The following is a 144,179-nucleotide window of genomic DNA, read 5'->3' as shown; positions in this document are numbered from 1 at the left end:
CAGCCAGGACATAGAACTTCTAAAGGCAGAACTTCGTAATTAAAGATTTGAGTGTTTATTTGTTTAATGTCTGCTTTTCTCATTCACCACAGTATCCACAGAGCCTGATGTAGAGTAGTGTTCAGTAAATATTTGCTGAATAAATAAAGCATTGATTGCTGCCATGGTCCTTTATAGTCTGACCTGTGCCTATCTTTCCAGCTCCATCTCACCATGCTCTGTCTGGATCTCTGGACTCCAATCATAGTGATCTTATTTTCATCCCTTGCATGCACCATCCTTTCTATTCTAAAAGAACGTATGCTGTTCCCTTTGCTCCGAATAGTTATTCTATTGCCTAATAAAGCAACTCACTTGTCAGATCTCAGGTCAAGTTTTAGGTTCACGTTTCTCAGGGAAGACAACCATGAGCTCCATAACTAGAGCCATCCTCCTCTTATAAGCTTTCGTAGGATCTAGCATAGGTACAGGTTTAAGTTTGTTCGTGTGATTATTTGGCTGATGTTTATCCGTATCCCTATCTGATTAGATTGTAAGTTACGTGAAGGCAGGGACTAGATCTGTTTTCACTCTGCATCATAGATCACAGCACAATGCCTGGGGCATAAGTGCTTCACAATTATGTGTTAAATGAAGGAGAGAATAAACGAAGTTCACCGTTCCCTTGTCATCTAAGGCATCTACTACTATTTGGGATAGGAGAGGAAAGGTATTAAATGACCCATTGTTTATTCTTACATTTATTGAATTGTCCTCATTCCTTATATTCTCCTCCCTAATGTATTTGCTTTCTGTGGTTACTCAGCGTAAGTGGCCTTTAGAACCCTGATAGACTAGGATCATTATTTGGAGCAGAGGTGGGCAAATAATGACCCACGGGCCAGCCCACTGCCTGTTTTTGTAAATAAAGTTTTATTAGCTATGCCCATTCATTTACACATTGCTGATGAGTGTTTTCGCCCCATGGCAGCAGAGTTGAGTAGTCACAACAGACATTGTCTGGTCTGTAAAGTCTAAAATATCTCCCATAGGGTCTTTTATAGAAAAAGTTTGCCAACTCCTGATTTACGAAAATGTATGGGTTTTTTGAAAGCCTTGTATCTGTGTTTCCAGTATGTTTCTGGACTTCCTAGTTATAAACTTAAAATGATCACTGTGTATGAGGGCTTGACACAAATGATATTGAGTAACTGTTAGTCTTTCCACCTTTTTCACATAAGAAGATGTTCTTTGATTTGCAGCCAGAGTTGCCTTTTTTAGACTCTGCAAACTTTGAGTCCCTTGTGCAATAATAGCTAATACTTATTGAGCATTTTCAATTTACCAGGTTCAGTTCTAAGCACCTTACATGAATTACCTCGTTTATTCCTCAAAACTCCTCTGTGGTATACATTTATTATTATTGCTTTACACATGAAGACAGTAAGGAACAGAGAGGTTGTACAGCATGCCAGTGTCACACAGCTTGTGGAAGTTCCTGAGCAGGAATTTGATTTGAGCGCTCTGACCTCTGACTCCAGACAAGACCTATGCTCTTAACCATTCCACTATCCTGTTTGCATGAAGCCTTTACTTCAAAAGTGCCATCTTATTTCTGATTTCTAAATACAAAGACAGTTTATGTGCCATTGTTTCCAAGTGAGACCACTTAAAGTTTTGCGGTTGGGGGTAAGATATAGAAAGGTTATTAAAATCTCAATGCTTGCCAGAGTGCCAGATACACACACAAAAAATCAATCAACAAATGTCTTTTTTGTTGTTAAAAGTGTGATGATGTCAAGGAGGAAGAGGATGAAGACAAAGACATCTCTACTAGGAGTTTTGTCTCATCCTAGGTCATTGCCAATGAATGAGGACATAGTTCCAGGTATTGGTTATAGTACTTAGGGATCTGGCTCCCTCTGAGCCTGGAAGAAGTAGTAGAAATATCTGAATATTTTAACTATTTATTCCTTGTAAACAAAAGAAGATAGAAGCAGGCAGTAATTAATTAACTATAAAAATAAATCAATAAGTTATACTCCATAGAGTTTAAAAAGAATAATACATTTCATGAAATGAAATGTGACTGCAAAATCTGACCTATTTTATTCAGTTTTCTGATGTGATTTAACAGACTTCATCAGAACAGTTCTATCACAACTACACCCACAACAATTGCTTAGCTCTATTTTTTTCTTTCTATTTTTTTTCATTTTTCTTATGAGCTCTGGCTAGTTCAGTAGTATACTTATGTTCCTTTGTTCTTTTATTCAACAGCTATTTATCATATGCCTACTATGTGCCAGCCTATATTATAAGTGCTAAGTATACAGCAGAGGAACAAACCAAACAAAAATATCCTGTTCTTATAAAACTTACACTCTTATTGGGAGGAAAACTGAAAAACAAATATTGGGTGTCAAGTGGTGATTAGTGCTATGCAAAATAATAAAGCAAACCTAAGAGGAGGGAAACAGACACATGGGTGGCAAGTGATAGGGGTATGTGCTACTTTAGATAGGAGTATTTAGGGTAGTTAAATAGGGTAGTTAGAGAAGGCCTCTGCATCATATCTTAGGCCGTTGAGACTCAAATGAAATGAAGGATGTCAGGAGGGATTGATCGCATTCTGAGTGAATAGCAGCAATACAAAGGCCTTTGTATAAGACAGTGCTTGGGTTATTCAAGGAACAGCGAGAAGTCCAAAAAGGCTAAAGCAGAGTGAGGGAAAGTCAAGGATGAGGTCAAAAACATAGTTGGGAACTAGATAACGTAGGGCCCAGTGGGCTAAGTCAAGACCTTTGAATTCACATTATGATAAAAAGTAATCTAGGTTTTTACATTTTTTGTTGCAGAGTTTCCATTTGTAAACTGGAACATTGATTAATACAACTGCTTATTTAGACATTTTGATACTAACTTTGTAGTGGTAGAAGCAGCTAGCTAGAAAAATAGAACAGGAATTAATACATCAATTGTGTAACAAAGTTATATCAAGACAGACCAGCTCTTGGTGGACGGCTTCCTTTTTGGTATGATAATGTCTGACATTTAAAAAATGCTTTCAGATCTGTGATCTCATCACACTCTCATAACAACCCCAAGAGATAGGGGGGACAGTTGGTATTACTGATATTGAAACGGAGGGAGTTTGCATGGCTTACCCGAAGGTCACTCAGCATATGAATCATTATCAGAGGCACAGACTCCTGACTCTGAATGCATTACCCCCTCATCGCCTGCTAAAAGGACTATTGGGTAATTTTTTGACTCAGAGGTCAGAAGGTTGAATCAACCAAATTATTAGCTCATTCCTCCCTTCCACTTCCCAAGGGCATAAAAGTATGCACTACAGAATGAAGCGAACAAAGGTGGAGGGGAAGCCCTTGCTTTTTTCTTTTCCTTTCTCGCTCTTTCTTCCAGAACAGCCTTTATACTTAGAAAGCATAGCTGTATTCTTAGAGAATAGCTAAGCATGTAGGACCACAACCATCTTGAAGACCATAATAGTCGAGGGGCCATCCCTCTTCCCACCACTCTAGAAGGGTACAGCAGTCACGGTGAGTCCTACTTGTTTTGCTCAATATTCTAACAAGTTAAACCTTTGTTGCCGTATGCTCAATTTACAGTGTATTTATGATCATCTTCCTAATGATATTTGGTAAAAAGCTAAAGTACTCCTCAAAAATGACACAGTTCCCTTCCACAACTGGAATGCTGATTTAAACAGAGGAGAGTTGTTTTTGGGGATGGTGCCAAATAATTGAGTGGCCAAGCCAAAAAACAAAAGAAAAATTCAGGGTTTCTGAATTCCAGAAGTAGAGAAATAACCCATGTATTGTTGCAACTTCTTTCCCATGACAAATGGTGGCTTTTCCTAAGGCCCAGTCCTCAGTTCTCTCCCATCTCACTCTATACTGTCTCCCTGGCAAGCTCACCCATAACCACAGCATAACTACCACTGACATACAGATGAGCCCAATCTATATTTCCATCTCGGACTGCTCCTCTGACCTTTAGGACTGTATATCCAACCGCCTACTTGATCTCTCCTGTAGGATGTCTTAAAGCCCCCTCAAACTGATCTCACTCCCCAAACCTGGTACTCTTCCAGCCTTCCTTATCTTAGTGGCTTACCCTACCATTCTATCTCGTTGCGCTTAGGAGTCTTTTGATACCTCCTGTCCCTCCCCTCAACTTGACACTTGTGTTTTGCCAAATTCTGCTTATTCTACTTTCTAACAAAATTCAGAATCTATCCACTTCTTTCTGTCTCCATTATCACTATTGTACCATCACCTCTCACCTGGAGTACTGCAGCATTTCCTAATATCTACACATATCTACTCTGGCTCCCCTCCAATCTATTCTGATTATAGTTAGAATGGTCTTTTTGTAAGGAATGTTTTATCATCCTCATACTTAAAACCTTTATGGCTTCCCACCACCCTTACAGTAAAACACAAAACTCCTTAATGTGGCCTACAAGGCCCTGTGTGATCTGGCACATGTTTAGTTTCCAACGTCACCCGAAACCCCATTACTGTCCACACCACAGCTACATTTATCTCTAAGTTATTCATGTCACCATGCTTCCTCCTGATATGGGGACTTTGCATATTTTGAGTTTTCTTTATTTTCAGATGGAACCCTTTCTCCTTTTTTTCTCACCTAACATTTATTCATGCTTCAGATCACATTTTGAGCAATCTCTTCAGGGTAGCCTTCTTTGGTCCCCCTCACTAGGTCAATCCAGCTGTTATAAAGTATCATAGCACTGTGTGCTATGCCCTTGGAGCACTTGTCACAGTTGCTTTTTACATTTTTGAGTGTGATTACTTGATTATGTTTTTTCATGAAAAAAATATTTATTGATCAACACCAGGGAGTGGCAGCCTGCATGGAAAGTGCCCTAGCCCTCTTCCTTGTCAGGGGCCACAACACTGATTCCTTAGCAACCACCTCCCACCCCCACCCCTACCTCCTATTTTATATAGTCAGGGTCTTGCTCTGTTGCTCACACTGGAATGCAGTGGTGCAAGCATGGCTCACTGAGACATGGCTCACTGCAGCCTCTTACTCCTGGGCTCAAGTGATCCTCCTACCTCAGCCTCCTGAGTAGCTGGAACCATAGGTGCACACCACCACACCCCGCCCTTTTTTTTTTTTTTTGTAGAGGTCTCCTTATGTTGCTCAGGCAGGTCTCAAACTCCGGGCCTCAAATGATCCTCCCGCCTTAGCCTCCCAAATCACTGGAATTACAGGCATGAACCACAATGCTCAGCTTGAAGCCGTTCTTTCTACGTAGCTTTGGGCTTACTCTCTGGAAACATCTAAAGAACAGAGCAATGGGGTTCCTCTGTTATGAGGACTCCTTGCTGCCCCTCCAGCCTGCCTACCACTGAGGGCTTCTTGACTTCGGACAGTCCACCTTCCTTCAGAAGGGCTGACCTTCCAAGGGTATGCCAAGGAGCAGCTGACCTCAGAGACTAGCATCCCAGTTCCTGATTATTTGATTATCATCTGTCACTAAATTGCGAGTTCCTTGAGAGCAAGAACTCACCATGGTATTCCTAGTGCTTACCACAGTGCTCAGCACATAGTACACTCTTTTTTTTTGAGATGGAGTCTCACTCTGTCGCCCAGTCTTGAGTGCAGTGGCACAATCTTGGCTCACTGCAACCTCCACCTCCTGGGTTTAAGCAATTCTCCTGCCTCAGCCTCCCGAGTAGCTGGGATTACAGGCACCTGCCACCTTACCTGGCTAATGTTTGTATTTTTAGTAGAGACGGGGTTTTGCCATGTTGGCCAGGCTGGTCTCAAACTCCTGAGCTCAGGTTACCTACCCACCTTGGCCTCCCAAACTGCTGGAATTACAGGTGTGAGCCACCTCGCCCAGCCTGCACATAGTACACTCTTTAACAGATATGCGTTGCATGAATGACTGAATATGTTTAAGGACATTAGGTCAGTAATTTTTTTCTCTGGGAGCAAAGTAGTAAACATTTTCAGTTTTCTCAACTTCTTTTTCTTTCCTTCCTTCTTTCCTTTCTTCCTTCCTTCCCTCCTTCCTTCCTTCCTTCCTTTTTTTTTTTTTGACAGAGTCTCACTCTGTCATGCAGGCTGGAGAGCAGTGGTGTGATCTCGGCTCACTGCAACTCCACCTCCTGGGTTCAAGTGATTCTCCTGCCTCAGCCTCCCAAGTTGCTGGGATTACAGGTGCCCGCCACCACAACTAGCTAATTTTTTGTATTTTTAGTAGAGATGGGTTTTTGCCATGTTGGCCAAGCTGGTCTCGAACTCCTGACCTCAAGTGATCCTCCCACCTGGGCCTCCCAAAGTGCTGGGATTACAGGCGTGAGCCATCGCACCCAGCTATTTTCTCACCTTCTTTAAACCACTGACTGGATTCCATATCCATGCCCAAGTTCAAATAGTTGCGTACATTTTATAACAGTATGTTCTACGATGATAGAAAAATAGATGTAGTCATGGCTCCCATAAATTTAAATACCAGTTTAAAGAGAAGAATAAATAGAGTTTTGCAACTGGAATTTCTGATGTGAATCTCTGAAACGAATGTCACCTTATAGTGCCACTAGAATAATATAAATTTTAACATTTTTCCATTGTGTTTTGTTTTTCCATTTTGGTTTTTTTCTTTTTGGGAGTTTTGTTCTGTCTCCCAGGCTGGAGTGCAGTGGCTCAATCATGGCTCAATGCAGCCTGGACCTCCCAGGCTCGAGCAATCCTCCCATCTCAGCCTCCCGAGTATCTGGGACCACAGGCGCATGCCACCACACCTGGCTAATATTTTTTTGTGGAGATGGGGTCTCATTATGTTGTCTGGGCTAGGCTTAAACTCCTGGGCTCAAGCAATTCTCCTACTTCAGCCTCCCAAAGTGCAGAGATTACAGGCATGAGCCACCACATCTGGCATTATTTTTTTCTATTTTAAATAGATTTTATTGTTTAGGGCAATTTTAGGTTCTCAGAAAAATTAAGCAGGAAAGTACAGAGAGTTTCCATATACCCCCTGACCACCCCCAACCCCAGCCTCCCACTATCAACATCATGAGCCAGAGTGGTACATTCGTTACAATTGATAAAGCTATGCTGACACATCATTATCACCCAAGGTCCGTAGTTTACATTAAGGTTCACTGTTGGTTTTGTACATTCTGTGAGTTTGGACAAAGGTATAATGACATGTACCCACCATTAGCATAGCATACAGAATAGCCTCACTGCCTAAAAATTCTCTCTGCTCTGCCTATTCTTTCCTTCCTCCTCACTATCCCCTGGCAACTATTGGTCTTTTTACCATGTCCATATATATTTTTTTGTTTTCCAAAATGTCATATAGTTGAAATCACACAGAATGTAACCTTTTCAGATTGGCTTCTTTCACTTAGCAATATGCATTTAAGTTTCCTCCATGCCTTTTCATGGCTTGATAGCTCATTAGTTTTTAGAGTCAAATAACATTTCATTGTCTAGATTTGCCACAATTCATTTATCCATTCACCTACTGAAGGACATCTTGGTTGCTTTCAAGTTTTAGCAATTGTGAATAAAGCTGCTATAAACATCCATGTGCAGGTTTTATGTGGAGAGAAGTTTTCGATCATTTGGGTAAAAGTCAAAGAGCACAAGTGCTGGATTTTATGGTAAGAATATGTTTAGTTTTGTAAGAAATCACCAGATTGTCTTCCAAAATGGCTGTACAAATTTGCATTTCCATCAGCAATGATTGAGAGTTCCTGTTGCTCCACATCCTCACCAGCATTTAATGTTGTCAGTGTTCTGGATTCTGGGGATTCCAATAGGAGTGTAGTGGTATCTCATTATTGTTTTAATTTGTATTTCCCTAATGATATAAGATGTGGAACATCTTTTCACACGCTTATTTGCCATCTGTATATCTTCTTTGACTAGGTGTCTGTTCAGGTCTTTTGCCCATTTTTCAATTGAATTGTTTGTTTTCTTATTGTTCTGTTTTGACAGTTATTTGCAAATTTTGGATAACAATTTTTAAATCAGATATGTTTTTTCCAAATATTTTCTCCTAGCCTGTGTTGTGTCTTGTCATTCTCTTAACAGTATCTTTTGAGGAGCGTGTGTTTTTTATTTTAATGAAATCCCATCTATCAATTATTTCTTTTGTGGACTGTGCCTTTGGTGTTATATCTAAAAAGTCATCACCATACCCAAGGTCATCTTGATTTTCTCCTATGTTACCTTCTAGGAGTTTTACACTTTTGCATCTAACATTTAGCTCTATGATTCATTTTGTGCTAATCTTTGTGAAAAGTGTAAGTCGTGTCTAGATTCTGTTTTTTGCATGTGGATGTTCAGTTGTTCAAGTACCATTTTTTTTCTTGTTTTTGTTTTTAAAGATGGGGTCGTGCTCTATTGCCCAGACTCATCTCAAACTCCTGGGCTCAAGCAATCCTCCCTGCCATAGTGCTGGGATTACAGATGTGAGCCACCATGCCCAGCTGCAGCACCGTTTGTTGAAAATACTTTCTTTGCTCAATTGTATTGTCCTTGCTCCTTTGTGAAAGATCAGTTGACTATGTTTATGTGAATCTATTTCTATGCTCTTTAGTCTATTCTATTCAATTAATCTATTTGTCTTTCTTTTACCAATGCCATACCATCTTTTTTTTTTTTTTTGAGATGGAGTCTCTCTCTGTCGCCCAGGCTGGAGTGCAGTGGCGTGATCTCTGCTCACTGCAACCTCCGCTTCCTGGGTTCATGCCATTCTCCTGCCTCAGCCTCCCGAGTAGTTGGGACTACAGGCACCCGCCACCACGCCTGGCTAATTTTTTGTATTTTTAGTAGAGACGGGGTTTCACCATGATAACCAGGATAGTCTCGATCTCCTGACCTCATGATCCTCCCACCTCAGCCTCCCAAAGTGCTGGGATTACAGGCCTGAGCCACCATGCCCGGCCAACCATATCATCTTAATTACCATAGCTTTATAGTAAGTCTTAAAGTTGGGTAGTGTCAGTACTCCAACTTTGCTCTTCTCCAATATTATGTTGGCTATTCTGGGACTTTTGTCTCTCTTTATAAACTTTAGAATCAATTTGCTGATATCCGCAACATAACTCTCTGGGATTTTGATTGGGATTGCATCGAATCTATTTATTAAGTTGTTGGGAAGAACTGATATCTTGACAATATTGAACATGGAATATCCCTCTTATTTAGTTCTCTGAATTTCCTCCATCAGAATTTCTTTTTTTTTTTAATGGAGTCTCGCTCTGTCGCCCAGGCTGGAGTGCAGTGGCGCAATCTCAGCTCACTACAGCCTCCGCCTCCCGAGTTCAAGCAATTCCCTGCCCCAGCCTCCTGAGTAGTTGGGATTACAAGCACCTGCCGCCACACCCAGCTAATTTTTTTGTATTTTTGGTAGAGACAGGGTTTCACCATCTTGGCCGGACTGGTCTGGAACTCCTAACCTCATGATCCACCTGCCTCGGCCTCCCAAAGTGCTGGGATTACAGGTGTGAGCCACCGCTCCCAGCTTCATCAGAGTTCAATAGCTTTCCTCATATAAATCTTGTACATATTTCACAAGATTTATACCTGCATATTTCATTTTTGAAAATGCTAATGTAAATGGTATTGTGTTTTTATTTCAAGCTCCACTTGTTTATTGCTGGTGTATGGGAAAGTGATTGACTCTTGTACATTAACCTCATATCCTACAACCTTGCTATAATTGTTTATTAGTTCCAGGACTTTGTTTTGTTTTTGTAGTTTCTTAAGGATTTTCTACATAGATGATCATGTCATCTGCAAACAAAGTTTTATTTCTTCCTTTCCAACTTATGTATCTTTTATTTCTTTTTCTTGTTTTATTGCATTAGCTAGGACTTCTGATACAATGTTAGAAATAAGTGGTGAGAAAAGATGTCTTTGTTCCATATCTTTGCAAACAAGCTTCTAGTTTCTCACCATAAACTATGATGTTAGTTGTAGATTTTTTGTAAGCTGTAGGTTTTTGTAGATGTCCTTTATCAAGCTGAGGAAGTTTTCCTCTATTCCTATTCTGCTGGGAGTTTTTTTTTTAAAATCATGAATGGGTGTTGGATTTTATTAATTGCTTTCTCTCCATTTGTTGATATAATTATGAGATTTTTCTTTTTTGCTTGTTGATGTAATGGATTACATTAATTGATTTTTCAAATGTTGAACCATCCTGTACACCCGGTATATCCCACTTGTTTGTGGTGCATGGTTTTTCAAAAATTCTTTGTTGGATTTGATTTGGTAAAATTTTGTTGAGGATTTTTGCATCTATGTTCATGAGAGTTGTTGGTTTGTAGTTTTATTTTTTTTAATGGCTTTGTCTGATTCTGGTATTAGGGAAGAGCTGGCCGAGTTAGGAACGAGTTAGGAAGTATTCCTTCTGCTTGTATATTCTGAAAGACATTGTAGATAATTTGTATAATTTCTTTCTTAAATGTTTGGTAGAATTCACCTTGATAGAATTTACCATCTGTGCTTGGTGCTTTCTGTTGTGGAAGGTTATTAATTATTGATTCAATTTATTTAATATATTAAGAAAGTCTCTATTCTTATTTAGATTATCTATTTCTTCTTGTGTGAGTTTCAGCAGATTGTATCTTTCAAGGAATTGCTCTATTTCATCAAGGTTATCAAATTTTTTTTTCATAGTATTTCTTTATTATCTTTTTTTTTTTGAGACAGCTTCTTACTCTGTCTGTCATTCAGGCCAGAGGGCAGTGGTGTGACCATAGCAGCCTTGAAATCCTGGGCTCAAGTGATCCTCCTGTCTTAGCCTCCTAGGTAGCTAGGACTACAGATGCATGCCACCACACCTGGCTTCTTTCTTTCTTTCTCTTTCTTCTTTCTTTCCTTCCTTCCTTCCTCCTTCCTCCCTTCCTTCCTTCCTCCCTTCCTTCCTTCCTTCCTTCCTTCCTTCCTTCCTTCCTCCCTCCCTCCCTTCCTTCATTCCTTCCTTCCTTCCTTTCTTTCCTTCTTTCCTTCTTTTCTTTTTCTTTTTCTTTCTTTCTCTTTCTTTCTTTCTTTCTTTCTTTCTCTTTCTTTCTTTCTTTCTCTTTCTTTCTTTCTCTTTCTTTCTCTCTCTCTCTCTCTCTCTCTTTCTTTCTTTCTTTTTTGTAGAAACAAGGTCTCTCTCTATTGCCCAGGCTGATCTCAAACTCCTGGCTTCGAGTGATTCTCCTGCCTTGGCCTCCCAAATGCTGTGATTGCAGGTATGAGCCACAATACTCAACCTCCTTTATTATCATTTTAATGTCCATGGGACCTTTAGTGATGGTTCCTCTTTCATTTCTGATCTTAGTAATTTGTGTCATGTTTTTTTCCTTAGTTTACCTGGCAGGACATTTATTAATTTTATTGGTCTTTTCAATGAGCCAGATCTTTGGTTTTGTTGGTTTTCTTTATTAATTTCCTGTTTTCAATGTTACTGATTTCTGATCTAACTTTCATTATTTATTTTATTCTACGTACTTTGGATTTGATTTCCTCTTCGTTTTCTAGTTTCCTTAGGTGCAAGCTTGGATAATTGCTTTTAGATTATTCTTCTCTTCTAATATACACATGTAATGCAATAAACTTCCCTCTAAGTACATTGCTTTTGCTGCATTGTACTCATTTTAATAGTTGTATTTTCATTTCCATTTAGTTGACAATATTATTAAGTTTCTTTTGAGATTTCTTCTTTAGCCCATGTGTTATTTAGAAGTGTGTTGTTTGATCTCCAAATATTTTGAATTTTCAGGCTATCTTTCAGTTATTGATGTTTAACTTCATTGTGGTCTGAGAGCACACGGTGAATGATTTCTATTTTTTTAAAAATGTAATGTGTGTTTTATGGCCAGAATGTGATGTATGTTTCAATTTAGCTTGAGAAGAATGTGTATTATGCTGTTGTTGGATGAAATCGTTTATAGATGTCAATTATAACCAATTGATTGATGGTGCTGTTGAGTTCAGCTATGTCCTTAATGATTTTCTGCCTGCTGTATGTGTCCATTTCTGATGGAGGGGTGTTGAAGTTTCCAACTATAATAGTGGGTTTATCTATTTCTCCTTGTAGTTCTATAAATTTTTGCCTCATTTATGTTAATACTCTGTTATTAGACAAATGCACATTAAGGATTATTAAGGATTGTTATTCTTCCTGAAGATTGACCCCTTTATCATTAGGCAATGCCCCTTTGTATCCCTGATAATTTTTCTTGCTCTGTAGTCTGCTCTGTCTGTAATTAAGATAGCTTCTCAAGACTTTTGATTAGTGTTAGCTTGGTATATCTTTCTCCATCCCTTCACTTTGAATCTATGTGTGTCTTTATATTTATAACCGACATCTTGTAGAAATAATCTAACTGGGTCCTGTTGTTTTGAGTCATTCTTACAATCTCTGTTATTCAATTGGTATACTTAGATCGTTGACATTTAAAATCACCATTGATTAATCATCTGGATTAATATCTGCCATATTTATATTATTGTTTTCTATTTGTTGCCCTTTTTATTTGTTCCTATTTTTGTCCTCTACCCTTTTCCTGCCACTTTTGGTTTTAATTGAGTATTTTATATGATCCAATTTTCTTTCTTCTCTTAGCATATCAATTATATATTTTCCGAAGCTTTTTTTTGGGGTTGCCTTAGAGTTTGCAATATACTTTTACAATTAAATTCAAGTCACATTCAAATAACATTTCACTAATTCACATGTAGCGCAAGTATTTTATAACAAATTATCCCTAATTCTTCCCTCCTGTCCCTTGCATTATTACTATCATTTATTTCACTAATACACAAGTGTACGTAACTATATATCTATATACACATAAATGTGCATATGTAATCTAACCCTTGTTGCTCTTATTATTTTGAGCAACTATTACCTGTTAAATCAATTAAAAATCAGTAAATAAAAGTTTTCCTTTCCTTTTTTTTATTTCATCTCTAATGCTTTCTCTTTCCTTATATAGATCCAAGTTTCTGATCTATATAATTTTCCTTCCCTCTGAAGAACCTTTAAAACTTCATTTATTTATTTATTTTCTTTGAGACAGTATTGTGCTGTCACCCAGGCTGGAGTGTGGTGGTGCGAGCTTGGCTCACTGCAACCTCCGCTTCCTGGGTTCAAGCAATTCTCGTGCCTCAGCCTCCCAATTAGCTGGGATTACAGCCATGAGCCACCACTCCCAGCCTAAATCTTTTTTTTTTTTTTTTTTTTTTACAAAACAAATCACTGTCAACAAATTTTGTCAATGTTTTCTTGTCTGCAAAAGTCATTATTTTCTCCTGCACTTTTGAAGAAACTTTTTACAGGATACTTAATTCTAGCTTGGTTATTTTTTTTTTTCTCTCAACACTTTAAATATTTAACTCCACTCTTCTTGCTTGTGTAGTTTCTTAGAAAATCAGGCCGGGTGCAGTGGCTCACACCTGTAATCCAAGCACTTTGGGAGGCTGAGGCAGGAAGATCACGAGGTCAGGAGTTTGAGACCAGCCTGGCCAATATCGTGAAACCCCATCTCTACTAAAAAATACAAAAATTAGCCGCGCGTGGTGGTGTGCGCCTGTAGTCCCAGCTACTCAGGAGGCTGAGGCAGGAGAATCACTTGAACCCAGGAGGCAGAGGTTGCAGTGAGCTGAGATCGCGCCACTGCACTGCAGCCTGGGCACCAGAGTGAGACTCCATCAAAAAAAAAAAAAAGAAAGAAAGAAAGAAGAAAATCAGATGTCATTCTTATCTTCACTCCTCTATAGGTAAGATGTTTTTCCCTCTGTCTTCTTTTAAGCATTTTTCTTTATCTTTGATTTCCTGATAATATATGCCTACATGTAGTTTTTTTTTAATATTTATCCTGCCTGACGTTTCTGAGCTTCCTGGGTCTGTGGGATGGAGTTTGACATTAATTTGGGAAAATTCTTAGTCATTATTCCCTCAAATATTTTCTGTTCCTTTCTCTTTTACTTCTCCTTGTTGTACAAAGGGTCTTCTAAAAGTTCATGGAAAGTGTATATTATAAAAAGCTATACATGACTTAAAAATTATTTGCACCAAACTAAAGTCACCCTAACTTGTTCTAACATGTCTGAACAGGTTCTAGTTTGAAGAACTAAGAAGAATAAGACATCAGTTTGAAAACAGTCTCTATCAGAACAATATGAATTCTGCTAAAATTGAAGCAAGAACCAACATTACATCTGTGATGAAACTTGGGTGGAATAATGATGATATAATTGATGATTTATGAAAAGTGTACAGGGACAATGCCCCAAAGAAATCATCAGTTAACAAATGGATAACTCATTTTAAAAAGGGAGAAGATTATATTGAAGATGATCCTGCAGCAGCAGATCATACATATCGATTTGTGAGGAAAAAATTCATCTTTTTCGTGCCCTGATTGAAGAGGACCAACGATTAACAGCAGAAACAATAGCGAACACCATAGACATCTCAGTTGGTTCAACATACACAATTCTGACTGAAAAATTAAAGGTGAGCAAACTTTCCACTTGACGAGTGTTGAAACCATTGCACCCAGATCAGCTTCAGACAAGAGCAGAGCTTTCGATGGAGATTGTATTATGTTTCTTAAAAATTATTTTTAATTATTGTAGGTACATAGTAGGTGTACATATTTATAGGGTACATGAGATATTTTGATACAGGCATACAATGAGTAATAATCACATCATAGAGAATGCAGTATCCATCCTCTCAAGCTCAATTGAAATTTTTTTTGACATTTTCATCATATACTTTAATCCCTTCATTTTACAAATGAGGAGAATGCATTGCCTATGGTCTCATAGCAAAGTGAGGACTAGGTTGGGACTAGAAACAGTAAAGGTTGGGACTAGAATCAGGTGTTTCAACTAGTTTTGTATGCGTCCAAGTGCACCATACTTGGTGGTTTTGAATTCTTACTGCTGAGTCTTGTGTGGTTAGGGGGTCATGTGCAACTTTGCTAGTAGGGAGTTCACTTCTTAAAAAATTTTTTTTTCAGCTCCCCACACATCTAAATATTTTGTGAGGAGATACTTTGAAAGGGTAAGTCTGGCTGCATGAATGTCCCATCTGTATAGCTGCGAAGTATCCTGATTTAGAAGGGTCCTGGGCTCTGGTTCTGTTTACTTTTCTGTTTGTTTGTTATTTTTTTAAATTATACTTTAAGTTCTGGGGTACATGTGCAGAACATGCAGTTTTGTTACATAGGTATACACGTGTCATGGTGGTTTGCTGCACCCATCAACCCATCACCTACATTAGGTATTTCTCCTAATGCTATCCCTCCCCTAGCCCCCCAGCCCCCAACAGGCCCTGGTGTGTGATGTTCCCCTCCCTGTGTCCATGTGTTCTTATTGTTCAACTCCCACTTACGAGTGACAACATGCGTTGTTTGGTTTTCTGTTCTTGTGTTAGTTTGCTGTGAAATTTTAAATAAGTGGGATCAAGATCCTGAAGCATATCTTTGAAGAATTGTAACAGGAGATGAAACATGGCTTTACCAGTATGATCCTGAAGACAAAGCACAATCATAGCAATGTCTACCAAGAAGTGGAAGTGGTCCAGTCAAAGCAAAAGCATACTAGTCAAGAGCAAAGGTCATGGCAATGGGTTTTGGAGATGGTAAAAGCGTTTTGCTTGTTGACTTTTTGGAGGGCCAAAAGACAATAACATCTACTTATTATGAGAGTGTTTTAAGAAAGTTAGCCTAAGCTTTGGCAGAAAAACTCCTGGGAAAACTTCACCAGAAAGTTTTTCTTCACCAGAACAATGCTCCTGCTCATTCCTCTCATCAAATAAGGGCAATTTTGTGAGGGCTTTGATGGGAAATTATTAGGCATCCACCTTACAGCCCTGATTTGGCTCCTTCTGACTTCTTTTTGTTTCCTAATTTTAAAAATTCTTTAAATGGCACCTATTTTTTTCTTCTGTTAGTTATATAAAAAAGACTACATTGACATAACTAAATTCCCAGGGCCCTCAGGGATAGACTAGATAGCTGGTATTATTGCTTATATAAGTGTCTTGACATTGATGGAACTTGTATTGAGAAATAAAGTTTATGTATTTTTATTTTTATCTTAAAAATTGTTTTAGACAGGGTCTTGCTCTGTTGCCTAGGCTGGCGTGCAGTCGTGCTTTCAAAGCTCAATTAAGCTTCAAACCCTTGGGCTCAAGCAAGTTCTCTTTCCTCAGCTTCCCGAGTAATTACTACTGTAGGCATGCACCCTCACCCCTGGCTTTTTAAAAGAATTTCTTTTGTAGATATGAGTCTTGCTATGTTGCCTATTTTTATCTCTTAATTCTATTTTTTCCACAAACTTGTTGAAGTCTCCTTGTATTTCTGTTATGCATGTGTTATGTCTTTGTTTCATAGTTCTTAGACATTGTTTCTTTTTCTCAGTGTTTTTTTTCTTTGCTTTTCAGTTTTGAAAGTTTCTATTGACATATACTCAAGCTCAGAGACTCTTTTCTCAGCTGTGTGCAGTCTACGAACGTGTCCATTAAAAATATTCTTCATTTTTGTTACAGTGTTTTGATCTTTACCATTTTTTTATTCTTTCTTAGAATTTCCATATCTCTGCTTACATTACTCAGCTGTTCTTGTGTATTATCTACTTTTTAAATTAGAGCCCTTATCACATTAATCATACATAGTTTCTTTCAGTCTACCAACTGATAATTCCAACTCCCCTTCCATGTATGAGTCTGGTTCTAATGCTTGCTCTGTCTTTCAAAGTGCATTTTTTTTTTGTTTTTTAGTATGACTTACAATTTTTTGTCGAAAGCTGGTCATGATGTACAGGTACTGGGTGAAAGAAACTGTTCAATAGGCCTTTAGTGACATGGTGCTAAGGTTTTGGGAGAGGGGAAGCATTCTATAATTTTATAATTAGGTCTCACTATTTTAGTGATGCTGTGCCCCTGGGCTGTAAACTTCAAAAGCGCCTCTCTGTGTCCTCCCTTCCCCCCACCTTAGATGGGATAGAATGGCTGGAGGGGACTGGAGCTGGAGTTGGGTATTTCCCTTCCTACAGGCAGAAAGGTAGAGCAGACCGGAGTTGGCCATTTCCCTTCAGCCAGGTCAGTTAGGCTCTGATGAAACCCCAATAGGTTAGGTTCCAGTAAAATAGATTATCTTGATGGCAGGCCTTGTTAAGAACAGAATGCTCTGGCATATTTCAAAATAATTACTTTCCTTCTGCTACTTGAAACCCTAAGGAGTTCTTGTCTGATCTTTACTGTGAGAACCTGGTAGAACTCCCAGGAGGTAAAACAAAGAAGTTTTCAGCTCACAGGCTTGTCGACACTGAGCCTCCAGCAATTCATCAATTACATTCTAGGTTTTCCTACCCTGTGCTGGTTCCTGTGGATGTTTCTGCTCGGGTAAGTTGTGATTCTCTGGATTCCCCTGCCTGTCTCTCCAATTCTGGGGGCAGCAGTTTGCACTGTGACCTTACTTCCCCGACAGATGTAAGAAGAGTTGTTGATTTTTCAGTTTGTTCAGTTTTTTACTCATTGTTAGGATGGAATGGCAACTTTCAAGCTCCTTACATACTGGACAGGAAACCAGAAATGTCTGTTGGGTTTTTAATGCCACTTTTCAATGTAGATGTTATCTCTGCAACTCTTAGATAAACATTTAAAACACAAAAGACAGTAATCTGATCTGCGTTATAATGTGAATTGCTTACTGAAATATTGGCAAGGTAGAAAGGTAGGCACTTAATTGTGTACTAACTGTACGATAGATTAAATAGCTATTATTCTCCACAGGCAAAGGTTAAGTTTTTTTTGTAAGAAAAGAATTTCAACCTCAATGGGTGGAGCATGCAATAGTGGTTTGCTTTCAGAATACAGAGACTACACCCCAAAACATTACTTTTTATGTTTACCCAATTTCTTCCTCATCATCTCTTCCTTTTGTATTATTCAAAGAGACACTATTGGCAGAGACCTCCGCATGTGAAAGAGTGACTGAAGGGTCTCATTAGTGATGCAGCCCTCTCTATACCAGTGTGCGTGAGAACATCTAGTAATCATTTCTGTGGTTTTTCAGGGTTTACAGCTCTGAAGTTCTATTTCAACTTGCAGACTGTCTCTCCCAAACTTCCTTATCATTCTTCCCTGACAAGAATCCTCTGCTCCTTTTAGTCTAGTTTCTGGACTCTTCCCAATGTGCCATCTTTATTCTCAGTCTCTACCCTTGCTCATATTGTTTCTTCTTCCAAGGATGCATTCTGCCCTCCTCTGTGCCATCCAGCTCAAATCCAGACTTCTCTGTGAAACCCTCCACTATTCTGGCCTTTTTGGACTTATCTTGACTCTTCTAGTCTGCTCCACAGCATTCAGCCTTTTTGTTTTGTTGTATGGTTTCCTTTGTCTTATGTATTCAGAGCCTGTCTCCTCAATAAGAGATTATATCTTGTCTCTTTCATATGACCCACAGCATTTAGCACAGTGGAAGGCACATAGCAGCTTTTGCTTGTTGATGACTTGCTTAATTGTTGTCTGACACATTGGAGTGTTTACTGCTATGGATGTCTGAAATTCTATAGTTATGAAAAAATTGTCAAAACTTCGCTTTACTTTGACTATATGGCATTTTCTTGGGGATAGGGGCTACCTGTATATAGTTACCCAACTTGTGCTTGCTATGTGAAAACTGTTGGAATGGGTATCAAAACTATTATAATTCCACTTACCTTCATTCAAAGACTTTTCTGGTTTGTCATTTGATTTTTTTTAAATTATTTTTTATTTTTTTCGGGACATAGTAAGTGTATATACTTATGGGTTACATGAGATATTTTGATATAGGCATGCAATCCATAATGATCACATCAGGATAAATGGGGTATCCGTCACGTCAAGCATTTATCTTTTGTGTTACAAACAATCCAATTATATTCTTTTTTTTTTTTCTTTTTGAGACGGAGTTTCACTTTTTGATGCCCAGGCTGGAGTGCAGTGGGACAACCTCAGCTCACTGCAACCTCCGCCTCCGGGATTCAAGTGATTCTCCTGTCTCAGCCTCCCGAGTAGCTGGGATTACAGGTGCCCGCCACCATGCCCAGCTAATTTTTGTATTTTTAGTAGAGACCGGTTTCACCATGTTGGCCAGGGTGGTCTTGAACTCCTGACCTCAGGTGATCCGCCCACCTTGGCCTCCCAAAGTGCTGGGATTACAGCGTGAGCCACTGCACCCGGCCTATATTCTTTTACTTATTTTTAAATGTTCAATTAAATTATTATTGACTGTAGTCACCCTGTTATGCTATCAAATACTAGTTCCTATTCATTCTTTCTAACTTTTTTTGTACCCATTAGCTATCCCCACTTTGCCCGCACCCTCTAAACCCCCCACCACCTATCCCAGCCTTTGGTAACCATCCTCTTGTCTTTCCAAGCCTGGCTTATTTCACTTAACATAATGACCACCAGTTCCATCCATGTTGTTGCAAATGGCAGGATCGCATTCTTTTTTTTTTTTTTTTTTTTTTTGGCTTACTAGTACTCCATTGTGTATAGGTACCACATTTTCTTTCTTCATTCATCTATTGATGGATGCTTAGGTTGCTTCCAAATCTTGGCTATTGTGAACGGTATACCAACAAGCATGGGAGTGCAGGTATCTCTTTGATACACTAATGTCCTTTCTTTTGGGTATATATCTAGCAGTGGGATTGCTGGATCTTGAGGAACTTCCAAACTGTTCTCCATAGTGGTTGTTCTAATTTACATTCCTACCAACAGGGCATGAGGGTTCCCTTTTCTCCACATCCTCACCAAAATTTGTTATTGCCTGTCTTTTGGATTTAAGCCATTTTAACTGGGGGAGATAATATCTCATTGTAGTTCTGATTTGTATTTCTCTGATGATCAATGATATTGAGCACCTTTTCATACGCCTGTTTGCCATTTGTATGTCTTCTTTTGAGAAATGTCTACTCAAATCTTTTGCCAATTTTTAAATTGAATTATTAGATTTTTTCCTATAGAGATGTTTGAGCTCCTTATATATTCTGGTTATTAATCCCCCGTCAGATGGGTAGTTTACAAACATTTTCTACCATTCTGTGGGTTGTTTCTTTGTTGATTGTTTCTTTTACTGTGCAGAAGCTTTTTAACTTGATGTGATTCCATTTGTCCACTTTTGCTTTGGTTGCCTGTGCTTGTGGGGTACTACTCGAGAAATCTTTGCCAACTCCAAATGTCCTGGAGATTTTTCTTGTAGTAGTTTCATAATTTGAGGTCTTAGATTTAAGTCTTTAATTCATTTTGATTTGACTTTTGTATATAGTGAGAGACAAGGGTCTAGTTTTTTTCCTTTGCATGTGGATATCCAGTTTTCACAACACCATTTATTGAAGAGACTGTCTATTCCTTAATGTATGTTCTTGTCACCTTTGTTGAAAATGAGTTCACTGTAGATGTATGGATTTGTTTCTGAGTTGTCTGTCCTGTTCCGTTAGTCTATGTGTCCATTTTTATGCCAGTACCATGCTATTTTTGTTACTGTAGTTCTGTAGTATAATTTGAAGTCAGGTAATGTGATTCCTCTAGTTTTATTCTTTTTGCTCAGGATAGCTTTGGCTATTCTAGGTCTTTTGTGGTTCCATATAAATTTTAGGATTTTTTTTGTATTTCTGTTAAGAATGTAATTGGTATTTTGATCAAGATTGCATTGAATCTGTAGATTGCTTTGAGTAATATGGACATTTTAACAATATTGATTCTTCCAATCCATGAACATGGAATATTTTTCCATTTTTTGGTGTCATCTTCAAAGGACATTTTAAAATGATGAAACATTTCTTTCTTCAGTGTTTTATAGTTTTCATTGTAGAGATCTTTCACTTCTTTGATTAAGTCCTAGATAGTTTGTTTTATTTATGGCTATTCCAAATGAGATTATTTTCTTGATGTCTTTTTCCAGCTGTTCATTGTTGGCATATAGAAATGCTACTGAGTTTTGTATGCTGATTTTGCATCGTGCATCTTTCCTGAATTTATCAGTTCTAATAGATTTTTGTGTGTGTGGAGTCTTCAGTTTTTTCCAAATATAAGATCATATCACCTGCAAACAAATATAATTTGACTTATTTCTCTCTGATTTGGATGCCCTTTATTTCTTTCTCCTGTCTAATTACTATAGCTAGGACTTTCAGTACTATGTTGAATAACAGTTGTAAAAGTAGGCATCCTTGTTTTGTTCCAGATCTTAGAGAAAAGGCTTTCATTTTTTCCCCTATTCAATTTGATATGAGCAGTGGGTCTGTCATATATGGCTTTTATTGTGTTGAGGTACATTCCTTCTATACCCCATTTGTTGAGGGTTTTATCAAGAAGGAATGTTGAATTTTATCAAATGCTTTTTCACCATCAATTGAAATGATGGTATGGTTTTTGTCCTTCATTCTGTTGATATGATGTGTCACATTGATTGATTTGCATATGATGAACCATCCTTGCATCCCAGGGATAAATCCTACTTGGTCCTGATGAATGATCTTCTTTATGTATTGTTGAATCTGATTTGCTAATATTTTGTTGAGGATTTTTGCATTAACATTCATCAGCTATTGGCCTGTAGTTTTATTTTTTGAATATGCTTTTTTCTGTTTTTGGTATCAGGGTAATACCGGCTTCATAGAATGAGTTTGGAAGTATTCTCTCCTTTTCTATTTTTCAACATAGTTTGAGTAGGATTGGTGTTATTTCTTCTTTAAATGTTTGGTAGAATTCAGCAGTGAAGCCATCAGGTCTCAGGCTTTTCTTAGGTGGGAGACATTTTATTACAACTTCAATCTCTTTACTTGTTATTGGTCTACTCAGGTTTTGGATTTCTTCATGGTTCAATCTACGTAGGTTGTGTGTGTCTAGAAGTTTATCCATTTCTTCTAGGTTTTATAATTTATTGCCATATAGATGCTCATAGTAGTCTCTAATGAGCGTAGTAGTCACTAATGAATTTCTGCAGTATCAGTTGTAATGTCTCCTTTTCAATTTAGGATTATATTTATTTGGGCCTCCACTCTTTTTTTTTCTCTTTTCTTCACTTTTTTTTTTAGTATGGCTAAAGTTTTGTCAATTTTGTCCTTTCAAAAACCAACTTTTCACTTCCTTGATTTTTTGTATTTTTTGTTTTAATTTCATTTATTTATCTTCTGGTCTTTATTATTTATTTTCTTCTACTAATGGGCTTGCTTTGCTCTTGCTTTTCTACTTCTTTGAGATGCACTGTTAGGTTGTTTATTTGAAGTTTTCCTATTTTTTTTTGATGTAGGTGCTTATTGCTATAAACTTTCCTCTTAGTACTGCTTTGGCTATATCCCATATGTGTTGGTATATTGTGTCTCCATTATCATTTGTTTCAATAAATTTTTGATTTCATTATTAATTTCCTCATTGACTCACTGGTAATTCAGGAACATATTATCTAATTTCCATATGTTTGTATAGTTTCTGAAGTTCCTCTCATTATTATTGATTTCTAGTTTTATTCCATTGTGGCCAGAGAAGATGCTTGATATGCTTTCAGTTTTCTTGAAATTTTAAAGACTTGTTTTGTGGCCTAACATATGGCCTATCCTTGAGAATGTTCATGTAGTGAGGAGAAAAATGTGTATTCTGCAGCCATTGGATGAAACATTCTGTAAATATCTATTAGGTCCGTTTGGCCTACTGTACAGATTAAGTCTGATCTTTCTTTGTTGATTTTCTATCTGGATGATCTGTCCAATGCTGAAAGTGAGTTGTCGAAGTCTCCAGCTATTTATGTATTGGGGTCTGTCTTTCATTTTAGCTCTAATAATATTTGCTTTGTATATCTGGGTGCTCCAGTGTTGACTGCATATATATTTACAATTGTTATATCCTCTTGGTGAATTGACTTCTGCCATTATACAATGACCCTCCTTGTCTCTTTTTATAGTTTTTGTCTTGAAATCTATTTTATCTGATATAAATAGAGTGACTCTTGCTCTTTCTTGGTTTCCATTTGCATGGAATATCTCTGTTCATCTCTTTGTTTTCAGTTTATGTGTGTCTTTATAGGTGATGAGTGTTCCTGGTAGGCAGCAGATAGTTGGTTCTTATTTTTTTTCATCCATTCAGCCACTCTATGTGGTTTTGTCTTGTTTTGCTTTGTTTTTTTGAGACAGAGTCTCACTCTGTCGCCCAGGCTGGAGTGCAGTGGCACAATCTTGGCTCACTGCAGACTCAGCCTCCTGGGTTCAAGCAATTCTCCTGCCTCAGCCTCCCCAGTAGCTGGGATTATAGGTAACTGCCACCACACCCAGCTAATTGTTTGTATTTTTAGTAGAGATGAGGTTTCACCATGTTGGCCAAACTGATCTCGAACTCCTGACCTCAAGTGATCTGCCCACCTTGGCCTCCAAAAGTGCTAGGATTACAGGCATGAGCCACCATGCCTGGCAACTGTATGTGTTTTGACTGGAGGGTTTAGTCTATTTCTATTCAGTGTTATTATTGATAAGTAAGGACTTACTCCTGCCACTTTGTTATTTGTTTTCTGCTTGCGTTGTGGCATTATCTTCCTTCCTTCCTTTCCACCTTTCTTTTTGTGAAAGTAGTTTTCTCTGGTGGTATGTTTTAATTTATTGCTTTTTTATTTTTTGTGTATCCGTTATAGGTTTTTTGATATGAGGTTACCATGAGGCTTGAAAACAACATTTTAAAATCCATTATTTTAAACTGATGAGAACTTAACTCTGCAAAAAAAAACTAGCAAACAAAGAGAAAACTAATAAAAACTCTACACTTTAACATCATCTCCCTCTCCTACATTTTCAGTTTTGTTTCTTTTTATCTCTTGTGGTGATATTTGTTCAATTTGTTGTTCCTGTGGGAAAGAAAATTGCTGGATAATTTTTTTTTTTGAGATAGGGTCTTGGTCTGTCACCCAGGCTGTAGTGCAGTGGCATGACCATGGCTCATTGCAACCTCCGCCTCCCAGGCTCAAGTGATCCCCCCACCTCAGCCTCCCAAGTAGTTGGGACTAAGGTGCATGCCACCAAGTTCAGCTAATTTTTTTTTTTTTTTTTTTTGTAGAGATGGGGTTTCACCATGTTGCCCAGGTTGGTATCGAACTCCTGAGCTCAAGTAATCCGCCCACCGTGGCCTCCCAAAATGCTGGGATTACATGCATGAGCCATCACACCTGGCCTAATTGCTGGAGAATTCTATTGAGCCCTCTTGCTCCACTTCCCAACAAGGATTTCTTAAAGGCAATGGTTGGCCAGGTGCAGTGGCTCATGCCTGTAATCCCAGCACTTTGAGAGGCCGAGGCAGATGGATCACCTGAGGTCAGGAGATTGAGACCAGCCTGGCCAACATGGCGAAACCCTGTCTCTACTAAAAATACAAAAAGAGTAGCTGGGTGTGGTGGCACACACCTGTAATCCCAGCTACTCGAGAGGTTGAGGTGGGAGAATCACTTGAGCCCGGGAGGCGGAGGTTGTGGTGAGCCGAGATTGCACCATTGCACTCAAGCCTGGGTGACAAGAGTGAAACTCAGTCAAAAAAAAAAAAAAAAGCAATGGTCATGTAGCTATTAAAGAAACCTGATATTCAACTATGATGACCTTTGGATTCATGTTGCTTTAACACTATTTCTGCTTACCTAAATCTCCTGACACATTGAGTCTATAACTTTGGTTTCCTGCTTTGTCTAGAAAGTAAGATTTGGCAGTACTGTTCAGTTGCCTATCTACAGGAATATCTTAGGATGCTATTTTAAATTTCCATGATATAGACTGGTACATGACCTCAGTAGTAAATATATTTATTTTCTGGATCCTTTGCACATCATCTTGTGAATATTTTCCATTGCACATAGTCAATCTACAAGAGTACTTAGATCTCATATAAACTCATTTTAATTGAAAGGCAGATTGGAAGCTTAGTCCAAAGACCAATTTGTAAGTTTCTTGTTGGGTTATTAGCTTTTGTAGCCAAAGATAAAACTGAACTTACTATGCAATCTTCTTTCACTTCCTTAGTAATGGGGAAAATGTTCAAGTTGTCAACATCTATGTCCTAACTGACCATATTATTATGGAATATTAAGTGGATCTTAAATGAATCCACTTTAAATCTTTAAATTCTTAGGCAACAAGACATGTGGCTACAGTCCAAGAAATTTGTCTTTCTAAATCTTTCATTAGTTGATATATAGTCTAGATGCCTTGGTGTTCATTGAATTTTTTTCTGTACTTGCCACATGCAGAGAACATGAGTGTCTATTTTTCCGTATTAACTAAAAAGTACAAAGAAAAATAGAAAAGGAGCAAGATAATTATTGTAGTTATCTAGGACACAAAAGTCTGGATTTTCAGCAAAGAGTAATGGTCTGAAGAGGCCTATTCTTTTTTTTTTTTTTTTTTTTTTTGAGTCGGTGTCTCACTCTGTTGCTCAGGCTGGAGTGCAGTGGCACGATCTCGGCTCACTGAAAGCTCCGCCTCCCAGGTTCACTTCATTTTTTTTTTTTTTTGTATTTTTAGTAAAGACAGGGTTTCACCATGTTAGCCAGGATGGTCTCGATCTCCTGACCTTGTGATCCACCCACCTCAGCCTCCCAAAGTGCTGGGATTACCGGCATGAGCCACCGTGACCAGCCCGAAGAGGCCTATTTTCATAGAAAGAAACACTGGTTATTGAAAGGAGCATGTGGCTCCCTATGATAAGTGTTTTTAAAAGGATATTTAGAGGCTTCCAAGGGGGTTAAAGTAAAAATAAGCTACATTACTTTTCTGAAGGAGAAGTATCCTTGTTAACTTAGGTGACTGAGGAAGGCTAACTCTAGGGAACTTCCAGAGAATGAGACCTATAGCCAGTTAGCATGCTGTTAGACAAGATTGCTCAAAGGACTCTCAGTGGAAACTATAATAGTGTGTCTTTAGACTTTGGAGGTAAATGATGGCTCAGGTATGGAGTAGTATTCTTCTAAGATGGAGACAGGTTTAAGAAATATCAGATCTTATTAGAATTGAATCCTAGAAAACAAAAATTATATAACCCAAATATTCCAGATTTTTCCTGCTGGTAAAATGAGATCACATGTACACTTGTATCCAAATTTCATCACCTGCAAGCCCTCACCTGCTCACAGAGGAATTTAAACCCCTTCCAAGGACTCTCTAGTTATTTCTGGCTGTTTTCAGAAGAGTTGTTTGCCACGTGTTTGTAACAAGTTCGCTTACATTCTTATACTCTAGCCTGCTAGGCAAAGCATCTTATCACTGCCTCTGCTGCAGATACCCTTTGTGCAAACAGCATTGTCTGTGCCAAGGGTACTGGCTCCCTATTTTCACAAAGTTTCCAGTCCTTGAGGTACAGGGATCTAGGCCCCTCACCCAACTCTACAATAATTTTCTAACTTTGTACCTAAACAGCATTATTTCAGCCCAGAATCACATAAAGTCCTTCAAGAAAATGACTCCCTCAGCTTTGGCCATATACCCTTCTCCCCTACCAGGCCTCAAATCCAAAGATTCAGCCATAGCACTAGCACTCTACCTTACCTTCTTTTCTTTCCAGCTTTCATTATCTTTTTCTGTGTGCTCCAGCAAATAACAACAAATGAAAACCAACTTATCACTCCTCCTTCGGCCCAAACCCCAGTCTCCATGCATATAAACTTATGCAAATAGATAAAAGAAGCGATGGGGGAAGTGTCATCTAATTTCTCTCAGACAAGGTTCTGGCACTACCTTCAGCCCAGCCAAGACACTGCTACACATATAATAAAACATAGGCTATGTTTCTATTAGAGTTGGGTGGGAATAGGAACAGCAATTCAGAGGAAGGAAATAGTGGTATAAAAGGAACCACCACCTCAGAAAGAGGATTACACTTTGAAAACGTTAGGGGCGGCCGGGCGTGGTGGCTCATGCCTATAATCCCCGCACTTTGGGAGGCCAAGGCGGGCCGATCACAAGGTCAGGAGTTTGAGACCAGCCTGACCAACATGGCGAAACCCTGCCTCTACTAAAAATACAAAAATTAGCCAGGCGTGGTGGTGCGTGCCTGTAATCCCAGCTACTCAGGAGGCTGAGGCAGGAGAATCACTTGAACTCAGGAGGTGGAGTTGCAGTGAGCTGAGATAGTGCCATTGCACTCCAGCCTGGGCGACAGAGCGAGACTCTGTCTCAAAAAATAAAAATAAAAATAAAAATAAATTACGTTAGTGGCTCCACTTGTCTTTCTTTTTACTGGTATCTTTAATTTTTTCAGGTTTAATTTCAATATTGGGTCAAACTCTTTTGTTTCTTCATATTTAAACCCGGAATAAGGCAGAAATTCATATTCATGGCTGAACAACTACTAGGTAAAAATTTTTAAAATCACAAAATGCTATGGAGAGTGACTGACAATGTTGGATTTGGCAGACCATTTTGCCTTAAACTAATTCTATTTCATATCTGCAGCTGAAGCCTCTGTTCCATATATTGGTGGAATATCTTTTCAGGGCAAAGCAGTCTTAATATTAAGACAGTATCACTCTTGAACTGAAGTTTTTGCAACACTGATGAAGTGCAAGTAGCCCTTTTTAATGTAATCACAATGTGCAGATTTTCAAGCTGAAAAAAGTAGTTTAACTATTACCTCATGTCTTGAAGTAGAAGAATTTACAGACTTGAATTGTTAGATAGCATTACCTATGAGGGAAATGACATTGAACTCCACTTCAATTGGTATGTAGTGAATAGACAGACAAAAGTGGAGAGGAGGAAAGCTCTGGAAGCTGTGGGTGAGAACAAAGGAGATCTTAAAGTCTAAGAATTCTTGAATATTAAGAGTTGCTGACAACATAGAGGAGAGCTGGGAGTTAGTAAAAATATTGTAAAAGGTGGAAAGTGTTATAATGATAAAGCAAATGACTAGATTGACCTAGAACAGTGATTCTTAACTGAAGGAGATTTTGCTCCCTAGGGGAAGTTTGGCAATATCTGAAGACATTTAAAAAATAAACTTAAAAAGTTTTTACAGTAGTTTTAGAGTTACAAAAAAAGTTGCAAACATAGTACAAAGACTTGCATATATCTTCACTTAGTTTCCCCTATTGTTAACGTCTTACATTGGTGTGATGTATTGTTACACCAAGGAAGAGATATTGACACATTATTATTAACTAAAGTTTATACTTTATTTCTATGTCCTTATGAGAGGTGATAGAGTGCTGGCAGCCCTCGCAGCCCCCGCTCACTCTCGGCGCCTCCTCTGCCTGGGCTCCCACTTGGGCGGCACTCGAGGAGGCCTTCAGCCCACCGCTGCACTGTGGGAGCCCCTTTCTAGGCTGGCCAAGGCCTGAGCTGGCTCCCTCAGCTTGCAGGGAGGTGTGGAGGGAGAGGCGCAAGTGGGAACCAGGGTTGCGCGTGGTGCTTGCGGGCCAGCTGGAGTTCCAGGTGGGCGTGGGCTTGGTGGCCCCGCACTCGGAGTGGCCAGCCAGCCCTGCTGCACTGGGCAATGAGGGGCTTAGCACCCGGGCCAGCATCTGCGGAGGGTGTGCTGGGTCCCCCAGCAGTGCCGGGGCCTTAGCTTCTCACTAGGCCTTAGCTGCCTCCCCGCGGGGGAGGGCTCGGGACCTGCAGCCCGCCATGCCTGAGCCTCCGCCCCCTCCATGGGCTCCTGTGCAGCCCGAGCCTCGCCGACGAGTGCCACCCCCTGTTCCACGGTGCCCAGTCCCATCCTCACCCAAGGGCTGAGAAGTGTGGGCCCACAGCACGGGACTGGCAGGTAGCTCCACCTGCAGCCCCAGTGAGGGATCCACTGGGTGAAGCCAGCTGGGCTCCTGAGTCTGGTGGGGACTTGAAGAACCTTTATGTCTAGCTAGGGGATTGTAAATACACCAATCAGCACTCTGTGTCTAGCTCAGGGTTTGTGAATGCACCAGTTGACACTCTGTATCCAGCTACTCTGGTGGGGACTTGGAGAACCTTTATGTCTAGCTAAGGGATTGTAAATACACCAATCGGCACTCTGTATCTAGCTCAAGGTTTGTAAACACACCAATCGGCACCCTGTGTCTAGCTCAGGGTTTGTGAATGCACCAATCGACACTCTGTATCTAGCTACTCTGGTGGGGACTTGGAGAACCTTTATGTCTAGCTAAGGGATTGTAAATACACCAGTTGGCACTGTGTATCTAGCTCAAGGTTTGTGAACACACCAATCAGCACCCTGTGTCTAGCTCAGGGTTTGTGAATGCACCAATTGACACTCTGTATCTAGCTACTCTGGTGGGGACTTGGAGAACCTTTGTGTCTAGCTAAGGGATTGTAAATACACCAATCAACACTCTGTATCTAGCTCAAGGTTTGTAAACACACCAATCAGCACCCTGTGTCTAGCTCAGGGTTTGTGAATGCACCAATCAACACTCTGTGTCTAGCTAATCTAGTGGGGAAGTGGAGAACTTTTGTATGGACACTCTGTGTCTAGCTAATCTAGTGGGGACGTGGGGAACTTTTGTGTCTAGCTCAGGGATTGTAAATGCACCAATGAGCACCCTGTCAAAACGGACCAATCAGCTCTCTGTAAAACAGAACAATCGGTTCTCTGTAAAATGGACCAATCAGCAGGATGTGGGTGAGGCCAGATAAGGGAATAAAAGCAGGCTGCCCGAGCCAGCAGTGGCAACCTGCTCAGGTCCCCTTCCACACTGTGGAAGTTTTGTTCTTTTGCTCTTTGCAATAAATCTTGCTGCTGCTCACTCTCTGGGTCCAAACTGCCTTTATGAGCTGTAACACTCACCGCGAAGGTCTGCAGCTTCACTTCTGAAGCCAGCGAGACCACGAACCCACTGGGAGGAATGAACAACTCCAGATGCGCCGCCTTAAGAGCTGTAACACTCACTGCGAAGGTCTGCAGCTTCACTCCTGAGCCAGCGAGAACACGAACCCACCAGAAGGAAGAAACTCCAAACACATCTGAACATCAGAAGGAACAAACTCCAGACACGCCGCCTTTAAAAACTGTAACACTCACCACGAGGGTCCGTGGCTTCTTTCTTAAAGTCAGTGAGACCAAGAACCCACCAATTCCGGACACACTTAGTTGGTACTTAATGTCCTTTTTCTGTTTCAGGACCCCATCCAAGAAACCACATTGTATTTAGCTAGACTTCTCTTGGCTATAACAGTTTCTCAGACTTTCTTTGTTTTTGATGACCTTGACAGTTTTGAGGAGTACTGATTAGGTATTTTGCAGAGTATCTTTTAGTTAGGATTTGTCTAATGTTATTATTTCGCTCTGTTGCGCAGGCTGGAATGCAGTGGCATGATCTCGGTTCACTGCAAACTGTGCCTTCCGGGTTTAAGCGATTCTCCTGCCTCAGCCCCCTAGTAGCTGGGAGTACAGGCGCCCACCGCCACAGCTGGCCAATTTTTGTATTTTTAGTAGAGACGGGGTTACGCCATGTTGGCCAGGCTGGTCTGGAACTCCTGACCTCAGGTGATCCGCCCGCCTCAGCCTCACAAATTGCTGGGATTATAGGTGTGACCCACCATGCCTGGCCAATTTATCTAATGTTATTCTGATATGGGATTTGAGGGGAGGCACCATGGAGGTGAACTGCCATTCTCATTTTATCATATCTAAGACTATCAACATGACATCACTGATGATGTTAATCTTGGCCACTTATCCAAGGTAGTGTTTGTGAGATTTTTTTTTTGGCCTGGGGGACAGGGTCTTGCTCTGTCGACTAGGCCGGAGTGCAATGCTGTGATCTCGGCCCACTGCAACCTCTGTCTCCCAGGTTCAACCAATTCTCCTGTCTCAGTCTCTCCAGTAGCTGGGATTACAGATGTGCGCCAACACACCCGGCTAATTTTTGTATTTTTAGTAGAGGTGGGGTTTCACCATGTTGGACAGGCTAGTCTCGAACTCCTGAACTCAGGTGATCTGCCCACCTCGGCCTCCCAAAGTGCTGGAATTACAGGCATGAGCCACCGCACCTGGCCGAAGTTTCTTCTTTGTAAAGTTATTTTCCTGCCTTTCCATACTCTACTCTTTGAAAGCAAGTCACTAGGTGCAGCCCTCACTCAAAGAGTGAGGAATTAGGTACTACCTCCTTGAGGAAAGTGTATCTACATAAATTACTTAGAATTCTTCTCTGTGGGAAATTTGTATCTTCTCCCATATCTATTTATTTATCCATCATTTCTTTACATCAGTATGGACTCCTGGATATTCATTACAAACAGTTTTTTTTTTATTTTTGCAAAAGGAGTGGGGTGGGTGCTTCTGGCATCCTGTGGGCAGAGACCAGGGATGCTGCTCAATATCCTATAATGCACAGGACAGATCCCCACAAAAATAATTATCTGGCCCCAAATGTCAATGGTACTGAGAATGGGAAACCCTGCCCGAGAGTCTCTGACTACTCTCTGCTACTCTCACAGTCTCATACTCTGTTAGGAGGTGCTGCTTATGGAAATGCAACTCTAAGTTTATAATTGAAGTCAGTGAATAAAAGTTGTGTTTTCAGAAAACTTTGTTGGAATTTAGAAAATGAATAATTCTTTTGGTGTTCTGTAGACATCCAGTAGGAGGTTTTGTCTCTTTAAGGCTCTATATAAACAAAATGAGCTGAAAAGTTGAGGCAGTTACCCAGACTACTCAAATCCAATGGTATCCTCCACCTACCACCCTGTTGTTGAAGAAAAATTTTGGCTCAGTGTGTACAGATTGGCAGTCAGTATTGGAAGAATTTACTGAATATTTACTTAACACCAGTGTATGTGTTCCATAGGCTGGGGAATCAGGAGAGGCTTTGGAATGAGGCTGGAGGTGGGAAAGGCGAAATTAAAAAGAAAATGCCACCTCCTTCAAAGTCTACCTCCCTACATGGCATCTATTCACTTTCCTGCCTTGCATTAGAACAGTTGTACCCTACCAAGGTCAGTTTTGCTTCTATAAGACAGTTGGCAATCTCTAGACATGTTTCTGGTGGTCACAGCCTCGGAGAGGGGTGCTACTAGTATTTAGCAGGTAGATATCAGGGATGCTGTTAAACATTCTGCAATGTACAGGGCAGCTCCTCCCAAAATTATCCAGTCCAAATGTCAATAGCGCTGAGTTTGAGAAACCCTGGGCTAGAAGGAAAAGAAAACAATCTTTCAGGCTGATCAGATTAATTTCTGACAACCAAAGGGAAGTATATGTTTTGGTATATCCTCTCTTAAATGTGTATGTGTGTGTGTGTGTGTGTGTGTGTGTGTGTGTGTGTGTGTGTGTGTGTTGTTTGTGTTTCACCAATCCCTTTTATCTGCTGCTTTGACCAGATTACTCTTGGTGTTGTAAACATTTCAGAGCATAGGTGTACTTAAATAAAATCAGACTTTTTACCCTGGACTATACTACCCTGACAAACCAGTTCCTCCTCACCTCTCTGACTTCTTTCCATGTCGCCTCTGCCCTTAGTTCTCTAGTTTTCTATGATCCATCCAGTTGTACAAGGCCCAAGCCCAGATTGCCAGATTGGCTTTATGACTTTTGCTCTTGATGATCTTTTTTTTTTTTTTTTTTTTTTTTAGACAGAGTATCGATCGGTCTTGTTGCCCAGGTTGGAGTGCAATGGCATGATTTCGGCTCACTGCAACCTCTGCTTCCCGGGTTCAAGTGATTTTCCTGCCTCAGCCTCTTAAGTGGCTGCGATTACAGGCCTGAGCCACCATACCGGGCTAATTTTGTAATTTTAGTAGAGACAGGGTTTCACTATGTTGATCAGACTGATCTGGAACTACTGACCTCAGGTGATCCACCCACCTCAGCCTCCCAAAGTGTTGGGATTACAGGCGTGAGCCACCATGTCTGGCTCTTGATGATCCTTCTGACTAGACCATTCTTCCCCCTGACCTGGGCCTGACTGGGTCCCTTTTATTATTCACGTCTTAGCTCAAATGTTGACTTTGCAGCTAGGCATTTCCAAATCACCCTATTTAAAGTACACCTCAAGGCTAGGCGCAGTGGTTCATGCTTGTAATCCCAGCAGTTTGGGAGGCCGAGGCCGATGGATCACTTGAGGTCAGGAGGTTGAGACCAGCCTGGCCAACCTGGTGAAATCTCGTCTCTACTAAAAATACAAAAATTAGCCGGGCATGGTGGCACATGCCTGTAATCCCAGCTACTTGGGAGGCTGAGGTGGGAGGATTGCTTGACCTGGGAGGCGGAGGTTGCAGTGAGCCAAGATTGCACCACTGCACTCCAGCCTGGGCGACAGAGCAAGCCTGTGTCTCAAATAAATAAATACATAAATAAATAAAATAAATAAAAATAAAAAATACACCTTGAGGCTGGTCCAAAGCTAGTAATTTATCTCAATTGATTGTTCACAGTCAGTTACAGATCAAACTCCTTGTTCTACTCTTTCCCACCTTCTCACTACACTAGACTAAAAAAAAAAAAAAAAGTACAGCTTTACACAAAAATGCACCTTTAATCTCATAGTCATGTTTTATGTTGTCTATGACATCATTTTCTGAAGTTATCTCATTTGGTTGTCTTACACATCAACATATAAGCTCCCTAAGGGAGGTGACCTGTCCCTTGAGTTTGGCACCATATCTGTGTTCCCCTCTCCCAGTTGGTCACAAAGTCACAGTTAAATAAATATTTGTTGAATGACTGAATAACTGCATGAATGAGTTTGAGGTAAAGATTTAAAATCTCTTGAAATTCTAAATTTGTGGAACACATTTTTTTGTTGTTGTTTCCTTAGCCTCTTAAAAATGGAATTTGGGGGCCAGACACAGTGGCTCACGCCTGTAATCCCAGCACTTTGGGAGGCCAAGGAGGGCGGATCACGAGGTCAGGAGTTCGAGACAAGCCTGTCAAAAAAAAAAAAAAAGGAAATTTAAATTTGGGAGTAAAGTTGTAGAATATGTTTGTTTGTTGTTGTTTTGTTGTTTGTTTGTTTGTTTTTTGCCACAGAGTCTCGCTCTGTCACCCAGGCTGGAGGGCAGTGGTGTGGTCTCGGCTCACTGCAACCTCTGCCTCTCAGGTTCAAGCGATTCTCCTGCCTCAGCCTCCCGAGTAGCTGAGATTACAGGTGCCTGCCACCACGTCCAGCTAATTTTTGTATTTTTAGTAGAGATGGGGTTTCACCATGTTGGCCAGGCTGGTCTTGAATGCCTGACCTCAGGTGATCTGCCTGCCTTGGCCTCCCAAAGTGCTGGGATTACAGGCGTGAGCCACCACACCTGGCCAGAATATGGAATTTTTAAAAGAACCATTTATACTTTTAATGCCACATCATTTAGGAACACATGACATAGTATGCAAATGTGGTTAGATCACAAAATGATGTATTTGTTTATATTGCATGTAAATAAAAATTTATTCACATAATTATAAATTTAAAGCTGAATTAATAAAATAATTAAAATTTTATCCCTATATGTTGCCCATTAGAGAGAAGCAGAAAAACCCTTGAGGACAGATAAAAATATTGATGCTATAGTAAAACAAATTAAGATGTTATGTCTTAACACTTAGGGTTCTAAGCAGATATAGAAAATATTCATTCTGGCCCGGCGCGGTGGCTCACGCCTGTAATTCCAGCACTTTGGGAGGCCGAGGCAGGCGGATCACGAGGTCAGGAGATCAAGACCATGCTGGCTAACACGGTGAAACCCAGTATCTACTAAAAATATAAAAAATTAGTCGGGCGTGGTGGCGGGCACCTGTAGTCCCAGGAGGCTGAGGCAGAAGAATGGCGTGAACCTGGGAGGCAGAGCTTGCTGTGAGCCGAGATCGCGCCACTGCACTCCAGCCTGGGCGACAGAGCGAGACTCCATCTCAAAAAAAAAAAAAAAATTCATTCTTAGAAAATTAGCCAAGTTAAATGAGTGAGAAAAACACCTCATAACTCTTCAAACCTAAATTTTGCCCCAAGGGAACTTGGTCTACTCCGTTTTATTTTCTGAGATATTATTTTCTGCAGTATCTTCTCTAATGCTTCGTTACATGAACTTTTGAATATTGAAAGTTTACAATCTTTTGCTTCATTCTTTCGATGCAGTTTATTTCTTTTTAATAATAATTTGAGGTGAAATTCAAATAACAAAATTAACCATTTTCAAGTGAACGATTTACTGGTATTTAGTACAGTCACAATGTTGTGCAATCACCACCTCTATCTAGTTTCAAAACATTTCCATCTCTCCAAAATAAAACTCCTTATCCACTAAGCAATGTCTTCCCTCTCCTTAGCTCCTGGCATCCACTATTCTGCATTGTGTCTCTACGAATTTATTTTGGAGATTTCATTTAAATGGAATAGTACAATAAGTGATGTTTTGTGTTTGACTTCTTTTACATATTATTTTCTTTTTTTTTTTTTTTTGAGACAGAGTCTTGCTCTGTTGCCCAGGCTGGAGTGCAGTGGTGTGGTCTCGGCTCACTGCAACCTCTGCCTCAGCCTCCTGAGTAGCTGGGATTACAGGCACGTGCCACCACACCTGGCTATTTTTTTTTTTTTTTTTGTATTTTTAGTAGAGATGGGGTTTTGCCATGTTGGCCAGGCTGGTCTCGAACTCCTGACCTCAGGTGATCCACCTGCCTCGGCCTCCAAAAGTGCTGGGATTACAGGTGTGAGCCACTATGCCTGGCCTAATGTACTATTTTCAAGTTTCTTCCATGTTGTAGTGTGTATCAGTACTTCACTCCTTTTTGTGGATGAAAAATATTCCATTGTATAGGTGTACCAAATTTCTTTGTCTAGTTATATGCTGATGGTCATTTGGAGTGTTCCACCTTTTGGCTTTTGTAAATAGTGCTGCTATGAACATGAGTGTACATATATTTGAGTACTTGTTTTCAATTTTTTTTTTTTTTTGGACAGAGTCTTGGTCTGTCACCCAGGTTAGAGTGCAGTGGCACAATCTCAGCTCACTGCAACCTCTGCCTCCTGGGTTCAAGCAATTCCTATGCTCAGCCTTCTGAGCAGCTGGGATTACAGGCATGTGCCACCACACATAGCTTTTTTTTAAATTTTTTGTTAATTTTTAGTAGAGATGGTGTCCACCTTGTTGCCCAGGCTGGCCTCGAACTCCTGGTCTCAAGCAATCTACCTGCCTTGGCCTCTCAAAGTGCTGGGATTACAGGCATGATCCACCATGCCCAGCCTCAATTATTTTGGGTATATACTTAGGAGTAGAATTGTTGGGTTATTAGTAACTCTATGTTTAACTTTTTGAGGAACTGTTGAAGTGTTTTCCTTAACAGCTGCACCACTCTGCATTCCCACCAGCAATGTAGGAGGATTCCAATTTCTCCATATTCTTGCTAACACTTGTTATTTTCCAGTGCTTTTTAAAAAAATTATCTTTATAGCCATCTTAGTGGGTATGGAGTGATATTTAATTGTGTTTTTGATTTGCCTTTCCCTAATGACTAGTAGTGCTGAACACCTTTTCATGTGTTTCGTGGTCATTTTTAATGTAGCTTATTTCTTACATTTGGGTATTTCTAAACTTTTACAGCTTCTGTTATATAGTACAGAAGATGGAAAGATCAGAAGCAAACAAGAATGAGAAAGCTGTTTTTACAAAATTATATTTGTCAAATGCCCCAAATGGCTTCCTGGTCCTAACCCCTGAGAGTGTTACATTTTCTGCTACACTGGGAAGTTCCTTTCTGATATCAAGTCTACAGGCTTGGAATATTTGCTCATATAGTTAAATGAAATAGCAAGAATGTCATAAAAGTGGCAGACAGGGGTCGGGTGTGGTGGCTCACGCCTGTAATCCCAGCACTTTGGGAGGCTGAGGCAGGTGAATCACCTGAGGTGAGGAGTTTGAAACCAGCCTGGCCAACAGGCGAAACCCCATCTCTACTAAAAACACAAAAATTAGCCAGGCGTGGTGGCGGGCGCCTGTAATCCCAGCTACTCCAGAGGCTGAGGCAGGAGAAACGCTTGAACTCGAGAGGAGGAAGTTGCAGTGAGCCGAGATCACACCCTTGCGCTCCAGCCTGGGTGACAGAGGGAGACTCCGTCTCAAAAAACAAACAAGCAAACAAAAAGTGGCAGATAGGAAATAAGAAAAGCAAGCTATCAACACCATCAGCACGTTGGGTAAGGAGGAGTTTGCAACCTGGAGTGGACGTTTGTTGAGGGGTAGATTAAGCACATCCAGATGATAACAAATGTATTGGAAAAGTTTAGACTTTTTTCCATAACAAATTATGTAAAGGAGAAGAAATAATCTTTCTCTTCAAAAATTCCAGTTGCTTCCTCAGACATATTCCACATAAATCCAACAGATCATCTTTTTCTGTTTTCCTTAGATATTCCTGTTGATTTTTTAATCCAAGCAAATCAGGGCACTTTAGAAAGTGTGGTTATGATAACTTTGTTTATGGTTATATTGTAAAATCTCTAGGAAATAGTATGAGGTAGGCAACATGGCAAAGTGGGGTGATCACTGAACTGAGAGTCAGGAGATCTGTGTTCCAGTCCTCAGTTCTGAAATAACAAGTTTTGTAACCTTGGGTAAATTATTTAACCTCTTGGAGCCCCAGTTTCCTCATTTTTAAATAAATAAGTGACTGGACTTTTGATGATCTTTAAAGTTCTTTACAGCTCTATCATTCTATTTGAAAAGTTCATGTGTTAGGCACTTTAAATTTCACAGGCAAATGCATATCCTTTCTTTGTTTACATTTACAGAAAGTAAAACTGTTGCCTTGATCAAACCTGTATCATGAAAATGGTTCTTTTTTTTAAACAAAGAGGCCCAAGGACACAGACTTCGAAGTGCTGAAGCCATGCACCTCTTTGTGTACTGGCCAAGTGCCTGGGTACACTTGTACGTGTGATGATCTGCCCTCTGCCCTGAGGTTTCTTAATCTAGGTTTTGCAATGTGTGTCATAGATGTTTGTTTTTCAAACATGGTGCAACGGGCTCAGACAGGACATAGCACTGTCTCCTATTCAGTAGCTACAACACTTTTCATCTTCTGCATTTTTCCAGTCTTTCATGCTGTAACGTCTGTGATGATCTCAAATGAGGACACTTTAATTTTCATTTAATCTGATGATGCATTTTATTTTCTACAGGAAGGTACTGGGTTTTGAAACTCCCCCCTTTTTTTCCCATTTTGGGAAAAGTCATAATAAATGGTGAGGTCATTCTGCCCTGCCACTATAGGGGTTTTCTTCTAACATAGGCCCCAGTGAGCTCTGGGTCATCACATTGCCACAAGAGTACAACTGGCAACTTCAGTCTCTGATGAGGAGTCAGGAGTTTAAGATCTACCTGGGAAGGATTATGTTGCATTTAGGTACAGCACAGCATGAGTTTGTTCATAATCCTGGGATTAATACAAAAAGCCAATGGAAAGGGAAAGGCTAGCAATCTCAGATGAATGTCGCTGACATGGTCGATACATTAGTATTTTTTTTTTCAATTTTAGAGGTTTTCTCGTCTTGAACACTGTAGCAGATAAAGGCTCTATTAAATTTCACTATCAGATAACTTTATCAGGGAACTGATCTGATCTGGATTATCCGAAAATCTGATTTTGATATTTTTATTACCCCATGGCCATTTCTTTTTTGTTAATTTACAAATGTACTTTGCATCAGTGCTTTCCTTGTGTATCTGTATTTAGTCTTTCTTTCAGCCTTAGGTTAACTTTTTTTTTTTTTTTTAAATAGCAGCTTCTGCAATGCTGGGAAACAAGGTATGGTATGGGGTGTGGGGAAGGGAGGTATGATTGAAGCTGAAGGGTCTTTTTTTTCTTTTTTTTGAGACAGAGTCTCCCTCTATCACCCAGGCTGGAGTGCGATCTCGCTCACTGCAAGCTCCGCCTCCTGGGTTCACGCCATTCTCGTCTCAGCCTCCCCAGTAGCTGGGACTACAGGCGCCTGCCACCACACCTGGCTAATTTTGTTGTTGTTGTTGTTGTTGTTTTAAGATGGAGTCTCCCTCTGTCGCCCAGGCTGGAGTGCAGTGGCTCAGTCTCGGCTCACTGCAACCTCTGCCTCCCGGATTCACGCCATTCTCCTGCCTCAGTCTTGAACTCCTGGACTCAAGTGATCCTCCTGCCCCACCCTCCCAAGTAGCTGGGATTTCAGGCCTGGGCCACCACACCTGGTCTTAACCTCAACTTTTTACAAGCTTGTTTCAATGGTATCTATGAAATAGTTCAACAAATCTAATTTTGTTGCCAAAGGGCAAAAATTTAGGTAGGATGATCTAGAACAGCTTAGGAATTGGTCCTCCCTAAGACTATACTCTATTGAGCCATGGTGCAAATAGGCCCTAGTGAAGGTTCCCAAATTCTCTGTAGCTGTACATCACTGTACATAAGCTAAACACATTCCAGAAAGGCTATTTGTAAAGCAAATTTTCATTCAGTAAGGCTCATTTTTCCACTGATTGTCTCTTTATTCTTATTTATATTACAAAAGAAGTGCCTGTTCACTTCACCTGTTTTGCTCAATAGAAGTAAGTATATAAAGAAGTCTCTGATCCCTTTCTGTAGAGATAACAACTGTTCATTATCTGGAATAGATCTGGTACAGATCTGGTACAGATCTTTCCAGATGTTTGCTGCACACACATACTGTGACATATACTTATATTTTTTCAAAATGAGAATGAATTATGTGTATCGAACTGCAAATTGCTCTTATTTGCTTAATAATATATCACAAACATCATTTCATGTCATTATGTTTGCATATAGATATTTAAATAATTGTGCCTCATTCTTTTTTTTTTTTTTAACCTAACACAGTATTCCATAGTATGGATATGCCATAAGGTATTAACCGCATTCCTATTAATGAACACTTGGGATTTTTGATTAATTTTTCACTATTAAAATAATACTCTGGTTACTATTCCTGTGCATAGATCTTTGTGTATTTGTTCAAGTTTCTCTGTATAGTAGAGCCCTGTACATGAAAATGTCAAAGAGTATATGCATTTTAAAATTTAAAAGATACTGCCAAATTGTCTTTTAAAAAGGCCAGACTGGGTGCAGTGGTTCACGCCTGTAATCTCAGCACTTTGGGAGGCCGAGGCAGGTGGATCACCTGAGTTCTGAGTTCAAGACCAGCCTGCCCAACGTGGTGAAACCCCATCTCTACTAAAAATACAAAAGTTAGCTGGGCATGGGGGCGGGCACCTGTAATCCCAGCTACTCAGGAGGCTGAGGCATGAGAATCTCTTGAACCCGGGAGGCAGAGGTTGCAGTGAGCTGAGGTCGTGCCACTGCACTCCAGCCTGGGCAACAGTGCAAGACTCTGTCTCAAAAATAAACAAATAAAATAAAATAAAGGGGCCAAACCAATTTACGCTCCTACTTAGAATATATGAGTGCAAGTTTCTTCATATTCTTGCCAAAATTGAATATTATCAATCTAAAGATCTTACCAACTTGAAAAGAAAAATTAAAAATATTTAATAATCTTTTATATCTATTTCTAAAAGTAATAATTATTCATTCAAACATATTGTTAAAAATGTTTTATTTGAATAACAGTAATTTGGCTTGTATCAGGTGCCATGTAGGGTCCAAGTGAAGCAGACAGTTTTATTACAGAATTTTGGTTTGAAGAGGGATGCTTTGAATAAATATCCAAAGGTTTAATCAGTCCAATAGTCCCAGTGGGGACTATTCACTCAGTTTCAGAGTGAAATAGTCCCATAATTATTTAAGCATAATTATGGGGTTTGTCTATTTCATAGACGGCATTAGCAACAGGAATATTTGTAGGATTGATGGGAATGGAGATTAACTTGGAGGTCAGATAGTGACTTAGTGAATGAAGTGGCTGTAGACCACTTCTCAAGGAATTTGTCCTTAGTTGTAAAGAAAGTTACTGAATAGGAGAATCTGGAGAAAGATTGTTCTGGTTCTAGCTTCCTTTTTCTCATCTGTGAAATGAAGAGGTTGAACTTGGTGATTAATAGCCATCATTTTATACACACTTGCCATAAATCAGGAATTTTATAGGCATGATTTCATTTAATCCTCCCTCAGAAGAGTCTTATGAATGAGGTACCATTATTATCCCCAATTTACAGAAGAGGCTGAGGCTCAGGAAAATGTTATATAACTTGGTCTAGGGTGGTTGGCTTAAGTCCAAACCCATATGGTTTCCATCGTGCTACTCTGCATCTAAGTGGCTTCCCAGCACTAATAGTCGAAGATTTTGAGTAAGGGACATTTTAAAATTTTGTTATTTTACTGGTCTTTTAAGAATAGGACATATTGGAAGCTTTTTGTATGTTAAAGGGAAAGCATAATAAAAAGAGATTTAAGGCAAGTTATGAAATTGATGACCTATCTTTTTTTGTAATATTACTAGGCTAGAATCACTACAGAGAGTGGGCAAAAATATACCAAAGGCAACTTTCTTACAGATTCAATGACAACCACAATAGATTTTTCACATACTCATGGCCTTATGGATAATAAAAATATTTTGTTATTTTTGATTCTTTATGGGAAGGTCACACAAACAATTTCAAGGATAACTGTGGAGGATTTTATTTAGAGGGTGTTGTAGTTATCTTTAAAAAGGACAAATGAGTTTCATGAGAGAAACCGAAATTAAGTTCCATTAAAATCCTGCTGTGATTTTGATGTGGACCACACTGTCTTGACGGATTAATTTGGAAAAACTTGACTCCATGCAATACTGTGTCTTCCTATCTGGGTGCACTAGATGTCTATTTGTTTTGGTGTTTCCATTAATTTAAAAACCTGAAAAATGTGCCAGAATGAAAAGAAATAGTTATTTTGAAAAAACAAATCATTTCTCAAAAATAACATTTAGATGTAGCTACTATGCCTTTGATCATTTTTGAAAGGAGTGGCTTAGGTTATTATTTATGTTCACAGTGAGATGATCATCTACGTAGGTTTCTGATTTCACCGGTTGTTTAACACAAGCCACTAAAGACAATATTTGGCCTGGTTGTTGGGTCTGCAAAAAATAAGGTTTGTTAATGACAAAATCTAACACAACTTGTCAATGCAAATATTATTATGAAGCCCTGCTGCTTGTATTTAGACCACAGGAGAAAATTATTATTATTCTACAAACCCGTGAAGTTTAACACGCAAAGGCTTGTTACACAGTCAATGAAGAACAGTTGTTTTCTGCCCTTCCATAAATAACTAATGCCAAGAGCAGCCTGGCTATCTGTTTCAGCTTCTTGTTACAGAATAATAAAATAGGCAAGGCCTAAATATCAGTGCCTGTTAACAGAGCTGTCCTTTAAATTCTGTTTAGCTTCTAACAGACTAATTCTCATGCTTTTAGTACTTATTACATTGCATTTTGAATCTGTCAATTGCATTGTACATTTTCCTAACTCTTCCATTTCCATACGTTTATCTACTCCATTTCTAATTGGGTTGGTAGTTCTGGGTAGGACTCATTACAGAGGCAGCTTAATGTAGCGGCAAGCACCCTGGTCTAGGAGTCATAAGCAGTGTAGTAGGAAATTCAGGCTCTGTTACTACTTAGTTGTGTGACTGGACAAGACACTTAACCTGCATCTATTTCTTCATCTGTGAAATAGGGATAATAATACCCTATCTTCCTAACTAATAAACAACGTTGCAAATGTTCTCTTTAAAATGTCAGACAGCTGCTTGGGAAATATTTTGCTCCTGGGCAGTAATTTCTGGAAGGTTTCTGATGACAAGAAATTAAGCAAGGTTTGTTTTGACTCCGAAAAAGGAAAGCTGGAAATAGCGTGGTTATACTTGGTTTCCTTTTTGGAGGTATAGTTCTTCTTTCCTCTTCAACTTGGGTGCAGTTAAATGTGGAAGAAGGTGAGATGTGGTAGGTGATGAAGACAGCCAGAACTGTACACACTAATGAATAGCTTAAGTAATAAGAGATCTTGAAAATCCAAGTAGTTTCTTGGTCTGATAAACATATCTATATGTATATCATACACACATTTGTATACCAAAAAACGGATAGTTTCAGGCTATAGTGATTTCTTTCCTTTATATCTTGTAGAGCTGGAGGAACTTCAGTAAGCTGAAGACTCTGTTCAGAGGAAATTACCTAATTGAAAATGTCTGGGCTAAGAGACCGACAATAAAGGAAACTGGCAAAAGTACTCTTTAATTACAAGTTCTTTTTCATCTTCATCCAGCACACTGATTTATGTGCTACACTGGGTTTGTATTATATCTATATTTTAATTCCACAACTAGACACTAACTTTATTGAGAACAGCGATATTCATTTCTTCAATTTCATTTGTGTTAACCCAACTGTAGGTGATAGTGCTCTGTACATCATAGTTACCCAGTGAATTACGTACCTGACATATGATTGCTTATTTCTGGTATTAAAACAAGATTTCATAAAATAAACATGACAATTAAACTCGTTGTTTGAAGTACTGAACTTTGTAGGTCAATCTTGAAAAAGGAAGCTACATGACTGTCTTAGCAATATTTATAGGTATATTATATGTAAGTGGGTGGGTTTCTTGGAAATTGAATTGGTAATATGGCTTTAGAGTAGTAACACAAAAACTATAGCTCTGTGCTCTCAGCTAACCACTTTTAGTGTCACCTGGGCTGCTTATTAAAAATTCAAATTTCTTATCCCTACCCAGATCAGAATCAAAATACCTGGGGGTTGTAGCTCCAGGTACCTACATTTCAACAAGCACCCCAGATAATTGTGATGCACACTGAAGAACTACTCTAGCTTGTAATCTCAGGTGGTAAGGCATTTTATATATACATATATATATACACACACACAAGCACAAATGGTAATTCTATGGGAAAATGGAAATCAGCAAGTGAAGTGAAATGTCAATTACCATCAGGAACAGGAAGCTAGTTCACCATTACGCATCAGGGAACTGGAAGAATTCTTGAGATTTATTTTTTTGGGTGATATATTCTTGGCAGTTTATCAGGCCTCATTTGCAATTATGGTCTGTCCCTTTTGAAGCCCTCAGATAGTTCGCTGGCATTTTAATTTTAATAGCAATTTCTTGCATCTGTTGGAACAGCATTCGTATGACCGGCTTATAAGCAATGATCAGGGCTAGTAAGATGTCACAAAGCTGCGGTGACTTTTCCTTATCAGTTGGGGGTTTTTTTGCCATGATACCATCGTGGAAATGAAAGACAACGTGAAAATCCTGCGTCCTTGTGATATTTCATCAGTGGGAGTGAGCGGGGATCTTAACGCAGTAAGAGGCAAGATAAACGGATGAGAGGCATTAGTTCAGGCTTACAGGAGCAAGATGCTTTTAGTCAAAGTGTTCAAGATAGCTCTCTTAAAGAGGAGCAGTGAAACCCAAAAATGAGTGTCTTTTGAGGGCAGCTGGAAGATGACCCGAGGGGAACTTTTATCCTGGGGTGGAGTCCTGCGAAGCAAGCCGCAGGTGAGGGCGTGGGCCAATTCTGCGCCTCACTGCTGTTAGGCGCAAGGACATCCCGAAACACACTCAACGACACCAGCAGCGAGACTGACAGAAGCGGATCGCCAGCGGGAGCAACAACTTGAGGCGAGCCGTTAGCCGCCTCGCCTTCCTCGCAGCGCCCCTCCCGCGCCCCGGGAAGCCCGTTCGGCTCCGCCTTTTCGACTGACGTCCCGGGCGAGCGGGGGCGGGCGCGTGGGTGGGCCGAGCCGTCTGCAGCCAGCGATTCGGCTGGCTCTGCCACACCACCGCGCGCCCCCGCTCCGCCCGCCCCTCCGGGCGCGTCTTTTCCGGGCTCGCGCTGAGTCCCGCCTCCGCCGGCTGTCCGGGTGCGCGCGCGCCGCTGCGGCTTTTTCTCTGGCCTCCGCCGCGCGCTCCTCCTCGTCCCAGCGCTAGCGGGCACGCGGTTCCTTTTTGCGAGCTTTCCGAGTGCCAGGCGCCGGCCGGCTGCGAAGACGCGGTGGGCCGCCCCTCCGGTGAGTATCCCTGGATGGGGAGGTTGCGGCCCCGGCACCCCTGCCCTGTCGGTACCAGGGCCCCATTTCCAGAGGGGGACTGGCGTACCTCACCTGAGCCGGGAGGAGGTTGGGTGGGCATTCCAGCTCCTGGAGTCGGCTCGCTTTTTTCCTTGAGCCAGGGCTATCTATCCGCTCGCCTCCGCTGGGGCCGGGAAGATTCCCGAGGTCACTGTATCTGCTCCTGTGATGGACTCTGGGGTCCTCGGAACCCCAGCCTGCCTCTTCCTGCCGCTCACCGCATCCCGAGGGCCAGAAGTCATCTTCCTGATCGGGGTACTAGGCTTTGCCACGGCCCTTTCCGGAGGAGACCATGAAGTGCTTGCTAGACCTCCAAACGACCTTTAGGGTGCCCCTAAACCTCAACTCCATTTTGTCCCCTCCCAGTCGCTCTGTAACTGAGGGCTAGGGAGCCTCTCTAGCCCTAGAGGCATCCGCCCTCTCGAATTTGAGGGATGCCGTCGCTTCCGATATCTTCCTTGCTTCCGATATCTTCCTAGCTTCCGTAGGCTTAGGTTTGTTAGAAAACAGCTGGATCCTGGCGAAGCGTGCTTTCCTTCCTTCCCCCACCCCCGTTCTTTCTGTCTACATCCCTGCCTTCAGTGGGTGCTATATATTTAGTATGAGCTTTATTCACTTCCTCTTCCTCTCGTTTGAGTGCCTGAAAGAACTGTGGCTGATGTCTATAGACATAGAAAAATCTAGGAGAATATGATTCATTGTCTAACCCCATCAAGGGGTTACATATTTTAAATAAGACGTCATTTCTCCTCTTCACTCCAGCATCTCCTCCTTCAAAGGCATTTTTCACCCTCTTGAAATTAATACGCTCTATTCGCTCTTTTCACCTAAAAAAAGGTCAATCGTCGCTCTGAGAAACAACAGTGAGATGCAAAATAAGGGTAAAATGGCATTGAAATGAATCCCTTTGAAAAAGTAAGCGGTTTGCTTTATCAGTTAATGGTCTCATCAGCGCTTCAGTTTCCTCTTCTGCAAAAATCAGTCTGTTGAACTAGAGCATATCAAAGGTTCCTTCTAGTGTTTTGATTCTAGGACCTCTAAATTCATGCAGGCTGCATAATGCAAATTTAACCTGATTAAAGCCTTATTTCTCATAGTCGCTTGTCACCTTAGTTTTTCTTTTATTTTGTCTCTAACAAGAAAGACTTTTAAATGTTCTTGATACGTAAGGCAGCAGGTGGAGATTCAATGATGGTACTGCCATTGAGCATATCGGTCAAGATTTTAACAGTGTAAGGCCTCTTCCTTAAATTGTAAAATAGCTCATCTTTTGATTGAAACTGCTAAAGTGTAAGACATGTAAGACTCCTGTTAGAATTAACACTCTCTGCCATTTAGGTGGGGGATGAAACATTAAACTGTTAGTATACTTGTACCTTAGAATAAAGTACCTTATTGTCCTGCTATAAGAAATAATTTGACAACTAAAAATCCATGGAAGGTGTAATACAGCAATTGAAAGCTTGAGTAAATTCAATTTTGTGGGTTTTTTTTTTTTTTTGGAAAACCCCCTATTTAAAAACACAAGTGATTTAGATTAAGATATTTCTTTCAGTATTTTTGGTAGGGGTGAGATGGGTGAAGAAAGAAGAGTCTTGTTCAATTCAGACAAGAGAAATGAATTGGAACTCTGGAGAGGCTCAGGTTCTAGACCCAACTCTAGATATATATTTAACCTTGAACAAGTCACTTCACCTCTCTTAGTTTTTGCATCTGTAAAATAAGTGTCTTTATGGTTGTTGAAATGATCCACAAGTCCCCCAATTTGAATGATATATTCTTATAATGAATATATATGACAAATATATATATACACACGTGTATATATAGGTATACACACACACATATAATGCAATTTGCGTTAAGGCTGTTATAAATCCTGTTATACCAGTTGACTAGAATGTTTTTCTCAAAGGTTTGTGTATAGTGGTTTCAATTTAGGTATACTTAGTTCTTAATCCTGATTAAATAAATAATTATATGTGAAAATCTATAAACTCAGAAGCATTTTACAAATGTTGGGTATTATGTTAATTTCTGCTTGCAAGTGAAATGTGTGTTATACCGCACTATTTTTTAAATGTCCATGGCTTTTAGAAATTTATAAGGGAATGGCTGGGTGTGGTGGCTCACGCCTGTAATCCTAGCACTTTGGGAGGCCGAGGCCGGCGGATCATGAGGTCAGGAGATCGAGACCATCCTGGCTAATACGGTGGAACCCCGTCTCTACTAAAAATACAAAAAATTAGCCAGGCGTGGTGGTGGGTGACTGTAGTCCCAGCTACTTGGGAGGCTGAGGCAGAAGAATGGCGTGAACCCGGAAGGTGGAGCTTGCAGTGAGCCGAGATCGCGCCACCGCACTCACATACTGCCTTACAACTGTAATTGGCTAGGAACTTTAAAATAATATGTGGGCATCTCATTCATTTATTAATTCATTCAACTATCTTCTTCCTTCATCTGTCACGTATGTCAGGCCCTCAGGACATGATGGTTAAGACAAACCCTACTCTATGAGTTTATACTTTGGGCTGATGGAGATGGTTGGGGGGCATGTGGAGAGACAGATGTACATCCAGTTTATTTTTGTTAAAAACAACAACAGTCAAATCAAGGACAAACAAAATTCTGGAGAAGTTAAGTTTCCATAGGGGAGGAAGAGATGATTCTATTAATTGTAGCCTGTAGACTCTTTGACATTACCTTTTTCTCCATCCTTTCAATTGCTGAGCCTTTAGCAAAAATAAAAGCTTTGTTTTTCCACTTCTACCATTGGCTGGTCTTATATACTCTTTCTTTCCCTTTTAACTTTTTATTTTGAGATAGTTGTAGATTCACATATAGTTGTAAGAAATAATACGCTTTATCTAATTTCCCCCAATAATAGCCTCATGCATAAGTATAGTGTAACATCACAACTACAAAATTGAAATCGATGCAATCCATCAACCTTACTCAGATTTCGTCACCTTTAATGCAGTCATTTGCATGTATGTATTTAGTTCTACATAATGTTATCACGTGTAGATTTATATAAGCACTACCACAGTCAAGATACAGAACAATTGCATCACCACAAGGATCCTTTTTGTTGTCTTTTTATAGATGTAGCCATCTCCCTTCATCCCTGACTCCTGGCAACCACTGATCTGTTTTTCATGTCTATAATTTTGTCATTTCAAAAATGCTTATATAAATGAATCACACAGTATATAACCTTTGGAGACTGACTTTACTTCACTCAGCATAATTCCTTGGAGATTAGTGCAAGGAATATACCTTTTATCAATGGCTTGTTCCTTTCCATTGCTGAGTAGTATTCCATAATATGGATTTACTGCAGTTTGTTTAACCAGTCACCTCTTGAAGGGCATCTGATGTTTCCAGGGTTTTTGTTTGTTTTACTTATTTATTTATTTATTTATTGCCTATTTTGAATAAAGCTCATATGAACAGTTGTCCACAGGATTTTGTGTGAACATAAATTTCTGAAATGCCTGAGAGTGTACTTCTTGGGTGGTATAGCACTTGCATGTTTAGTTTTCTAAGGAACTGCCAAACCATTTTCCAGAGTGGCTGTACCATTTTACATTCCCACCAGGAATGTGTGAATGCTCCTCATCCTTGACAGCATTTGGTGCTGTTACTATTTTTTATTTTAGCCATTCTCATAGGTGTGTAGTAATATATCCTCCTAGTTTTAATTTGCATTTTTCTGATCGCCAATGATGTTGATCATTTTTCCATGTGTTTATTTGCCATTCTCTGTATCTTCAGTGAAATATCAGTTCATGTCTTTTGTCCATTTTCTATTTGGATTTTTTTTTTAACCTGGTGAGTTTTAAGAGTTTTTTATTATTTTTTTGAGACGGAGTCTCGCTCTGTTGCCCAGGCTGGAGTGCAGTGGTGCAATCTCACTGCAAGCTCTGCCTCCCAGATTCACGCCATTCTCCTGCCTCAGCCTCCCAAGTATCTGGGACTACAGGCACCCGCCACCACACCTGGCTAATTTTTTTTTTTTTTTGTATTTTTAGTAGAGACAGGGTTTCACCGTGTTAGCCAGGGTGGTCTCGATCTCCTGACCTCATGATCCACCCGCCTCGGCCTCCCAAAGTGCTGGGATTACAGGCGTGAGCCACCGCCCCTGGCCTTTTTATTCTTAATACTAATCATTTGTCAGGTAGTGGTATGAAAATATGTTCTCCCAGTCTGTAGCTTGTCTTTCCAACCTCTTCACAGGGAATTTCACAGAGCAAAAGGCTTTAATTTGGATGAGGTCCAGTTTATTAATTTTTCCTCTATGGACTGTGCTTTTGGTGTCAAGAAATCTTACAAACTTTTGTTATTTAATTTGATTCCTTTCTGTTCTGTATAACATCCATTATTTCTGTAAGCTATTTGAGCATTTTCTCTTTCAACAATTTTAGAGCTCAAATATATTCTGTGAACAAGTGGCCTTAATGGCTTAGAATGTTAATACATATTCACACATGCTCTCACTATATTAAAATGGCTGCCTTAAAAATATAATGTCTACCTCACCAGGCTGTCAAATGCAACATTAAAATTTGTATTTTAAAATTAAATAGACGCATGATATGCTAAAGAGGTTTTTGGTTTCACTTTCTAAATTAAAAATATTTTGGCAAAACTGTATCATTTTCCATCAAGGATTTTGGTAAGTAATCCAAAAAACAAATTTGTGTTCTTATTTAAATGTACTTTGAAAGTCTACTTCTGCATTTTGAGTAGTGAAGTTATGATTCATGACCATGTATTTAGCAGACTTTTCTACTCACTGTTGATTATGAGAATAATGAATAAAAGATCATTGTATTTGACTGTCTAGACTGCATTTTTCCTTTTATAGCAGCTACATGACACTCATTGTAACTGTCTTTTGAAATAAATATTAGGTTCAAGGTGATGTTTACAGTTTTATATTTTGAAAAATGTATGTGCTCATATGAGAAGGAATTATAGGAAAAGGTTAGTGATTAATTTTGAGAATATTCATTTCTGTAAGGCAGTACTGAAATTATTTGTCCCTTCAGTGTTACTATATTTACTCAAATATGTGTGCAGTGAGGGAAGTAGATTGTTATTTGAAAAAGATAAAACATTGGTATAAGGCAGGGGCTGGCAAAATACTGCCTGTGGCCAAATCCTGCCCACCACCGGTTTTTGTAAATAAACTTCTCTTGGAATATAGCCACATCCATTAATTTATGTGTTTTCTGGCCGCATTCACAATACAACATCAGAGCTGAAACAGAGCCCTTATGTCCCGTGAAGCCAATTTTCTCTCTGGACCTTTACAGAAAAAGTGCTGACCCCAGAGATAAGGTAACCTTATAAATTGTTGATTACACACACACACACACACACACACACACACACACACACACACACACACACACAATTTAACAAACTACCCTGACTTTTTATACCTTCTGGTTACATTTCCAGGTGATATTGTGATTCAGGAGAGTGCATTCATTTTCTTTACTAAGTCTCCAAAGCACTGTGGTCTAGGAGCAGCAATAAGGAATGCATAGAGAGTTGAGACGGTTGATTTTGTTGTTAAGTGTGGGTTATTTAAATGTGAATGTGAATTTACATGTGTGGCAATCAGTAAGCTGCAGATAGACTTCTATGCAGTCTATGATGTCTTTTGGAGACCCTGTTGTGAGCTGTAGCGGTAATAAGAGAGCCAGGCATGGTAGTGTTTTTGCTCCTGAAACTGCTATGTGATCTTTAAGTACATAGTAGTAAGAGCCTATCAAACTGAGCTTAGACTGTTGGTTTATTATTTTGTTTGTACAACTTCCTTTTTTATAACGAAGCAGTTGACACTTTAGTTCTTTTAAGTGTTCTAAGTGTAATGTTGAAAATGGAAATTGAGTAAAGACAGGTGGCTGTGTATTTAGAAAGTAATAAGTCTCCATCTCTCATCATACACAAAAATAACTTAAGAATATATTTTAAAAATCTAAGTATATATTTTAAAAAATCTTCTGGAAAGTGTAAGACATCATAACCCAGTTAAAAAGACAAGTGATGGCCGGGCACTGCAGCTCACGCCTATAATCCCAGCACTTTGGGAGGCCAAGGTGGGAAGATTGCTTGAGCCCAGGAGTTTGAGACCAGCCTGGACAACATAGTGAGACCCTGTCTCTAAAAAAAAAACAAAAAAAACAAAACAACAACAACAACAACAAAAAACAACAAAAAAAGCCAGGCATGGTGGCATGTGCCTGTAGTCTTTGCTACTCCAGAGGCTGAAGTGGGAGGATCCCTTGAGCCTGGGAGGTCGAGGCTGCAGAGAGCTATGATTGCACCACTGCACTCTGGCCTGGGTGATAGAGCGAGACCCTGTCTCAAAAAATAAATAAATAAAATAAATAAAAATGAAAAAGCTTCTACATATGCATTAGAAGCTTTAATTGACCTCCACTTAATTGACTCACCACATTGAATAATTTTTATTTCCTTTGTAAAATACAGTGTACACTGAATACTTGGTATTAGTTGGTTGATCTCCAGTACTCCAGCGTGCTTGTTTACCTACCAGTACAGTAAATTTTTTTACTACTAAACCTGTATATGTTGGTTGTATTTGTTTTTTTGTTTGTTGGTTGGTTTGTTTGTTTTTGAGATGGAGTTTTGCTCTTGTTGCCCAGGCTGGAGTGCAATGGTGCAATCTCGGCTCACTGCAACCTCTGCCTCCTGGGTTCAAGCAATTCTCCTGCCTTAGCCTCCCGAGTAGCTGGGATTATAGGTGCCCACCACCATGCCTGGCTAATTTTTTTTGTATTTTTAGTAGAGACGGGGTTTTGCCATGTTGGCCAGGCTGGTCTTGAACTCCTGACCTCAGGTGATCCACTTGCCTCAGCCTCCCAGAATGCTGGGATTACAGGCGTGAGCCACCGTGCTAAGCCTGCTTGTATTTGTTTTTAAAAGGTAATTTGTTTAATATGTTGTAACCTGACAATATATGAGTGGGGGAGATTGGAGTTCTTTTTACTGAAAATTTACAAATGAAATAATATGATGTCTGGGATTTGCTTAACATTATACAAGGGGTGAGGGATGGAGGTGGGTTGTGGGTAGTATGGAAGAAACACAATTCAGCACATATGAATAACTGTTGAAGCTGGGTGATGGTTACATTAGATTCATTATGATGAAACAAATTGTTTTGAGAAGAGTTAATGAAAACAAGTTGCAAAAAAAAATACTGTCCGCTTAAATGTGGGTAAGATGACTATACAAGATACGTGGAAAAAATATAAAAATCTAAAAGAGTTTTATTTTATTTTATTTTATTTTATTTTTTGAGATGGAGTCTCGCTCTTTTGCCCAGGCTGGAGTGCAGTGGCGTGATCTCGGCTCACTGTAAGCTCCACCTCCCGGGTTCACGCCATTCTCCTGACTACAGGCGCCCTCCACCACACCTGGCTAATTTTTTTGTATTTTTAGTAGAGACAGGGTTTCACCGTGTTAGCCAGGATGGTCTCGATCTCCTGACCTCGTGATCCGCCCGCCTTGGCCTCCCAGAGTGCTGGGGTTATAGGTGTGAGCCACCGCACCAGCCATCTAAAAGGGTTTTATACTCACATTACTTGTCAAATGTAAAATCAATGGGCCTGGAGTTAGAGAAAAAGGTCTTGGCCTCTTGGCCCCATATAGAAAGTTTGAGGCTGGCATGGTGGCTCATGCTTGTAATCCCAACATTTTAGGGGGCCAAAGCAGGAGGATTGCTTGAAGCCAGTTCAAGACCAGCCTGAGCAACATAGCAAGACCCTGTCTCAAAAAAAAAAAAAAAAAATAGCTGGGTGTGGTGGCACACACCTGTAGTCCCCAGTCACTCAGGAGGCTGAGACAGGAGGATTGCTTGAGGCCAGGAGTTCAAGGTTGCAGTGAGTCATGATCACACCACTGCATTCCAACCTGGGAGACAGAGTGAGATCCTGTCTTTAAATAAAAAAACAAAACAAAACAAAAACAAAAAAAACCCCAGGTCAGGTACAGTGCGTCATGCCTGTAATCCCAGCACTTTGGAAGGCCAAGGCAGGCAGATCTCTTGAGGCCAGGAGTTTGAGACCAGCCTGGGCAACATGGTGAAACCCCATCTCTACAGAAAATTTTTATTATTATTATTATTGAGACGGAATCTCGCTCTGTCGCCCAGGCTGGAGTGCAGTGGCATGATCTCGGCTCACTACAACCTCCGTCTCACAGATTCAAGCGATTCTTCTGCCTCAGCCACCCGAGTAGCTGGGATTACAGGTGCCCACCACCACACCCGGCTAATTTTTGTATTTTTAGTAGAGATGAGGTTTCGCCATGTTGGCCAGGCTGGTCTCAAACTCCTGACCTCAAGTGATCTGCCTGCCTCAGCTTCCCAAAGTGCTGAGACTACAGGCGTGAGCCACCACGCCTAGCCCAAAAAATACAAAAATTTAGTTGGGCATGGTGCCATGTGCCTATGGTTCCAACTACTGGGGAAGCTGAGGTGGGAGGATTGCTTGAGCCCAGTAGGTGGAGGTTGTAGTGAACTATGATCACTCACGTCATTGCATTCCACCCTGGGTGACAGAGTGAGACCTTGTCTCAAAAAAACAAAAACAAAAATTAGCCAGGCATGGTGATGCACAACTGTAGTCCCAGATACTTGGGAGGCTGTGGCAGGAGGATAGCTTGTGCCCGGGAGGCAGAGGTTGCAGCGATCCAAGGTCACTCCACTGCATTCCAGCCTGGGCATCAGAGCAAAACCCTGTCTCAGAAACAAACAAAAAAACAAAAAAGCCCCCCAAAAATAAATAAACCAAAACCACACACACACAAAGTTTGTTGAATGAGTATATATATACCACTGATGAAAGGAAGGTGAAATGTTTGCCATACATATTTTTATGATCGTTTACCTGAAATTAACCTTTTAAATTACATAACCAATTGTTCTAAATCACATTAGATAAAAGGGTTTCTACTGCATAATATCCATAATATATAAAGAGCTCCTAAAGATCAATAAGAGAAAGGTACCCACTACAAAAAGCAAAAAGTGGCAGAAGATTATACATGGGCATTTCCCAGGAAAAGAAGTACTGGTGAATAAAAAAGAAAAGATGTTCAAATTGACTCTGGTTATTAGGGAAATGTAAACCGTTTTTCACCAGACAGATTGGCAAGAACTTAATATCCACTTTTAACAAATAGGCATTTGCATACACTGTTAATGAGAGTTCACATGTATAACTCTTTGCTGAAGAATACCAAAATCATCTCATTTTTAAATGTGCATACATTTTGACCCAATAGTTTTATTAGAAAACAATTCTAGGGAAATATTACATGTGTATAAAACTATGTATAAGGTTTCGCTGCAGTGAAACTGTTTGTAACTGTGAAAATTTGGCAGTATCCTAAATATCCATCAGTAGGGAATGATTTAAATAATGGTAAGTTATACTGTGGAATACCATTGAGTTATTAAATAAAAAAAGAAGAAAAGCCTCTTGGTTAGACATATATATACACTGACATAGGAGTTCCAAAGTATGCTGTTAAGCAGGGGAAGAGAGGGGGAGGGAGTCAAAGAACAGTTGTATACCATAATTCCACTTATCTAAAAATAAACCCTTATCATGTGTATGGGTAATACAAAACAATCTGATTGATACACATCAAGAGTAATTATCCCTAGAGGAAAAGAGAGTGGTGTTAGAGGAGGGCAGTATAGTTTTACTTTTTCTCTGTACAATTCTATATTATATATTATAATTTACAATTACAATTTTGATAGTAGGTATGCAGATTACTATTATAGCAAAATACAATTACTATTTTGATAGTAGGTATGCAGATTACTAATATTAAACATTTGCACACTGGAGGATGCTTATAATAGGATTCCTTCATTCTACAACAACACTCTACTGTAAATGTAATTAATGCCTTGTACTGAACACTCAGGTTTTTAAAAAAATGATGTTTTCTGCTATCGATGAAGTATTGGTATTTTCTAAATTTTTGACACCAAAAATATAAGTATAAAAAAGAATAAAAACAGTAATTTCATACCCAGAAACATCCATTGTCAACTTTTTGGTATATATGCTTGTGCTTATATGTATGGACACTTGCATGCACATGTGCACACATATATCACCTTTCTACAAAAATGGGTTTTTACTGTACATACTGATTTGTAACTTGCTTGTTTAACTCGACACTATATTGTGAGCATCTTGCAGCATCAGTAACTCCGAGTAAGTGAAAAAGACATCTGGTGGGAAAAGGCCAACATCGTGCCATGTAAATACAGTGTTTTAGTTAAAATAACTGGTTTCTAGGACAAACCAGAATTAAAAAAAAAAAAAAGTCATGGTCACCAAAGTAAATAACCAAGGAATTTTAAAGTCTTTAATGTTGAGTCAGTTCAGTTCTGTTTTGAATTTAACTATGAACATGTTATTTACAGTGTAGTTATCAATGATGATGTAAAAGTGCAATATATTAAAATATCATTAGGAAGCTTTTTTTGGGTGGAGTTTGATTTTAGCGAAGAATTAAACACTGAACCTGAATGGTTATTTTTGTTCAAAGAAAAACCAACTGCTGTGGCTAGTTTTTGGTAGAGGTGTGTGTAGTTGTATTCTTTTGCAACTTATAAAAGTAAAGAAAATCTAGGTATCTGTGGCAACATAACCTTTTTCTATGATATCTCAGTTTGTAGTTTATCAAATTGATTATTAGGAGAACTGTGTCAGAGAATTAAGTTTGATTTGGGCAAGTATGTGTGTATGCTACTTTCTCTTGTCATCTAGAAGTATTTGTTAAACAAATTTGCTGAAGACCCATTATAATTTCCTCTGGGTTTATGCTGTAGGACTTAGAGGTGAAAATATCTTACTTTTGTTGAAGGGTTTTTGTTACTTACTATTTTCCATGAATTCAACAGTGCATTTTACAAAACAAGATTCTACCTGGTAGACAATGGTGTTAATGTGAAGGCCCAACATAGCTATACTCAGGTTTTTATTATGATGATTGAAACAGTGTCCCTATTCTCCAAAGCCATTTAGGCCTTTTTGGAATTGATTTCACAGTACAGAGGATTTTAGGTGCTATCAAGTTAGCAGATTTTAAAGGGAATCAGGATAGAGTTTCTCTATTTCTCACTTAGTTAATGAGAGGGCATGTGAGATTGAACTTTTACAGAGGCATTGAAAATGTTAATGGTGGATTCTTGTGGTAGTTATGAGGTTAATGGAGTGGGGAGGTATGGTGAAATAACTGTTTCTTCTTTTTTCTTTTCTTTTCTTTTTTGTTTTTTTTTTTGACGGAGTCTTACTCTGTCACCCAGGCTGGAGTGCAGTGGCAGGATCTCGCCTCACTGCAACCTCTGCCTCCCAGGTTCAAGCGATTCTCCTGCCTCAGCCTCCCGAGTAGCTGGAACTACAGGCATGCACTACCACGCCTGGCTAATTTTTGTATTTTTAGTAGAGATGGGGTTTCACCATGTTGGCCCGGCTGGTCTCGAACTTCTGACCTCAGGTGATCCGCCTGCCTTGGTCTCCCAGAGTGCTGGGATTATAGGCATGAGCCACCACGCCTGGCCCCTGTTTTTTCTTAGGTATTCTGTTTTATTACCTTTAATGTGGACTTTAAGTATTTTAATACTATAAATAATGATAGGGTTTTGTACGACCAACTCTCCTGGGGAATACCTGAATGATGTTTTATCAAAGAAAACCTGGAGAAATAGGCAGAGCTGCCCTGCTAAGATGGTGAAAATTCACTGTGCTTCAGGATATGTTAGTAATTTCTGCTTTCCAGATGAACTGAAAACTGAAAACTCCCTCAGTCAGGAGACAGGAACTTGGTGAATGAGCATAAAATTCAGTCATGGTTTTGAGAAGAAAAAGAAGAACTAGCACTAATACCACATGGGATGAATCCAAGTAAAAGATCTATGTTCCACATGACGACTGAAAGTTGAGAAGCAGCTTCAAAGAACAGTTGAAAAATCACAACTTTACTGAAGGGTAGAACTCGGCAGAAATAGCTGTAGCAATTGTTAGATGAATATGTTTCAGACAAACAGAGCAGAAAAGAGAAGAGAAGGCCTAGGATAATGATATTTCTTCACCTGGAACCATGGAAACTTTCCCGATTTGGTCAACAGTCAATTGCAAGGTTAGTCTAGGACGGTTTAAAGTCTTTAGTGGAATATTTCGGGTTCAGAAAGTGTCAGCAAGCAAAGCAAAGACCCATTTTGGAAGGCATTGGGGTCCCTTCTGTACCTAGACAATTCCTTATAGGAGTAGGTTAGAATTTCTGTGAAGCAAGTTGTTTTTCTATAACCTGGAAACTACAAAAGGCAGGGCTCAGGCACACTGTATTGGTGAATTATAGCAACCTGTAGATGGGAAGCTGTGTAGTTTTTTTATTTCTTCAAGTAGAAATGTGAGTATTAGCACATTCATTCAAATAGAGTTACATGTTATAAATTTTTAAGCAAAATAACTGACCTAAGTATGTTATACAGCTCAAATTTCCCCCCAGAAAATTTTGGACTGTTTTACTAAGATTTTAGTTTTTAGTGTCAAGTATTAAGGCCAGGATTTTTATGTGGAAGCAGGTTTTTAAAAATTTATATACACATTGACTTAATTTTAACATCCTCTTGATCATCAAGAGATTAAGTATTTAAATGTTTGTAGGAAAGTAGCTTTTTTTTTTTTGAGTCTCGCTCTGTTGCCTAGGCTGGAGTGCAGTGGCGTGATCTCGGCTCACTGCAATCTCTGCCTCCTGGGTTCAAGTGATTCTCCTGCCTCAGCCTCCCGAGTAGCTGGGATTACAGGCCTGTGCCACCACGCCCAGCTAATTTTTGTATTTTTAGTAGAATTACTAAAAATTACTAAAATTACATGTTGGCCAGGCTGGTCACAAACTCCTGACCTCAAGTGATCTACCTGCCTTGGCCTTCCAAAGTGCTGGGATTACAAGCCTGTGCCACCATGCCTGGCCAGGAAACTAGCTTTTTTGTTTTTGTTTGTTTGTTTGTTTTTTGTGAGATGGAGTTTTGCTCTTGTTGCCCAGGCTGGAGTGCAATGGCACGATCTCAGCTCATCTCAACCTCCGCCTCCCGGGTTCAAGCGATTCTCTTGCCTCAGCCTCCTTAGTAGCTGGGATTACAGGCATGAGCCGTCATGCCTGGCTAATTTTCTATTTTTAGTAGAGACAGGGTTTCTCCATGTTGGTCAGGCTGGTCTCGAACTCCCGAACTCCCGACCTCAGGTGATCCACCCACGTCAGCCTCCCAAAGTGCTGGGATTACAGGCGTGAGCCACCACGCCCGGCGGAAAGTAGCTTTTTAAAGGAAACATTCCCCCAAAGAATTGACTTCATTATAGGTGGTATCCCTTAAAATACAGACTGTTTCAGAAGAGGCAGCAGCAGAATGAAAACTTTCATGGTGAATTCCCCACCTTCTATTTTATTCCTGTTTTGAAATGGAGTTCCCCAACATCACCATTACAGCTCAGCCATATCTTTGCATTTCTTTGTGGACTTAGTTAGAACTGAATGATTGATGATTTTCAGCGCGAGGAGTACAAAATAGGGGAGTTGATACTTGCATCAGCCCTGCTAGCTGCCTTGAATCCTAGCTCAGTAGGGGTCACTCTTAAGCTGCCATAGGCATAACAACTTCTACATAGGTGGCACTTCTGGCACTTTGGAGAACATTCTAGTGGTGGGATAGTTCCCTAACCCCTGTCTTATCTCTGTGGTACCCTGCATCTATGCCATTTTTGTTTGGTTACATAAAATGTTTCTGTGGAGTGATTGGCCTATGATTGCATTGATAACATTTAGTAAAACAGAAGATTTGTTCCTAACACGTTTTACAGAGCTGATCTTTTTATTGAAAAATCCCTAACCCTAAAGACCACAGTTTTTTGTTTGTTTATTTTGTTTGTTAGCCTCATAGGGATAAAGTGCTTCCTTATAATCTTGTTTCCAATTGTCTTCAACTGAGGAAGAGGAAGTCTGTTGACTGTCTCCCTGCACCCCCTCTGATTGAAGGATCACCTTGCTTAGGGCACTGCCAGCTTAAAAGTGGAGGTGGATGCCATACTAGGACATTACCAAAGATGAGGAGGAGTGGCAGTGAACTTAGAGTCTATAGCCAGAGTGTACATTGAATTTTAAAAACCAATAATCTGAGATCTAGTCTGTACTTAAGAGACATATTTAAACAACAAATTGTAGACTATGGGATTTCTTTTCTTTCTTTTTTTTTTTTTTTTTTTCTTGAGACAGGGTTTCACTTCTTTCACCCAAGTGCAATGGTGTGACCTCGGCTCACTGCAACCTCCACCTTCTGGGCTCAAGCAATCCTCCCACATAAGCATCCTAAGTACTGGGACCACAAGCTCATGCCACCATGCCCAGTTAATTTTTGTATTTTTTGTAGAGACAGGGTTTTGCCATGTTGCTCAGGCAGGTCTCCAACTTGTGAGCTCAAGCAGTTTGCCTGCCTCAGTCTCCCAAAATGTTGGGATTACATGAGTAAGCCACTGCGCCTGGCTGACTATGGGATTTCTTAAGCTAAGTAGTATATTGAAAAGTCTGCAGTGTTTCATTTGATGATCAGTCTCCAGTGAAAATCTGCAAAATTGAGTCAAAACTGAATTTGTCTTTCAAAGTTGGGATTATTGTTATATAACACTTTCATGGTACTTAATGACTTCAGTGAGATGTAAGTAACACATTTTGAAGCAGCTCACTTCGGTTGAAAGAATTATTTTTCAACCTGGAGTTGATTTCTTCAATTTCGCATCATTCCTAGCAAATTGTAACATTAAGGTCATATTATTTGTCCAGTCTTTTCTAAATGCTGTAACGTTTTGTCATGAAATCATGGGAAAATGTTACTTTTGCATTGTGAGGAGTGAGTAGGAATTTGTTTAGGACAGAAAACCAAATCTTAGAATTGTGGACTTTGCTTATGACTTCTACCTCTTTAGTTAAAATCAAAGTTGCGCAGTTACCTGTTTGAGTTGCATAAAACAGTTCTGTGGGATGATCCTCTCAACCATGGTTATCCAGCCTTTTGGCTTCCCTGGACCATGTTGGAAGAAGAATTGTCTTGGGCTACACATAAAATATGCTAACACTAATGATAACTCATGAGCTTAAAAAAAAAAATTAAAGGTGTATACATAATTTTCACGATATCTACCACCAGAGATAAGCAAAAATGTCCTCGCATTCAAAGGGTTGGACACGGCTGTGAGTATAAACTATTGGAAATTGTGTTGAGTTTGATTTTTGGCCAGGGTTAGGGCCATGTCCTGCTATTGCCAGACCATTTTTTTCCCTTGCTCTTACCGGCACTGCCCCATTGCTGCAGAAAGACCAGGATGCTGTCTGGGCTTGGCACAAGGCTCTGAACCTCAATGTCATTCCCTTCTACTTTCAGGCATTAGCAGCCCTGAAAACCATAAGATGGGGCTGTTAAAAGCATTTTGAAATTAATCTTTTCTTGTTCTTTTTTTTTGTTTTGAGATGGAGTTTTGTTCTTGTCACCCAGGCTGGAGTGCAATGGCGCTATCTGGGCTCACTGCAACCTCCATCTCCTGAGTTCAAGCAATTCTCCTGCCTCAGCCTCCCTAGTAGGTGGGATTACAGGTGCCCGCCACCTTGCCCAGGTAATTTTTTGTATTTTTAGTAGAGACGGGGTTTCACCATGTTGGTCAGGTTGGTCTTGAACTACTGACCTTAGGTGATCCGTCCGCCTCGGCCTCCCAAAGTGCTGAGATTACAGGTGTGAGCCAATCTTTTCTTATTCTTAAAAAAAAATCAGGCTTGTAAGACGCGGTCACATAGCCATCAATCAGAGTTAAAGATGTATGGTAAGAGAGAACAGGTTTGTTTTCAAAACTGTCCTCTGTGTTGGCCTTAGTTTTGCCTTTGATGAAAAAGCAAACTACCCTCTTATATTTTATTGCTATTCATATTGGTTGCAGATGCTTCAAGGAGGATTGAATTACTGCCTAGTTTAAAGGTGATATATCTTAAATAATCATAGAAATAGCTGCAAAAGGATATCTTAAAGGTACATTACATTGCAGATGCAACAGAAGCTAAATGCATTAGGGATACATGGGCAATATCTACTAGTAGGAAATATCAGCACTGTTAGGATTACAGCCATTTTCTTGGCTGACCTTTGTATGGGGATACATAACTCTCCTTCCTTAAATAGTATTTCATTGAGATGGGAAAAAAGACTCCTGCTCTGCTTGGGCTTTTTTAGTGCTCTGGCCCTTCTCTTTAAATCTGTTGTTAAGAGTTCTTGTTTTGGCACTATGCAAAAGTGCCTTATACTGAGGCATTTTAAGTACTTAAACAATGAAACCTCCGTTGGCTGTGTTCCACAGTGGAACTAACCCATTCCAAACTTTACACTTGCTGGAGTATTATAACCAGACAGCAGTGTTGTTTGTAACAGCTGGCTAGTCTGTAGATGAAATTGATCAAGATGTTTTAGTTTCTCAGTTGGTGCCTTTCAACTCTGCATTTTTCTTCCTCTATTCTTTCAGAACCTCACTTTCATCCTTTGGCTTTGCATACTTTTCCTTGCCCCAATATTTGAAGGAAGTTTTTAATAACATTCATTTTCAAAGCAAGCCAGGTGATACTTAAGTAGTAACAGGTATAACTGGTTAATTCCAGAGGGTAACTATTATTTTTAACTTTTAAAAAGCATATAATTGTCAGGTTGGGCAATTATTATAGGGTTGAGGATTGCCTCATGTGTGACCTTCCTTTCCTATTCTACCTACATGTCTAGTTCTCTGTGTTAGTCTTCTGTCCACTTAAAATATCAATTGAACAGTAAGCTCCACAAAGGCAGGGCATAGTATATACTTACTGAGTATTTCTTGAACAAATGCACGCACATGTACCTGTAATTACCCAGGGTTTGGGAAACTAGATTTTAAAAAATATTTTGAAGGGAAAGGGTTGTTACTGGCTATACTTAACTTTTAATTTTCTCCCTCCTTAAATCAACATGTTATTCTTCAGCAATGATGTTTACAAAACCAAATAAAATTAGAATTAACCATTTGTTTCCCACTTCAGTGAGTCCGTACCCAGTGGGGTGATGTCACTGTCATATTTAGGAGAGGCCAGATGATATAATTGCCTTTATAACTTTCTGTTACAATTTAAAAGAGCACAGTGACTTACTACCAGAAAAGCTTTGTACCATCATATTCTTGTTTATATGTAGGGACCACTTAACCAAGTGGATACTTTTGTTTAGATTTTTAAAAGTTTTAGTTTCATGTCTTCTAAACTTTAAAAATATCATCTTATTATATGATTTATTGTTTTGATCTCTCTCTATATATATATATAATTTTATTTTTTTGAGATGCAGTCGGAGTGCAGTGGCATGATCTCAGCTCACTGCAACCTCTGCCTCCTGGGTTCAAGCGATCCTCCTGCCTCAGCCTCCCAAGTATCTGGGATTACAGGTGTACACAACCATGCCTGGCTAATTTTTGTATTTTTTTGTAGAGACAGGGTTTCGCCTTCTTGACCAGGCTGGTCTCAAACTCCTGACCTCAGGCGATCCTCCCACCTCAGCCTCCCAAAATGCTGGGATTACAAGCATGAGCCACTGTGCCTGGCCTGTTTTATGATTTTAAATTACAGAAAATTTGTTTAAGATAGTTCAGAGGTCCTGTGTAATGTGCCCCCAGCTTCCCCTAATGTTAACATTTTATATAACACTAGTGTGATACTATTAACTAAACTAAGGAATTTATTTGGATTTCCCTTGTTTTTCTACCAAAATCTTTTTCTTTGGTTTCAGAATTCAAAATTATTATACATGTTTATTTTAGAAAACGTATGTATATAAAAACATAAAACAAAATACGGTGATCTTCCTACCCAGAGACAACTACTGATATTTTTAGTATATATCCCTCATTCCTGGTCTCGAACTCCTGAGCTCAAGGGATCCCCCCTACCTCAGCCTCCCAAAGTGCTAGGATTAGAGGCATGAGCCACTGCACCTCTTGCTTTTTTTATACTTAATATTAGCATTTACTTCTTTTGTGAACCTCTTGCCATGTTTGCTGTTTTTAATACATGTAGTTACATAGTCATAGGTTGCTTAATGACAGGGACATGTTCTGAGAAATGGGTTGTTAGGCAATTTCATCATTGTGAACATTATAGAGTGTACTTACAGAAACCTAGATGGTATAGCCAACTATGCACCAAGACTGTATGGTACAGCCTATTGCTCTTAGGCTACAAACCTGTACAGCATGTGACTGTATTGAATACTGTAGGCAGTTGTAACACAGTGCTCAGTATTTATGTATCTAAATATATCTAAACATAGAAAAGGTACTGTAAAAAAAAACGGTATAAAAGATGATAAAATGGTTCAGCTATATAGGGTGCTTACCATAAATGGAGCTTGCAGGACTGGAAGTTGCTCTGGGTGAGTCAGTGAATGAGTGGTGACTGACTGTGAATGCCTAAGACATTACTGTACACCACTGTCCACTTTATAAATACTGTACACTTATGCTACACTAAATTTATGAAAATATTTTTATTCAGTAATAAATTAACCTTAGCTTACTATAACCTTTTTAGTTTACAAACTTTTAAATTTTTTTGACTTTTTGATTCTTTTATAACATTTAGCTTAAAACAAACACACTGTACAGCTGTACAAAAATATTTTTTCTTTATGTCCTTATTCTAAAAGCTTTTTTATATTTTTAAAATTGATTTTTTTCTCTTTAAACTTCTGTGTTAAAACTAAGACACAGTCTCAAAACAAAAACAAAAACAAAAAACTAAGACACAATCACAAACATTAGCCGAGGCCTACAAAGGGTCAGGATCATCAGTATCGCTGTCTTTCACCTCCACATCTTGTCCCACTGGAAGGTCTTTAAGGTCAGTAACATGCATGCAGTTGTCATCTCCTATAAGAGTGTCTTCTTCTGGAATACCTCCTAAAGGACCTGCCTGAGGTGCTTCTTGAGAAGGTGTCATTCTTTTTAGAAATATTGATATGTCCATGGTGGTTTGCTAGTATTCTTGAATAATGTGCCCTGCTGTGACTTCACTAGTCTACAGGAATTTTTCATCTCCATTATATTCTTATGGGACGACTGTATATGCAGTCCGTCATTGACTGAAATGTTATGTGGTTCATGACTGTAGTTTATTCCCTATTTTTAGATATTTTGTTGTTTCCATCTCTTTGCTCAGTTAATTCTTCATGATTTTAAGTAAAAGGCCAACTGTGTGTGTCTTCTCAATCTTTTCCCCCCTAACAAATGAGAAATATGACACTCTTATCATTACAGTGGCTCAATAAGCCAGTGATTCTAAATGTATGTATATTATGTTGAACGACTTGAAATTGCCTTTTTTTTTTGTCTGTAGCAAATTTTTTACTATTGGCAATTTTATGTGGTTCAACCTAATAGCTTGAAAAAGATTTCTAGGTTATTCTGACCACCCTGCACCCCTGTCCCATCTCTCACTTCCCTGAGAATCTGCATTTAGAATAGTGAGCTGTTTCTGAAGCCTTTGGACTAAGCAACAATGTTGACAAACTTACCTTCCAGGAGTCTCTGATAAGCACAACATCCTGAAGACATATCCTTGTGTTGATGACATATGCAGAGAACTTTAACTATAGTGACTTGCATCTGTGTGTCAGTACGGTAGAGATAGACTTCTGAGTTTTCACCTAAGCTCTGCAAGAGAGCCTGATGGTCCTCTATCCTGGTTCCATATCTGTAGTGACTAGCTAAGGACAGTGGTGCCACCCAGTGGCACGTTATAGACAAGCTGCTGATGTTGCTTTAGCACTCTTCACTGCATCAAATTCTTTCCTTTCCCATCCCTTTCCCTTCCCCTTCCCTTCTTCCCTTCTTCCCTTCATCCCTCCTTCCCTCCCTTCCTTCCTCTCTCCCTTTCTTCCCTTCTCTCTTCTCTCCTCCTTCCCTCCCTCCCTTCTTCCTTTCTTTTTGTTTTCTTTCTTTTCTCAGGGTCTCACTCTGTCGCCCAGGCTGGAGTGCAGTGGCGTAATCTCAGCTCACTGCACCCTCCACCTCCCAGGCTCAAGCGATCCTCCCACCTCAGCCTCTGGAGTAGCTGAGACTACAGTCGTGTGCCACCACGGCCTGCAAATTTTTGTACAGACAAGGTTTCCCCATGTTGCCCAGGCTGGTCTGAAACCCCTGGGCTCACATGATCCGCCCACCTCAACCTCTTTAGTAGCTGGGACTACAGGCACATGCCATGGCAGCTGGCTTTCTTTTTCTTTCTTGCATACTCTTCCACATTCATGGTCTCATTTTCCTTTTATTTTCCCCACCTATGCCACTGGCACTTACGAGCTTCATTTCGGCCAGCTGATAATATTCAGGGACACTAGCCATATAATTTTGCTGTGATACCCTTATTTTAATAAAGCTTTGGAATATAGGATGTGAAATAGTAAGTGTAAACACACTGAACACACTGTCACTTACTCTGCTTATGAAGTCGTGGTTCTTACCCAGAATTGGCATCAAGTTTGTACTTGGTCAGAATATGGCACTTCTTGGCCAGGCATGGTGGCTTACCTCTGTAATCCCAGCACTTTGGGAGGCAGAGGTGGGAGGGTCGCTTGAGCCCAGAAGTTTTGAGACCAGCCTGGGCAAGATGGTGAGACCCTGTCTCTACAAAATTTTTAAAAATGAACCAGGCATGATGGCGAGTGCCTGTAGGCCCAGCTACTCAGGAGGCTGAGGTGGGAAGCTTGCTTGATCCCAGGAATTTGAGGCTGCAGTGAGCTGCGATTGTGCCACTGTGCTACAGCCTGGGCAACAGAGCAGGACCCCATCTCTTAAAAAAATGCCACTTCTCCTGTTCAATGATGAGACTCCTAATATATGAGAGGAGGCCCTCCTATGTATTTCAAATGTGGAGAGGCATATACTTCTACTCAGATTGAAAGATTTATCTTGGAAATCCTTTTTTGGTTTCCTTTCTACATAATATGACTTCTTATTTCATTCCAACTTAATTCCAAAAATATTTATCCAGCACCTACTGTGAACCAGTACTGTGCTAGGCCCCAGGTATTACAGTAGTTATCAAGACAGACATGACCTCTGCCTCTAAGGAGCTTAGAGCCTAGCAGGGGAACAGGAACTTAGACAAATTTAAGTGCTGTCCCGTAGGGTACTTTGAGGTCAAATAGCAGAGGCACTTCACGTAACATAGGAGGTCAAGGAAGGCTTTCTACACATTTCATTTAAATGAAGACCTAAAGGGAAGCAAGAAAAGGCAGAAGAGAATGTTACTGGCAAAGGGAAAAGCATGTGCTAGAAGCAAGCAGAGATGAGAGATTAAGCTTGATGCTTTTGAGAAATTAAAAGAGGTTCAAGTTCGTAATGGCTACAGCTGTGAGATCAACTCTTTTAAGTCTCATGACAGTACCTGTAACTAATAATATTATCCCCTCCATTTTTATGGTTGTGGCAAATGAGGAAAAGATGTTAAATATTTTGCCCTAGGTCATCCATCTCTAGTAAGTGGCACAGCCAGGGATTGAACCCAGGTCATCTGGCTGTAGCATATTGGCTCCTAACTACCATACTGGATTGCCTCTCAGCTGGGGCATAGTCTTCCTTAGTAAATGGAATGGTCTGTGTCTGGTACTACCTACCATAAAAAGAGCTGGAGCTTATAGGATCTGGATTAGTTTAGAAATACAGGTTTGCTTTAGTCTTTTATTCTTGATTGGGAATGAAATGCTTCATTTGATATGCAACTCTGAGGCTATTGACACATATTTTCCAAAAAACCATAGATGGGAAATTATAACTGGTTACATGTTTATTACAAAAATAAAATTGGTGTGAAATATGTATTTCCTGCAAGGCTAGGGTTTTTGTTTGATTGTTAAAGTTAACTTGGCAATATCCTTTTCTCTGATTTTTAAAGTTAGGCTGAGTGCAGTGGCTCATGCCTGTAATCCCAACCCTTTGGGCAACCAAGGCCGGAGGATCACTTGAGCCCAGAAGTTTAATACCAGCCTGGTTAAGATAGTGAGATGCTTACTCTACAAAAATAAAAAAATAAGTTAGCTGGATGCAGTGGTGAGTTTCTAAGTCCTAGTTATAGGAGGCTAAGGCAGGAGGATCCCCTGAGCCCAGAAGTTCAAGGCAGCAGTGAGCTATGATTGTGCCACTGTACTCCAGCCTGGGTGACAAAGCAAGACCCCATCTCTCAACAAAAAAAATTAAAAATTAAAAAATAAAATTAGTTAAAGGGTGAACATAACTTATTAAATAGGACTATACTTTTTTAAAGTCACAAATCAAATACCTATACACGGAGATATTTTCTTACAATGCATCTGATTTATCCTATATCTGTTTAAGATACAAGTGTGTTTTTTGTGAGATGAGAAATTGACTTCAGTTTGAAGTCATCAGTTAAGGTGTTAATCTAGATTCTAGAAATTGGATTATAAATGTTGCACATAAACTAAGATTGTAGTAATTTGATATCATTGAAAAACACTTGGAATAAAGAGTCTTGTGTGTTTGTGTGATTAATGGTGTGCAGCTGGTGCTTTCATTTACTTGCCCGTCGTATATGACTGTGGATTCAAACAGGAGTTTTTACTTGGAAGTGTTTTTCCAGGAGTGAAGGTTGGCTTCTGCTAATATACCCATACATTCTTGCCTTGTTCTCTATGGGATGAAAGTTAGGATACAACTAGGGTCATCATTAGGATATTTTTGCAAAAGAAAGAGGGGTTTGATAATTATGCTGGGACAACCACAGGACAGTCCTCAGAAAGCTGGGAAATGTGTTCACCTACATTTTATTTTATTTTATTTTTTGAGACAGAGTTTCACTCTTGTTGCCCAGGCTGGAGTGCAATGGCGTGATCTTGGCTCACTGCAACCTCCGCCTCCCGGGTTCAAGCGATTCTCCTGCCTCAGCCTCCTGAGTAGAGGGGATTACAGGCATGCACCACCAGGCCCGGCTAATTTTGTGTTTTTAGTAGAGACGGGTTTTCTCCGTGTTGGTCAGGCTAGTCTTGAACTACCGACCTCCGTGATCCGCCTGCTGCAGCCTCCCAAAGTGCTGGGATTACAGGCGTGAGCCACCGCACCCGGCCTCGCCTTCATTTTAACCAGTTTATCTGGGGATCAGGTTTGTGACTCTAGCTTCCGAAGTACTGGCTCAACCCAGTTTAGCGAACCATCAGTGACAGAGAGATTTCCCTCTACTTTGGAGTAAAAGTTAATTTTTGAGAAAATATTCTGTTGTATTATTATACTGGAATTGTATGCGTAGCAGCTGTATTCTTTTTATACTTTTTAGCATTGTGAACTCCATGCTGCCAGACCCTGTTGGGGTTATTGCAGGACACATTTGTAGATGTGTGGGCCTTACAGGAAGTGAAATTACTTAATGATATTTTACCACTGCTCGAAACATTTCGAAAGAAAAACTTTGAGAGAAAGAAATGATTCAGCCTTTTCTGCCTCCTACTTTTTGAAGTCAGCTAGTACACATTTGTAATGTGATAGCACAGTTGATTGGAATGTCTGAAGCTAGACAGGTAAGATGATACCCTTTGAAGTTTGAGTATTTGGTCCCAGAACCAGGTTGTAAAGAAGAAAGTACTGATGGAAAGCTCACTTCTGAAATCCCCTCCTTTCACAGGCCCTCTGATCACCCGTGTGGAAAGTAGCCCTCTGGGTCTACTAATCACAGACATCAAAGGAATGATATTCATTTGGTTCCTTTTGCTTGAGTTACCTTCTCCTGGGGCAGGCTTAATTTCCTGTAGGGGACTGATTCTGGTCAGTTGAAAAACATTTTCATTATGGGGCAGAAGGTTGCAAGTATGGCATGGTACCTATTCTATCTCATGCAGATATAATCTGGCATTTGAGTTCCCATTTGTTTTAATAGGATAAGTAAGTAGAACTCTTAGCTTTAAAGAAATTTATACTTTCATCTGTGCAGAACCCCTCATGATTGTCTGGCTTTTTGATATTGTCTGTTAACTTGCTATTACAGGTTGAGTATCTCTTATCCAAAATGCCTGGGGCCAGAAGTGTTTGGATTTTGGAATTTTTCAGGTTTTGGAATATTTGCATTATATACTGACTGGTTGAGCATCCCTAATCCAAAAATCTGAAATACTCCAATGAGAATGTCCTTTGTGTGTCATGTTGGTGCTCACAACGTTTCAGATTTTGGAGCATTTCAGATTTTGGATTTTCAGATTAGGGAGACTCAGCTTGTACCAGTCAATTTTTGTTAGTCACGTTTTGACATAAGGGACACCAAAAGGATGCTTAGCTTCAGAAAACAGTTAACCATGGTAGTTATAGTAAGGAAGAAAACCCTCATTTTATTTAGCTTATAGGTTATATTACATGAGCAAAAGAAGAGTTTATTTTGCTTTGAGCCTAATTTAAAAACCGAAGATCTAACCTGCTTTCCTTAGTACAAATAAAGCCAACTTTTAGCTCCTTTTACAGTATTACTTTGCCACTTGAGTAGGGCTAAACACCTTTTGGACCATATTCATTGTTACTATCAATACATAGACACACATTAGAATTAATTGAAAGGCTGGTGCTATATTTTCTACTTTATTATTAAATGATAAAAGTAACATTCACTGTAGAAGTTTTAGAAAATGTAGGGAAATTATAAGGATAAAACTAAAAATAACCTCTACGTGGGTGCAGTGGCTCATGCCTGTAATCCCATTACTTTGGGAGGCTGAGGCAGATGGATCGCTTGAGCCCAGGAGTTGGAGACCAGCCTGGGCAATGTGGTGAAACCCTGTCTCTACCAAAAATACAAAAAATTAGCCTGATGTGGTGGCGCATGCCTGTAGTCCCAGCTACTCAGGAGGCTGAGGTGGAAGGATGGCTTGAGCCCAAGAGGTCGAGGCTGCAGTGAGCCAAGATTGCACCACTGGATTCCTGCCTGGGTAACCGAGCAAGACCTTGTCTCAATAAAAAAAAAAATCACCTGTAATTCTGCAACCTAGAGATTAACATTTTGGTTTATAGCCTACATAAATTTGAGGAAGTTGATCTTGAGTATGAAGTTTCATCTTAAACCAATTTCACTTCATATATCTTAAACATTTTCTCATACTCTTAAATACTCTGGCAATGCTGCATTTGATGGCCGCATAGTATTTGATCACATGGATACATTATTTTACCAATCACCTATTGGGAATTTGAAGTTGTTCCTATTTTTTTTTTCTGTTATCCATACCACCATGATGACTGTCCTCTATTTTTTTGTGTGAATCTCTAATGATTTCCTTTAGGATAGGGGTCCGCAACTCCCAGACCATGGACCGGTACTGGTCCATGGCCTGTTAGGAGCTGTGCTGCACAGCAGGAGGTGAGCGACAAGTGAGCATTTCTGCCTGAGCTCCGCCTCTGGTCTCTGGTGCCCGAAAGTTTGAGAACTGTGGCTTTAGGATATTCCCAGAAATAGAAAGTGAAATTACAAGTGCAGGAAGTATAACTGAAGGCCTGTTGTCACATATTACCAAGTTATTTTCTATTTAGCATGTACTAATTTCTACTTTTGTCAACAGTATATAAAGTGCCTTTTTGTATACTTTTGGCAGCACTGAGTAATTTCTTTATTCTTAATTGGCACTAGTTTTTATGGACCCCCAGTGCATTGCTATCTGTTTTAGTAAATAAAAGTTATTCATGGCAGGAATTAAAATAAGGATGCAATATTATAAGTAGTAGTACTGCAAGGAACTGGTAACTCCAGCTGGTACTTTGAGAATTGTCTAAACGGACCATATTTTAACTCTAAGGGTCTATGTTTCTAAAAATATATTTTTCCTTTCTGAAATACTTTTATCAGTCTCTAATGTAGAGGAAAGTGCTATTTTTTTCTCCTAAAGTTGTAATTCCATATGTACTTTCTGCTCATTACGTTAGGCATTTCTCTGTGTGTAAGACTTATGTTTTTGCCATTTTAAAAAACAAAAACAAAACATACATTCTGGCAAAAATTGTACAAATTTTGTGGGAAGTCTTGATTGTTACACAAGAGTACTTTCTGGTTAAGAACACTTAAGGTAACAATCACTTTCTTCAAGTATTGTTCAGGTCTGTAGTATTTTAATGAATGCCTTGTAAATTCAGATTCATCCATGTATCAACACACTTCTTGACTAAACTTGGAAAGGAGAGTTGTGGTAAGGTCAGTGTTTGCTGTTATGTAATCTGTTTGTCCAAAATATTTAAAAATCAGTATCGTAAGATTCTTAATTCAGAGTCAAGAATTATCAGTGTGACAGCAATTTTCATATGTTGAAAGTTTTTTCCCCAGTAGTTGTTTCATGATAATCAAGCTGTTTCTTAGGTGTGGACCTCAAAAAGTATTATCAGTTGATTTTTATGACTTTGAAAAATTCTAATTTAAATGCAATTGATATATTGAGAGCTCATAAACAGAATGTGCTTTCCCTGTTGATACTGCTGCTAATTTAATTCTAGGTAACTGAAGGAAAAGGAATGGTGTGCATTCTTGTTGTTTTTTCATACTCTCACATTCATCTTTTATCTAGTCTCAAGATGATCTTAAGAGTAAAGCTGTAATTATAACTGATTAGAAAGAATTTCCTAACTTTAGTATAGAGGGAAGCACATAGGGTGCTTTCTTAATGTTCTAGAAAGCAGACCCTATTTTAGCTTCTTAGTCATGGAGTGGGGGGAACTGTTTCTTTCTTTTTAAAATTATTTTACAGTTATCATTGTATTCAATTTTTAAAATTCTTACAACCTCTGTGAAGAAGGTAAAGAGTAGATGAATAAATTTTAATGTCAACCTAGAACTTCACTCCATAATTTATTTGTGTTATAGTAAGTTATTTTAAGCTAGTATATACCCCTATTCAAAAGTCAAGATTTAAACATTGTTGCTAAAAAGTAAATGGGGCCTGGCGCCATGGCTTACGCCTGTAATCCTAGCACTTTGGGAGGCTGAGACGGGTGGATCACCTGAGGTCGGGAGTTTGAGACCAGCCTGACCAACATGGAGAAACCCCGTCTCTACTAAAAATACAAAATTAGCCAGGCATGGTGGTGCATGCCTGTAATCCTAGCTACACGGGAGGCTGAGGCAGGAGAATCGCTTGAACCCGGGAGGTGGAGGTTGTGGTGAGCCAAGATCGTGCCATTGCACTCCAGCCTGGGCAACAAAAGCAAAACTCCACCTCTCAAAGGAACTTTCTGGCATTTAAAAAAGCTTTCCTTGGATCAGATATTGAAAATCCCTCTAGTGTTTTAATAGCTTCTATTTGTCACTAAATATGAAGGATGGGTGGGTTTGTGGTTAAAAAAATAAATAGCAACAATTTCCCAAAAGGTACATATTTAAACTGAATTTCAAAGCCGAGATAAAAAGTATGGTTCAGAAACCGGAGATTTCAGTTAAGCTTCAGGTAAAGGAAGCAAATAGGCAGAATAAACCACACAGACAAAATGTCAAACCAGGCAATGTTTGTCTTTGAGCATCTTCCATTTCTTATTTTAGTAGGCATCTCACTGGTTCCCTGTGTCTTTTATCCTGCTCTCTGTCACTGGTAGCAGAACAAGCTAAACTTCCTTAAGCAAAACTGTCCTAAGAAATGTACACTGCAGAGACTTCCTAAAGAGAGATGGATGGATTCATTTGGAAACATCTGTGTGCACACTCTAATTTGTATTCATTTTTCCCTAGAGAATGATTACACCTATATAATTAAAAAGTTGCCTTTGAAAACTATTGGCACCAAAAATGGACAATAATTAATGACCCATCCCTCATTTTTTAAAACCATTTTATTGTGGTAGGATTGACATACAAAAAGCTGTAAAGATGGAATGTATACAACTCAATGAGTTCGGAGAGAATCATCACCACAATCTATGCCATAAACCCATCCATCACTTCCAAAAGTTTCCTCCTGCCCTCTTATGTATTGTTATTTGTGTGTGTGTGTGTGTGTGTGAGAGAGAGAGAGATGAAAACACTTAAAATAAGATATACCCTATTAGCAAATTTTAAAATACACAATGCAGTATTGTTAACTATAGGCACCATGCTGTACAGTAGATCTCTGGGACTTCTTCATCTTTCATAACTGAAACTTTGTATCATTTGACTAATACCATCCTGTTTCTCCCTCTACCCAGCCCCTGGTCACCACCATTCTGCTCTCTGCTTCTATGAGTTTGACTCTTTTTAGTTTCCTTTTATAAATGGTGTAATGTAGTATTTGTCCTTCTGTGTCTAGCTTATTTCACTTAGCATAGTGTCCTCCAGGTTTGCCCAAGAGAAGTGTTTCTTTTTTAGAGACAAGCTCATTATCTTTACTTTAAAGCCTATTTTGGTTCTGAGAGTCTACAACTTGGTATGTAAGGAGTGAAATTTGTGTGCTTGCAGTTCATTAGGCACTTGATAGATCTACATCGTATTTATATATCTTCATACTAATCATGGGGGAGAATTTATGTAACAAAATGAATGATAATAGAATTATTAGCTAAGATTGGACTATTTCTCTTGGCATTCAAACTAGACTCTGTCTTTGAGTTTAGATGAAGAGAATGGGTCTAAGATAAATAAGCATTGCTTATTTGCTGTAATGTTTACCTTATTTAAGTAAGAAAAATAAAAATAAACATTGCTTCAAAATGGATAAAGTGAAAACTATCAGAATACTGCATATTTATCTATGCAAGGAAATATGACTGTTGTCATGGATATGCAGTTTGGTATCTCAAGCAAGAAGGTATCAGAGAATGTGAATATGGCATAGTTTATAAGATCTGTGACCTAATAATCATACTTCTAAGAAATGCGAGGGAATAATTTTATAGTCTTGAAGTGGGAAAATGACCCAGAAGCCATAAAGGAGATATATTTTACTACTTAAAACTAAAAAACAAACAGCCAACAACAACAAAAAAACCCCACAATATTTATCTAATATGTCTAAGAAATTCAGACATAGTGAATTTTTTTTTTTTTATTTGAGATGGAGTCTCGCTCTGCAGTGGTGCAATCTCGGCTCACTGCAACCTCCACCTCCCAGATTCAACCAATTCTCCTGCCTCAGCCTCCCGAATAGCTGGGATTACAGGTGCCTGCCACCACACCTGGCTAATGTTTGTATTTTTGCTAGAGACAGGGTTTCACCATGTTGGCCAGGCTGACCTCGAACTCCTGACCTCAAGTGTTCTGCCCACCTCGACCTCCCAAAGTGCTGGGATTACAGGCGTGAGCCACCATACCCAGCCAGTGAAATATTTTCATATGTTCATTAGCTAATAGTGAAAAGCAAAAAATTAAGACAGTGTTTTTGGTATCTATCAAACAGTTCAATCCAGTATTGGAGGAGATATGGGGAAATGGGCATATTAATATACTGCCGGTGGGAATATGAAACTATATTCTTTTTTAGAGGGCATTTTTACTTTTTTAAAAAAAATAAATTTTAGACTCACAATAGAGTTGCAAAAATCATACACCATTTCCATGGGTCCTTTACCCAATTTCCCCTAATGTTAACATGTTACACGATTATAGTACAATTATAAAAACTAAAAATGTTCCTAATCTGGGTTAATCTAATGTTTTTTCATGATTTGATTGAGATTATGCAATTTGGGCAAGAATACCACAAAAATGATGCTGTGTTCTTCTCAGTGAATCAAACTAGGGCTTACATGATATAGATGTACCTTATACTGGTGATGGTAACTCTGATCACCTAGTTAAGATGGTATCAGCTGTGTTTTTCCACAGTAATGTTATCATTTTCCCCTTTGCAATGAAGTAATATCCACACACTTTTTATTAATACATATTTGGGGGAGATACTTTGAGACAATGTAATGTCCAGTTTCAGCTTTTGCTCACCAGCATTAGCATTCACTGATGGATTTTGCCTGTAGTAATTATTCCTGTGGTGTTCTAATGGAGATTTCTATTTCCTTTATTCCTTCTACATTTATTAGAATTCTTCTATGAGGAAGATTAGTCTCTTCTCCCTCATTTACTTATTTGATTGTTCATTTATATTAGTATGGACTCGTGGGTATTATTTTACTCTGTGGGATATAATCTAGTATTATTGTTATTTGTTGCCCAGATTGTGTTAATACCAGCTGTGGCCATTGGGAACTCTTTTTGGGTTGGCCCCTGTGTCCTTTTCACATGTCTCCATTTAAAAAAATTCAGCACTTTTTTATTCCTTGGCACCAGATAACACTAACCTCATCTTGAATATTTCCTGCCTCAGCCCCGTAATCAACTGCTCCAAAGAGCTCTGGTTCTTTTTCTTGGAGAATAGTATTTGGAACAAGATCTGTGTGCTGGATATGCTCATTGCTATTGGGGTATCACTGCTTCTAGGCCTGGAGGGCAATTTTTAATAGACTAAATATAAAATGATCATACCCTTTTGAATCAGCAGTTCTGCTAGATATAAATCCTCTAGAATCACTAGCATAAGTATATTGATAGGGATGTTCATTCTGATCTTTCAAATGATCAGAAATTAGAAAAACCCCAAATGTCTACCAACAGAGAATATGGGTTAACTTAATTGTGATATGGTCATGCAATCAATGGAATGCCTTGGAATGGTTAAAAAATAGATCTATGTATTCTGCCATGGAAAGACATGTAAGAGAGTCAGTTTGTTTTTTGTTTTTGTTTTTGTTTTTTTTGAGACAGAGGTTTGCCATTGTCGCCCAGGCTGGAGTGCAATGATGCAATCTTGGCTCACTGCAACCTCCGCCTCCCGGGTTTGAGTGATTCTCCTGCTTCAGCCTCCCGAGTAGCTGGGATTACAGGCGTCCACCACCACGCTTGACTGATTTTGTTTTTGTATTTTTAGTAGAGATGGGGTTTCACCATGTTGGCCAGGCTGGTCTCGAACTCCTGACCTCAGGTGATCCACCCACCTCGGCCTCCCAAAGTGTTGGGATTACAGGCGTGAGCCACCACGCCTGGCCCAGTTTTTTTTTTTTTTTTTTAAAGCAAGTTGCAGACATGTATAGATAGTATGATTCAATTGTTGTTTAAAAATTGTATGTGTTAGCCAGGCGGAGTGGCTCACGCCTGTAATCCCAGCACTTTGGGAGGCCGAGGTGGGCGAATCACAAGGTCAGGAGATCGAAACCACCCTGGCTAACACAGTGAAACCCCATCTCTACTAAAAATACACAAAATTAGCTAGGCGTGGTGGTGGGTGCCTGTAGTCCCAGCTACTCGGGAGGCTGAGGCAGGAGAATGGTGTGAACCGTGAGGCGGAGGTTGCAGTGAGCCGAGATCATGCCACTGCACTCCAGCCTGGGCGACAGAGCGAGACTCCATCTAAAAAAAAAAAAAAAAGAAAAAGAAGAAGAAGAAAAATTCTATGTGTTGGCCAGGCGAGGTGGCTCATGCCTGTAATCCCAGCATTTTGGGAGGCCGAGGTGGGTGGTTCACTTGAGGTCAGGAGTTCAAGACCAGCTTGTCCAATATGGTGAAACCCTGTCTTTACTCAAAATACAAAAATTAGCGGCGTGCTGTGGTGCACACCTGTAGTCCCAGCTACTCAGAAGGCTGAGGCAGGAGAATCGCTTGAACCTGGGAAGTGGAAGTTGCAGTGAGCCGAGATCATGCCACTGCATTCCAGTCTGGGTGACAGAGTGAGACTCCATCATCTCAAAAAAAAAAAATGTATGTGTGTATTAGAATATGCTTAGAAAAAAGGCTTCAAAGTTACCCACCAAATGTAAAAAGCTGTTATTTCTAGGTGGTTGGATAAAAAGGACACTTTCACTTCATTTAATATATTTTGTAATGTTTGAATATTTTTATTTTATTGTTTGTTTGCTTATTTATTTATTTATTTTGAGATGGAGTCTTGCTCTATCAGCCAGGCTGGAGTGCAGTGGTGCGATCTCGGCTCACGGCAGCCTCTGCCTCCCGGGTTCAAGTGATTCTCCTGCCTCAGCCTCCTGAGTAGCTGGGACTGCAGGTGTGCGCCACCACACCTGGCTAATTTTTGTATTTTTAGTAGAGACAGGGTTTCACCATGTTGGTCAGGCTGGTCTCGAACTCCTGACCTCATGATCCGCCCGCCTCAGCCTCCCAAAGTGCTGGGATTATAGGCATGAGCCACCGTGCCCAGCCCTGAATATTTTTAAAAAACTTTTTAAAAAAGTTATCTAACTTTTCCATGAAGCAACATATCTAGTTCATTCTGTACATTGCACAGGCTAGACTTTGGGTAGTTGTACTTATGTTATAACATTTATTTAATATGTTTTAATATTTACGAATCAAGTGACTCAATCTTATGACCACTTAGTTCTCCTGTGCTACACATTCACATATATTCTTTTTTTTTTTTTTTTATGAGACAGAGTCTCACTCTGTCACCCAGGCTGGAGTGCAGTGATGCAATCGTGGCTCACTGCAGCCTCCGTCTCCCGGTTTCAAGTAATTCTCATGTCTCAGCCTTCCGAGTAGCTGGGGTTACAGGCGTGCACCGTGGTGCCCGGCTAATTTATTTTTGTTATTTCTAGTGGAGAGGTGGTTTTTCACCATGTTGGCCAGGCTGGTCTTGAACTCCTGACCTCAGGTGATCTGCCCGCTTTGGCCTCCCAGAGTGCTTGGATTGCAGGCGTGAGCCACCGTGCCCGACTACATTCACATATATTCTTTTTTTTTTTTTTTTTTTTTTTTGAGACGGAGTCTCACTCAGTCGCCCAGGCTGGAGTGCAGTGGTGTGATCTCAGCTCACTGCAACCTCTGCCTCCCGGGTTCAAGTAGTTCTCCTGCCTCAGCCTCCTGAGTAGCTAGGATTACAGGCATCCACCACCACGCCTGGCTAATTTTTGTATTTTTAGTAGCGATAGGGTTTCACCATGTTGGTCAGGCTGTTCTCGACCTTGTGATCTGCCCCCCTCAGCCTCCGATAGTGCTGGGATTACAGGCGTGAGCCACTGCGTCTGGCTCACATATATTCTTAAGGGGAAAAGATTCTCCCACAGCTTAGCGTGTGAGTGATACCTTCCAGTAGTTTGACTGGCTTACGACAGTTTTTTAGTACTGTTTTTAATGAGACATTTTCTTGTTCCTTTATGATTTTTAAAATAAATTTTAAGTATACAATTTTTATTTTTGAAAATTTTGGAAGACACTAAATCAGCAGGAAAAAAACCCAAAATATATGCAAATATTAAAACAATTCACCTCTAATCCTACCACCCAGCAATAACTGTTAGTATTTGAAGTACATTTTGCTAATTTTTCTATGAATATGTAACACTCAAATATATGTACATATTTAGAATGCAGTCATACATACTGTTTTTGACCTGTATTTCTTGATAACAACATTTCTAAACATTGAAATGTATTTTAGTATGGCAGTTTTAATCTACTATTAACCAATATGTGATTTATGTATACTTATCTAAAATAAGACCTATCAAGGACCATTGTTTAGGGAATTGTTTTGAAAAGGACTTGGCCAGAATTTACTTTTAGATTTGAACATTAAATGCTAAAAACTTTCTTAATGTTTTTCTTTTTGTTTTTGAGACCGAGTCTCACTCTATCACCCAGGCTGGAGTGCGGTGGCATGATCTTGACTCCCGGGTTCAAGTGATTCTCCTGCCGCAGCCTCCCCCGTAGCTGGGTTAATAGGCATGCACCACCACACCCAGCTAATTTTTGTATTTTTAGTAGAGATGGGGTTTCGCCATGTTGGCCACGCTGGTCTCAAACTCTTGAACTCAGGTCATCTGCTCACCTCAGCCTCCCAAAGTACTGGGATAATAGGCATGAGCCACCGCACCTGGCCAAAAGCTTTCTTAATATTTTTCCACTGTTTTCTGAAACATTCTATTTTAAACTTATTAAGATCGATTTTTGAGACATTAAGTCCAGGACGATGATTCTTCGTGCTTGAAACATTTCCAACAGATGCTATCACAAGTTTAGTATGGACTTTACTTGTGGAAGAATGTTTTCAAAATATTGCTTAACAGACCAACTTATTTGCAGAGAGGGCTAGAGCCAAACACATTAATGATTTGTTTTAAAGTCTGTCCCCAAATATGAGGGTTGTCTGAAATTGAATGACACTGCCTTGTATTCGTATCAGTTTTTACTTTTTTTATATCACTTTTTGCTCTCCTATTAGCTGCGTGGACTTTGTTTTGCTCACTGGCATTTGGTGAGTTGGGCTTTCTCAGTGCTGCCTTCTTTTCTAATTGTAAGATGATAAACCCTTGATGCTGTATTATCTCTTTTTTCTTTTTTTAATGCCACCAGGTTACTGTTAGGTCAAAACAAACAATATTATATGCTTCAGTCTGTTAAAAATTTGCTAGGCTAACACTTTCTAACTTTCTTATATTAGAAAAAAACCTTGCATATATCTGAAGTGAAAGAGTCTAAAGTTTGTTTTACAATTTTAGCTAAATCATCCCAATTCCTGATCATCTATAAATGCAACCCACATGGTGGTAATCTGCTTAGTTTTTTATATTAAATTATTTCTTCAATTTATTTTAATATAATGACTTTAACAGGGAGATGCTATTTTGTAGGAGGAGACTAGGAGAGAAGAGAGTGCAGGATCAGTTTTTCTGTTGTGTAGAAGTAAATTAGGCTAGGTTACAAAATGTGATTTGGTTTCCTTTTCTTTGCTGGGTAGCTGCTACTTTCATTTTTTTGTGATGAAAGAAATGGCTTTTAAGGTGATAGGCATTGAGAAAAATTACTTCCTTCACATTAGAGAACCTCTGAGAGTTGCTTCTCCTGCTCAGCCAATTTGGGGCTACAAGAATGGAGACGAGTAGAAGGTTTAAGCTGGGGCTCTCATCCAGCTTGGAGAATTCCCTGACACTCTCTAGTACCAAGGGTCAAGAGTTGACTATCCTTTGCAAATATTTATTTATGGAGTTATTTTCCAAATTAAGCAAACTAGCGGATAGTTTTGTATTTTCCCCTATCCCTCTCCCCTGCAACTTCTACCTTTAGATCTTTAGATGATTTTATAGAAGGATGGGTTTTTTTTTTTGGTCATTTTTAAGTTACTGGAATTATCTATGGGGGAAATGTGTACGTTTTTATATAGAAATATGAAGATTTTCTTCTCCAGCATTCTCCTTGTGAGCTCTTTGGATCTTATTTTAATATCTATATGCAAGTTCCCCGCGCCCCCCCCCCCATGTCAATAGCAAATGTTAGCCTTCTGGAAGAAAAATAAGAACATATGAAATAACCTGACTTCTGTTTATAAGTAATCTTAACCATTTGTGTTAAGACATATACTGATACTGTCCCTGGTAACCCCTCAACAAAAGTAGATTGTGGATATTAACATAAAGTTGAAAGTAGTTCACTATTATTAACTAGCCTTTGTTAGTAATAGGCTTGGATATAAATCATTCTTTCCTTCATCTCTTTAATGGTAGCAAAGAGAAAATTAACTGTATGAATTAACACCAGCTAGTTAGTGTGATGATTACAGTTATGTGGATGTTCGTTTATATGACTTCCATGGGGGCGTCTAGACTAAAAAAAACCAACAAAACAAAAAACTCGAAGGGTTATTCTCATAATCATATGCAAGTAGTAGTGAATACTGCTGGATGGAATAAAGCCTCAGTTCTTCAGAATATAGCATCATGCCCAGGGGGCCCCAGCTCTGTAGAAAGCAATATCAAATTACTGAAAGGCCTTATTTTATTATTCCAAGTATTCAGATGGTAACTAGTTTACTCCTGCATTGTCCAAAATAGGTCAAACCCTCAACCCTAAACTGACAAACATTTCTGGTGTATATATTTTTTTCTTTTTCTTTTTTCTTTTCTTTTTTTCTTTCTTGTTTTTTTAGACAGGGTCTCACTCTGGTTGCACAGGCTGGAGTGCAGTGGTGCAATCTTGGCTCATTGCAGCCTTGACCTCCCAGACTCTGGTGATCCTCTCACTTCAGCCTCCTGAGTAGTTGGGACTACAGGCATGCACCACCATGTTCGGCTAATTTTTTGTATTTTTAGTAGAGATGGGGTTTTGCCATTTTTCCTAGACTGGTTTTGAACTCCTGGATTCAAGGTATCTGCCTGCCTTGGTCTCCCAGGGTGCTGGGATTACAGGCATGAGTCACCATTACCTGGTCCTTTTGGTGTATATCTTGAAAAATGTCACAAAAATGATGTGTTTACAAATTGAAAAAAGATGGAAATATATTTAGGTTTCTACCTAGACCAGTGTCATATTTGTATTTGGGAAGAAACCTCGTGTTGTTTCAAGGAACTTACTCGTTTTTGGTTTTGATGGGAGGATAGATGCCTACAGTCATCTGTGTGTGGGGATGGCTGTCTTGTGTGACTGACTAGTTTGCTGTGGTCAGACATTGTCTCTGTGTCTGAACATGGCTTTGGTCCTGACCATGGGGGATTCAGAGATACAAATAAAACAGTTAAGAACATGGCTCTTGCTTCTTGTCATTTTTCCATAGAGTTTCAACTACTGTCACTTAGATTCTGGCTCAGTTACTTTCTGAGATCCTAAGAGCACTAATTCTAGTCAGACACTCATCTCTAGTCATTTCTTGCTTTTCCTTTAGTACCTGGCTTATGAGCTAAGGTGCACAGATAATGTGAACAAGCACTCGATATTTCTTTTAAAGGGGCACTTTTCTTATGTCACTGTACTCATAAATGCTGTCTCTTACTGCAGATTGAAATCACAGAAGATATTCGTGTTCTTCTTAAGAGAAAAAGAGGACATTTGTAAGTATTTGTCCTTTAGAAATTCTAAATGTGTAATTTTATTAGCTTTTTGAGAAAATTAAGTTCCCACACTAACAGGCATCTTGACCCTTTTTATAGAGGAAAAACTCTACCAATATTTATGATTGTGTTTAAAAAGGCAGTATTTTATAGAGCAAAATAGGAAAACATTTTACCCTGTGCAGCTTCTAAAATTTAAACCATTTGCCACTCATTTGTAAAAGAACAAGTGGTAATTAAAATTCAAACAACGTCTTTCTATTTGAGTCATACCCAAAACTGGAGTCAGGGATTGGAGTTCTGGTTCTGACTACTGAGGCTTATAGAATATGTGTCTTTGGTAAACTACTTAGTCTCTCATTATCTCAGTTTCCTTATCTTTAAAATGGGTTTAACAGTAAGTGCACAATCAGGGGTTCATTATTATTATTATTATTGTTGTTGTTGAGACAGAGTCTCGCTCTGTCTTCCAGGCTTGAGTGTAGTGGCGCCATCTCAGCTCACTGCAACCTCCACCTCCGCCTCCCGCTCCTGAGTAGTTGGGATTACAGGCACGTGCCACCGCGCCCAGCTATTTTTTTGTATTTTTAGTAGAGACGGGGTTTCATCATGTTGCCCAGGCTGGTCTTGAACTCCTGGCCTCAAGTTATTCTCCCGCCTCGGCCTTCCAAAGTGCTGGATTACAGGCGTGAGCCACCGCGCCCGTCCTCAGTGGTTCATTATTATTGATGGAGTTAAATCCATAGCAGTTTATGCTTGCCCCGATACGTTGAAGCTTATTCTTTTTTTTTTTTGCCCCAAGATGGAGTCTTGCTCTGTCACCCAGACTGGAGTGCAGTGGTGTGATCTCGGCTCACTGCAACCTCTGCCTCCCGGGTTTAAGCAATTCTCCTGCCTTAGCCTCCTGAATAGCTGGGATTATAGGTGCCCGCCATGGCGCCTGGCTAACTTTTGTATTTTTACTAGAGAAGGGGTTTCACCATGTTGGCCAGGCTGGTCTCAAACTCCTGACCTCGTGATTCTCCCACCTTGGCCTCCCAAAGTGCTGGGATTACAGGCATGAGCCACCATACCAGCCTGAAGCTTATTCTTTGAGAGACAGCCACAATGTATACTTGTGCCGAAGCTTATTGAAGAATAAGCTTCAATGTATCGGGGCAAGTATACATTGAGGCTGTCTCTCAAACTGATTTGCGTGTATTTCTGATCTTCATAAATTTTTAAGTATATATTTCATTGAGGCATCTATTCTAGACTACAATATGGAGTAAAAGAAATACAACAGAGCACCTAAAATTAAAATCATAGTGTTTGAGGCTTGGACTTTGAAATTTACCTAGTCCTATAGTCCCCGATTGTTGATTTTTAGACCAGTGCTGGTTAGTGAAAACGTTTTTACTGGTCCATGGTGAAGTGAGAAAAATAAGGACAGCAGATCATGAGTTTTTAAAAGCTAAACATTTTCAGTTTAAAGGATTGCTTCTTATAGAATATATCTTTCTAATTTAGGGGAATTAAACATGTTATTTATCTCATGAAATTATGGTGATAGTAAATGGTAGGGCTTTAAAAAAATTCATGCCTGGCAAAACAACAACAACAACTTGGTAGCTCTGTGTCATTTCCCCCCACTAATTCTTTCTTTTACATTTTTTGCTGTTTTGTGATATCTTAAAATATGAACCCAACTTTCTCATTTTACAGATGAGGAAACAGACATTGAGAGGTTAATTTGTTCCAGGTCTTACCACTCAGCAGCTTGTGAACCAGGACTAAAACCCTATATCTGATACTGTCTCTCTAGAACTTCTGGTCTTCTGAAAATTGCTTTCATTATAATAGGTTATAAATTTGAAACTGAAGATATAGTAGTTCTTATGTGCTAATAACTATTTTTGATTTCCAAGTATAAAGAAATTCAAAAGGCCATGTTTTTGTATAGCTAAATGCTGAAGTCCACTGATTAGCCTGCATTAGAAGAATCTTAAACATGGCCAAAGATTTGTATCAGCAGATCAGAATTAGCTGTCACCGAATTCAGCTACTTAGGTGTTACACGCTACCCAGTGGCTGACAAAGAAGTTAAAATATCAGCAAAATTATTATTTCCTTTTGGAAGTTGACAGACTATACTGCCACTGTGAAGAGTGGTAGTATTCAAACTTCTATAGTTAATTTAACTACAGAAAGTACTGTTTTCTCTCTCATAGATGCACACCTACACACACACACATACATATTTATAGCAATCAATCTGCAGCCCATCTAGATTTGGAAGGGAAAAAACTACCAAGGTGAAGAGTAGGAGTTACCAGAAGCACTGGCATGAACATATCTGGCCAGTTGTGTTCAGGAGATTGCAGATAGTACTCTGTGACACTTTGGAGGCCCCCCATCAATTGCCTTTGTCTGAACTTTCCCAAAATATGTTTCAAAATGGAAATAATTAGCTCCCTTATCAACCTTGTCTTACTCATCTTACTGAAGCATAAGCCAGATAAACAAATGAATGTGGAGGGAGAGAACAGAATGGAATGTATTCCCAATCCTAATGTGGAAATATTAACTCCAGGGGTACTTTTCCATGGCTTCTTATATTTGGCTTTGTGTGACTTCCTTCTTTAGGTAGGAATTCTTTAATTTCTGAAATGTCAGACATACTCAAAATGAAATGCTAATAAGGATAAAATGCATTTTTGAATTATCTGCTGTCTTTAGAATATGTGGCCTTCTGTTCTTTACTACGGCTAATATGTGAGCATTGACTATATGGCCATAAGATTTCAATATTCAACAGATTTATCAGTCTTTGAGTTATTTAATTAGAATCACTTCTAAGATCTATTTAATACTGAAAAGCAGAATGAGTTTTTTTTTTTTTAAATCACGATACAATTTTGTATTATGGTGGTCAGGCAGCTGAATTATAGTCATTTATTTGGCCATTTTATAAGAAATGGTTTAAGACTGCATTGTTGCATAATTTATTAACAGTCTGACATATTGAAAAGAACATTGACAAACTAACCTATTAAGCTGGTTCCTCCTCTGGCAGATGGGGAGGGCAGATCATGTGGCAAAAAAAGGCATAGTTGTAAAATTCTCCCTGTAACATGAATCTATTCCTATGGGAACTACTACTGCTGCTTAAAGACTTTTTTGGAACCTACACTCATGGTTGAAAGCCCTAAGTTGTATTACTTTATTATAATAAATATGTAAGATGACAGGAGATAGATGTATAACCTATAGATATTTTGTATATTCTTCACTTGAACAAAACACATTTATTATAAAAGTTAACTTTAAAGTTAAATTCTATAACCCAATTATTTTTGGTTAACTTATGTTAAAATCATCTATATATCCCAACAGAGAAAAAGCACCCAGTAAATCGAAGACTTTGTAGATAAAATAAAAGTCTGCACTGTGGTACAATGGGCAGTTTAATTTAGCAGCAAGGTTTTGTGTACAGGGACCTGCAGCAGTTACTCTTTAGCATCAGTTGTACAACATTGACATTGTCATTGTGCTGTCTGCTGCCCTTCTACAGCAATGAACCATTTGTATTGCTCTCTAAACACATATCACCCAGAACTTAGTTTTTCTCCCTTTTTCATTATGTTTAATAAAGTTTGATTATAGCATCATGCTTAGCCAGTAGGTGCCACTTCTAGCCTGATTTATCCTCAAGATTCCTTAAATGTAAGCTTTGGATTATTTACAACCAATTATTGGATTAAATTATATACAACCAATTCCCAGCTTTAGAAAGCTACATTTTTAAAAATCAAGTGTATCTTGATCACTTAAAATGAGGAATAGATGTATAATTATACACAGTGTATGTGAAGTGTGTAGGCATCAACATTGACTCCTAGAGCTCCTCATTTTAACATACATAGATAGGATACTGATTATAACATCCTATGACCTAGCAACAACATTATCTGATGCATGCTGGGGATCTTCTTAAGGCATGATGGGAGGGAATTCACTCTAGAGCATTAAAAGTGTCTTCAACATGGCAGCTGAGGTGCTTTCTTTGCTGGGAAAAGCTGCAAAGAGACTGGCAGAATGGCGACTTCAGGAGTTAATACCTCTCCAGGTGATGAAGTAAACAGGTTCAGTTTATCTTGTGAGAGACGCACCCAAAGATCAGTCATAATTGTGAAAAGCTTTCAGTCATACTAGCCAGGCACAGGTGTAATGTGTTGGTATATGGCATCTCTATAGTCATCTTAGGTTTTGTTTTGCTTTTCTTGGTTTTAAAATGTATTTATTATAATTACTGTATATTTGAGCTTAAGGTTTGATTGCACAAGTTATTTGATATTGAATAGACTGCTTGTTATTTGCAATATAACAATTTGAATCAGATGAGACAAGTGCCGTAATGATACATATATTTTACATGATTATTTCGTCTTGCAGACTGATGAAAGATCTTGTTAGAACTCTTAATGCTTTTATTTTCTTAATGTATTGGCATTCTCTAAGTTTTAATGTTAAAGTATAAAGTTAATTGTAATGTCTCTTGTAAAGTTTGATTTCATTTACAAAGTGAAACCATTCTGACTCAACCTAGTTGAGCTTTCTCTGGTATGTTTTACAATCATTTGGAAGTTTTTAATAGTGTATGAAAGAAAATAAGATTTTAAGGAAGCACTCCACCCCTTTACAAAAGTCCTTGTGATGCAACATGTATTTAGAAATATGATCTTTTAAAGTACAGCAGGTATTCTTATCGGTTTAATCTCTTGGAACTTTTATAATTGTTTTCTGATTTAATGTTTACTAGTTACAACTAATCTTTTTCAGAAGGCAAATTGTCTCTTTATTTGGTGCTTAAATTACTCTTAAATAATGTGTAACTTGAAAATGAGACTTCTAAAAAAGTAGCACTTATATAGTTAATTGTTGATTTTCAAATTGATTTAAAAACTATTTTTGTAAGATCTTATGTCAAGGACAAAGTTAATTTGTCACTACTGTATGTTTCAACTTGGCAGATGCATGGATCCTTGCTTGGTTTAGTTCATTTTCTAAAACTTTTGAAAAAATATCTTGGCATTAACCAACTGCAGTTCAGTAGTTTTTCTCTTTCATTCTCAAATTGGTGTTGTGTCACATGCTTCTGGGTAAGACGATTTCTTCTTTTAAATTCAGACTTTAATTAATATGTAGTGTTTGTTTACTTTGTGTACTAGAGCTTAATGTATCACTAATGCTTTCTGTATTTAACCTATCTCGGAGTGTTTGAAGTAACTGGAATGAAATACTTATTAAATCTCACCTCAGAACAAAAAAATAAAATAAAATTGAATCTGATTTTTCACTAAAACTTCTAGTACTTACTGGACATCTATAGAGGCCCCCCCCCCCTAAAATGTCTTAGGATGTAGGACAGATTAGTGCTCAAAATTGTTGCCAGTATTTCTTCATACCCAAAGTTTGTCACTCTCACTTATTTAGATTATACCAGTATTACTAGGATCACAGATAATTGAGCTAAAAACATGGACTTTAAAATCAAAGCGACCTGGTTCGAATCTCTACTCAGCTGTGCTATCTTGGGCAACTTAATCTCTCTGAGTCTGTTATATCTTTAAAATGAAGGTACTACCTCAAAGGAGTTTTCTGAAGGATTAAATGAGATAATATATCTGAAGGACTTAGCACAGTATCTAGCCTGTAGTAAATGCTCAATACCTGGTTATTACTATGATTCCCATATGGAATGGTAAAGTTCAACAGGAGCAATTAACTATCCAATGACTGAAGATAATGCCCTGCCTTTTTCTGGCTGACATACAAATACATGATTTCAAGGAAGCACCACTCAAAGTTCATGTCCTCCTAATGATGGGATAGCAGTATCATTCTTCATACATGGAAGGACAGCATACCTTTGTGAAAATTATCAGTGAAAATGCACATAGTGCAAATTGTGTAACCTTCATGCTTTTATAACACCAATCTTTTCCAACTCTATGCAACAGGCAGTTTTTCCAGTTTCATATTTTCTATTAAGCAACTAACAACATGTTCAAGTTTATTTTAATTACCAGGGATTTTAAGAGTATAGTATTTCCTAGGATGTTGACATGGACAAGTGATTGTTTTTTAAGATGATTAAAGTTAGCTACCTTCACGTTATTGTACTTGCATATATTTTTACCTTATAGATTCAGAATAATTCCAGTACATTCTTAATTCAGTAAACAATTTGATTGAAGCCAACACACGGAGGCACTGTTCCAGTCACAGATTCAGCAGCAAATGAGACAAACTCTCTGCCTTGTGAAGCTTATATTCTACTGGGAGCATAGACAGTAAACATGAAAAATAAAACATGGTATATTAGTAAAAGTACTCAGGAAAAAAATAACGCAAGTAAGGGATAGAAAGTGTGGGGAGTACAATTTTAAAAGAAGTTGGCTGGAGAAATGCCTCACTGAGAAGGTGTTCTTTGAGTAAAGAAAAAAAAAGAGGCAAGAGAATAAGCTACGTAGATGTCTTGGAAGAACATTCCAGGCAGAGAGAACCTCAAGTACAAAGGCCATGGGGCAGGAACAAATGGGACTGCAGAAGAATGTTCCAGGGAAAGCGTACTAGGAGGTGAAGTCAGAACCTTGGGGTAGGGGAAAGACTATATAGTCTTGTAGGTTGTAGTAAGGACTTCAGCTTATATTCTGGGTGAGTCATATGGGAATTCTTTGAAAGATTTTGAGCAGAGGAATGGTATGATCTAACTTACATTTTGAGAATAGTACTCTGGCTTCTGAGTTTAGAATTTATTGTAGGGGTATGAGATGGAAGCAGGGAGACTAGATTGGCTATCCCATTTATCCACATGAGAGATGATATTGGCTTAAACCAGGATGGTAACAGTGGAGGTGGTAAGAAGTAGTTGAATTAGATTCACCTTTTTTGTAAGTCAAACCATTAGGATTTGCTGGTGAATTGCCTGTGGAATGTGTGAGAAAGAGAGGGGGGTAAAAGGGTGAATCTAAGGTTTTTGGTCAAAGCAAGTGGAATATATAGAGATGGGCAAGACTGGGTGAGATAGGATTGTGGAAGGATGATCTCAGTTTTGAACATGCTAAGTTTGAGGTATTTAACTGACACCTAAGTGGATCTGTTGAGGAAACAGTTGGATATACAAATCTAGTGTTTAAGGCAGACTTCCAGGCTTGAAGGAAAAATTTGGAAGTCATCACGACATATATGTGGTATTTAAAATTGTGAGGTTCAAGGACCAAGCCCCATACCATTTAGAGGCCAGGAATGTGAGGAAGAAGCAGAAAAAAAAAAAAAGACTGAAAAGGAATAGCCAGGGAAGTAGGAAGAAAACCTGAAGAATATGGTTTCCTGGAAGCTAAGTGAAGAAGTTTAAAGCAGAAGAGGGCTCAGCTGTGTTAAAGGCTGCCAGTGGGTCAAGGAAGAAGAGAACTGAGCTTTAATTGACCTTTGGATCTAATAGCATGGAAGTCATTGGAGACCCTGATGAGGAGAACAAGTTTATAGAGTGGTAGGAGACATAAGCCTGATTGTAGTGGGTTCAAGAGAAAATAGGAGAGAACTGGGAGACAGAGAGCCATAGACACCTCTTTCAAGGAGTGCCAAAGAGATAGAAAATAAATGGGCTATAGCTGAAAAGAAGATGCAAAGGAGGGAATGTTTTTTAAGATGAAAGAAATAACAGCTGGTTATGATGCTGAAGGGAATAGTTCAGAAGAGCAGGGAAAATTAATGAGGAAGGACGAGAGGGAAGAATTGGTAGAGTAGCACTTCCGTGTCCTTATAAAGACAGGGTGTAATGCATAAATGAAGGGGTTGGCCTCAGCTTGGAGCATCAACAGTTCATCCATAGTCACAGGAGAGAAAACAGCATGTGGCCACAGATTTGATTAGGTGGGTAGATGTAGCAGTGAGAGTCTGTGGAAATTATCTTTGGATTGTTGCTGTTTTGTCTGCAAAATAGGTCAGCTGCTGAGAATAAGTCTGGATGAGGAATGTTGGTGGTCTGAAGAGAGTAAAGTATGAAATCCAGAGGAGTGGGCCAGTGAGTGGACTAGTGCGGTGTGGTCTCTCTGCATCAGGGAGAGTCCATTTGAGGTAGCAATCACAAGTTTAAAGTGAGACACTCAACACAGTCATGTGTTTCTCACAGCAAATTCAGCTGCATAGGTACAGGTACAGATTAGGTGGAGAATTGGATAGGATAGAACCAGGCTGTGGTTGAGATGATTAAGTACAACCAAGTGAGACAACCAAGAGGGACTGAGTATGATTGCCTATGGAATTTAAGAGGAAGAAGACAAAGGTTTCTCACAAAAGCACTATAAAGTAGGTAATATAAGCAGTATTCCTGTTTTACAGATGAAGCCACTAATATAGAGCTTTCTTTTTTAAATCATACTTTAAATTCTGGGATACATGTGCAGAACGTGCAGGTTTGTTACATAGGTATACACGTGCCATGGTGGTTTGCTGCACCCATCAACCCATCATCTACGTTAGGTATTTCTCCTAATGCTATCCCTCCCCTAGCCCTCCATCCCCTGACAGGCCCCTGTGTGTGATGTAACCCTCCCTGTGTCCATGTTTTCTCATTGTTCAACTTCCACTTGTGAGTAAGAACATGCAGTGTTAAGTTTTCTGTTCCTGTGTTAGTTTGCTGAGAATGATGGTTTCCAGCTTCATCCATCTCCATGCAAAGGACATGAACTCATTGTTTTTTATGGCTGCATAGAACCACATTTTAAACCCAGATCTGTTAGCCTAGAAAATTTTTGTTGTTTCTCTTATGAGACATTATATTTTGCCTAATGATGGGTACGATGCTCAGCATCATACCCTTACCACCAACTCTTCTTTTTTTGAAGTGAAATGAAATGTTTAAATCTTTTTTGAAATGAATTTATCAATAGACTGAGTATAACCCCTGACAAGGAAGTATTATAGTTTAAGATGATAGGCAAAACTGGGCAGAGGCTGGCTAGTGTACTTGAAAGAGCACTGGGTGCTCGATTTGTGCTCTGCCATTCATTTGCTTCTCTGTAAGATGAGGGCTCAGACAATATCAGTGGTTCAAATATTCAGCTGAACTGGAAGTTCCAAGGAGTCCCTTCAGGGGCTGTCATAGCCTCCTCTACCAGAGCAGCTATGCTTTTTGCTTTCATCTACGCTTGTGTTTTTATATCTATATAAGATTTTATTCAAATGGATGACCCATGACCCCCTCACTACCTGCAGAAAGAATTTGAAAACCTCTAGACTAAATGATCTCTCTGGTTTCTTCTCACCTGAATGTTCTTTGAGCCTTGCCTACTGTGTGTGTGTGTGTGTGTGTGTGTGTGTGCATGCGTGTGTGTGTGTCTGTACTAAGCACTATGAGGATTACCTAGAAAGCATTTCTCTTTCTCTAAGACTTAAGGCAAATATGTATAAAAGATTAAATTTATGTAACATCAATAACTAAAAAACATACAATGCATTTTAAATCCAACTAAAGTACAGGCTCTTCAAAAGCTATTTTCTGTTTCTTTATATATTTTCAGCCTTAAGCCTGAAGATTTCTCAATTGAGGGTAAGGTGGTACTCACCCCTTAGGGGCATTTTATAAATCTGAAGACATGCTTTTATGTCTGCTAATATTGTCTCTGAGAATGTATGTATTGAAACAAGTATTTTGTTAAATTTTAAATTAGTTTCTTTATGGTACTCTTTTATATTACCAGTAAGAAATCATTTTTTAAAATGGTGTGTTGGTAGATTATGACTATCCTTTGATGTTGATGAAGAGGTATCACAAAATATTTGTCATAAGAAAGAGGTACTGGGTTTGATATGGTTGAGAACTACTGGTCCGTGTTCTATACTGTGGTACCCAGAAGTTTGGAAGTGATGGTAGTATAATCATGTATCAGATTGAGTGGTAGATATTGCTAATGATGTGTGAAATTAGAAAAAGTAAAGATTGTTCTGGACTTGGGTAGCCATGAAATCTTCAGTGGGAGGAGAGGATTGTTAGAGGGGATCTTACATTCAGCATTATGATAAACCCTTGACATGACATACCTTATCTTGAAGAAATGAATGACCAGACTTGTCCGAGAGACTAAGAAGGTACTTTCCAAGTAGGGTAAGTCATAGAATTTAAAGCTGGAAAGGCCCTAAGAATCACCTAGGCCAGACATTTTTAGTTCAGGGTTGTTGCCCTTTGAAGTTCATGGATGGATTTCAAGGAACTTGTGAATCACTTGACATTGTGTGTATCATTTAGCATGTCTTTCTGAGGGGAATTGGGTTCCTCGTTCTCATTCTCAAAAAGGCCCATCATCTCTAAGAGGTTAAGGCCTGCTGATCTAGTGTGGTCCCAGACTGAGGTAGATGGTTTGCTCAAGGTTACACAGCCAGTTAGGGGCAGAGATGAGGATTGACACCCAGTGACTTCCAGTTTCTTTCTCATTTCACTGTACTCAACTAAATTACATGAACAAAGGCACAGGCAGGATTAAGCTACCATTTTATATTAGATGGTATAAAAACAATCAACTAGCCTGGGGTCAATTGAATTAAGTCTGTCAGTCTGTTTCTACAAAAGTTGCAGAAGGATGGGCTTCAGTTTGTCTCTTCAAAGTGAACTAATATTTTGATTTTTCTGGTTGAAATATGCTACAACTCACCGAAGTAGCTTTCTCAGTTGAAGGTAAGCTCCTTAAAAAATGTTCCTATTCTTGGGCCGGGTGTGGTGGCCCCCGCCTGTAATCCCAGCACTTTGGGAGGCCATTGAGGGCAGATAGCTTGAGTCCAGGATTTTGAGAACAGCCTGAGCAACAATGGCAAAACCCCGTCTCTACAAAAAATGGAAAAAAACTAGCCAGGCATGGTGATGCACATCTGTGTTCCCAGCTACTCGGGAGGCTGAGGTGGGAGGATCTTTTGAGTCCGGGAGGCAGAGGTTGCAGTGAGCTGAGATCATGCCACTGCACTCTGGCCCGTGTGACAAAGTGAGACCTTGTCTCAAAAAAAAAAAAAAAAAAAAAAGAAAGAAAAGAAATATTACTATTCTTGAGCCTGTTTCTGCGGTTTCTTTCCAATGGCACTGTTTTTCTAACCTGCAGCAGCCCCCAGCTTTCCACATAATCCAATCAAAATTACTTTGCCTGATTTGTTAGATTTTGTAACTACCGTAGCGTATTTAGTCAAGCGTATTTAGCGTATTTAGTGTATGCTGTGCCCCAGTCAGACTAGTGTCCTTGCTATTGGTACTTCCTATTCTCCCAAAGTCCTTTCATTCCCACCTTCGTATCTTTTTTCATATGGTCCCTGAGCCTGGAATACCTTCCATTCCTCTTTCATTTCTAGATGCCCAACATAAGGTCCAGCTTAAATCTAATCTCCACAAAGCCTCTCCTAGTTACTCTTGGCCATTTTGCACTTCCTCTGAACTCCTTTTGCATTTATTGCTTATACTACTGCCTACACTGCACATGGTAGTTATGTATTAGTTATGTATTACCACAAGGCTTTTCAGTGGAAATGCTTTAGTGGTCACCTTGGGAGTTGGGATTCCGGGAATTCTGGGGCAGGACTCTGGACATCCCCAAACCCTGTTTTGGCCAGAGCAACTCCACTTTAGTGTTATATATGGGCAGTTTCCAGTAGTGTTTATTAGAAGAGATGGTTTAATTGCACCCCCTGTCCCCGTTCCCCCAAACAGTTGCAAAAATACTGGATCTATCTTGTGTGATAGTTGACTCATAAGTGTTAACTTATAATGGCCAAGGGCCAGGAATTAATACTACTTCAGACTTGTATTACCACTCCTAGGCAACTGGTGCAGTTTTGAGCACAAAGTGGACATGTAGGAAATGATTTTACAATTGTATTGCTCCCATGTGGGAAATAGTAGATAGTAAATAGCATTACCTGAGAAATTTACCTTAATGAAGAACTCAGAATAAGGTTTCTGGGTTGACCTTTGAGAAATAAATCTAAGTTGATAGTTTCTGCCCCACCCCCCCCTTTGGATATAAACCTAACACTATTTAAAGATGTCTAGTTTACATGCACATGTTTAAGAGAAATCTTATTATTGGCATACCCTATTCTACCAAAGTTTTGACAAACTTAAATATCATATTCATGCATTTGTGTAAGCATTAAGGTTGTTATTCAACTCACAGAATGATATGCAGAGTACCAGTACACCTAGAAACCTAGAAAAAAATAAATTCAGAAGTTGATGTGCTCAAAGACATTTACGTCAATAATGATTACAAATGGAAAATGCCAGCCTTTCAGACCAGTTATTTCAGCTTTCTGTAATTAATTGTGTAAACTAATAAAGACCTGAGTATTTAAATCAATTGTGCTATCAACTTGTTAATATTCTTTTGTTTTTGTTTTTTGTTTTTTGTTTTTATTTTTCCTGCTCTCTGCTTGGTTCATTGTCATCACCTACAGGCGTACTTTATTGTCGGCTTCCAAAGATTACTAACTTTTATCTGTATCACTAAGATTGAACTGCCTTGGCTGTACTGCTATTCTTACTGCTGCTTCTATTATTGCCTTCTTCAGCACAATAAGGCTTTCAAAAGCCAAAGAATAACAAGAAATAAGCACCATTTTAGAAGCCTTTCCACTATGAAACTTAAGCTAAATGTGCTCACCATTATTTTGCTGCCTGTCCACTTGTTAATAACAATATACAGTGCCCTTATATTTATTCCATGGTATTTTCTTACCAATGCCAAGAAGAAAAACGCTATGGCAAAGAGAATAAAAGCTAAGCCCACTTCAGACAAACCTGGAAGTCCATATCGCTCTGTCACACACTTCGACTCACTAGCTGTAATAGACATCCCTGGAGCAGATACTCTGGATAAATTATTTGACCATGCTGTATCCAAGTTTGGGAAGAAGGACAGCCTTGGGACCAGGGAAATCCTAAGTGAAGAAAATGAAATGCAGCCAAATGGAAAAGTTTTTAAGAAGGTAAAGTATTTTGGTGCTTTTCATTTATGTTTTAAAGAGGAAGACACATTTGTTTTATCATAAATCGAGTGCGTTTTAAGTATGCTGGCATTCTATTATAGTGCTGTGTAAAACTACTCAGAAGCCGCTCATAGCTTCTGTATGTTCATTTAAGAGCATTTTTAGAGTTTTATGCTTTGGATAGTATTTTAATTGCTTGTTTGAATATACTAATATTAGAGAATGTATCACTTTAACAGTTAATTCTTGGGAATTATAAATGGATGAACTATCTTGAAGTGAATCGCAGAGTGAATAACTTTGGTAGTGGACTCACTGCACTGGGACTAAAACCAAAGAACACCATTGCCATCTTCTGTGAGACCAGGGCCGAATGGATGATTGCAGCACAGACCTGCTTTAAGTACAACTTTCCTCGTAAGTGCCTTGTGTTTTTGGAGGGGGGAGAGGAGGGTCTTTGCTTGCATGTGAGAATTGTTTTGAGATGCTCTTGTTTTCACAGTAGGTGTTGTTTAGCCATTTTACACATTAATTATGTCCATAATACGGCATGTAATATTGTGGCTAAAAGATATCCGATGACTCCTGTTAAGTATGGTAACTTGTAAGAACTAATATGGGAATTGGCAGCTTTAAGGGATGTGATTTACACTTTTATTTTCCAATTGGAAATGAATTGTAACTGAAAGAGTTGGAGTTTGGGGGTATTTTGGGGGGGTGATATACAAAGAGTAATGATTAAAAGAACAAAAAACCATTTCTCAGGATAATTCAAATTCATTGCTTCACTTTGAGACCTCTTATTTGACTTATTCTATTTTACGTGTGAAATATGCATGTGACAGCTGGAATTGGCATTAGATATGTTAGAAAGTAAAATTGAGTATATTTCTAATACTCAAGCATTTGTTGTTGCCATTGTTTAAGAAATAAACAATGTATTGTCACATACTAAGTACTCTGTTGTTTGTTGAATGAAATATAACACTGTAAGTTAGGATTATAGAGCTTAAATTTCAAACAAAAAATAGATAATATGAAAATGATCCCCTATGTACCCATTACCCACTTTCAACGATGAACAGCTTGTGAAAGTGGCTATTTTTAACCACATTGTTTCTGGTTACCAATCTAGAGCTGAATTTTCAGTTCTTTCTAAGTTTAGCAGATGTCCTTTGATTCTAACTGATCTTGGTTTATGTTATCTCTGGTGGCTCCTAAGGAGTAGATCTCCTTGATCTCTCTAATTAAGGTGTGGAGGTCACCAATCACATTGGACATTGGACTCACTAAAACAGCTTCTTAGAAGGAGTAAGAACATTATCTGTGGCTGATCTTATGACTTAAGATCCTCAAGATTTTCAAGGACTTATCCATTCTTTGGAGGCTATGGCCAATGAAAGTGTGTATCAAGAAGAAGCCCTAGCTGGGCCAGTCTGACCTGAATTAAGAGTTCAGCCAGTACCTATTGGCCTTGAGCATCTAAATTGACAGATTTTTGATCAGCTGTGGCAGTGCGAGTGTTTCTGGGTTTCTTCAGGTTTAGGAAGTGAGAGTTCTGGGAATTTGTAAGGAAAACTTTGGGCTCCCAGGGAGTTTGAAGCAAGGTTGAAGGATGGTAACAGAGACTATGAAATCAAATTAAAATATACAATGTCTTTGTGTCTCTAAGTGTAACTATTATTAAAGACTGACTTCAATAATATCCATTTCTAATAGATGTTTATTACTTAATATTTGTGTTTATTTTTATTATGTAGTTGTGACTTTATATGCCACACTTGGCAAAGAAGCAGTAGTTCATGGGCTAAATGAATCTGAGGCTTCCTATCTGATTACCAGTGTTGAACTTCTGGAAAGTAAACTTAAGGTAAATATGAAATTTTCTTTTAATTCATGGTTGCGTTGTCTGGCAGGACAGAAAAATATTCATTCAGTAAGTGAATTTTTGTTGCAGGCTTAAGTTTAATAGCTGTTTTTTTTTCTTTCTGCTCAACAGACTGCATTGTTAGATATCAGTTGTGTTAAACATATCATTTATGTGGACAATAAGGCTATCAATAAAGCAGAGTACCCTGAAGGATTTGAGATTCACAGCATGCAATCAGTAGAAGAGTTGGGATCTAACCCAGAAAACTGTAAGTAAAGCAGTAAAAACAATTTTATTTACCTATTCCAAGTTTGTTATTTTGGTAGGTTAGGGAAACAAATGACATGAGTAAATCCACAAAAGTTCTTTGACTGAAAAAAAAAAGTTCAAAAATCTTTAAAAACCATCAAGACCATATATGATTAAGATTTTCCCTCCATTTCTCCTCAAAAAAAATAAGTTAGTAAATTTCACTAAGTGGTTGAGATGTAATCTGTGGTTCAGACTTCATGGCAGTTGCTGCCAAATGTTTCTTCATTTTTTAAATAACCCACTATAACCTTCCAATTTGGGCCTCATAAAAGAAAAATATTTCAGGCCTTCCATTCAGTAAACTTTCTGAAATAAATGCTTAATGCTAGTTATCTTAAGGATGTTTCAGAGGATGCAAAGCTGTTTACCAAGATTAATGCTTGGATTTATTTTACCACTGAGGTGGTAGTTGGTATTTCATTTGAAACAAGTAAGTGTACCTTGTAGCAAAATGTCAGTTGGCCATCAGGGCAGAGAGTTGAGGAAATTAATACTCCATTTGAAGAGTTTTCTTATTATGTTTAATGCGATGGTCAAAATACCATACTATAATGAGAAAAGGATTCATTTTTGCAGGAGAAAATGTTGGTCGAACCTCTACTCAGCTTCTGAACATTTTACCATTAGAGAATGAGCATGCGTTTATAATAACAGGTGTTATTATACACATCTGCCATGTGTCCAGAATGGCAGAGAGTCAGATTTTACCCTGCTTGCCGGCAAACAGATGAGCCTGCAAAACTTCCTGGTGCCATAGACTTTTGGGTCTGAGATGAGGGACAGTTTTTTACTCACAACAATAGCAGTAGCCAGAGTATCATATCAGCATTTGTGTCATAAGAGAGGAACTCTGAGCTTAAAGAGCCTGAATATCTTATTATCTTATTGTACTGGACAGTAAGCATGCCTGCTGTTTGCTCTGGGGAGAGACACTATCTCTGTGCAAATATCCTTGTAAAGATAGTCTGGAACAAAGTCAATGTCTCTGCTTGCAAGATGTGCAGAACATGAGACCCATAGAGAATTGTTTTTCTACACTAGGTTGACCCTGTAAGATTGGGATAAACTTGACTGAGAAGTCCTGATTGGTAGGGATCAGTTACAGTTCTGCTGATTGACCACAAAGGGTGTTGGCAGCAAGCTAAGGGGTCAGCAGTCTTCATAATTTTGTGTGAGCAATAATGTAATAGGCCACATATCCCACTTAGTTCTACTCATGTCTGCAATAGATAGGATACATATGTTTTTGTGGTACAGACAGTTATTGTGATGCCACTTTTTTGCATATTTACTTAAAAGTGGGCAGAAGCAAAGTATCACATGTGCTTAGATTAAGAAGAATTTAGCTACTGCTGTTGCTTTGGTTAATCATCAGAGGAAATATGCAGTCCTTATTTGCTTGGTTTATAAACTATGACTATATCTTTAAAAAGCATTAAAATTAGCCAGTTTAAGTGTAACTATCTTTGTTTCAGTGGTATAGCTCACTGTTTTAAAAAAATGTTATTTTAACTGGTATATAAAAATGTAAATAATTTGTGTAAAGATTTTTAAATGTGATAATCCTGTTAAACTTGTATTTCATTCTGATGATATATATGTGGCTTCTTAGCCATTTTGGTATATTCTCGGAAGGAAAAGTGGTTACTAGGCTAGCACTATACACTGTCTTGAAAGTGGAAGCTCCAGGGTTCTGTTTAAAACTTATCACCTTCAAATGTTAGCATTGAAGTCACCTTAAAGATCAGATCCAGTGGTTTTCAATCAGGGGCATATATGAGAATCACTTGTGGAGCTTTGTTCTATCCCAGACATATTGAATCTGAATTTTCAGAAAGGGGGTTCAGAAATAATATTTTATTTAAGTTCTGCACGTGATTCTGATACCCACTAGTGGTTAGTAACCACAATCTGTCCAGCTGTCTTATTTTAGAGATGAGAAACTGAGGCCTAAGAAGTTTATACACATACTCTGTCCTCCTGATACTCCAAAGTCCCAGAAATCTTTCCACAACATTGCTCTGTATACAACACTGTGGAGAGGCAATGCACAGACAGAGATTAGGTTAAACATCCAGAAAATGGGCCAAATTGAGTCCAAAATGCTCACTGTAATCAGAATTTGATAAACATTTTTGTTTTCTAGCCCAGGCTGGAGCACAATGGTATGACCATAGCTCACCATAGCCTCAACCTGCTAGGCTCACCCAGTCCTCCTGCCTTATCTTCTTGAGTAGCAAGGACTGCAGGTGCATGCCACTGCATCCGGCTAACTTTTTTAGTTTTTGTAGCGACAGAGTCTTGCCATGTTGGCCAGGCTGGTCTCGAAATCCAGGGCTCAAGTGATCCTCCCACCTTGGCCTCTCAAAGTACTAGGATTACAGGCATGAGCCACCTCACCCAGCTCGTTTTGATGATTTAAAGCAAATACTGTCTATTGATAGCTTATCGTTATGCAAAATCTAAATATCCTATTATTCTTTAGTAATTTAACTTTTGAACTGAAGTAAATGTGATATTTTTCATTCATTCATTTAGTGGGCATTCCTCCAAGTAGACCAACGCCTTCAGACATGGCCATTGTTATGTATACTAGTGGTTCTACTGGCCGACCTAAGGGAGTGATGATGCATCATAGCAATTTGATAGCTGGAATGACAGGCCAGTGTGAAAGAATACCTGGACTGGGGTAAGATAATTCTTTAACTTTCTTCTTAGAAATCAGAGTTCATGTTCAGCATTCTCTAAACTCAATCTATATTAAAATGATAAAGCTCTTGGTATTTCTAACTTCAAATGCCTTTTCAAGAATGGTTAAAATATTTCTCTTATTTTGTTTTAGACCGAAGGACACATATATTGGCTACTTGCCTTTGGCTCATGTGCTAGAACTGACAGCAGAGATATCTTGCTTTACCTATGGCTGCAGGATTGGATATTCTTCTCCGCTTACACTCTCTGACCAGGTGACAAACTTTTCAGTATATTGGCATGATCGTATGATGCTGCATGGTTTGGCTGAGAACATATTACTAGGACTCGAGATATTTTAATTCAGCTAAAGCTTTCTCCTTGACCTCAAAATAGCTTCCATGAACAATATGTAGCTATAGGAGATTACCCTGTAGATTTGTTAGCATTGCTTTAGCTATATATTTTAAAATTATTTTTTTTTTCTTTTCTTTTGCTCTGTCACCCAGACTGGAGTGCAATGGTATGATCTTGGCTCACTGCAACCTTTGCCTCTCGGGTTCAAGCGATTCTCCTGCCTCAGCCTCTAGAGTAGCTGGGATTGCAGGCGCCCGCCACCATGCCCTGCTATTTTTTTTGTATTTTTAGTAGAGATGGGGTTTCGCCATGTTGGCCAGGCTAGTCTCGAACTCCTGACCTCCAGTGATCTGTCCGCCTCGGCCTCCCAAAGTGCTGGGATTACAGATGTGAGCCACTGTGCCCAGCCTTAAAATTATTTAAAAATGAATAATTACTTTTATCTTTTTCTACTAGATTTTTACTCTTGAGAACTACGATAGAGAATATAAATGCAATGAGCCTTTTTGACACACTACCCATGAGCATTGGTGGGTTTCTGGGAGGAGATATGTTAGGGTCTTGGCCCAGTTTTCCCGAGATTTTTCTAGAGCAGTACCGTCTGATACAGTAGCCACTAGGCAGATATTTAAATAAAAATTAAGGGCCGGGCGCGGTGGCTCATGCCTGTAATCCCAGCACTTTGGGAGGCCGAGGCGGGTGGATCACAAGGTCAGGAGATTGAGACCATCCTGGCTAACATGGTGAAACCCCGTCTCTACTAAAAAAATACAAAAGAATTAGCTGGGCGAGGTGGTGGGCGCCTGTAGTCCCAGCTACTCGGGAGGCTGAGGCAGGAGAATGGCGTGAACCTGGGAGGTGGAGCTTGCAGTGAGCCAAGATCGCGCCACTGCACTCCAGCCTGGGCGACAGAGCGAGACTCCGTCTCAAAAAAAAAAAAATTAAGTAAAATTGAAAAAAATTTTTTTATTTGCTTTAGCCACATTTCAAGCTCTCAATAGCTACGTGTGACCAACGGCTACCATATTAGGCAGCAAAGATAAAGAATATTTTTATCATCACAGAAAGTTCTATTGGTAGGGGCTGAGGCATCTCCAAAGGTAGTCTCAGCTCACCATACTAAGTTAGGATTCTTCCTTCTCTCTGTAGTTCATAGCAGAAATCCCAACAATGGGTGGGGCTAACTCATATATGTTATACCCATTTGAAATTACACACCTAATACTATTGTCCACAGTTCTGTTTTATGTCTTCTTTGGAATAGTTGCTGTAGAAAAGCTTCAACCAGGCTTAGGGGAAAAAAAAAAAGAGCCACTAAAGAAGCTGTGGGGTTCTGGATGCTGAAAGACAAAGCAAGTATAGGTAGGAATGACTTGTCTATACGTGGCTCTGCTCCTCCAACACTGGGGGCCCAGCTGTTGTTTTTCAGACCGCCCCCCACCAGGCAATGCTGCCTTTTGTTTGAGAGTCTCCATGGAGCATGTAGTTGGTAAGATACGTCCTCAGTGTTCACAGTTAGAAATTGTAATACTTTATTTGTAGAAATACCATTTTAGGGAGAGGCTAGATAGGTTGTATACTATTAAAACAAAAAAAGTTAAATAGTTTTTTTTGGACTTGAGATTCCAATCACCTTTGTGTTTTTTTTTTTTTTGATATATGACTTAAAGTGCACAAATATTAAGTGTACTGCTTGATGAGATTTAATAAGCATATACACATATAGACCTCTGTGATCATCACCGTCTAGATTAGGAAAACAAAGAACATTTTCAGCACCCGTGAATGTCCCTTGGGTCCCCTCCTGGTCATTACCACATTGGATTCTCTTTGAAGGAAGAATCCAGCCTTCTTTTAAAGTGGCTTTTTCTGTGAGAACGCATTCTGTTCCAAACAACTCCTAGCTTTGTACTTTAAGAAACACAATCTTTGTATGACAGGGTGCTGCTGTGTTTGACTATACCACTCAGCTATAAATTCACACTTAAAATCTGCTAGAATAGTAATGGTATGAATAAATACACTATCCGATTGATAGCAGAACTTGACCTGGTGAAATCAAAGTAGACCTATCAATAAGACTAAGGCTTAAACTCTAAAACAAATTTAGTAAAATCTCTGATCATTATGTTTTGTTGTCATGGGTTTTTCTTATGCTCAGAGACATTATCAAAATGTAGAAAACATTTCAGTAAACTTTGAGTATAATTTTTTTTTCCCTTTGTGAATTTGGAAGCCAGGACTAGCCGTTCTTTGATTTTTCACTGCCTTTCTGAGAACAATAGCCTCAGTGTGGGAAAGGAGGGACAGTTGGAGTCTGTTGCTGGTCTGACTTAATTCTTGCTGTCTCTTAGGCTAAGCTAGTACATTAGAAGCCTGTTCAGTAAAATTCACACCTACTTTTTAAATGAACTTTACTGTAAAGACTCTCAATCTTACTAGGAATCTAAAACACTGGAACTTGCTTCACATAGGAAATCAGAAGGATGCAGGAGACTAGAAGCACCACATTTGGAGCCAACTGATGATAGCAATATTGTCATAACCAGGATTACTATGATCACAAGAAGACAAAATAACTGATAAAATTACTAAGAGTAAAAAAAACAAAGAAGGGCTTCTTGTGGCTTCTGCTATCCTGGAACTGCTCTCTGTAGCAAGAGCTGGTCAGTAGCATGCAGAGGGCAACTCCGACCTGAAGGACATGAGAGCCCATTTTGTTTCTGCAGAGCAGCCCTCCTGTGTGTGGTGTACATGGTTTCTGTGTAGGTTTCCACTTGCAAATGTGCACATCCTTGCACATATGTAAAATGAGTTATTTTATCTCCTTTATCCATATTAAAGAAAAGTAGGAGAAAGGCAACTTAGTTCTATCGGGAGAACCATCCTCTATATGGCCATTTGTGCACATTTATGTGTATCTCTACTTTGTCCCTGGCAGTGTTCTCAGTATCTTACCAACTAGAATATTACCAAATTAGAGTTTCAGTATGATGTTAATTGATGTTCATAGTGGTGTCTTCAGGATGTGGCTTTGCCTATTGTTAATCAAAGAAAGTTAAAATCACCTTCAATTTTGTTTTAGTGTTATATCTGTCTTAATCAAGTTTTTTTGAAAATGTAGTAATAGTCTGTGCTATATTTGATAGTATGTTATTAATAAGAATGTTTGATTCATCACAATGTCATTCTCTTGTTATCCTGGATCAAGGTTTCTCCTCTAAGGAAGGTGAAATGTGCTAGAAGCAGTTATCTGTAGCACTAAAATACTTACATTTGAGACTTGTAGGTTATGATAGTTGTTAACAGATAATCACAGAGCAATAAAAGCTCAAATTCCAAGTGTAACTTCTGTATTTGTTATTAATACTTGAATTACAACATGTTTTAAGGTTGGTTTTCCTGATCATATTTATTTTTTCTTTAATATAGTCCAGCAAAATTAAAAAAGGAAGCAAAGGAGACTGTACTGTACTGAAGCCCACACTTATGGCTGCTGTTCCGGTGAGTACAGAATATGAATATGAACATAAGAGGATTGTTTATATAATTTATTGATCGTACTTGGACCTTTTAAAAAGTAATACTCTTAGATATGTCTACATTTTAAAATAATTTTACCTTGTTGAAATCACAGCAAATGTGTTCATTAAAATCTTAGGTACCATACTAGGGAAGACAAAATGGCAAGATTTTGAAATGCACGCCTGTTTGAGTTTGCTGATACATGAAAATTAGGTGATGAAAATGACCTAGTTCAGGTTACCTACTGTGAGAATTGGTCAGACCGTTTTAAGGTAGAATATATTCTAAAGATCATCTTGTTTAATCTCTTAATTAAAAAAATGAGGAAACTTTAGGCCATCCTAGGGAGCTGAAGAATCGTATACAAGGTCAAGGATCTAAGCCCTCCCAACTCTCTTATGGTGATTAAGTAAACTGAAAATTGGAGAGAGCTCCCAAAGGAAAAAAGTTTAATTCTATATATTCGGAATCTTCATGTGAAATACTGCCTTAAAAAAAAAAGATGTTACATTTTATAGCCTTGTAATGATGAATTTTGAAACATTTAACACCATGTTTCAGATTTGTGTAATCAAATATGTTCTAGCTTTTTTTATGCTTCAGAAACTTCAGAAAGACTATGTATCACTACTGCTTATATTATGATCAGACTTGAAATCTTACCCCAATATCTTTCACAGAATTACTTTTGTATATGGAAACTCTGAGATTAGATAAGAAAGTGTTCAGTCCAAGTTGTTCTGAGAATTACAGATGGAAGATACTTTATGGTCCTTTTAGCTTCTAATTGCAAAATTACCAAATAACAAAGAAGTAGAATAGGTCAGAGAAGACTTTGCCTTTTTATTTAGAGGTTCTGTGTAATTCATAAAGTTTTCAAACAGAAAGAAGAGGCATCTGACTAAAACCATAAAAAAGTTGCTAATAATAGCTAGTGCAGTGCTTCCTATGTGCTAGGTAGGCACTGTGCAAAATGCCTTAGATAAATTATCTCACTTAATTCTAAGACTGCAAGGTGGGCCCTGTTACTCTATCTTATAAAGAAGGAAAGTTGCCCCAAAGCCACACAGCTCATAGGTGATGGAATCAAAGTTTGAACTCTACCAATCTGATACTGGTGGAGTATCAGTCTATCAGTCTTCTTAACCACTATGGCTGTCTATTTAGGACTGTTTCACATTCAGAATTCCCTAGCAAACCTTATCAGATAACATAGGAAGAGGTAAGAGCTGAGGTGTTAAAGAAGTAATCTCCGATTTTAGGCCTGAAGGATAAGCACAGTTAGCACATAGGCTCCTTATCCTCTAATTGCCCATTGTCCATTCTTCCCTGCTTTACTTTGTGTCTTGAGGGGCTATGTTCTGTGCACGAATTACCAGTGCATCCTTGCCTTATGACTTCTGGTTGGGTTCAGCCAATTGGAGGGCCTCATGAGAGATCAGAGGGCAGAAAGATAGAGAGTCTGCACACTTATTACCTTTGCTCCTTTCCTGCTGGGCTGCAAATTTTAGCAGCTGTCAGGAGACCCTGTTGGATAGTCTCCTTCCCGTTGGTTGTAACCAGGTCTTTCCCATGGCTAGAGTCCTCATCCAGGTTCCAATGACACTTGTCTTATGTCTTGCGGCCTCGAGATAGTAATGTTCCCTATGTTGCTAGTCCATTGGCACCTCATCAAATATTATTGGGTTTCCTTTTTAGCCCCTCCTGTTTCTCCAGAAATAGGCCATTTAAAAAAAAAACAACTCTTTATTGAGAATTATTTTTGGTAGAGTCTGTTTTTTGAGTTTGTTTCTTTCCTGGGTCAGAATGAAAGATTGATTGAATACTATAACATTCACAGTGAAAATTCAGAATAAGTCACTACTTATCAGCTGTGGCTCCATTGAACATCATGTAATGTTAGGTTGAGATAAAGGGTGACTTAATGTGCTAACAATAAACTCTGCCAATGTGTTACAACTGTATTATGTTCCTTACTCATCAAGGCCTTGCTGATGTCTATGATTAGTATCCAGTGCTGGAAGGAGCAGTAGACATGGTTCTCACACATCTGTCTCATTCCCAAGCCCCTGCCCCCTCTCCCCTCCCCACCCCCATTTTTTTTTTAAGATCTCATATACTTTTTAAGAAGGATGGATATAGGATGCTCAAGTCCTGCTAGGGAATGATGGGGGATTCTGTCACAGATGTAGAGAAATATTTCAGTTATATAATAGTGATTCCTTTTGTGGAAATGGAGAAAACAATATTGTACCATGTTTGAGTGCTATGGTAACTTTTTTTTTTTTTTTTTTTTTTTTTAGTATTTATTGATCATTCTTGGGTGTTTCTCAGAGAGGGGGATTTGGCAGGGTCATAGGACAATAGTGGAGGGAAGGTCAGCAGATAAACATGTGAACAAAGGTCTCTGGTTTTCCTAGGCAGAGGGCCCTGCCGCCTTCCGCAGTGTTTGTGTCCCTGGGTACTTGAGATTAGGGAGTGGTGATGACTGTTAACGAGCATGCTGCCTTCAAGCATCTGTTTAACAAAGCACATCTTGCACCACCCTTAATCCATTTAACCCTTAGTGGACACAGCACATGTTTCAGAGAGCATGGGGTTGGGGGTAAGGTTATAGACTAACAGCATCCCAAGGCAGAAGAATTTTTCTTAGTACAGAACAAAACGGAGTCTCCTATGTCTACTTCTCTCTACACAGACACAGAAACAATCTGATCTCTCTTTCTTTTCCCCACATTTCCCCCTTTTCTATTTGACAAAACCGCCATCGTCATCATGGCCCGTTCTCAATGAGCTATTGGGTACACCTCCCAGATGGGGTGGCGACCTGGCAGAGGGGCTCCTCACCTCCCAGACGGGGCGGCCAGGCAGAGGCGCCCGCCTGCCACCTCCCGGACGGGGTGGCTGGTCGGGCGGGGGCTGCCCCCCACCTCCCGGATGGGGTGGCTGGCCAGGCGGGGGCTGCCCCCCAGCTCCCGGGCGGGGCGGCTGGCCGGGCGGAGGGGCTCCTCACTTCTCAGACGGGGAGGCCGGTCAGAGACGCTCCTCATCTCCCAGACGGGGCGGCGGCGGGGCAGAGACACTCCTCAGTTCCCAGACGGGGTCGCGGCTGGGCAGAGGCGCTCTTCACATCTCAGATGGGGCGGCAGGGCAGAGGTGCTCCCCACATCCCAGAGGATGGGCGGCTGGGCAGAGACACTCCTCACTTCCTAGACAGGATGACGGCCGGGAAGAGGCGCTCCTCACTTCCCAGACTGGGCGGCCGGGCAGAGGGGCTCCTCACATCCCAGACGATGGGCGGCCAGGCAGAGACGCTCCTCACTTCCTAGACGGGGTGGCGGCCGAGCAGAGGCTGCAATCTCGGCACTTTGGGAGGCCAAGGCAGGCGGCTGGGAGGTGGAGGTTGTAGCCAGCCGAGATCACGCCACTGCACTCCAGCCTGGGCAACATTGAGCACTGAGTGAGTGAGACTCCGTCTGCAATCCCAGCACCTCGGGAGGCCGAGGCTGGCAGATCACTCACGGTCAGGAGCTGGAGACCAGCCTGGCCAGCATGGCGAAACCCCGTCTCCACCAAAAAATACGAAAACCAGTCAGGCGTGGCGGCACGCGCCTGCAATCCCAGGCACTCGGCAGGCTGAGGCAGGAGAATCAGGCAGGGAGGTTGCAGTGAGTCGAGATGGCGGCAGTACAGTCCAGCCTCCGCTCGGCATCAGAGGGAGACCGTGCAAAGGGGAAGGGAGAGGGAGAGGGAGAGGAGGGAGAGGAGGGAGAGGGAGAGCTTTTTTTTTTTTTTTGAGACGGAGTCTTGCTCTGTCACCCAGGCTAGAGTGCAGTGGTGTGATGTCGGCTCACTGCAACCTCCACCTCCCGGGTTCAAGCGATTCTCCTGCCTCAGCCTCCCTAGTAGCTGGGATTATAGGCGCCTGCCACCACGCCCGGCTAATTTTTGTATTTTTGGTAGAGACGGGGTTTCACCATCTTGGCCAGGCTGATCTCGAACTCCTGACCTCGCAATCCACCCACCTCAGCCTCCCAAAGTGCTGGAATTACAGGCGTGAGCCACTATGCCCAGCCTGTGGTAACCTTTTTAAGGGATGGTTCTGCTGTCTTCATTTGTGAGTGGCTCTATTCTAATATTGAAAGAACTGCCCATTAAGTTATTCATTATAGCATACCTTAATTTGTACTGATAATTGATATTTTAAGTATTTGGAAACACGTATTTATAAACAGATGTGCTTTATGTAATAATTCTTAATTTGTGTTAAATAATTTCAAGAAAACATCATTTAGTGGTAGTCTGGGCTGTTTGCTGTTTATTTTTTTTTGTTTTGTTTTGTATTAACCTTAGAGTCGGTATATCTTAAACCTGGTCCTACCTCCAGTTTTCCAAGTTTGTGTGAGCAAGAATCGTGTTCTTTGCTTCCGTTAAAATGTAATAGAAATGCTTAAACTATAGATACTTAGGATTTTAAGAAACTAATGCTTTCTGCCATGCTGTAAGAAGGTCACAAAGTTGTAGTAAAAAAAGAGAAAAGCATCATGAATAGATTCAACATAGTCAGGTATTTTGGTACTGTTTGAGAATAAGTGAATATATTGTAACAGAGATTAATTTTTTTTTCTGCGACAGCTGAGTGAATTCTCTAAACTCGAGCTAACATTTCTTAAAAATTTAGATTAACTTGGCTGGGCACGGTGGCTCACGCCTGTAATCCCAACACTTTGGGAGGCCGAGGTGGCGGATCACGAAGTCAGGAGTTCGACACCAGCCTGGCTAACACATTGAAACCTTGTCTCTACTAAAAATACAAAAAATTAGCCGGGTGTGGTGGCAGGCGCCTGTAGTCCCAGCTACTGGGGAGGCTGAGGCAGGAGAATGGGATGAACCCAGGAGGTGGAGCTTGCAGTGAGCCGAGATCCCGCCACTGCACTCCAGCCTGGGCAGCAGAGTGAGACTCCGTCTCAAAAAAAAAAAAAAAAATTTAGATTAACTTAATGTATAGAACTGAAGAAACCCCTATATCTGTCCTTAGTCTTTTTGAAGTAGTGAACAAGTAGTCAGTGAAATTAATTACATAATTAAAGAAACAAATATGTCCATTATGCTAAAGACTTTTACCCAAGATGTTGCAAGTAAGGTATCTTCAACTAAAGACTGTCTCCATTCCTTTCAGATTATTGAATATTTTGTTTAACTTTCAGGAAATCATGGATAGAATTTATAAGAATGTTATGAGCAAAGTCCAAGAGATGAATTATATTCAGAAAACTCTGTTCAAGATAGGGTATGATTACAAATTGGAACAGATCAAAAAGGGATATGATGCACCTCTTTGCAATCTGTAAGTACATTTCATAGGCTCTGTGGTTTGAGCCTTTAAATTTTTTTATGCTTTTAAATCCAGAAGATGAATAAATAAATGGCAAGTTAATTCATTTGAATATCACCACCATGATCATAAGGTTGAAATTCTCTTTTATTCTAAGTCTTATTGTTTATACAGCAAGCAGAGGACTCTGATCTTGGCAATTTAACAAATTTTAATAATTGAGTGTATATTTAAGATTTATTTATAAAATTTAGTTTCATGAAGAAAAACTAAAATAGACTTTTGAATCAAGACACTTGAGCTTAAAAAATGTCATTTCTAACTAAAAAAAGTGACCTCCATTGCATGAAGGTTTCTGATTTATTGTATTCATAAAATAGTGTAGTAAGTATATGAATATAACTTATTTTAAATGTGATGCTGAGGAGTGGGGATGGGGAAGCATTTTTTATTGGAAGTGAGATAAGATAGGTGATTAAATGTTCCAAAGATAATTAAAATTTTTTTACCTCTGATGTCTGTTTTCTTTCATTTACTTGTGTCAGCATAGTTTCCCGATGCTACACATTATCTTTCTTCATTTTTAAAGAGTTTTTTCTGGCATTTTTACAAGGCGTTACTAGTTGTTGCCTTGTTAACCTCTCATTCTCACCGTGATTCTGACATTGAGATGTTCAACCAGTTGAGGAATCTTTCCCAGAGCTTATAAATTAGTGTGTTGCCAAGAATAATGTATGCGTACATTAAAATCATTTATCCTCCCTTTATTAAGGTTACTGTTTAAAAAGGTCAAGGCCCTGCTGGGAGGGAATGTCCGCATGATGCTGTCTGGAGGGGCCCCGCTATCTCCTCAGACACACCGATTCATGAATGTCTGCTTCTGCTGCCCAATTGGCCAGGGTTATGGACTGACAGAATCATGTGGTGCTGGGACAGTTACTGAAGGTAAGCATTATTAATGTGGTAAATATTCTGTATCAGCTGCTACTAATAAAATACATTCGCATTACCTTTGGAAACCATGGTAACTTTAAAATACCTCTTAACTAATATCAGATTCATTGCAAATCAGTGTAGTTTTGGTTTATGAATTCTTAATTATAAGTATCATGTGGACCCTTTCATTTTAAGCCTTATAATTTTTTTTTTTTTTGAGATGGAGTTTCACTCTTGTTGCCCAGGCTGGAGTGCAATAGCATAATCTCAGCTCACTGCAACCTCCACCTCCTGGGTTCAAACAATTCTCCTGCCTCAGCCTCCCAAGTAGCTGGGATTACAGGCGTGTGCCACCATGCCCAGCTAATTTTTGTATTTTTAGATGGGGTTTCACCATGTTGACCAGGCTGGTCTCGAACTCCTGACCTCAGGTGATCTGCCTGCCTCGGCCTCCCAAAGTGCTGGGATTACAGGCGGTGAGCCACCACGCCCGGTCGCCTTATAAATATTTATGCCACACAGTCGGTCCTCAAAATCCTGTCACCCTGGTCCTTTAGTCTTCTTTCTCTAAATGATCACTTCTTTGGAGAACTGTACTATTAAAAATGAAGTATCACTTTTATGCTCCCTCTTAAATCTGTGTTCCTGTCCTAACTTCTTCTTTGGTTTCCCTTTTGTTATTTTCAACAGCCTGAAGCGAGGTTTCCCAACCCTGACACTGTTCAAATTTTGAATCCGATAATTCTTTGTTGTTGAGGGCTGTTGTATGCATTGCAGAATATTTAGTTGCCAAAGCAGATGTTTATGGGCTCACCCCAGCTGTGACAATGAAACATATCCCCAAACATTGCCAGATATCCCCTGGGGGGCAAAATCACTTTAGGTTGAGAAACACTGGGGTATAGGAATTGTTTTTTTGGATAATCTTATTTTCGCTTTAAACTCATTGTGTCCAAAATCAATGCCATTATTCTAAACTGTCTCTCTATTGACAAATTATTTGTTTGTGTCAATGGTGATACCATCCTTAAAGTCATTCCAGGTATCAGCTTTGAAGTCATCTGTTTATTTTAAAATATCTTTAAATGTCATCAGATCATTCCTTCATTAGGTTTCTCCTTTCCCTCCATATCACCTCTGTCGTCCAACTTTTTATTGCTCCATTCTGCTCCGACCTAACAGCCTTTTTATTTTTGAGACAGAGTCTTGCTCTGTTGCCCAGGCTGGAGTGCAGTGGCACAATCTCAGCTCACTGCAACCTCCGCCTCCCGGGTTCAAGCAATTCTCTTCCCTTAGCCTCCTGAGTAGCTGGGACTACAGGCGTGTGCCACCACACCTGACTAATTTTTGTATTTTTAGTAGAAGCGGGGTTTTACCATGTTGGCCAGGCTGGTCTCGAACTCCTGACCTCAGGTGATCCACCCACCTCAGCTTCCCAGAGTATTAGGATTACAGGCGGGAGCCACTGCGCCTGCCCTGACCTAACAGCCTTGTAACAGCTGTGTCTGCCTACATTACATCACTTCTGATTTATCCTGTATCCTTCTATTAGATGCATCCACCTCATCCACTGCTTGATACCTGATGTATCAAATCTAAACACCTCTTTACCTAGCTTTGACATCTTTAATCTGATGCTAGTGTACTTATCCAACATCATTTTCCATTATTCCCCACATATACACAATGCCTGGCTCTTCTCTCCAGACCCACCAGTCTTCTTACTGTTTCTTATGAAGGCATTCTTGGTCTCACCTCTATGTATTTTCTTTTCCCTTCTCTTGGAATGTCCTTTTTGCTTATTGATCACAACCATCTTTTAATGCCCACTTTTCAATAATGTCTTTCCTAACTACTTCATTTTACATTCATTGTTTAAGTCTCTAAGCTACTATTGTGCTTACCTTCAGTGCCCATGCAGTTTAGTATTTAAATGTTCTCTGAATTGTTTCACATGCATTTCTTCCCAGTTCATTTGTAAGGTCATTGAGTGCAGGGTCTCCTTATCTCTCATGTGCTGTTTACATAATGGGCTGTCCATAAATATTTGTTTATTGCTAGCAATAATCACAAATTGCAAATGGATATCATCATCATGATGATGTTTGACAACAGCAGCTAACATCTTTTGAAGGCTTAGCTTGTGCCAAGAAGTGTTAAGCATTGTCCATGTATCATCTCATTTAATCCTCACAGCATATCCCTGTATGAAGTAGGTTTTGTTACTATCTCCATTTCATAGATGAGGAAATGGAGGCTTAGAGAGGCTAAGTTACTTGTCCATGTTACATAGCCAATGAGTGGTAGAGCAGGAATTCCAATCAAAATCTATCTTATGACAAGCTTAGGTAGATAACGGTGGAGCCATCTCTCCTCCTTTAACAGATATTTTGTACTTAATTACATAAAATATAACCATGAAAAGCAAAAATGATGTAACAACAATGGAATCCATTGCACTATTGAAGTGGAGTTGAAATACTGAAAAATGATCACACTTTGCACTCCTTCTTTTGTCATTTTTCTGACTCTGGTTCTAACTCTAATATTCCCAGTGCATTGGTACAAATCTGGAATGTGGTATGCTAATATCTCTGTTACTTTTTCCCTCACAGTAACTGACTATACTACTGGCAGAGTTGGAGCACCTCTTATTTGCTGTGAAATTAAGCTAAAAGACTGGCAAGAAGGTAAGAATTTTATGAAAAGCTCTAGTGATTCAAGATATGCTGAAAACTACTGTCAGCTTTATGACTTTCATTTCTTTAAAGTCTGGGGAAGCAAATAATTCTCTGCTGTTTTGCTGTTGCCTGTCCCCATGCATTCTTTTTCCTCAGTGATATCTTTAGGTTCCCAAGAGGAAAATAAAATCTCTAGAATCTAGGATTAATGATTCTGAACTTGACAATACTTGAAGGTAAAGAGAAAAAAAATTCTTACTGGAGCTTTCTGGGTTTGGAGAAGGTGAGGATCCTTGAAACTTGACTTTACTAGTGAGAATGTTTGGGCTGAGAAACCCCAGATTTTTAGGGGATAGAATGATGGGTTGCACTCATACACACACCAACTTCTTAGATCTTGATCCCAGAAAAGATTTTCATAGTTGAGACTCAACTGTCCAGCTATTTGTATAGTTGAATTTTTATATGTACCTGCACAGACAAGCCACTTAGAAGAAAACTAGAGACATTGATGATCATCCTTTCTATAAATTAGCTGAAGGCAAATATCAACCAGTCTTCTTAATGAAAGATACTAAATATACACAGTAACTACAATAAAGTAGATTGTTAAATAAAACAAATAATTAACAGCCTAGCCATGTCAGATAAAGGAAGAGTAATTAAAATGCTTAAGATTTTAAAAGAGAATATTTACCTTAGGATGGAACACGGACTAAAAATTTAAAGTACAAGTTACCGTGTAGGATGCAACCCTTAGGTTGTCCAAACCCTGAGAAAATGAATACGTTTTTATCTAACATAAACTTTAAGTTTCTAAAGCATTTTTTATTATGTGTGTTATTGTCAGTGCTTTATGAGCAAATGACTATTTCTTTTTTAAAAACACATTTTAAAAAGCCAGTTGCATTCCCAAGAGTTTTACACCTTGGGACTTAGTCTTCCCTTTTTCCATGGTAATGGCATTCCAATTTTACCATGAAAATCTGAAGAAAATAGTTTGTGTGTATGTGTTTTGGACATCAACATCAGAATTATTTTATTAGGTAAGTTTTTAATTGTTAGGCAGTGGAATCAGAGAAATGTTTAAAGGCAAAAATCTCCTTACCAAGTTTTACTATAATTTTTATTTTCTGATTTCCTGGTACTGGGCCTTAATGTCAGTTTTGGGGAGTAGGTCCCTTGTTGAACATGTATTTGGAGTTTTCCTTGCTGTGAAGACTCTTTGGCTTTATACTGTATGAATGATCTCAGTTTTTTTTTAACATACAATGGGTTTTATCATGTTGAAATATTGAATAGTTTTAAGTTTATCAGAGCAGCTAACAGCTGAAAGGAACCCTGATTTTAATCCTTTTATGACACAAAATCTAGTCTATATCTTATTTTGCAAATTTAGATTTTTGTATATTTTCCTTAAAGTAAGCTTCCTTCAGTAATACAGAGGTAATGAGTAGTGATGAAATATATTAGTATTTATTATCAATTAGTTTAGTGTTTGAACTTCTAAAGTCATGACTGGCCACAGGCAAAATTAATACAATTTTCTTCCTGTTTCCCATAGTCCCCCCTTTCCCTCTCACTTTATGATGCTACCATTTTTGGGTACTTACTGCATGTTCTTTTTGGTTAAAACCTCCTTAGAAAAAATTTGAAATGCATTGATATCAGTATGTCAGTAATTTACTTATAACAGCTTCAAGTGTTACTCTTCCTGGGGGTGATTTTATCTTAACAGAACTCTGTGAACACTAAGCTCTAATGGTGTTCTAAGTGTGAAATGTTATGGTATGGGAAGGTTTGAGATGGGTGATTGTTGGTGGTGATTATCATTGAGCCTTTCTTGGTGTTCTTAAAATCACAGTCACCCAGTATCCTCATGTAAATTTTAGTAAATATAAACTAATGTTCTCTCATAAAGTGATATAAAATCTGATCAGCAGAAAAATACTAACATACGTATAAGCTTTAAGAATTAATGAAATTTGTTGTAGAACAATAACTAATTTACTTTTATGATTTCCAGGCGGTTATACAATTAATGACAAGCCAAACCCCAGAGGTGAAATCGTAATTGGTGGACAGAACATCTCCATGGGATATTTTAAAAATGAAGAGAAAACAGCAGAAGATTATTCTGTGGATGAAAATGGACAAAGGTGGTTTTGCACTGGTGATATTGGAGAATTCCATCCCGATGGATGTTTACAGATTATAGGTCAGAATGTTTTCTTTTTATGGTTTTCTTTAGTTTTTATAACTTCAGTATATATGAAAGGTAATATTGATCAGTCATTAATAAAGTTGATGGTTCCATTAGTTCAAACTTTGGACAAGTTATTTAACTTATGTATGAGCTTCTCCATCAGCAAAACAAGGACAATACCAACCTCATAGGGCTGTCGTTAAGATTAAATGAGTTGATATATGTAAAATATTCTAAACAGAGCCTGAACCTTAGCGTAAGTACTAGCAGCACTAGCAACAGCAGCATTGAGTGTAGAGAGAATGGGCAGGGAAATAGCAAACAGGTAATGAGAAAACAAAAAGAGCTCAGAGGACGTCTTTCTTGGTCAACCACATGTGATTTTATATAACTGTTTCCTATAACATACTCTATGCTAGGCCTTCCTCACTCTTCACCTCTCCACCCAAGGGGCAGCATGGGCACATATATTTTTTTTTACTGTTGGCTATTTATATGTGTCTAACGAGGCCTGAACCTTAGAAAATTAATATCAATCCTTAGCACTAGTCAGTTCTGAGAATGTCAGTTACTTTGGCATTGTCCTCATTGAGTCTACTGAAGTGGACCTTTATGTTCAAAAAATGACTCCAAAATGGGCCCTTGTGCTATTCACTTGGATGAGGCAAAAGTTAAAACTTGCTGATGAGAACCCCTCAGCAAGATCCCAGTCAGGTCTTTTTTAAGACATAGAGTTTCCTCACCTATATGTAGTGACTGATTTCAATCCATCGCTGGACCTCACGATATCTGACCTGAATATAGTTAGAGATTTCCTGGGAAAATTGGTTCTTCATCTAGAAATTTGAACCAGGAACCATGGTTCAGTTGAGAAACAATAAGCTTTTTTCCCCCTTGTTCCTTAATTGCACTGGAATCAAAGGTTATTTCTGTAGAGTGGGTTCCCAGGCTACGGGTAGGCAAATCAGCACTCATACTCATTCCAAGGCCATGTGATGATTATTCAAGCTGTGCCATCCTGTGCTAGCACTTTCTTAGAGAACTGTCATTTTAACAAGATAATGTCAAAAGTGGAAAAGGAGAATTAACATGTGTTAAATGTGTTCTATATGCCAGACATTGTGGGATATGTCTGTATGAGGTAGGCATCATTATCCTGATAAAACTTGAGGATTAGAAGGTTAACTGACATGCCGAGGATCACTTAGCTAGTACCAGGCAGAGTTACCATTCAGATAGAATGTTCCAAAGTCCTAGTTCCCTCTATTAAATTGATTATAATATTTAAGATTATAATAAGATGCTAAAGCTTTGGGTTTAAGGTGTAACTTTTAGCCAATACTTACTTAAGTAGGCATTTTATTTTTAACTGGTGTGTATGGGCAACATTATATATATGCAGTTTTTGCCATTTTAAAAGTAATGGCAAAAACCACAATTACTTTTGCACCAACCTAATAATAATTTTAGAAGAAGTAGTTTTGTAAATAACGATTAAGGCAATGATATTCAAAGAAGACAGTCAGAATTGCATATACCTTAGTTAAACAGACTTAACATTCTTTATGACTTAACAGATCGTAAGAAAGATCTAGTGAAGTTACAAGCAGGAGAGTATGTATCTCTTGGGAAAGTAGAAGCTGCACTGAAGAATTGTCCACTTATTGACAACATCTGTGCTTTTGCCAAAAGGTAACTTTCCAAAGTTGTATTTTTTGTTTCGTAAGTCAAAAGATATTTAGAAAATAATGTGATTACATATTATCATAAGGGTAACATAGTCTTCTCTTAGAATTTTCATCAGATCTGGGGAATTGTACATTTATGTAAGTTAGTGAATTCAACAGCTTAAAGATCATTTTAGATAACTCAGACGTGTTAACTATTTATTGGACACCTGCATCTTGCTAAATACTTAGCTATGCAACAAGTTATTTCATTTAACATCCATGACAACTGAGACTTAGTATAAGTAATTTTCCCAAAAATGTAACACAACTACTACATGTTGAGATGAATTTTGAACCCAAGTTTTTCTAAATCAAAAGCCTAAGAGATTGAGCCATTTTCTTTATATGTTGATATGTCTTATTTTTATGGGTTTTATTCTTTTTTAAAAATTGTAATTGTGGTAAAAAGCATATAACGTAAGATTTACCATCTTAACCATTTCTAAATGTACAGTTCAGTAGTGTTGTGTATATTTACATTGGTGTGCAGCCAATCTCCAGACCTTTTTTTCTTGCAAAATGGAAACTCTATACCCATTAAACAGCAACTCCTATTCCTCCTCCCTCCTTCCCCTGGGAACCACCATTCTACTTTCTGTTTCTATGAATTTGACTTCTCTAGAAATCTCACACAAGTAGAATTATACAGTTTTTGCCTTTTTGTGATTGGCTTAATTCCCTTAGTATAATGTCCTCAAGGATTATCCATGTTGTAGCATATGTCAGAATTTCCTTCATTTTGAAGGCTTAACAATATTCCATTGTATCCATATAATGTATTTTGTTTATATATTCATTGTCAGTGCACATTTTGGTTGCCTCCCCCTCTTGGTTGTTGTGAATAATGCTCCTAGGAAAATGCGTATGCAAATATCTCTTTGAGATCCTGCTTTCAATTATGTGGATAGATACCTAGATTTAGAATTGCTGGATCATATGACAGTTCTATTTTTAATTTTTTAAGGAACTGCAATACTGTTTTCCATAGCAACAGCACCATTTTTACATTTCCTACAACAGTACACAAACATTCTAGTTCCTCCACTTCTTCACTAGCACTTGTTTGTTTTATATAGTAGTCATCCTCATGGATGTGAGGGGATATTTTGTTTTAGTTTTGATTTGTATTTTCCTAATGATTAGTGCCACTGAGCACCTTTTCCTATGATTGTTGGCCATTCATATATTATCGCTGGAGAAATGTCTATTCAAGTTCTTTGTTCATTATTTAATTGAGCTATTTGGTTTTTTGTTACTGAGTTGTGGAAATTATATATTCTGTTTATTAACCCCTTATCAGATATATGATTTGCAAATTTTTTTTTTCTATTCCATAGATTGCCTTTTTACTCTGCTGATTGAGTCTTTTGATACACACAAGTTTTTAGTTTTGTTGTAGTCCCAGTTATCTGTTTTTTGCTTTTGTTGCCTTTGCTTTTGGTGTCACACCCAAGAAATATTGCCAAATCTATTCTCATAAAGTGTTTCTTCTGTTTTTTTTTTTCTAGCAGTTTTATAGTTTTATCAGATTGGTGCAAAAGTAATTTTGGTTTTTGCCATTAATGTCAATTACTTTTGCACCGACTTAATAGCTCTTCGATGTTTAGATTTTTGATCCATTTTGAGCTAATTTTTGTATATGTTGTAAGGTGAAGGTCCACCTTCATTCATTGCATGTGGATATCCAGTTTTCCTAGTACCATTTGTTGACGAGACTGTCCTTTCCTCATTGAGTGGTCTTAACACCCTTGTCAAAGATCGTTTCTCCATAGATACAAGGGTTTACTTCTAGTTTCTCTATTCCATTGGTCTATATGTCCTTCTTTATGCTGGTACTATGGGTTTTATCATTTCCTAATGAAACTTTAATAAATAAGAGAAATATATATTTGGAATTATCTGTACTGTACTATGTCATTGACTAGTTTATGAATAACTTTTCTCAATGTTTTCATTTCTATTTTATTTTCTGTTTTTTTAGTGATCAGTCCTATGTGATCAGTTTTGTGGTTCCTAACCAGAAAAGGTTGACACTTTTGGCACAACAGAAAGGGGTAGAAGGAACTTGGGTTGATATCTGCAATAATCCTGCTATGGAAGCTGAAATACTGAAAGAAATTCGAGAAGCTGCAAATGCCAGTAAGTAAGAAATTGCTAGACTGGTATAGTCCCTAAAAGTCATCTAATGATGTCTTTTGCATTAGGCTCTTCAATATGTTTGCTTTAATAATAAAATACAGGATTTTAAGAAACCTATTTCTTAAATATGTATAATGGATTTCCATGTTGGAAGGATCCTTCAATGTCATATAGTAGAATAACCTATGTAGTTCTTTATTGCATGTTTCAACATCTTTCCCAAAGTGGTCATCTAGCCTGTGTTTGGAATGGTCCATCTTTGGGTAGATCTGTTATATAAATCTACTTTGTGTCTGTAAAGCAGAAATTAGTAACTCTAAGTTTAGTAAATAGTGTTATAACCATGATTATGCTTTGTGTGTATACTGTGGCTCTGTAAATGGACTATCTTCAGATGGTACATTAATAACCAATTGGAGAAAATCTGCTTATATAGTATATGCCAGGAATTGTGTTACACACTAGGAATACAGAAAGTAGTAAGACTCATTTCTTGCTCTCATGTAGTTCATTATCAGGTGAGAGGGGCACATGAGAGAGACAACAATCTTAACAGCAATAGAGAGATGAACAGAGAATCATGGTACCACAGATGAGGGTACCTAACCTACTTGGGAGGACATGGAAGAGATGTCACTTCAGCTCATCCTTAAGGGTTAATTAGAAGTTAACTAGGTTGGGCATTCTAGGCCAAGAAGCAACATGAGAAAGGCAAATAGGTATGAAAAGGATGATGTGTGCAGGGAACTACAAGGGAGTCTGGTGTTACCGGTACAGTGCAAAGTATGAGGTAAGGCTGTAGAGGTTAGCAGAGGCCAAGTTGTGTAGTACCTTCTATGCTTGTTCAGAAATTTGGATGTAATCCTGTAGACAGTGAGGAGCCATTGGCAGGTTTTACTAGGTTAGTGATGTGGTCAGGTTTGCATTTTGGAGAGATGCAGTCACTCTGGAGGCCATGCTGCAGATGAATTTGAGGGGGACTGGACTGAGGCAGAAGGCCAGTTGAAGAGGACTGTAGGAGATACCTAGACTGGGGGGTGGTGAGTAATGAGGGCGTGAAGCAGGGAATCAGGAAATGTTTATGAAGCAAAATTGGCACACTTCAGTGATTAATTGGATAACATAGATAAGGGAAAAGAGGAGTCTAGGATAGCCCCCAGATTTGTAGCTGAAGCGACAAGGTAAATACTACTACTGATTGAGCTAGAAAATACAAGAGGAAGAGCTGGCATATACAAGAAGATGATGAGGTCAGTATGGGATACATGTAGTTTGAAACACGTTTTGACAACCCCATCAAAAAGTGGGCAAAGAATATGAACAGACACTTCTCAAAAGAAGACATTTATGCAGCCAACAGACACATGAAAAAATGCTCATCATCACTGGCCATCAGAGAAATGCAAATCAAAACCACAATGAGATGCCATCTCACACCAGTTAGAATGGCAATCATTAAAAAGTCAGGGAACAACAGGTGCTGGAGAGGATATGGAGAAATAGGAACACTTTTACACTGTTGGTGGGACTGTAAACTAGTTCGACCATTGTGGAAGACACTGTGGTGATTCCTCAAGGATCTAGAACTAGAAATACCATTTGACCCAGCCATCCCATTACTGGGTATATACCCAAAGGATTATAAATAATGCTGCTGTAAAGACACATGCACACATATGTTTATTGCAGCACTATTCACAAGAGCAAAGACTTGGAACCAACCCAGATATCCATCAATAATAGACTGGATTAAGAAAATGTGGCACATATACACCATGGAATACTATGCAGCCATAAAAAAGGATGAGTTCATGTCCTTTGTAGGGACATGGATGAAGCTGGAAACCATCATTCTCAGCAAACTATCGCAAGGACAAAAAACCAAACACCGCATATTCTCACTCATAGGTGGGAATTGAACAACGAGAACACTTGGACACAGGAAGGGGAACATCACACACTGGGGCCTGTTGTGGGGTGGGGGGACGGGGGAGGGATAGCATTAGGAGATATACCTAATGTTAAATGATGAGGATTAATGGGTGCAGCACACCAACATGGCACATGTATACATATGTAACAAACCTGCATGTTGTGCACATGTACCCTAGAACTTAAAGTATAAAAAAATAAAAATAAAAAACACGTTTTGGATAATCAAAGTTAAAATGTCCAGCAGGCGGTTGTGTGTAGTCCAAATCTTATTGGGAGAGGCCTGGACTCTGCTATAGACTCGGGGATAATTGAAACCACGAAAGTAGATGGGCCAACCTTGGGTGAGATTGTAAAGGGAGAACAGGAGGCTGTGGATGGGTCTCTGGATAACACCAGCATATAAGGAATGGATGAAGAAAGAGATGTGTGTGGGAAGCATGATTGGCAAGATGCCAGGAGAGCAATGCCCATGCAGACCACTGCTAAGAGAGTTTCAGGAAAGAGAGTAATCAACAGTTTTACATTAGCAGAAAGGACTGACAAAGCTTATTGGAACATTGATTGGAAAATTAAAGAGATTAAAAATTAATGCTCAAGTTCAATAGTAGGCTTTTTTTTTTTCTTTTTTCCCAACGAGGGATTCCATGTGGGTGGCTGATTTTATAACCTTTTTTTAAGTTTCAGTTTTATCAGTATAACAAGTATATATAGTTTAAAAAATGTCAGTATTAAGGACTTGCAACAAAAAGCAGCCCATATTGTATCCCTCTTTTCCCCAAGTCTCATCTGTCTTCAACTTTAGTTGTTTTTTTAAAGTTTCTGGCATTCGTCTCCATTTTTCTAAAGAAAATGGTTATGTTGCTCCTTCTTGAATTTTTCATTTGCGATGTTATGGACTTTTATGGACCTCTAACCATAGAAGATGATTTACCTTTCTTATGACCATTCTCCTTGCCTTCCCTACCACACTTTTTCTTTTCCAATAGATAGTACAATTTGCATTTTACACCCAGGTTTCCGTTATGATTATGAAAATATTCACAGCTGAACTACATAGTGTTTTATGATTATATTTCCTTTCTTGGACAATTTTTTGTGTTTCCCTGGATCTTAAAATTTCCTCTCTTCATTAGTTTTTTGTATACTATTCTTAACTCTTCCACTAAACTCTGTTAAAATTGTAAAAATTCTCCCTAATACAGGAAAGGATAGCATGTCTGTATTTTTGTTCTCGGAGACATACTTCTTAGAGCCCTTTATCCTCATGCTGAAATTTAGACTATTTGCTTCCAAAGGCTTCCCTTTACTATCATCCTGGGAATTTCCTTTGCTTCTCTCCTATGTTGGATCCTGTTTCCTGGATCTCATATCTGTCTCTTTCCTGGTTTACTCGCCGGTTTGGGTAGAGCACATCCTTCAGCAGCTTCCTGAGAAAGGTGCATGGGAGGTAAATTTTTGAGACTGTGCTTGCGTGTCTGAATATGTTTTTATTCTGTCCTCACCCTTGAGATGTGTCTTGGCATATTTTAGAGTGATAAATTCTAAATCATTTTTCCTGAATACTTTGCAGACTTGGCTTTGTTGTCTTCCAGCTCCAGTGTTGCATCCTGATTCCCATTCCTTTGTGTATGATCTATTTTATCTCTCCTAGCTTTCAGAGTCATTATGTTAATTTCTGGTGTTTTGATAGTTCATAATGATGTATCTTAGTGTGGGTCTTTGATCATTTATCATTGTGCATACTTGCTGTGGGCCCTTTCCATATGGAGATCTCTGCCCTTCAGTTCTGGGAAATGTTAATTTATCTTTTGTTTGTTCATTTGTTTTTTTCCCCATAATTCCCCCCACCCTGTGTGTCTGTTTCTGAGACTACTTTTATATGGCTGTTGGACTTCCAGCTTTCATCCTCTAATTTTATTATCCTTTTTAAAATTTTCTATTTCTCTTTTTGTTTTATATTCTGGCAGAGTCTCTCAACTTTATCATCTCTTCTGTCTACTGAATTTCCAATTTCCACTATCAGAATTTTAATTTTCAAGAGCTTGTTCCTGTCCTCTCAGTGTTCCTTTTAATAGCACCCTGTTGCTCTTTCATGGATGCAGTCAATGCATTGTCTCTTATTCCTCTGAGGATATTAAAAGGAATCCTTTTTATGTAGTTTTCTTCTCCTGTTATTGTCTCTTTTACCTCCAAGTTGCACTTTATGCTTGCCTTGGTCATTGAGTCCCAAGTGTCTGCTGATCCTTGTATGTCCATATTCAGGAACCAGGTACTAAAAAACTGTTTGGAAAGCTTACTGGGCTTCACTGAAAAGGCATTCCAACGTTAGTGTCTTTTTCTCTTAAGTCATTCTGTTTCTCCAAAGGAGATTTCTCCAGTCTTTTGCCCGGGCAATATTAGCCTGACTGCCAGAATTCTGGTAGCCAAAAGAGGTAAAGGAGTTATTGAGGGGGATGGGAGAGCAGTGGGTCTCACCCTCACTGAATCCTTCTCTTTTCAGCCTTACTCCCTCCTTCTGTTGTACCTAATGTCCATGAGTCCCGAGTCTCTGCTTCAGTTTTTCCAAAAAGTAGACCTGCCTACAAATGGCTTTGAGAAGAGCAGCATAGGGTGCGGGAGAACTTTTCTCTAAACAGGCTGGAGACCAGTGCTGCTCTTTCCAGCTTTACCCCTCATCTCTTATCTTCAGAGGCACAGGCTTAGTGGGCACTTGCCCGGGCTCTACTATGAGGGCAGTTTGCTGCTTGTTGGCAACCTCTTTTGTTGGTAGTTGCTTTGGCTTCCTCAGCCCTAAGTTAATTACCACAAATTCCTTTGCTTTTTGTCTTCTAAGATTTTGTTGCACTTTCTCATTCAGTGCCCATTTTCTCTTGTTTCACTTTTTGCCTTGTGGTTAATACCTTTTTCATTTTTAAATTATTCTAAACAATTTAAATTCTTTTTTAGGCAGAACAGAGAAAAACTATATACTCTTCGTGTTTTGTTGGAAGCTGTTAACCTAATTTCAACCCATTGTTTTTCTCTTACAAATAAAAATATCATTTTTCTGATTATAGGTTATCTATATTCATTATAAAATATTGGACAACAGAATATTACAAAGAAGGAAGTAAAAATCACTTGAGAGTAGTTTATCTTTGGGTGGCAAGATTACATTTTGGTATATATACTTAAGCTGTCAACATAATCGAAGTTTTTCTGTGTCAGTAAATAGAAAATTACGGTATCATTTTAAATACTAAATAGTCCCAGTGCATAAATAGCCATTTAAGTCCCTATTAGATTTTTAGGTGAATTTCACCTTCTTCCCCATCACTGTAAACAAATATAACACGAATCTTGTATACTCCATTATTTTCTTATGTGATTATTTTCTTAGTGTGAATTCCTAGAAACAGAATTTCTGAGTCAAAGAGAATATATATATATATATTTTTTCAAATAAATTTTTTTAAAAATTATTATTATACTTTAAGTTTTAGGGTACATGTGCACAATGTGCAGGTTAGTTACATATGTATACATGTGCCATGCTGGTGTGCTGCACCCATTAACTCGTCATTTAGCATTAGGTATATCTCCTAATGCTATCCCTCCCCCTTCCGCCCACCCCACAACAGTCCCCAGAGTGTGATGTTCCCCTTCCTGTGTCCATGTGTTCTCATTGTTCAATTCCCATCTATAAGTGAGAACATGCGGTGTTTGGTTTTTTGTCCTTGCGATAGTTTACTGAGAATGATGATTTCCAATTTCATCCATGTCCCTACAAAGGACATGAACTCATCATTTTTTATGGCTGCATAGTATTCCATGGTGTATATGTGCCACATTTTCTTAATCCAGTCTATCATTGTTGGACATTTGGGCTGGTTCCAAGTCTTTGCTGTTGTGAATAGTGCCGCAATAAACATACGTGTGCATGTGTCTTTATAGCAGCATGATTTATAGTCCTTTGAGTATATACCCAGTAATGGGATGGCTGGGTCAAATGGTACTTCTAGTTCTAGATCCCTGAGGAATCGCCACACTGGACTTCCACAATGGTTGAACTAGTTTACAATCCCACCAACAGTGTAAAAGTGTTCCTATTTCTCCACATCCTCTCCAGCACCTGTTGTTCCCTGACTTTTTAATGATTGCCATTCTAACTGGTGTGAGATGGTATCTCATTGTAGTTTTGATTTGCATTTCTCTGATGGCCAGTGATGATGAGCATTTTTTCATGTGTCTTTTGGCTGCATAAGAATATATATTTTAAAGACTTTTTTCCTCATTGCCAAATTGCTGCCTCTCCCCAGGAAAACTGAACCGGCTTATATTCCTATCAGAGATATATGAATATACCTATTTCTCTAACTGGGCTCCTATTATTTCTATTTATTAAAAATGTTAACTACTTAGGTTACATTTTGGTTTAAAAATATAGTTTATAGTAATAGTTTTTCTACCTGAAAACTAATTTCTCCCCAAGAATAATTTTCTGAATTCTAGACACTGTGAAGTTTTAAATAACAATGGCCTGTTAACATAATCAGATTGAAAAAGCTTATTTATTTTATACCTATAAAAACAGTGTGACATGTATTTTATACTTACAAAAATAGTGTGACATAATATTTCCTTCTTCAAGGTGGTTTTGTTACAATATTATTGATATAACACACTTTTATATTAATGAACCAGGCTCCCAGAACCTTTTTTGATACAAAGCCTGATTTGCTCTCAATATAGTATTTCTAAAAATATATAGTATTTTCTTTAGGTATTTAAGTATAGCATTTCAAATATAGTATTTTCTTTAAATATAGTATTTCAAGAAATATATAGTATTTCAACCAAAAGGCTAATCATCAGAGGTGCACTGTAGTTACTCTTATTCATCCTCTGAATATATTAATGGATTAGAATGTGACTTGAATAATTTTCCATTGCATATTTAATTGTGTAGAAGCAACAATGGGGGAAGTCAAACTGTATCCCACTTTGTTAGAAGGCAGAATAAAATCCTAGGACCCACTAGGTTCTCATAACTTTCCTGTGCTTAGAGTGAGGCATGTAACTCATGATTTGGATAATGAGTGGTAATCATGAGCTAAATGTATAAATCATAAACCTTTTGTGCCACAAAGGATTTATCTTGCCAACATTTTGCAAATTATAATTTCAGAGACTTATGCAAAAAAGTGTGAAATAGTTTTGATTGTATTCAGCAAATCTGTCAGAAATTATACATCTTTCATAGCAGGCCTCTTCATATTTTAAGTATAATTGTGAGGTATACATAGTATCATAAGAATGCAAAATACTTGTTTTTGGGTGATTTGAGCAACTACTAATGGCTATGAAAATTGCTATTTGCTGCCACCTGCAAGTCACATTTCATAATGTTCTAGTTAATTCAGATAAAAATGCCACATTTTTGTTTGTTTTGTTTGTTTTTCCTTCTCCTAACCTTTCTCACTTGTTGGCAATTTATTCTATTTACAGGAATCTGTGATAGTCCATTGCTTCCTATGGCTTGGAGTATTAGATAATGTTTAGGAGTTTTCAAGATGAAACTTCTATAGCAGTCTTTATTTTTTTGGCTTTAAAGTAGGAATTTAACTAAGATTGTTTTCAGCCTGCTTTCATTTGCTTGTGTGCAACTGAAATAATGTGTTTGCCTTGTCCCAATTTTGTCAGTGTTTCTGGACTAGGACCTATGTATGTAAGAAAAGTAAAATGAAATAAAAAATTGGGGGGCCAAATCTGTAGCTGAGAATTTAACTGTTTCCTTGAGTTCCAAATGTGACGTTGGGAGCAGATAAGCTTATTTTATGAAACTCTGTGTAACTGAGCTGTACTTTAATAACAGAGTAGACCTGGTTAATTCAAGCAAGTTTTATGTTCCTTTACGACCCATTCAGGCATTATTTTTAGGAAGTTGGTTGTAATTTATATTTAAAAGATTATTTTTCATACTCAACTTTATATTTTTCTGTCATTTTAGTGAGAAACTCACTAGTTCAATCAAGCTTTCATAAAACGTAGACTAGTACTAGAAAAGAACTTTGGTGAATGTGAGTTCTTTGTGCTTGCCACTGAAACCAAATCATTTCTAAACTCGTCTAGGCTATTTTGTAGTAGTTTTTAAAAATGTGCGAATGTTTGCTTCTTGGCAATTGCTGTTTTAAATAATCACATAAAATAACATTTTATGTTGATTAACATAACATCTGTTGATTAATATTACTGTTAATAGGCCTCCATAATTTAAAGAATTACCCTTGTAGTCATAATAAATAACTTGATGGCATATAATTTATGGAATTTAAAAGTATTAATACTGTATTAATTACCTTTATGTCCTTCCTTATATTTTGCCAATATGTATTAAGTTGTATAACTCAAATACAATATTCATTGCATCAGTTTTTATACCATTTAAAGATATGAAATTCACAATCCCCTTTTTTATCTGCATTTGAATATATAGTAAAGTTTATAAAGAATATTTGTCTAGAGACTTAATTTTCTGTAGAATGAATTAATAAACTTGTATGTATTTATGGAGGGCTCTCAACCCTATGGATGGCAGTGAAAAAATCAAAGACCTTGCTTTTATGGAGCTTACATTTTAGCTCCATGGTGAAACAAATATATAATATGTTGGGTGGTGATAACTACTTTGAACAAAGCATAGTGTTAAGAAGGTATAGAGAGACAAAGGGACTTCTCTTTTGTGTATTTCTTTATTTATTATTATACTTTAAGTTTTAGGGTACATGTGCACAATGTGCAGGTTAGTTACATATGTATACATGTGCCATGCTGGTGCGCTGCACCCACTAACTTGTCATCTAGCATTAGGTATATCTCCCAATGCTATCCCTCCCCCCTTCCCCCCACCCCACAACAGTCCCCAGAGTGTGATGTTCCCCTTCCTGTGTCCACGTGTTCTCATTGTTCAATTCCCACCTATGAGTGAGAATATGCGGTGTTTGGTTTTTTGTTCTTGCGATAGTTTACTGAGAATGATGATTTCCAATTTCATCCATGTCCCTACAAAGGACATGAACTCATCATTTTTTATGGCTGCATAGTATTCCCTGGTGTATATGTGCCACATTTTCTTAATCCAGTCTATCATTGTTGGACATTTGGGTTGGTTCCAAGTCTTTGCTATTGTGAATAATGCCGCAGTAAACATATGTGTGCATCTGTCTTTATAGCAGCATGATTTATAGTCCTCTGGGTATATACCCAGTAATGGGATGGCTGGGTCAAATGGTATTTCTAGTTCTAGATCCCTGAGGAATCACCACACTGACTTCCACAACGGTTGAACTAGTTTACAGTCCCACCAACAGTGTAAAAGTGTCCCTATTTCTCGACATCCTCTCCAGCACCTGTTGTTTCCTGACTTTTTAATGATTGCCATTCTAACTGGTGTGAGATGGTATCTCATTGTGGTTTTGATTTGCATTTCTCTGATGGCCAGTGATGGTGAGCATTTTTTCATGTGTTTTTTGGCTGCATAAATGTCTTCTTTTGAGAAGTGTCTGTTCATGTCCTTCACCCACTTTTTGATGGGGTTGTTTGTTTTTTTCTTGTAAATTTGTTTGAGTTCATTGTAGATTCTGGATATTAGCCCTTTGTCAGATGAGCAGGTTGCGAAAATTTTCTCCCATTTTGTAGGTTGCCTGTTCACTCTGATGGTAGTTTCTTTTGCTGTGCAGAAGCTCTTTAGTTTAATTAGTTCCCATTTGTCAATTTTGGCTTTTGTTGCCATTGCTTTTGGTGTTTTAGACATGAAGTCCTTGCCCATGCCTATGTCCTGAATGGTAATGTCTAGGTTTTCTTCTAGGGTTTTTATGGTTTTAGGTCTAACGTTTAAGTCTTTAATCCATTTTGAATTGATTTTTGTGTAAGGTGTAAGGAAGGGATCCAGTTTCAGCTTTCTACATATGGCTAGCCAGTTTTCCCAGCACCATTTATTAAATAGGGAATCCTTTCCCCATTGCTTGTTTTTCTTAGGTTTGTCAAAGATCAGATAGTTGTAGATATGTGGCGTTATTTGTGAGGCCTCTGTTCTGTTCCATTGATCTGTATCTCTGTGTTGGTACCAGTACCATGCTGTTTTGGCTACTGTAGCCTTGTAGTATAGTTTGAAGTCAGGTAGCGTGATGCCCCCAGCTTTGTTCTTTTGGCTTAGGATTGACTTGGCGATGCTGGCTCTTTTTTGGTTCCATATGAACTTTAAAGTAGTTTTTTCCAATTCTGTGAAGAAAGTCATTGATAGCTTGATGGGGATGGCATTGAATCCGTAAATTACCTTGGGCAGTGTGGCCATTTTCACGATATTGATTCTTCCTACCCATGAGCATGGAATGTTCTTCCATTTGTTTGTATCCTCTTTTATTTCCTTGAGCACTGGTTTGTAGTTCTCCTTGAAGAGGTCCTTCACATCCCTTGTAAGTTGGATTCCTAGGTATTTTATTCTCTTTGAAGCAATTGTGAATGGGAGTTCACTCATGATTTGGCTCTCTGTTTGTCTGTTGTTGGTGTATAAGAATGCTTGTGATTTTTGTACATTGATTTTGTATCCTGAGACTTTGCTGAAGTTGCTTATCAGCTTAAGGAGATTTTGGGCTGAGACAATGGGGTTTTCTAGATATACAATCATGTCGTCTGCAAACAGGGACAATTTGACTTCCTCTTTTCCTAATTGAATACCCTTTATTTCCTTCTCCTGCCTGATCGCCCTGGCCAGAACTTCCAACACTCTGTTGAATAGGAGTGGTGAGAGAGGGCATCCCTGTCTTGTGCTGGTTTTCAAAGGGAATGCTTCCAGTTTTTGCCCATTCAGTATAATGTTGGCTGTGGGTTTGTCATAGATAGCTCTTATTATTTTGAAATACGTCCCATCAATACCTAATTTATTGAGAGTTTTTAGCATGAAGCGTTGTTGAATTTTGTCAAAGGCCTTTTCTGCATCTATTGAGATAATCATGTGGTTTTTGTCTTTGGTTCTGTTTATATACTGGATTACATTTATTGATTTGCGTATATTAAACCAGCCTTGCATCCCAGGGATGAAGCCCACTTGATCATGGTGGATAAGCTTTTTGATATGCTGCTGGATTCGGTTTGCCAGTATTTTATTGAGGATTTTTGCATCAATGTTCATCAAGGATATTGGTCTAAAATTCTCTTTTTTGGTTGTGTCTCTGCCAGGCTTTGGTATCAGGATGATGCTGGCCTCATAAAATGAGTTAGGGAGGATTCCCTCATTTTCTATTGATTGGAATAGTTTCAGAAGGAATGGTATCAGTTCCTCCTTGTACCTCTGATAGAATTTGGCTGTGAATCCATCTGGTCATGGGCTTTTTTTTGTTGGTAGGCTATTAATTACTGCCTCAATTTCAGCACTTTTTATTGGTCTATTCAGGGATTCAACTTCTTCCTGGTTTAGTCTTGGGAGGGTGTATGTGTCCAGGAATTTATCCATTTCTTCTAGATTTTCTAGTTTATTTGCGTAGAGGTGTTTGTAGTATTCTCTGATGGTAGTTTGTATTTCTGTGGGATCGGTGGTGATATCCCCTTTATCATTTTTTATTGCGTCTATTTGATTCTTCTCTCTTTTTTTCTTTATTAGTCTTGCTAGCGGTCTATCAATTTTGCTGATCCTTTCAAAAAACCACCTCCTGGATTCATTAATTTTTTGAAGGGTTTTTTGTGTCTCTATTTCCTTCAGTTTTGCTCTGATCTTAGTTATTTCTTGCCTTCTGCTAGCTTTTGAATGTGTTTGTTCTTGCTTCTCTAGTTCTTTTAATTTTGATGTTAGGGTGTCAATTTTAGATCTTTCCTGCTTTCTCTTGTGGGCATTTAGTGCTATAAATTTCCATCTACACACTGCTTTGAATGTGTCCCAGAGATTCTGGTATATTGTGTCTTTGTTCTTGTTGGTTTCAAAGAACATCTTTATTTCTGTCTTCATTTCGTTATGTACCCAGAAGTCATCCAGGAGCAGGTTGTTCAGTTTCCATGTAGTTGACCGGTTTTGAGTGAGATTCTTAATCCTGAGTTCTAGTTTGATTGCACTGTGGTCTGAGAGACAGTTTGTTATAATTTCTGTTCTTTTACATTTGCTGAGGAGAGCTTTACTTCCAAGTTTGTGGTCAGTTTTGGAATAGGTGTGGTGTGGTGCTGAAAAAAATGTATATTCTGTTGATTTGGAGTGGAGAGTTCTGTAGATGTCTATTAGGTCCACTTGGTGCAGAGCTGAGTTCAATTCCTGGGTATCCTTGTTGACTTTCTGTCTCGTTGATCTGTCTAATGTTGACAGTGGGGTGTTAAAGTCTCCCATTATTAATGTGTGGGAGTCTAAGTCTCTTTTTAGGTCACTCACGACTTGCTTTGTGAATCTAGGTGCTCCTGTATTAGGTGCATATATATTTAGGATAGTTAGCTCTTCTTGTTGAATTGATCCCTTTACCATTATGTGATGGCCTTCTTTGTCTCTTCTGATCTTTGTTGGTTTAAAGTCTGTTTTATCAGAGACTAGGATTGCAACCCCTGCCTTTTTTTTGTTTTCCATTTGCTTGGTAGATCTTCCTCCATCCTTTTATTTTGAGCCTATGTGTGTCTCTGCACGTGAGATGGGTTTCCTGAATACAGCACACTGATGGGTCTTGACTCTGTATCCAATTTGCCAGTCTGTGTCTTTTAATTGGAGCATTTAGTCCATTTACATTTAAAGTTAATATTGTTATGTGTGAATTTGATCCTGTCATTATGATGTTAGCTGGTTATTTTGCTCGTTAGTTGATGCAGTTTCTTCCTAGTCTCAATGGTCTTTACATTTTGGCATGATTTTGCAGTGGCTGGTACCGGTTGTTCCTTTCCATGTTTAGCACTTCCTTCAGGAGCTCTTTTAGGGCAGGCCTGGTGGTGACAAAATCTCTCAGCATTTGCTTGTCTGTAAAGTATTTTATTTCTCCTTCACTTATGAAGCTTAGTTTGGCCGGATATGAAATTCTGGGTTGAAAATTCTTTTCTTTAAGAATGTTGTATATTGGCCCCCACTCTCTTCTGGCTTGTAGAGTTTCTGCCGAGAGATCCGCTGTTAGTCTGATGGGCTTCCCTTTGAGGGTACCCCAACCTTTCTCTCTGGCTGCCCTTAACATTTTTTCCTTCATTTCAACTTTGGTGAATCTGACAATTATGTGTCTTGGAGTTGCTCTTCTCGAGGAGTATCTTTGTGGCATTCTCTGTATTTCCTGAATCTGAATGTTGGCCTGCCTTGCTAGATTGGGGAAGTTCTCCTGGATAATATTCTACAGAGTGTTTTCCAACTTGGTTCCATTCTCCCCATCACTTTCAGGTACACCAATCAGATGTAGATTTGGTCTTTTCACATAGTCCCATATTTCTTGGAGGCTTTGCTCGTTTCTTTTTATTCTTTTTTCTCTAAACTTCCTTCTCACTCCATTTCATTCATTTCATCTTCCATCATTGATAGCCTTTCATCCAGTTGATCGCATCGGCTCCTGAGGCTTCTGCATTCTTCACGTAGTTCTCGAGCCTTGGCTTTCAGCTCCGTCAGCTTCTTTAAGCACTTCTCTGTATTGGTTATTCTAGTTATACATTCTTCTAAATTTTTTTCAAAGTTTTCAACTTCTTTGCCTTTGGTTTGAATGTCCTCCCGTAGCTCGGAGTAATTTGATTGTCTGAAGCCTTCTTCTCTCAGCTCGCCAGAGTCATTCTCCGTCCAGCTTTGTTCCGTTGCTGGTGAGGAACTGCATTCCTTTGGAGGAGGAGAGGCGCTCTGCTTTTTAGAGTTTCCAGTTTCTCTGCTCTGTTTTTTCCCCATCTTTGTGGTTTTATCTACTTTTGGTCTTTGATGATGGTGATGTACAGATCGGTTTTTGGTGTGGATGTCCTTTCTGTTTGTTAGTTTTCCTTCTAACAGACAGGACCCTCAGCTGCAGGTCTGTTGGAGTACCCGGCCGTGTGAGGTGTCAGTCTGCCCCTGCTGGGGGGTGCCTCCCATTTAGGCTGCTCGGGGGTCAGGGGTCAGGGACCCACTTGAGGAGGCAGTCTGCCCATTCTCAGATCTCCAGCTGCGTGCTGGGAGAACCACTGATCTCTTCAAAGCTGTCAGACAGGGACATTTAAGTCTGCAGAGGTTACTGCTGTCTTTTTGTTTGTCTGTGCCCTGCCCCCAGAGGTGGAGCCTACAGAGGCAGGCAGGCCTCCTTGAGCTGTGGTGGGCTCCACCCAGTTGGAGCTTCCCAGCTGCTTTGTTTACCTAAGCAAGCCTGGGCAATGGCGGGCGCCCCTCCCCCAGCCTCCCTGCCACCTTGCAGTTTGATCTCAGACTGCTGTGCTAGCAATCAGCGAGACTCCGTGGGCGTAGGACCCTCCGAGCCAGGTGCGGGCTATAATCTCCTGGTGCACCGTTTTTTAAGCCTGTCGGAAAAGCACAGTATTTGGGTGGGAGTGACCCGATTTTCCAGGTGACCCGTTTCTTTGACTAGGAAAGGGAACTCCCTGACCCCTTGTGCTTCCCGAGTGAGGCAATGCCTCGCCCTGCTTCGGCTCGCGCATGGTGCGCACACCCACTGACCTGCGCCCACTGTCTGGCACTCCCTAGTGAGATGAACCTGGTACCTCAGATGGAAATGCAGAAATCACCCGTCTTCTGTGTCGCTCAGGCTGGGAGCTGTAGACCAGAGCTGTTCGTATTTGGCCATCTTGGCTCCTCCCCCTTCTCTTTTGTTATGAGTGGTCAGGGATGTCCTCTCCGGGGTGGTGGTATTTGAGCAGACATATGGATAAAGTATGGAAGTGACACACAACTTTATTGAGAAAGACCATCTCAGGCAAATATAAAGTCTCTGAAGAGGAAGATGTGTGTGTATGTGTGTGTGTGTGAGTATAAATAATGTGTATATGTATGTATATTTTAATAACCACATAGACTAAAACTATCCAACTGAAACAACTTAGGTATACTTTGAGAAATATAAAATGAAATTGTAAGGTAGAGGTAGCATTAATAAACTATCTAGTATACCATTAAATAAGTTTGTGGTGATTGGTGATTCAACACCCGAATCATCTAGGTAAATCCTGAAAAACTCATATTTTATTAATTGCTTCTCCTTCCCCTTCTTTCCCCGTCCCCACTCCTTTCTCGTCTCTTTCCCCCCCTCTCCTTTTCTCCCATCTTTCACTTCTAATTTCAGTGAAATTGGAGCGATTTGAAATTCCAATCAAGGTTCGATTAAGCCCAGAGCCATGGACCCCTGAAACTGGTTTGGTAACTGATGCTTTCAAACTGAAAAGGAAGGAGCTGAGGAACCATTACCTCAAAGACATTGAACGAATGTATGGGGGCAAATAAAATGTTGTTGTCTTATTGACAGTTGTGCAGGAGGTAGCCTGGTGGTTTTCAACCTCTAGAATTTTAAGCCTTTGTTGAACTGTTAGAATGTAAGGTATATCATTCTAAAGATAGAGTAAAAAGAAAACAAAACCAAAAGTTATTAAAATTGTTGTCCGGTTTACTTTAACTTAGTTTTGCATAGTTCTAGTGCAGCTGAAATTGAAAAGTTATTTCCCTTTAGCTGTGTTATTATAGAGCAGAAATTCTGTTTTTAAAAATTAGCCTAAGATATACTTGTTTTTGTAAAGAAAAATATTTAATGTTGAACAAAATAAATTGGAGTTGGAGTAGAATGTAGTTTGAGGAAATTTGCAGCTTCCAATGCCTCTTGTCTTCCTATTTCAGAAGTTTAAATATTAAGCATGACAGAAAATATGTATTAACACTACTCAAAGCAAAAGTGCTGCAGGGCTTTAAAATTCTCTTCCAACCATTTATCTTGAAGGAAAAATTCAATAGTAATATAATACACAAAATCAAATAATACCTTAGAAGGTATTAAGATTATAATTGTTGCATAGGTTAGATATAGAGTCATTGTAATGTTGTGAATAATTACAGTGCCTAAAATAAGAATAGAACAACATATACAACACCAAAAAATATCTAGTAATATATTTAAAGGGAAATTGAGCTGCTTTTTTTGAAACTTTGAGATCTAAAAATAACTGTAATTATTTGAATGACTAAGAGGAAAGTACATTTTTTGAAATGCTGAAAATTGCCTTTCTGTGTTTATTCAAACTGAAAAGCTGAGACCAAGAGCAAGGAAGGTAAAAAGTTAACAGGCAAACATTTTCTCTTAGAAAAGGTGATAAAATCATAAGTATTTGGAATTAGAACCCTTGCACAGCACTGAACCTGGGAAAGAGATTTAAACTCTGAATTTATCTTTGATAACAGGGATTGATTTTAAAATGTACATGTATTAAATTACATTTGTAATTTAAGGTCTGTTTGCTGTTGCTGATTTTATTCTTGATCAGTAGTTTGCATTTCAGAAAGCCTTTCATTTTGCTTTAATTTTAGCAAAGCGGGTTATAATGAATGACTTCCCCAATATCTTGCTTGAACTTACAGGTGATTAACTTGGATGAGTTTTGGGAAGTTAAAGGGAAGAAAACACTGTTATCATTTTTTCCTGTTTGGGAAGAGCTTAGAAACTGGAAATACTAGATTTGGGAGAAGGGCAGAGTTACTTGATAAGGGACTGATGTTTGTGCAGTAACTTGGGAGTGTGGTTTCTTTTTGAATCTTTAATTAAAACCTGGGATTATATATCCCTGATAAATATTCACACTTGAACCATAGTTACTGTAAAATGCAAAAAATCTTAATACTGTTATTCTTTGCACTTTTTCTTAATCATTTTTTATATATATGCATATATATATGTGTGTGTGTGTGTTGCTTATGTTGTTTTGTACAGATGTGGGCCACCATTGCAACAAAATACATTCTTTTTGCTCTAAAATATTTATGAAGAAAATACTTAAATGTTATGTATATGGTGGTAATAAGGGAAAAATCAAGTATTATAAACAAGAATGAAGGTTTTTGTAAAGATTTCTGTTCAGCGTTTTGCAAGGTAAAATTTTAGGCAAGTTTTCCCTGAAGTTATGTGTATGTGAGTATTCTCATTCTTCCCAACTTGCCTTTGAAGAGTGAAATACCATTATTATCAAGTAGACTACTGTTCAGCTTTTATTCCTGCCCTGCTGTTTATCCCTTAAGAATGAGTTTCTTAGACTTTTCCAATATGTGATTTTTTTTCCCATTTAGAATGGTGATTTTAAATGTGTGAGTGCATGTACTATCTTATCTCAGATATTTGCACCCCCAATCTGCCCCCAACTCCCAAAAGCTAGAACACTGCCAACTGATCTGTTATAGGTCCTTTAGAAACACATAATTAACACTTAAGGTTGGGTGCTGCTAATTCTTTGCAAAAATCCAAATATTGTTAAGGGACCAGGGAGATGCCACTACCCCTTGATTTTCCATCTAAAAATATACATGTTTATGTAAACAAATCTTTCCATATCCATAGTGACTTTTCAAGTATTTAAGCCTAAAGATTTTGATCTCACATTTTTATACCTGTTTAAATTGCTCACAGTTATTACATACACATCAGCCATCAACTAAAGTTGTACTTTAAAAATTTACTACAATATGTACATTTCTAAGTCAAACACTTGTGACTTTTGCTTTAATTCCATGAATGTTCCTGCCTCCTTGATATTTGTATTTATTCTTTTTTTCTCTAGAGTAGAGGTATAATTGTGTGATATTTCAGAAATACAGATAAATGATTCAAAAAGTCACAGTTAAGGAGAATCATGTTTCTTTGATCATGAATAACTGATTAGTAAGTCTTGCCTATATTTTCCTGATAGCATATGACAAATGTTTCTAAGGTAACAAGATGAGAACAGATAAAGATTGTGTGGTGTTTTGGATTTGGAGAGAAATATTTTAATTTTTAAATGCAGTTACAAATTATAATGTATTCATATTTGTACTTTCTGTTAAAATGCATGATTGCAGAATTGTTTAGATTTTGTGTTTATTCTTGATGAAAAGCTTTGTTTGTTCTTGTTTTTAAGTTTGCACTCAAATCTTAAGAAATAAATCCACCCATGTTATCAAGCCAATTTGTACTTCATTATGCATTGAGATAAAATCTCCAAGTTTGAAGATTATTAACCAAACTTTTAAACACATATTTTTAAAGTACTCATCTCCAGGTTTATGGAATTGCATTAAGCAGTTAAACCGGCTTGTATAGTCCCATCCATTAGTTCAGAGTATTTGAATCCCAAACTGTTACTTTGGTCCAGTCAATAGAGTAAAACCCCTTTGTAACACTGATACTTTGGGACAAAACATGGATTATCAGTGGGCGCTACCAAATTATAACTGCTACTTTTAGGCTAATTAATATTTTAGAGAGAAATTAATTTGAGTTATATGAGGGTGTGTATAAAATGGCATTAAGAGCTCTATTTCCTGGCTTTGCCACTGTAGTTGTGTAACCTTCAGCAAATTAATTAACATTTTGGAGCTGCATTTCTTCATCTGGAAAAATTGGGTTGATGGATAATAGGATCTGCCTAATAGGATTGTTGTGAGAGTTAAAATGTAAAGTGTTTAGAACAATAGCTTATGTTAGCTATTATTATCATAATTATTATTGTACCTAGACACTATTCATCAGTCAGGTTGTTTAAAGTATTGACTAGCATACTCAGGGCCTTAAAGAACTGACTGCCCCTGAAGATTTTGTGAAAAAAGTTCTAGATCTAGAGGTCAGGAGACCTGGGCTTATTGACACTAGCTTTGTAACCATGGGCCAATCTCATAACCTTAGCCTTAGCCTTAGTTTCTTCTTCCCATTAAAAAACAAACAAACAAACAAACAAAAATTCAAAAATGATGCCTTTTGCAAAAAGGGAAAGACAAATGACAAAAGAAATAGGGAACATGATAGTCCTTATGGTCCATCATGTCTAGCTTTAGTATTGTGATATTACTGTTCCAAGCTCTATTTTCTTAAATGATGCCCTAGGTTCTGAGTTTCCTATAGGGCTATGAGGCTATGGATCACAAGAAGTTGAGGATTCTACTAGGTATAAGGAGTCTGTGACTCTTTTTTTTTTTTTTTTTTAATGTATTTTTGTCTTGAGATAGAGTCTCACTCTGTCACCCAGGCTGGAGTACAGTGGCTCCATCATGGCTCACTGCAGCCTTGAACTCCTGGGCTCAAGCGATCCTCTTTCTCACTTTAGCCGCCCAAGTAGCTGGGACTACAAGCACGCTCCAGCGTGCCCAGCTAATTATTTTTTTTTTTTTAGAGATGGGGTCTTGCTATGTTGCCCAGGCTGGTCTTGAACTCCTGGCATCAAGCAATCCTCCCACCTCAGCCACCCAAAGCGCTGGGATTACAGATGTGAGCCACAGTGCCTGACCCTTAATGTTTTTTTAAATTTTAATCAGGGTTTTGCACACATAATGTAAAGGAGTGCTTCCAAACTTCTTTTTATTGTGATCCACAATGCTGTGCACACATATTTTATGAAAATATTTTGTGAAAAAACAATACTAATGAGATGCACACTGGTTTTCTATTCTATTTCATTTATTTAAATGTTGGCTCTTACTCACTAAATTGATTTAATTACCCTGTAAAATAGTGCTGTTCAATAGAACTTTCTGTGAAGTTGAAAATATTCAGTATCTGCACTATCCACTGTAGTAGCTGCCAGCCACATGTGGCTGTGGATGATTTAAAATGTGGTTATTGTTGGCCAGGCCCGGTGGCTCACACCTACAATCCCAGTACTTTGGAAGGCCAAGATGGGAGGATCGCTTGAGGCCAAGAGTTTGAGACAAGCCTGGTTAACGTAGTGGGACCCCAGCTCTAAAAAAAAATAAAAATAAAATAACAAAAATTTAAGAGATCTTTAAAAAATTAAATGTCGTTAGTATGAGGAACTGGATTTTTATTTTTATGTCCATATTGGGCAGCATCACTCCAGAGAGATTGTAAGTCATGGTTTGAAAAGCACAGGTTTAAAGGCTGCTATTCTACAAAGTCTCTGAAAAACAGCTATCCACTGCCTTCATCCTCCCCATTTCCTCTGCCTCAGAGGCAACCACTTTTAACTCTTAATTGATTGTTTTGGTGTTTACCATCTTGTATCTAAATAACATGCTTGTATCCCTGCTTCTTGATTTTATCAACTTTTCAGTGTACACAGGGACACCTCTCATCCTCTCAATATAAATGCATAGTTAGATCAATAAGTCTTTACATTATAATAACTGCTATTCAGAGCTGAAATGTAGTGGGAAAACAAGTGATTCATTTTCTTCTGCACTTTTAAACCACTGGAGCTAATAATTGTGTTTCTTTCACTTGCTTGGTTTTCTATGTACTTACCGCTAATTCTACCGCAGGCTCTCCAACTAATTGCTTAAATCTCTGTAGACTTCCAGATAAGAAGAATTCTAACAATTTCATCTGGAAGAAATCTCTCCTAGAACCAGACGATTTGCCCTCCTTTCCCTGGTGCAGGGTCATTATCTTGGCATCTACCTTCACCGTCATCCTGAGACTTAACTTTACCTTTGTCGTGTTGGATCTCTTGTTTTCTGTATTCCACGTCTTTTTCTCACTTGGATTGTTACTTCTCCTTGATAGAATATATTCTACAGTAGCTTACTGAGAAGGGATAAATGGGAAATAATTGGAGACCTTAATTGATAATTTGTTGGGTATAGGATTGAAAATTTCCTCTCCATGTTGAAAGCATTATTCCATTGTCAATAAGCTTTCCGTCTTCTCTCTCCAACAGGAACTTTCCATTCTAGTTTCTTTTTTTTTTTTTTTTGGCCTTTAGACCAATTTATTTTATATCCTTTTAAAATATCATCCAACAAAAAGCAATGAAGTTTACATCTAGGGCAGATACACGTAACTCAAGGCACTTGTAGTCCATCATGCCCATTGAATAACAACTTTGCTGTTGAAACTTCTTAAAACTTACCAAGTTAAAAAGCTGAGTGATGCAGAAGGAGTAGTATTTTAGTGTAATCTGTAAATTGGCTTTTCTAAGAAAGGAAATACATCCTGTTTCCCTAGATGGGTAAATAAGCAAGAGCTACATGCAGCAGTGTCAGTAGTAAGACATTTCTCAAGTCTTTTCAAATGAATCAAAGGTGGGTATGGGATAGGAGAGAAAACTGATAGAAAAACATTGACACCATAACAATATATTTAGATAATTTAACATTTGAAAAGGCAAGAGGTGGCATTTCAGCAGCAAAGTGCTTAATGAAGAGTACATTGTGGAGAGTCATACAAGAAAGTATCTCATGCCAGTCAGAATGGCGATTATTAAAAAGTCAGGAAACAACAGATGCTGGCAAGGCTGTGGAGAAATAGGAACACTTTTACACTGTTGGTGGGAGTGTAAATTAGTTCAACCATTGTGGAAGACAGTGTGGTGATTCCTCAAGGATCTAGAACCAGAAATACCATTTGACCCAGCAATCCCATTACTGGGTATATACCCAAAGGATTATAAGTCATTCTACTATAATGACACATGCACACATATGTTTATTGCAGCACTATTTACAATAGAAAAGACTTGGAACCAACCCAAATGTCCATCAATGATAGACTGGATAAAGAAAATGTGGCACATATACACCATGGAATACTATGCAGCCATAAAAAAGAATGAGTTCATGTCCTTTGCAGGGACATAGATGTAGCTGGAAGCCATCATTCTCAGCAAACTAACACAGGAAAAGAAAACCAAACACTGCATGTTCTCACTCAAGTGGTAGTTGAACAGTGAGAACACATGGACACAGAGGGGAACATCACACACTGGGGCATGTCGAGGGGTGAGGGGCACAGGGAGGGAGAGCATTAGGACAAATACCTAATGCATGTGGGGCATAAAACCTAGATGGCGGGTTGATAGGTGCAGCAAACCACCATGGCACATGTATACCTACGTGACAAACCTGCATGTTCTGCACATGTATCCCAGAACTTAATAAAAACAAAAAAAGGGGCTGGGCATGGTGGCTCACGCCTGTAATCCCAGCACTGTGGGAGGCCGAGGTGGGCAGGTCACGAGGTCAGGAGATTGAGACCATCCTGGCTAACATGGTGAAACCCTGCCTCTATTAAAAATACAAAAAATTAGCCGGGCGTGGTGGCATGCGCCTGTAGTCCCAGCTACTCGGAAGGCTGAGGCAGAAGAATTGCTTGAACCCAGGAGGCGGAGGTTGCAGTGAGCCGAGATTGCACCACTGCACTGTAGCCTGGGCGACAGAGCAAGATTCTGTAAAAAAAAAAAAGACGGCACATAAATGGTTCAGCAGCGGGATAGGTAAAGGCCTCAAAGGAAAAATTATGTCCTCGGTGTCATTGTTCTGGGAGGAATAACACATTCTGAATCTTTAACTGTCTGGAATAAATTTAGTTCCCTTGTATTTACATATTTGAAGACAATGAGTGAAGCAATATTTCCACAATAGCAGTAATTAGGAAATGTATAGCCTTCGTGTAACAGAGGTGTATATAGCACCTCTGTAGATGTGCTCAGCAGAAGAGTTTTAAGTTGTTGATATAACAAATTCATTGTGATCTTTACTCCAGTATGTTCTCCAGTATGTTAAACTCATCTCTCCCAGTGGTTCTTCACCCTGGCTGCACTTAGGAATCACATGGGAAGGTTAAAAACAACAACAAAACAGAAAAACAATTTCCATACCTCATCCTCCCTCACTGGCCAATGGAGGCCATCCTGCTAGATATTTCAATTCCTTTATTAGCATTTATCTTTAGGATTAAATAACAAAATAATTCACAGAGGAGTGGACAGTCTTCACGGTTAACCAAGGAAGGAGGCTCCTAGTTAACTGTTGGCTCTTCTAACTCTTCCTTCTTGGTAGGATCAATTTTTCTTTCACTTTGGCAGGTGTATTAGTCTGTTTTCATACTGCTATAAAGAGCTACCTGAGACTGGGTAATTTATAAAGGAAAGAGATTTAATCGACTCACAGTTCAGCATGGCTGGGGGAGCCTCAGGAAACTTAAAATCATATCAGAAGGTGAAGGGGAAGCAAGGCACCTTCTCCACAAGGCAGTAGGAAGGAGAAGTGCCGAGCAAAGGGGGAAAAGCCCCTTATAAAACCATCAGATCTTGTGAGAATTCACTCATTATCATGAGAACAGCTTGGGGGAAACTGCCCCCATGATTCAATTACCTCCACCTGGTCTCTCCCTTGATATATGAGGATTATGGGGATTACAATTCAAGATGAGATTTGGGTGGGGACACAAAGCCTAACCATATCAGCAAGTTAGCTAGCTATTTCCTTTATCACTAAAAAGAATGAGAGATTCTGAGAGGATGAGATATAGAATCAGAACATTTCTTGGAAGACACTCCTAAGGGTATCACAAATTAAAAATGGGCTCTAGTGGTGGTGGAGGGACACTTGGGAGTGCTAAACACCAAGTTTCCCATTTCATATTTTTGCCTTGAGGTTATAATAAATCAATCAAACAAAAACAAAGGGAAAAAGGAAAAGAGAGAGTATGCTGAAATTCACCCACGCATGTGTCTCTCCAGAGTGACTTTTGCAGTAGAAATCTGAAAATAATTATTTTGAGGTTCAGGTATTTATTTTTGCACCTGGCTATTTGCTAGCCTATGAAGTTATAAGAAGCTTCAAATTAGATATACATATACGTACATATAAATTACAGACATGTCGACATATACTTTCTTCTTTATGGCCAACTGCTCTTCTTACATATGGCTTTCTCACCTTAGCTGTATCTTCGACATTCCTTACCATAGGGCACTCCATGCCCCACATTCAGTTTCGGATGTTGAATAGCATGTATCAACATAGGAAAGTGGCAATGTGGCTCTCCAGGAGTAGGTGAGGGACAAGGCCAGAGAGAAAAATCAAGAAGCCCTCCTGCCTAGATACTGACTGAGGGAGGAATATAGAAAAACGAGCTGAAATCGCTCAAGTGTGCTCCCCAGCCTTCCTCTAGGTGGCATCATTTCTCACCCAGATCTACATTTTATTACCCATCAAGATTCATGGTGGTGACAGGATTAACCTTTCTCAGGGAGTCCAAGTGAAGGAAAGGATATGGAATCTTCTGTTACATTTCAGCAGGAGTCTTTGTTTTCTCTGCAAGAGGCCCCCCTGGGCTCTCTTTGCTTGTGAACTCTTCCTTTTTGCTTATGGTATAAACAATAGCTCTCTGGATCCCATCTCCTCGGGTTGTGGGCTATCTTGGTTAGCCTTTGGTTTTGCTCAGAAGAAGGCAAACTCCAAAACCAACTGGCCTGGAGCTGCAGGGACTCAGCATCCTGTTTCCAGGAGTAAGATTGTACAAATATGTTAGCTTGAGCTGTTGACTTCATTCTCTCTCTTAAAACTTTAGGAGTTTCTCTTTTACAAGTTTTAAAGACAGACTGAGCACTGGACTTTTCTTAGGTAGCAAAGCCATTTTTGTTTTAAAACCCTGTGAAGTTCCAATACTCTTAGATTTCCTTTGTCTTAAAACATGGCACTTAAATGCTTCTGGCCCTTCTTGTGTAGTATTGCTAGGTGTTATGAAGATACAAAAAAGTTCTTGTGCTATTAGCACATGATGTCAGACCATGAGGGTGAATGAGAAGCTGAACTGTGAGCTGAAGATTCTACATATGTAGGAATCTGGAAAAGACAAAGAGTCTTTCAGGATTCAGTTGCCTGAGAAGGCCTCCAGTCTGAGCCTACTACTGAAGAGGTGAGAGTGACTTTTACCAAATTCCAGATAATAACAAGGAGCATGCATTCATTCAAAGCAGCATCCTCTCTGCCCACTGCACCATGAAATTCCTGTTGCTTTCACCCCATGTAGTCCTTGAAGGCCCTATCGGTCCTCATGGACTACATGGGGTGAAAGCAACAGGAATTTCACGGGTTATAGCTTGAGGTTCTATACCAGAGATCTCCAAGAGATTCCTCATGCACCTAAGATATTGATGCCTTCTGCCTTTGGGGTGGCCAGAGCTCCCTGGCAGGTTGCTTTTTTATCCATTTATCCCAGGGAGCCAATATATGTTATCTATGTGTGCTATGTGGTAAAAACTGTTAGAAAGCACCATTTCAGATGTATCCCTCTTCTTGGAGAGCTTTGGTAGCACATGGTCTCAATGATTTGTTTTCCTGTTTGTAGTCCAAGTTACACAGGCTCTGTCAAAGTAGAAACTGTGTCTGTCTCATATGCTGTTATAGATCTAGTGCCTGCCACTGTGCCTAGCACATAGTACATGCTCAGAAAATATTTCATGAATGAATGAATGAGGAAGTCTAGGCCTTGAAGGATGAGTAAAATTTGGATAACCTGGAAGGGTTAAGGGTTTGCAAGGGTGATGAGCAATAGGAATAGAGTCAAATATGTTTGTGGTGTATGCCAGGCACAATTTGGAGGCAATGAGAAATTATCAGATCCCATCATGCCTATTTAACATAAT

At 39.0% G+C, this 144,179-nt stretch overlaps 1 protein-coding gene, 1 long non-coding RNA gene and 1 pseudogene across 12 annotated transcripts, besides 7 other annotated features; 2 read left to right on the top strand and 1 right to left on the bottom strand.

Moving 5' to 3' along the window:
- Positions 36,899-37,193: a silencer, noted in NCBI's record as "tiled region #2605; K562 Repressive non-DNase unmatched - State 3:PromF". NCBI's record gives its function as "represses a minimal TATA promoter and a strong SV40 promoter by Sharpr-MPRA in K562 cells {active_cell/tissue: K562}" and the evidence as "EXISTENCE:reporter gene assay evidence [ECO:0000049][PMID:27701403]".
- LOC105373311 (uncharacterized) lies at positions 43,135-45,582 on the bottom strand. The gene has a single exon (NR_158569.1). It is a non-coding gene; the product is annotated as an uncharacterized LOC105373311 (long non-coding RNA).
- Positions 44,574-44,883: a silencer, noted in NCBI's record as "silent region_20936". NCBI's record gives its function as "represses an Ori minimal core promoter by ATAC-STARR-seq in GM12878 lymphoblastoid cells {active_cell/tissue: GM12878}" and the evidence as "EXISTENCE:reporter gene assay evidence [ECO:0000049][PMID:35858748]".
- On the top strand, positions 44,836-136,758 carry ACSL4 (acyl-CoA synthetase long chain family member 4). Of its 11 annotated transcripts, none has more exons than NM_022977.3 (17): positions 44,836-44,954; positions 81,897-81,949; positions 92,649-92,666; positions 94,427-94,957; positions 95,197-95,374; positions 96,718-96,827; positions 96,957-97,095; positions 99,678-99,828; positions 99,982-100,105; positions 103,620-103,691; positions 108,920-109,059; positions 109,820-109,992; positions 112,599-112,673; positions 114,691-114,882; positions 116,448-116,562; positions 118,582-118,739; positions 133,907-136,758. In NM_022977.3, the coding sequence occupies exons 4-17, from the start codon at positions 94,607-94,609 to the stop codon at positions 134,062-134,064; spliced, it is 2,136 nt and encodes a 711-aa protein (NP_075266.1). In that variant the 5' UTR covers positions 44,836-44,954; positions 81,897-81,949; positions 92,649-92,666; positions 94,427-94,606; the 3' UTR covers positions 134,065-136,758. The 11 variants fall into 11 exon arrangements, with proteins under 11 accessions (NP_075266.1, NP_001424179.1, NP_004449.1 ...); NM_001437250.1 differs by lacking the exon at positions 92,649-92,666 and adding an exon at positions 86,962-87,090 and having other exon boundaries at positions 94,718-94,957; NM_004458.3 differs by lacking the exon at positions 92,649-92,666 and having other exon boundaries at positions 94,721-94,957.
- Positions 44,981-45,101: a silencer, noted in NCBI's record as "fragment chrX:108976221-108976341 (GRCh37/hg19 assembly coordinates)". NCBI's record gives its function as "represses an EF-1alpha promoter that drives an FKBP-Casp9 reporter gene in an ReSE screen in HepG2 liver carcinoma cells {active_cell/tissue: HepG2}" and the evidence as "EXISTENCE:reporter gene assay evidence [ECO:0000049][PMID:32094911]".
- Positions 45,224-45,363: an enhancer, noted in NCBI's record as "active region_29848". NCBI's record gives its function as "activates an Ori minimal core promoter by ATAC-STARR-seq in GM12878 lymphoblastoid cells {active_cell/tissue: GM12878}" and the evidence as "EXISTENCE:reporter gene assay evidence [ECO:0000049][PMID:35858748]".
- Positions 45,424-45,473: an enhancer, noted in NCBI's record as "active region_29847". NCBI's record gives its function as "activates an Ori minimal core promoter by ATAC-STARR-seq in GM12878 lymphoblastoid cells {active_cell/tissue: GM12878}" and the evidence as "EXISTENCE:reporter gene assay evidence [ECO:0000049][PMID:35858748]".
- Positions 91,997-92,046: an enhancer, noted in NCBI's record as "active region_29846". NCBI's record gives its function as "activates an Ori minimal core promoter by ATAC-STARR-seq in GM12878 lymphoblastoid cells {active_cell/tissue: GM12878}" and the evidence as "EXISTENCE:reporter gene assay evidence [ECO:0000049][PMID:35858748]".
- Positions 92,107-92,176: an enhancer, noted in NCBI's record as "active region_29845". NCBI's record gives its function as "activates an Ori minimal core promoter by ATAC-STARR-seq in GM12878 lymphoblastoid cells {active_cell/tissue: GM12878}" and the evidence as "EXISTENCE:reporter gene assay evidence [ECO:0000049][PMID:35858748]".
- PPP6CP (protein phosphatase 6 catalytic subunit pseudogene) lies at positions 139,505-139,979 on the top strand (annotated as a pseudogene).

The sequence above is a fragment of the Homo sapiens genome, chromosome X, assembly GCF_000001405.40.
Source record: "Homo sapiens chromosome X, GRCh38.p14 Primary Assembly".
In the NCBI taxonomy this organism is placed as follows: domain Eukaryota; kingdom Metazoa; phylum Chordata; class Mammalia; order Primates; family Hominidae; genus Homo; species Homo sapiens.
The sequence above is the reverse complement of the archived record's forward strand: the minus strand, read 5'-3'. Positions and strand labels throughout refer to the sequence as shown.

What these genes read in the sequence shown, in the direction of transcription:
- ACSL4 (NM_001437247.1), top strand. Translation starts at nt 94,607, where the DNA reads ATGAAACTTAAGCTAAATGTGCTCACCATTATTTTGCTGCCTGTCCAC. An exon ending in CTTTAAGTACAACTTTCCTC is followed by an intron (nt 95,375 to 96,717) that starts GTAAGTGCCTTG and finishes TTTATTATGTAG; the next exon opens with TTGTGACTTTATATGCCACA. An exon ending in GAAAGAATACCTGGACTGGG is followed by an intron (nt 99,829 to 99,981) that starts GTAAGATAATTC and finishes ATTTTGTTTTAG; the next exon opens with ACCGAAGGACACATATATTG.